Source organism: Nymphaea colorata, chromosome 5 (genome assembly GCF_008831285.2).
Source record: "Nymphaea colorata isolate Beijing-Zhang1983 chromosome 5, ASM883128v2, whole genome shotgun sequence".
Taxonomy (NCBI): Eukaryota; Viridiplantae; Streptophyta; class Magnoliopsida; order Nymphaeales; family Nymphaeaceae; genus Nymphaea; species Nymphaea colorata.
In genome coordinates, this window is record NC_045142.1 from 14,500,644 (window position 1) to 14,644,822 (window position 144,179).

General features: G+C 38.0%; 3 protein-coding genes across 6 annotated transcripts; 1 reads left to right on the plus strand and 2 right to left on the minus strand.

Annotated features, from left to right (window-relative positions):
- Positions 1-7,404: 7,404 nt before the first annotated feature.
- Positions 7,405-19,801, minus strand: LOC116254494 (uncharacterized). Its single transcript, XM_031629917.2, has 2 exons — positions 19,317-19,801; positions 7,405-8,619 (listed from the first exon to the last, which is right to left on the minus strand). Exons 1-2 carry the CDS (start codon positions 19,743-19,745, stop codon positions 7,690-7,692), a joined length of 1,359 nt encoding a protein of 452 aa, XP_031485777.1. The 5' UTR covers positions 19,746-19,801; the 3' UTR covers positions 7,405-7,689.
- A 31,856-nt stretch (positions 19,802-51,657) lies between these two features.
- On the plus strand, positions 51,658-84,496 carry LOC116254123 (ATP-dependent RNA helicase-like protein DB10). Of its 4 annotated transcripts, none has more exons than XM_031629242.2 (9): positions 51,659-51,904; positions 51,974-52,057; positions 54,289-55,427; positions 76,734-76,952; positions 79,604-79,672; positions 80,158-80,427; positions 80,740-81,090; positions 82,541-82,818; positions 83,164-84,496. In XM_031629242.2, exons 3-9 carry the CDS (start codon positions 54,291-54,293, stop codon positions 84,047-84,049), a joined length of 3,210 nt encoding a protein of 1,069 aa, XP_031485102.1. In that variant the 5' UTR covers positions 51,659-51,904; positions 51,974-52,057; positions 54,289-54,290; the 3' UTR covers positions 84,050-84,496. The 4 variants fall into 4 exon arrangements, with proteins under 4 accessions (XP_049933850.1, XP_031485102.1, XP_031485101.1 ...); XM_050077892.1 differs by having other exon boundaries at positions 51,661-51,782; XM_050077893.1 differs by lacking the exon at positions 51,974-52,057 and having other exon boundaries at positions 51,658-51,904; positions 76,770-76,952.
- A 4,805-nt stretch (positions 84,497-89,301) lies between these two features.
- LOC116254212 (protein transport protein SEC23-1) lies at positions 89,302-107,593 on the minus strand. Its single transcript, XM_031629423.2, has 7 exons — positions 107,481-107,593; positions 107,257-107,401; positions 105,943-106,718; positions 103,632-105,452; positions 101,260-101,376; positions 91,894-91,965; positions 89,302-89,703 (listed from the first exon to the last, which is right to left on the minus strand). The coding sequence occupies exons 3-7, from the start codon at positions 106,573-106,575 to the stop codon at positions 89,566-89,568; spliced, it is 2,781 nt and encodes a 926-aa protein (XP_031485283.1). The 5' UTR covers positions 106,576-106,718; positions 107,257-107,401; positions 107,481-107,593; the 3' UTR covers positions 89,302-89,565.
- Positions 107,594-144,179: the final 36,586 nt, after the last annotated feature.

A 144,179-nucleotide genomic window follows, 5' to 3' on the forward strand; every position in this document is an offset into this window, starting at 1 on the left:
CGAGCTTGAGGAGACAGTTTATATGCAACTACCACTCGGCTTCGAGGTTCAGGGGGAGTGTGGGAAGGTGTGCAAAATGGGAAGGTCATATATGGACTGAAACAAAGTCCCCGTGTATGGTTTCATAAACTATCTGATATCTCACAAAGTGGATTCCAGAGGTCCCCCCTTTATCATTCAGTGTTTGGTAAGAAGGGAGCGTTGGGTATAATTATTTTGGCAGTATATGTTGATGATATTATATTGACCAGCAACTATAAACAAGGTATATCTGAGACCAAAGAATTGCTTCAAACACACTTTGTCACAAAAGACCTTGGACACTTGAGATATTTTCTTGGGATGGAGGTGGCTCGTGGTAAGGAATAGTTCTCTCTCAAAGAAAGTACATTTTAGAGTTATTGCAACAAACAGGAATGTTGGGGGCAAAACCTACCACCATTCCCATGAATCTACAATTGCACCTACATGGTGAGTAGTCAGAACCTGTAGAATCTAATGCGTATAGATTTTTAATTAAAAAGCTTCTTTATGTGACAGTTACAAGACCAGATATTAGTTTTGTAGTGGGAAAGTTGAGTCTATTTATGGAGAAACCAAGGAAGATCCATTGGGAAGCTGCATTGATGATACTCAAGTACTTAAAATCTTCTCCTAGTAAAGGACTACTATTCAAGAAAGGAAAAATCTGCTGCTTACTACTCATGGAAACATCCGGCGGCCACTCACTCACCCACCCTGGGGGTGGGTCAAGTTGTCAGCTATCTTTCTTATATCCTCGTCTGATTTTTTTCTTTGCCCAACAGTGTTTGATGGTATAGGCTAAAAAGGGGGAGAGATGTTCCTTCATTTTTTTAGGTTCATGAATGGCTCAGACGCCTCTCTCAAAAAAAGACGCAACCTTATAGATCCATTCAGTTCTTACCATACCTATCATGCATGGGCAGTAGGGTCGGAATCCGTGTGACGAGAGTGGTTTCCAATCTTCTTGGCATCTTTTGGAGTGCAAGATTGTCCTGCAGGATGTTGTTAGTGGTCGAGTCTTTTTTGGTAATTGACACCCATTGCATTAGTGAATATGAATGTTCACTATTAAAGTGGAGTAGTTCTTCCTTCCAAGCTGACCTTCTTGTCTAAGATGGAAAGAAGGAATTCTTACTGATGGTGGGTTGGGTGGATCCTTTCATGGTCTGATTTTGCAGGTTGGGCAGAAACCCAAAATGACTATTGGTCTCCCCTTTTGAATCTCGCGCTTGTCATTGCCACCTAGTGGCATTTTTGCCTTTCATCGATAAGGCACAAGTGCTGCCTATATGGATTAACAACATGAATGAAATGTTAACTATTCTCATCAATGAATAAAGTCCTTTGTTTCTACCCACTCGATATTTCATTTGAATTTACAAGGCCACCTCCTGCTTGCTGGCATCATTCTTATTACGGAGAATGAGGATCTCTTTGCACATCGCTCAGTCTCGATCTCTGTTACTCGTTGTGGTTTACCATTCCTTCTTTTCATAGACTTTCTCATAATAGGAGGGCAGATCACCTCGTCAGCCTTTCTTGGTTCTCTTAATAGCTATTAAGTGCAAAATGTCAGACTCTAAAGGTGGAGTCAAGGTAGGGCTCCCAAGGGCCTTGGCCAACCTCAAAAAAAAAAAAATTACATGTAAATTTTAGAAAATTTCACTTGTTCTATATAAAATTTTTTAAAGATGATATTTTGGCCCTAATCAAAATTTAGAAACTTTAATTCAACCCTCTCATGAAAAATTTCTGGCATGAAAAATTTCTGGCTCTGTCCCTACCAGACTCTTTTATAAAAAGGTAGTACTTAATTATAAAAAGGTAGTACTTAATGCGGAGATTGTATTTTCCTACCGGCCAGATGCCATCTAAAGAAATTCATACATTTTGTCTCTTTCCAAGAGATGTGCCACGTTTTCAATCCCTTGTTTGTTCTTTCTCCTTTTTTCAGATCTTGGTCTTCTACTCCCACTATGGGTGCTCGGTTCTAGTTGTTTCATTTGAGTTGTTTGTTGCCTACCTCTTGAGGATTGACCCCGGAGCGGAAGGTGGTGTGTGTGAGTCACTTCTTTGTTTGTCAGCTTACGGGCTCTACCTCAGAGTAAGGATGGAAGATTGACCCTTGCTCAGAAGTAGGACCCAACTGGCTTGTTAAGTGCATTATTAATATGTGGCTTGCCTACCTATCGACTGCCTGCAGCACGATGCCCCTAGGCATTGACCCCACATTACAAATTCCATCGTTATGTTTGGCCATAGCACTAACAGCTCTTAGGCATTTTGTTCAAGTTGTTTAGGGTTCTACCGCCCCCCCATCGAACCTAAATCTGAGCATGGTCAGGAAGTGGGTTTGTGAACCATGTTCAGAGAGGGGGACAAGGCTTCCATGGAGAGCCTAACATCTTTAAGCATAGCGTTAATCAGGCTGCTCATCCTTATAGTGCAGTGCCACCCTCTTAGGAAAACTTTGACAAGCAGTCTATGGCACCTAAACAACCAACCGCTAATGCCCTCTATGGTTACAGTTATTTGACTTTTTTAGCAAAAAATCTTCAATCATCAGCTACTACTCAAAACATATCTGTCCTCAAGATGGCAGACCCTCAAGAACCTTTCACCCCTTTACTGGAAACGGCTTACACAACCCACCTCAGTGTCGGGACGCCCATCGACATACATGCTATGTCACATGAGTGTAGGATGTGGGTGCCGGTGCAGGTGCGGATGCGGATGTTGGTGCGGTGTATCCCAAAAAATTTGGGTGCGAGGATGCGGCGAGGGTGTATATGTATAATATATTTATTTTATATATATAAATGTATATATTCATAATATATATAATTTTTGCTTGTTTCTTAGCTTAATTTGTCTTTTCTTTTTATTTTTATTACTGTACATAAAGAAAGAAAAGGATAGGGAGAAGAAAAAAAAAGAACAGAAAATATTTTGAAACTTGCATAAGAAAGGATGCGGTTGGGGTGCGTGTTGGAGCCGCACCAGCATCAGCATTGTGTCGACACAGGTGCAGCCCCTTTTTTGAAGAGTCAGTGTGGCATAGCATACATGGTGGGGAAGCCTAGCAGAACGGCTATCCCACTCTTGGCTAGGTCGATTCCATTGAGGCTTGATGAACTTTGCATCAATACCCTTCCGTTGTGATATAGACAGCATCAATCAATACCACCATGTCAGTGGAAGAATTTCTCATTCACAGCCAAAGTCTCAACCAGTTTAGAAAAAGCCTGCTTTCTCGAAGCCATCGTACAATGTGGCCAACCAGTGGGAGGCCAAGAACTTCCTGCCAAGATCTCTATTATGGAACGAATTCCCTGACCAGGCAATTTCACAAGTCCATCAGGATGGCAAAGGCTAGCACAAAGCAAGAGTCCCTAATTCCATTTTACCAGAAGTATGTGGGCTCCAACCAATTACCTTCACTCATCGTTCTTTGCCTAAACATTCACTATCTCCCGACCCCTGTATGTAGAGACCCTTTTTTACCATTAGAAAATCAAGAGGGTCTTGATAGACACTGATGCAGGCTTCACTAGAACCATGATATTTGCACATTGAGTACAGCTAGGTTGTTTCCCCGATTTGCTCTTCACTACAGTTATTTGTGCATTTGATGGACCACTCGAACCATCAAAGGTATAGTTCGACTTCATCTCCAAGTGGGACCTCTTGTTCGGTTTTTCTTCTATGCAGCGGCCAGCAACATCTTTTTTGTGGCTAGTCTTGGATCCACGCTGAACCTTTGTGTTGATGGAGGTTCCATTTTGGCAATCTTCCTTCTCACCTCACTATAGTCCTCGAAGCCATGTCATTAGACTCTTTATCAAATCCTTATGACATTGCCAAGCCACTCTCATATCTGGTCACCTATTCAGACAAAAAAGAGGTCCTATAGGTCTACATCGAATGGTACCGCTTTCGATTATGGCTGCTTCTCTATGGTACCGGTTGTTGCTTCGTTTCATTTGCTTCATGGTAGGTAGCTTTCAATTCTACTTTGATCGTTATGGACTGGTGCCAAGATCAAGCTGACCTTATTTGAACAGCTAGTATAGTAACAATGACTCCTTTAGGGGCTGTTTGATGGATTGAAAACCTGGAATTGGAAAAGAATTTATGGAGTTGTACCGATTCTGAAATCAGGGAGTTGACTATGAAAGGATCGGTACCGATTCTGAGATCAGGGAGTCGTTTTTTCCCGTCGATGTCCATTTGCTAGGCTGCCTACCTAAACCAAAGGCCATTATAGATGCTATAACGAAACCTCGTAATCAGGTATCTCAAGCCATGAAGATAGAATGGGGTCCCAACAGGAAAATCAATGTTTTGATTACTAAAGTGGCATCTTGGATGATACTGGAAATTACAATCAAGGATGACTATCAATCAACATCATCTACTTCAGCTTACCAAATCTGATCCCAAAATTATAGGAATCTGTCCAGATTTATCCAATTGCAAATCCATCCGAAAATTGTAGCAGAGATGGTTATTTAAGCACGATAGATTATAATTTTTTATTCAAGCAGTAAACCTCTCTCTCGTGCTCTTCTCTGTGGACGTAGGCTCTCTGCAGCTGAACCACGTAATTCCTGGTTTATCTTCCTCTTTATTTTATTTTCTTTAGGATTTGTATGACAGTAAGGATTAACCTGAACCTGCCGTGTTTTAACTCTCTCATTTCTATTTTATTGCCTTGGGTGGTGGCCTTTAGCTGTCTGATTCAGGTTCTCCCATTTTTTAACGCATCTTCCTTTGCAGTGTTGGCCGCTTGGTTCAGATTGAGGTACCCACATATAGTTAGGGGCACTTTCTTCTTCAGCACACATGCTTCAGTTCTACGACTTGACGCCATTGACAAGCTTCTGCAATACAGTTTCTAAAGCTTACAAGGTCCGAAGTTAGACTCTCTCTCTCTCCCTCTGTCTCCCTTGTAGATGAGTTTCTTCATCTTGGTATTTAACTTGTATGAATGTGTAGTCAATGGCTGAATAGAAGTGAGAAAAAAATCAGATTGGAGACCATGAGAATGGAGAAAGACAAACCGAATAGGAAATGGTCTACGCTATTGTTGGGCATGTATTCATAGATCAGAATCCGCTCTTCTCCTTCAGCGCAGCATCCTACTAGCTGAACCAGATTTGTATGCTGAAGCTTTGCTATTAGCTTCAGCTCACTCCTCAAGGACTTGCTTGAGCCCTTGGATAGCCTCTTGATAGCTACTTCTGGTCCTCCTCTGAGATTACCCTTAAACACAATATATAAGCATATTATTTATCCTTCAGTTCACTATCGTTTCACTTCAAAGCTACACTGATCTTCAAAATGCCAGAGAACTGTCTGCGGAACAGCTAGACAGTTTGGGAGTGCGATGCTTGATTGCTTTTGATTTAACCTCCCTACTAACAGTTGCCTTCTTAACATTATAACGCTCTGGCTTATAACTGCTCGAAGATAAAGCGCACATGTTCTCTAATACTTAATCAGACTCTCTTCCTAAATTGTAAGGAAAATAAAAAATGTGAAAGCATTCAGAATTATTAACCTCTCAACACATCATTAATTGGCAGACAAATAGGACCTGCACTTCATATATTTGTCGAGGAAGGTATCTGCCATTAGCAGGGAGTCGCTCTGCATTACAAGAGAAGCCGATATCCATAAAAATTCTTGTTGGTAAGGAAGTGCTTGACAGAAATGTCATCGACGGAAGTGGTTGGATGACTAATGACTTGTCAATGACTACAATTTGTGGCTTCAATGCAATCATTCATGGTATGCGCTTGTACGGAAGTCACAGAAATTGGGACAATCTTCAGAGTGGCACAGGCGCCTTGGGATCCTTTTTATGATCACGAAACCAACTTGCCCATACAAATGTTTGTTAAGAAGGTTGGGTTATTCTACAGCTCAATGTAATCGGACCATAAACATATAGAAAAGAATATGATTCGAATCACATATAACATAACCATATATGGCTGATAGGGTATTGCTTCCAATTTGCGATCCGACAAGTTGCAAGTCCTATCAACATTTTTACATATAATTATATTGGACGTCCATCAAAATCAGATATCCATCTGGATTTGGTAGGAAATATCTTATTTTACATATAATCATTGGTCTTCATTTGGTATGATCGAACTGTTCCTTTTTTCTTTTTCTAGATTATGATTGGTTCAGCCATTTTTCTTTTTTCTTCACATTACTTTTCTTTTTTGATATTCTTTGTAGCGGGATTAGGTTAAAGATTTTGTCAATGTCAAGCTTATTTTTATATGTTTTTTCTAGTAGTGTATACTGTATTATCAATAGTATTTACATAAATTGTTGTTGAAATGCAAGGACCAAGGTGACGATGCAATGGACGAGCATTAGTTTATGGTTGCTGGTGGCTGCTTGATCACTATCGTCATTATCTTCAACTCATGAACTTCAATGAAGAACATGAAAGTTTTGTTTTTGGTCACATAACTATCATGATATACATTTAGTTGTTTCCAGAAACTTATATCTAGACATCTTTGTATGGTTTGCATGTAACAAATTGAAAGCTTACTCTCCAATTATGTTTTTGTGTTGTTCAAAATTGGATGATCTTTTCTTTTATAATATATGGGTTTTATGTCATTTATAATATTTGTAGGGAGAGAAAAAAAAGAATGAGAAATGACAAAGAGAGTATTTTGTTAGTTGGTATATTTTAAATTGTTTGTAGGCATAAAAAGAGCCAAAGAGAGTAATTTTGTTAGCTTAGATTTGTTTACATATTTTATTAATTTTTTCATTATATGTTGATTTTAAGCCTCTCATGTGTAGAGAGAGAAAAAAAAAAGAAAAAGTGAGTGAATATTTTTATTTGTTTGTATTTTTAATATCTGAAATATTTTCCCGTCTCATGTGTAGAGAGAGAAAAGGAAAGAGAGAGTGAGTGAATATTTTTATTTGTTTGTATTTTTAATATATTTTTTGAAATATTTTCCCGTCATATGTGAATTTTTTATTGAAAGAAAAAGAGTATTTTTATTAGGTCATACATTTTCATTTGCTTTATCATGTATATATATATATATATATATATATATATATATATATATATATATATATATAAAGATAGAACAATGCAAAACATGTGTCAAACTTGTCCGTCTAATTAAACAAACATTAAACAAAACAAGTTGAAAAATTTGTCCTTGCAAACAAATAATGAACATAATTACAGCTTGTTCATATAAACAAGGACTCTTCGTTTTCAAGACACTTGTTTTGACCTTGCAACCAAACGGATCAACTTAACCATTTGCTGCATAATTAATTCTTACCTTGGTTCTCAAGACGAAACTTGTTGTCCAAGCCAAATAATGCAGAAAATCATATGACACAGATATATATATATATATAATTCATTTGCAACTACGAGTGCATATACAGGCCTCCCAGAAAGGGTCGAGCTAACGTTTACATACAGTAGCAGAGGTAATCTGAAGTAAACGGAGAAATGAAGTCACATAATTTCCCGCCCATTGCAATCAAAGTCCGAAAACAATTCCTTCACTGAAAGACAACTTTCAGTCCCATGGGAAGGAACGTACATCATAAAAGTATAGAACCATACCAATGACCGTTTTACATGAAATACCAAGACTACGTAAATGCAGAAACATTTTCGCCTGATGTAATACTCTTCAATTCCTTTGAGTGATCATCATTACTTATCCCAAGTGCATCTCGAAGCTCAGTCAACCAGAGCTCATGCTTCCACTTGTGTTCACCTTGGATATAAAGAGCCTTGAGAACCAAATGGTATGCAACTCTGTTAAGGTCCCTCTTGGACCCATATCCAGCCACGATTCCTGATTCACTTTCCCCAACACTTTTTGAACCCCTCAGATAAGGAACTCTAATAAAGAGAATATCATCAGGAAAGCTGTCATCAGCCAACAAGGTAGGATTAGTAGGTTTATTTGGTACGTCTTCAAGTGTTAATTTTCTTTTTATTTTAGGCAAGAAAACTGCAGCTCTCCTCTCAATTGTATCCTCGTGAGATTTTGCTTTGCACGGCTTCCTCCCATTATCAGTCTGAACTTCTGCCTTGTGAAGATTGCTCTGAGAGTCCATATCTTGATAGGCTGTTTTATCCGTGATCACTTCAGAGTAGGTTACATGTCTGCGCTTTCTTCTGTATGAGTCAGGGTTTGCAGCAGGTACTCGAGTAATTTGGTCAAGGCTAACCTCATAAATTGGCCCATTGGTTTGTGTTGCCACTGCCTGCAGCTCAAGGAAAGGACACTCAGACAGTCCATACTTTTGATTTGGTAACTTCTGCTCCATTTGAGGTCGCAGTTCGGAGGATATCAAGGCCTCATTTTCCAAGCTTAGAACTGCAGGTGGCATTGCAGGTGGTGCCTCGTGCAAGAAGCTTTTTTTTCTGATAATAGGCAACTTTTGCTTTTTTGTGGACTGTGTCACTGAATTTATCGGAGTATCATGTTGCACAGACGAGCTTACAGCGTGGCAGAAGCCAGATACTGGATTAAATTGGACAGCCACTGGATGCATCATCATTGCAAAGACCTTGAAAAGACAAAATGCCAAAAACGAAATTATGAATATTGCATTATTAACTTATTTATTAAGGCAACTAGTCCCACATGAAAGTATATAAGCATGTTATAGAATCACTTACATGGGGAACAAGCAATTAATAAGCTCCGTAATATTAAGCACTGTATATAGTATATACACAATTCTCAACAAATGAATGTTTTTCACATGTGTCCAATTCTGGAAGTATAAAAGAAAGGCAGTAGGAGGACCCAAAATGAAATCATATTAAATTAAAGACTTGGTAATAAAGTAATATTTTGTGAAAGCAAGGAAACAATTGAGTTATTGGTTTTTATGAAGATTTATGGAATTTTTGAAGTAAATTAGACAAGCTTAGAAATGAAGGAAATAGCCTAAAATGGAAAACATCAATGGATGAGTAGATTTGGTCAAAGAGGTAAATGCAATTACATATATTATTTGAAATTTTGGATCAAGAAACAATAGGAAGAAATCCACATCCAGATCAAAAGAGAAGACAAAGGTCAAATTCGTCCCTAGTCATGGCATGGTAAATATCAATAAGAAAAAGCAAAATTTTTACAGGGAGTCCAGTGGAATACACCAATGCCTCAAACAGAAGAGGAAAATGCCTGCGGATCCGGATAGATAGTCATCTTACTGAAACGTATCTAGGACACCCCTGTAAACCTGTGGTTGTGAAACAAGTTAAAGAACCGATCTTAAAACTCTAATATGGGCCAACATACCATAGTATGGGTGTTTATGGAAATAGAAGGACGTGTACTTTCTCTTCTAATTCACAGAGAATGATCCTAAATGCATTATTACTCCAAAAATACAAACAAAGAACCAAAGGTATTTGACTTTCCATTTACAGGATTACAAAACCTAGAATCCTGTGACCTGGGTTGCCAAGGTGAACTGTGAGACCAAAAGCTCACATATAAGGTCAGAGTAATACCAATTTGGAAAGTTTGAGATGTTGAGGTCCGTCTCCAAAAAACGGGTTGAAGATCCAATCACTAAAGAGGAACTATGACCATTTTTCCACAGAAGGGTAAAATGAGAAAAGTAAAAACTTAAATTACATAAATTCCTACTTGGGGTCCATATCATAGTCACGAAAATGAAAAAACATTTTTTTAAAAAAAAGAATGTGAAAAATAAAGCCGAAAAAATGGCAAAAATGCCGTTTTTTGGAAAAAAAAATGCTGTTTTATTGGAAAAAATGCAGTTTTTCTTTAAAATACCAAAACAAAAAAAACATGAAAAATGAATTTTTTCACGTTTTTTCACATTTTTTGCCAAACATTTTCTGATGCCAAACTGCTTGTTTCCATTATATAATTTTTATTTGTTGTTTATCTACTAATTTTTTTGATGTTATGATTAGTTTTTCATTTATTTTATTTTTCCCTATTTTTTAAGATTTTTAAAATTTAAAAAAATAATGCATTTTTCCTTTTTTTTAAACTGGTTGTATTATACTTAAAAACCTCACTGTTTAGAATGCCAAAACATATTTATAACTATGGTCTAGATTCAGGAGCAACACAGTCGACCATCGGAAGCATATAGAGAGGATTTACATGAATTGTTCCAGAAGAATGTACCTAGAGTTTCCTTGCAAAAACAAACAGATCTAGAATCCAAGATAGGATCAGAATAATAGGGAATGTTGCAGAACATGTAAGGGTGGGCATCGGGCCGAGCGACCCGGCCCGATAGCTTGGGTCTTGGCCCGGGCCCGGCCCGGCTCGGCCCGTCGGGGCGCTCAGCCAGGCCCGGACCCGGCACGGCCCGGCCCGCCCTCCTCACCCCTTTCCCCCCCGCCGGCCGCCCTCTCCCGACCCCCTTTCCCCCTCCCAACCCCCTTTTCCCCCGCCCTCCGACTGCAGCAACGGCAACAGCGACGGAGCCGACCCCCTTTCCCCCCACCCTTCGGCTGCAGCAATGGCGACGGAGGAGGGGGAGCGAAGAGGGAGACGGGAGCAGAGAGGGAGACGGGAAGGGAGAGGGAGAGGGGGAGCGGAGAGGGAGAGGGGTAGCGGAGAGGGAGAGGGAAGCAGAGGGGTGGGGACGGAGGCAGAGGGGGAGCGGAGAGGGAGAGGGGGAGAGGGAGACGAGGAGAGGAGAGGGAGACGGGGAACAGAGAGGGGGAGCTCAGAGCTGGAGCAACAAGGGAGAGGGGGAGCAGAGAGGGAGAGGGGGAGCGGGAGCAGAGAGGAGGAGGGAGAGGGTGAGGCGGAGCGGGAGTCGGGCCTGGCCGGGCTGCCGCCGGGCCGGCCTATCGGGCCCGGACCCGGGTCCGATCGGCCCAGCCCGGCCCGACGCCCAGGCTTAAGAACATGTAAGAAGAGAGAGGAGGAATAGGGACAAGGAGAGAGAGATGGGAGAGGTAGAACTAGTCCACTTAAATTACTTTAACCCTAATCGCAACTTAAAGGGATAAGCTAATAAAATTACATAGGAATCCACCATAATAAAGAAAAGATAAAAAGGAACTTAAAAAGATTACCAAACTTGCAAAAAGCCCCCTCATGCCTATCAATATTTCTTTCCAATGTTCCCCCTCAAGCTCAAGCAGATATGTCTATCATGCTTAGCTTGTTACAACATCTCAAAAACCCTGAATTGGCAATAGATATGGTGAACATGTCTACAACTTGGTTTTTAAATGTCCAAAGACTTGTAGAGATCTGCCCTGTATATGCATCATGTATATGGTAATATGCTTGCTCCTCTCATGAAACACAAGACTATTTGCTATATTGGCTCATATCATCAATATGGAGAAGGGTACACTCACTTGCAAATTGGGCAGAATGGATTTGATCCACATCATTTCAGATGTTGTTTATGCAATACCCCTATGTTCTAATTCAGCACTTGACCTACCTGATATAGTCTGCTTTTTACTTCTCAATATGACTACGTTTCCCTGCAAAAAATACACAAAGTTCGATAGCAGACTTTTTGCCAGTAATAGATTCTACATAGGCTGCATCGGAATAAGCAACTACTTCAAGAGCACCTTGTTATTGAAACAGTGGTATCTGTATCATACGATATGTATATATCATATAGGTTGGAAAAACCTATATGATATGGGTACAACACACAAAATGCTTATGTATCGTGCCCGTATTGGCTGTATCTTATGAGACAGCCACCATATCATGATACGGCCAATGCAGGTTGTATCTTATGATACGAGTCTGTTTTTCAAAAGGGGTTTGATGCCCTTTTTGTCAAGATTTCTTTTAAAAGTTCATCTTCCACTTTAAGAGCTGTGAGAAGGAGAGCTTTTGCTATTTTAAAGAGAAATCACCAATAAATCATCAATTTAAGGATGAAATACCATTTTGAAGGAATGATAATGAAGATGAAAAAGATGATTATTATGTTGATTGATGATAATCATGATGTTGTTTAATCATAAGCATAATTTCGATCCTTATTTGACAGCAAACGATTATGAATAATATGTTTTGTTGTGATGTAAAAGACTTTTAAAGTTTAAGTAAACTTTACTTTATTAATGTGTCATCACTTATGAGTTATGAATGATGAATCATAAATGTTTATAATCTATGTGATGAGTTATTTATAGAGAATACATTTTCTTGATTATTCAAGATTTTTTCTAATTTTTTTTATTTCTTAATTTTTATTAATTAAAAAAATAATTGTACGATACACTTACGATACGTTACGATACGCGCATAAGTAGTCCTAACCGATACATGTCACTATATGTCTTTCACAACATTGATTTGAACAACAATTCTTTCTTTAAAAAAGGACCAAGTATTTAAGAATCATCGTTGCCATTTCCCAATGCACTTGAGTTGGTTTGCCCCATGAATTGAATCTTACTCGTCACCAAGGAAATATCAGGTCGAGTGACTATAAGACATAGCGATCACTGAAAAAGGAGAAAGAGTCATCCCCTCACCTCCAGAAAAAACGCAAATAAAAGCCAATAAAATGCTTTTCATGTATCTTTCATCTTGACGTTTTTTTTTTCAAAAATTTTCAAAAAAAAGTGTTTTTTCCCGCTTTTCATGGCTGACTTGTTTCAACGTTTGTCTCGTGTTTTTTTTGTTTTTGAATAAAATGTGTTTTCTGTGACAATGGGATTGCCGCACCCACATTGCATTGACGTTGTCACAGCACCCAAAATATCATGTCCATGTGACTTAAATTTTGAGATAAAAGTTCTATATCATAAGCTAGGAATTTCTTTCTCCCCATGACACAATCATTGCAGAAGAAATCTTTTCTGCAGAATTCTTTTGAAAATGGAATGCTTGTTAGTTTTGCAATATTTAAATGACCTAACCTTTGATGCTAAAGATGATAAGCCTATATTTCTTTTGACAATATTATATGATCATTTGCAGAGGTCCAAAAAATCCACATGATAGAGTCTTCCCTGCTAAAACCTTCTCCAATCATCTTTCCCAAATTGGTAATCTACAAGACATTTATTTGGTGGAAAAATAACATTGCGTCCATCAATTCTTTGAGAAATAGATAATATTTTAGATTTAATTTGGGAATGCATCTAAAGTTTGAAATTTTGAAAACCTTTGAATCTTCAAATACTTCTTTAATATTTTCAGTGTTTTTTATTTGATAAGAACACTGCTGCATTGCATTTGTTGTACATACGAAAGTACTTGAGTTAGCTTTGCATTTCAATAGAAGAGAGTCATTTAAGGACATACTAAAAGATGCACCCAAATCCAAAATCCAAAACTACATAATGGAGGCTGTGTTAGTCATTGAGGCAACAATGTGCCCAAAGTGGAGGTGCTGCATCTGAGAAGAGGTTGTGGTGCATTCATCAATTGAGGTTGTAGAGCTTCTTCCACCAATTGAAAGAAAGACATTAATTTTATAGCTTTTACATTTCTAGTTTTTGTAGCTGATGGAGGAGTCTTTTGGCATTGGTTGTTCTCAGCCGTGTTTCAAAACTCGCAGAGTCAATGATTCGGTTGACTCAGTTTGACTCAGCCCTCTACCAAGTTATTCAACCCAGTAAGGGAACTCGGTTTTTGTCACAACTCAGCATGACTCAGCCTGACTCGGCTGTAACTCGGTTTGACTTGGCCAAAACTCATTTGACTCGATGATAGTCCAGTGATAAATTTTGTATTTTGTAATTAAGAAGGTAATTTGTTTATTAACTACTTAATTCCTTAATATTTGACATGAATCTTCTAACTTATTGTTCATTTATTAAATTTATATATTACAAACGAAAAGGTAAAACTAATTAGGTTTAACTTCTTGTACAGTGTATTTATTTCAAGTTTTAGCCTTTTAGGACATTGGACCCTTTACTTTTGGATTTTCAGTTTTATATAATATTAACATATATGTTGAATTTGCTAATCATTAGATGGTTGTAAATGTTGAATGCGTTAATCTTAGTGTTTGATTTTTATTGACTTGTTCTTCGTTGATATACTTATTCTTGCCACACAGTTTTCTTTGAAAAATGCAATTATAAATCAATTTCTTGTTATCAAAAGAGATCATATAACTTAGTTATTACTTGATGATATAAATTATACATGTATTCAAGTCATTATTGCTTTTCTTTTAAAGCAATAGTTAACAAAACCCAGCCTGAGTCACCGAGTTGACCTGCTGAGTCACGAGTCAAGAACGAATAAGTCAAATCCCGAGTCACCAGGTTTTAAAACATTGGTCCTCAGCTTCAAGATTTTGCAGTTCAAATATTAAGTTGTACCAGTAGTGGATCCAACTCTGACTGCAATTGGAATACATTTGAAGCAGTAATTGCAAAACTTTTTGGATTTGCTATATTCTCATCTTACGTCTTATTTGATGTGTGTATATATATATATATTTATTTATTTATTTATTTATTTATTTATTTTTATGTGCAGCTCCACATCAAAAAAGAAGTGGACTTAGATTTGTTCAATATAATCAATGAGTAAGACAAAGACATGAAAAAAGAAAAGCCAAAAGGAACATGAGGGGCCCTATTGAATTCAGAGAAGTTGATACCTATGAATATAGCTGAATGATCGTGATGACGCAGTCTTCAAGATGAAGATGCTTCACTTACAGGGGCTAATGTTGATAAGGCTGCTGGAACATCAAAATTTATGGACGAGCGATATACAAGATCTACAAAACATAAAGGGAAGAAGATTCAAAATAAAAAGAAGCTGGAGAGATTTGCAGAAGTGGAAGAGGAAGCTAATCCAGAAGATGATGAAAATCTTAAGTTTGTCTGATCCTAATGATGATGATAGTGTAACCATCTTCTTCATCTCATCATTAGACTTAACAATTGTTTTTTTTTAGAACACAAACTTTTACATTTTTTATTGTTACGAGTTGAACAAACTTATGTTCCAATATGTGTGGAATTTTAGTATGCTTAATTGCTTATGTATGTCATATTTGTGAATTTGCCACTAACTTATAACTATTTCGTTTTGATTTTTGTACACCAAATACTCATCACCACAATGGATGAAATAATGGCATGGCAAGCTGATATTGTCCAAATCACCTTTAGTTTATACATCGTCTCTGACACTAAAAAGCAAGACATCAGAGGTTGTCCCTAATACTGAAGAGCAAGATGATAAATTACTAGAGATTGTACTTGAAACTGAAGAACAGGAGCATGCACTAGCACAAATAGTCCTTGATTATGAGGATGATGACAACGAGGCACCACTACATAAAAGGATGAAAATACTTTCAAAAGTTATTGTGTTCAAGAAGAAGAACCTAGCCAAGCCATCAAAGATTTGTTCTGCATTTATATTTCCTCGTATTTTGATTAGAAATCCTTTTTGTATTAACAGTTCTGTAATACAATGCACTTAATGTATTACTTAAAGCCATTTGTCACGTACGATGTTCAATGTCTGAATGTCATGTACTCTTATGTTTTTGACCCTTCAATATTAATTATTCAGCTTCAGTGTGCTTAATTTAAACTCAATATTGTCTAATAAATCATCATTTATATTTTTGTACCCCAAGTTTTTTTAGTGCCTAGGCCTTTTAGAAGGCCAACCATTAGGCCAGCCTAGCGCTTTTAGCATCTAAGTATCCAGCTGTGTCAACACATACGTGGCATCCTCCCAAACAAGTCTATGTGGTTTAGTGCCTACTATATGTTACATTATATATCTTATTTTGGACCCATTTCATACGATTTCCGATGTGCTTTTACCACATTGTTCTTCATTGCACTATGTAACCTTGTCCCAACTTCCAAAACAAGGTGGCTTGGATGAGATGTTTTCTGTAGAACCAAACAAGACATTAGAGGTTTGAGGCATGTTACAAATAAGTAGAACAGACACTCATGTCCAGTTTGCAGTGACTCCCTTTGACATGAAAAGAGAGGAGGTGGGCTCCACACAAAATGATGTCAGTAATGCATGTCTTTTTGCTGGTCTCCAAAAAATTTTGGAATGGCAGAAAAAAATGTTGCCTCCTCTTAGGAAATTTTGTTCCAGTAATTTCCAGCCAATAGGAAGCTGGGAAATGATCAAACTAGTACATTATATAACCTAGATGATAAACGGCAAAGAAGCTTCCCTACCAACAGTTATGGAAAAGTGAAGGAGCCCCTGCCCTGTGAGCCAAACAAACAAAAGCTAGGCTTCTCTCTAAAAACCAGGTTTGACTCCCAAAGCCAGTAATGCTTGCACTTTTAATCATTAAGCATACTATCACGATCATAGAGAATGAAATCTGAAGCTCATTGTGTCTTTTACCACTGGAGAAGGAGGGGGTAAAAGGTAGAAACCATATCATGCAGCTATCAAGCACCATTCCCTTATATTTAGATCGTCTACCATTCAGATTGATAGCAAAAAAATCGATTACATTAGAAAAATAAACAAGGTGGGTAGAAATATATCACAGAACTCATATAGAACAAAATGCACATACAAACAACACTACTGTGCTCTTAGTGGTGCACAAATAAGATGTGAAAGAAAAGATGGAGACAAAGATAATAACGGAGCTAACTAAACAGTTGGACCCTAGGATTTGATGCTGCTATTGCAAAGGCGTGCTATATGGGACGCTGCACTAGCAAAGTAGCATGTTGTGAGGTTCTATAGGGTTGAAGTTGAGTTTACGCCTCTGTGAGGATGGACCTAATTTCTACAGTTTGCAAGTAGTTTGCCTCCATAAACACCAAAAGAAAGGTTTCCTCACTAATGGATTAAGAACTTCAGTTTCCACAAATGTGATGGATACAATCATAGAGATGGGAAACCAATCATAACTTTCTCTTTGCAGATTAATTTAGCAATGAAGTTGAAAAGCATACTAGAAAAAATAGACAAAAGGCAATCAAGTGATAAAGACATAGCACCTCATATCATCAAAACCAGACTGTAGTTACAGACAAGCATGGCATCCCATGTCTACTATCCCAGAGACGCAACTTTCAGATTAGCTTGTTGTAGGTTCAAAGTTTGCCATAATTATAGAAATTGACATGTTAGCATGCTCTTTATTAATGTTCTCATTTAGAGGAAGGGGCTTCAGCACACACAAACACATTCATACAAATTCACGGAAATTTTCAGGCAAATAAGTAGCAGAAACATAGAGGACATCAAGCATCACAACTAAGTTCACCATGGATTAGCCAAACATTTATAAATATCGGCAGAAAAAGGTGAAAAGCAGATTAAATAATAACGAGTTAAAGACAACAACGGTGGGTATTGCATGGATAAGATGTGAATGAAACACTAAAGATAAAGACCATAAGGCCGTGTTTGATAGCCTTGGATCTTAGATTCGAGGCTGCATTAAAAGGTGTGTTTTGGGAGATCTTCAATTTAAACAAACTGAGGATCTCAGTAGCATGGATTTTAAGTACATGCTACATGTTAAAAACCATGGATTTAAGGTTGGATGGGGGGAGGTCTGACCTTAAATCCATGGATTTGAGATCCTAGGGATCTCAGATCGCAATGAATTAAACACAACCTAATGGAACTAGGTATACTGTAATTTTGTAGACAAAATTTTTCTTAATGGCTGGACCCTCTTGAAATTGCTGTTGCAAAGGCATGATAAATGAGAGATAGCTACAGTTGTAAAGTAGCATTAAACTTTTCGACAGTGTAAAAGTTGACCTTGTGCCTCTGTGAGGATGGACCTAGTTTCTACAGTTTGCAAGAAGTTTGCCTTCATAAACACCAAAAGATAAGTTTCCTCATCAACAGACTAAGAACTTCAGTTCCGACCAAGGTGATGGATATCATCACAGAGATGGTCAGCCAATCAAAACCTTCTCTTGCTTTGTACATTAATTAGCAATGACGTTGAGAAGAGAATTAGAGCTAATGACGTTGAGAAGAGAATTAGAAAAAGCAGATGAAATCATGAAAGACAAGTGATAAAGGCACAGCACCTTGTATCACCAAAACCAGCACTGCAGTTATGGACATGCGTGGCATCCCATGTCTACTGTTTCGGGGGAACATGACTTTTAGCCTAGCTTGTCATATATCCAAAGCAGTGTCACAGACATCATTCTCAGTTTTTAACAATGATATTTTTCACATGTATTTTTCAGTCACATGTATTTTTCAGTAAAGTTGTTTTTCTGGGAAAATGAAGAAAACCTAAAAATTAGGTAAAAGTAAAAAATAAATGAAAAACTAATAAGGAGACACTAAAAAAACTAGACAAAATTATAAAAAAAGTTTGAATGTTTAAGTTTAAATATGAATCCATGATGATATTAATGTAAAAAAGATAAAAACAAAAAAAAGGGGAAACAAAGAAAAAAATGTGATAAATTTATTTTGCCCCTTTTTCAAAAAAATGCGACTTTTTCACTTGTTTTCATTTTTGTTCTTTTTTTCATTAATGTCAAGATATTTTTAAAAATATCACAATATTTGTGACAATGGTACTTCAAAGATTACCATAATTGTAGAAATTGACACGAAAGCATGCTCTTTATGAATGCCCTCTTAACACATGAAGGGGATTCAGCACGCAAAGGACATGCACACAAACCATGAAACCTTCAGAACAAAATAAAGAGGAGATCAAGCATCACAACTAATGCCATTGCGTATTAGCCAAACATTTAGAAGTCCTATCGGTAGGGAAAGGAAAATACGAAAAGCAGATTGAACCATAAACAGGAATCATGGAACAAAGGCAAAATCCAAGACCATGTATAGAACCAAATAGAACGTGAACGCCACAAAACGAATGGAAGCAGACGAAACGGCAACTCCTCCAGAAGAAAAGCAAAGCAGGCGAAGATGAATGTCCTGGAAAAGAAAGGCCAAAATGCTTCTAAAAAATAAAAAAGAAAACGACAAAGAAAGACCAAAACCTTCACCATGTGAACCGTCACAAGTGCAACAGTTTCTAACAAAAAAATCGATTCCCCAACTATAACATCACCGAACCAAGAGGCAACTACTATAAACAAAACAAGAATCCCAGATTGAATGTCACACTGCCCTTTGAAAACTGCATCCAAGAACAGAGCAGACCATTAAAACATCGCAACTCTAAGATTTAATCGTACGGGCACAAACAAAAGCCATCCACCAAAAAAGAAAGTGAAGAGCAATATGAAAAGGAAACTGATCGAACAAACTACAAGGAGTCATGTTATTCAACAGCATGTTATTCACCTGGGTGGATGTAACCCATTTTCCATCAACCCATTCTTGGTGCACTCGCAGCTGAGATTGCTCGAACTCTATCTCTTCCTTGGAATCCCTGAAATAAACCCTGTATTTCCCTCCGATGACCACCTTAGAGACCACGCCGATCCACCACCCTTCATTATGGAAGGCATCAACCTCCTCGTAGACGTTGAATCCTCCGTCACTTGGCACCTCCGGCGGGCATGGCCTGACGTGCCAGAAATCAATCTTTTCTTTAAGTGGCTTCTTCTCATCCTCGTCAGACACCAATGTATCATATTCCACCCAGTAGCGCCTTCCTGCAAGCAGCTTCACTATCTTTGCGGTATAGAGTGCACCCCTGAACCCCTCGTCGTCACTGCTGACCTCCACCGTATCTCCCCTGCTAAAAGTCACCACTACCTCCCCTCCCATTAGATATGATGCTGATGCTGCTCCTCCTCCTCCTCCCCCTCCTCCGCCTCCCCCTCCCCCTCCCCCTCTTCCTCCTCTCTCTCTCTCTCTCTCCCCCCAACTCCAAGCAATCGGGATATTTTTCTCCTGCAAATGTGGCAAAATATAGGATGACTCGTAATGACGGGCAAAAACCTGCCAGAGTACTCTGCAGCTTCGCGGAAGGAGACCCTTCCTTTTTGTCTCTCTTAAGAGGGTTACTTTCCATTCGTCGGAAGAGGATCATTTTCTGAAAACCCTGGTTAAGTAGATCGGTGATTCTCTGCTTACTAAAGCGTAGTATAGGGTATTTGATGGTTTGTCCGTAGTGCCCAATCTCTCTCTGGTCACCTAGTTCGGTAGGAGGCGGCCCGTCTCGTTAACTCCCATGGATTCGTGGTATTTCAACCTATTATCTCTATTCCTCATCACCCTGTCCAGCCCTTCTCTTCGTACCTCTTTCCTCTCTTCCAGCTGCTGCGAGCCATCCAGCATTCTCTTAATACCTCCTTACTCTCTCCCATAAGTCGTTAACTCATCTTGATGGGAAAATGGCTATGTATTATTATGCACTAGTCATTGCAAACAATGAAATGAATTTGTTTGTATGGAATTTCATGTTAATCTTACTTAACGAACTACAAATATGAAAATAAATGGATTCTAAATCTCGTTTTTATTGTTATATACCTATGATTACAATAATTTAAATGAATCTTTATAGATATAATTACAAGTTAATATCATTAGTAGAACTACAATTGTACAATTAATGACTTAGATCTTATTCGTAACATTGCAAATTTGTGATTACGATCATTTAAATGAATTTAAATTGATGTAATTACAAGTTAATCTCATCAAAATTATACAAATTAAGGACATAAATCTCATTTATATCATTAAACTTTCTTGCTCATTTTGAAGGCATTGTCTATTAGATGAAAGCAAAACCAACTAAGTTTCAACACAGGACCTGAGAGGTGATGATAGTTTGAACCACCAAACTCATGATCTTCGCCAATAGATTGGGTAGTGCAGACCTTCAGGTGCTACAGTTTTTCAAGATGTGAGGCGATTTTAAGACCCAGTGCCTCTATCTTGCCATGGCCAATCTAGTCTTCCTATACAAACGACTCACACGATTCGTTATGTTGGATACCAATCTAGTAGTGGGTTGCACCTTCTTTAAAAATGGTTTGAGAGACACATTATCTAGCAAGGACCTGCATTTAGGCATACAAGGAACAATGTCTTACTTCTACATGCATACAGGCATATGATAGACGACATGCTTGAGGAACATGTGGTTTGGGATTTCTTCAACATGAATGACCATAAAGCACAATACACTTTTTCTCGAACGACAGACATCCTCCTTTTGGGCCCCTTCCTTGTTGTTAGCTATCACACTAACCAACATAACATGCAAATTTTTAGGAGATGAGTTATTACACTTCTCGTCAGCAAGAGCTTACTGGTAGAGTTTGAGCTTGACTCATAAGCTTGCATGATGTGTGGGTGGTCAACTATGAGGAATGAGATGTCCATAAATGGGTAATCGGTGGTAAGGAAAACATATGAGTGGGCGGCAATTGCCCATTTTCCCCTACTTTATTGTTGAGTCCAGTCTTGTTGTTTTGTAAAAATTCATTATTACTATTTAAAGAAATTGTCTTGTTTCTCAAATTTTTCCTATTTTTTCATTTGCAATGTTTTGAATGATGTATTTTAAAGCTATGCTCCTTATTTCGTTTTAAAAACCAACTTGTTGTATGCTAGGTTACCATGCATTGACAAGAACAATGGCCCACACAAGGCCTAGAAAGGAGGACCCTAATGTAGAAATAGAAGATACTGAGAACAAGCACCTGGACAACTTGAAATCAAAGGGGATAGAGTTAGAAAGGAGGATGACTTAGGGATAGATTAAGCGGCTTTCATCATGTTATAGAAAATGTTTAGGAAAATTGTGAAAAACTTTGGGGCTTCAAGAGGCAAGAATGGAGAGGGGATGTCCAAAGGTGCCTTCTCAAGTCTGTGGACACTATGCAGTCAAGGATAAAGGAGATGGAAAGGAGTCAAAAGACAGCTCTTCGAATAAAAAATGAAGGGAAGAAGGTCAATTCTTGGGAAGACTTTTGCGAAAGTCTAGACAACGAAGACTTGGAGCGACTGTTGAGAAATTCAGCAAGCTCAATGATACTTAAAACCTACATACATTCACACTTGATCATCTTGTTTGCAAAGTGTGGCAAGTTCAGAGACAATGACGCGACGCTCTTCATTTGTTTTCTACAAAGCTTAGACGGCAACAGAACACAATGGTCATGGAGCACATTGACCCAATGCAGATGGACTGGTTAATGCATTCATTGAGAAGTATGACTCCAACGGCTCAGCGGTCCCCATTATCGATATTTTCATGAACTTGCACCAAGAGCTGGGCGAAACCACTCAAGACTACATTTAAAGGTGGAGGTTCATTAACAACAAATTGAGAACACCTGTGCTAGAGGACCATGCCCTCACAATGATCCTCGACAAATTCTAAGAATACATCAGGCATCATCTCACATAACATGAGTCAAGGACCTTTTAGGAATTCACCAAGAAGGATGACTGGATTGAGACAACCAATGGTTGTCTCATAATAGAAGACAGCCCAAGTAGAGTAGAAAGGAAGACTATAGGAAAAATCCGGCCAAGTCACAAGTCCATGGACTCTTCAAGGCTAAGGCTAATGTCATATAGAGCAATACCCAAAACAAGCAGCAAGAAAACAAGAACAACATTAGAGGGAACATGTAGAACAATGCTCAGCTGTCCAAAGGAGACTAGAAAATATCTAGGTTGGATGTAGAACAAGAAATTTACCCCTCTTGAGCATATGAAAGAGGAAAAGTTTGATGTATTGTTCCAACACCTATGCAGGCTCCGCAAAAGAGATAGTAGAAAATATCCAGGTTGGATGTAGAACAAGTAATTTATCCTTCTAGAGTAGATGAGAGAGGAAATTCTGAAATATCTATTATCCTAGCACCTATGCAAGCCCTTCAAGGCAGTTGACCCTTTAGAAATGACAGGCAAGCATAATGACCAATTTTATAAAAATTTTCGGAGTTCTCAACCCATAGTACTAAAGATTGTATCCCTTTGAAGCACATAAAACAAGACTGCATCGACATGGAGGTTATGGTAGACGGAGAAATACTAAAGGTTTGTAAGAACTCGTTTTGAGAGCATGTGCTTGCATCCACAAAAACATTTTGGTTTTGGAGTGCTCCAGAAAAATGAGGTTTTATTTTAAATGAGAAAGAAAGTGACTCGCACGTCAGTACGAGGATTGACTGTTCTCGGTGCCTTTACTGGGGGTAACCAATCCAATGACTATATTTATTCTTGATGCATTTTGTTTTGGCTTAAACATCTTTTTATTCTACATGTAGTGTAGTATTTGAGAAAATGTTGAAGATTTGACGTTTCAAATTTTTGAGCAAGTTTTGAAGAATCAATTGAGAGTGTAAAACATTTTGATTTTGAGAAATTTTGAATTGAGAAATCTTTACAAATATCATTTGAAGACCTTTGAAGATCACTTTTTAAAGTTACTTTAATGTTCTCTTAAGACTTTAAGTACGTTTGAGATTTTTCTCTAATTCAGTTACTACCTAGTTGGAACTTCATCTCATCTTGCTTAAATACTTTTAGAGAAATGTTTGTGATTATTCGTGATGTTAAGTGAATGTGGATATAAGAATGCATTGATCTTACATAGTTAGAAGGAAATCATTTCATAACATTCATCTAAAAGCATTTCTACCATCGCATACATCTAAGTTTCTCATTCCTATAATTGACATAAGTATTTTTATGAAAAGAGAATTTTTTTTTAAATAGAATAGTGTTGTAGACCATTGATTCCAATATTGAGTCATTACTTGAGTTTTGGTCTTAGTGAAGTCAACAAATGAGAAATTAAAACCTTAGATCTTGAGAGAAAAATATCCAAAAGAATGAAAAAGAGAAAATACTTTAATACAAGAGAAATAAGAAAAAGAGACCGAGAAAGAGATTTTAAAATCACAAAATTAAAGATTTTTAAAAAGAAAATGATATATATATATATATATATATATATATATATATATATATATATATATATATATATATATATATATATATAATAAAAGAATATGTTGAATCATAGAGAGAGAATAGGGCTGAACAACGAGCCGAGTAACTCGGACTCAGCTCGTTAAAGGTCGGCTCAAACTCAAGTTCGAGCCAACTTTTCTACTCAACGAGCCAAGTTCGAGTTGATCTTTCAGCTCGTTTATTTTATCAAGCTGAGCTCGAGTAGTTTAACGAAGCTCGCTTAACCCAACTCGGCTCGTAGCTCGGATATATTGTTTTCCTCATTGATTCTTGTTCATTTTTCGTCTTTTTTTCTCTCTCTTCACTTTCTTTCCCTTTCATCCTCGACCTGGAGTGGAGCCTCTGCAAACTGCCGCTGCCCTTGGCACGCCCTCTCTCTATCTACTGTATTTTTCTACTTCTTCTTCATCCTCCTCTTCTCCCATCTCTTCTTCCTCCTCTTCTCCCACCCAAGATGGTCGCTGAGACACCTCCTTCCCATCCCAGACCCAAACCCTAGTCCCAGCCACCACCGCAAGCCCTCTGCCATCGTTATCTGCCTCCTTCGATTAGCATTGACATCCGACAATCAGTGGAATGCTTATGGCAACCAACAATGGTATTCATCTTTCTCTCTCTCTCTCTCTCTCTCTCTCTCTCTCTCTTTTTCTAAATTAGAGAAAACAAGAAGGGTTTTGGCTGGTGGTGGGCTTTTGGGAAAGTCTATCGGGTGTCTTCATTCAACCTTTTCTGAAACCCTCTCTCCCTCAAGCGAGAGAGGACCTCAAAAACCCAATGATCTCTGCTCGAGCAAGGGTTTTGCTTGAGCCAAGACCTTGAACGAGCGAAGCGAGCAAGGGTTTTTGAAACCCACAAACCCTTGCACGAGCGAATGCCTGTTTTCTCTCCGACCTATTTGTCATCAAGTTTTGGCAGCCAGAAAAGACCAGTTTCCGTCGGGGCGAACTCTGCTGTGTGTAAGATTTCTTGGTCTTCTGGTTTTGTGCTCCATTTCTTAGTGTTTCTTATGAAGATCATTCTTGTTCTTCTTTTAGATTTTGTTTGAACTTCTGATTTTTCATTTAACTTTGCAGAAGGTAGCTAGTGTCGTCTTCTTCCCCCTTCCACAGCAGAAGCATCTGGAACAAGCAGAGTTAAACGAGTCATTCGAGTCAATCTCGAGCTTGAACACAGTTGATCGAGTCAAGCTCGAGCTGCCATTGCAAAGCTCGACTCGAGTTCGAGCCGAGCTCAAGCTGACCAAAACAAGAGTCGAGCCGAGCTCGAGCTGGCCGAGCTCGGGCTGGACTCGGCTCGTGGTCAGCCCTAAGAGAGAATGACAAAGAGAGATAGTCATGCGCACATATACGCATACAATATGTATATATGTATATGTCTTCATGAGAATTAGAATAAAAAAATAAGTTAAAAATATCCAACTTCGATTTTTTATATAGGACGGAGAGAAACTTGGGCTCATGCAAGAGTCTAGACTAAGTCTCCAAAGTATCATTAAAGGGGGTTCTTGCTTTCAAAAATCTTTTGAAAAACAGGAATCCAAATACTTTTGTGCATAAGGATAAACCATAATTATTTCGTTTATTACAAGAGAAACTATTTATCCCACCATTAGGTATGGAAGAAAATTAAGCAATGTAATAAAGCACTCATTGTAGTTTCTAATCGGGTGATTAAGAAAAAAACTAAACATGAAAATGACATGAAGATGCATTTTAACAAGTAAATATTTGTAAATGGCTTTCCCAAGTTGGACAAATCCCAGCCTCAAAAATCAACATAACAATGAAAAATCTCAACTCAAACGCTGATTATCGCCGTGCATTTGCTCATTAATTAAGAAAAATTAATATATTATGCATAAACATCATTTCAAGCATAAACGATGAGTAAAGCAATATAACAAGCATATTTTTGAAAATAAATGAAGAAATTGATTTTATTTCGCCTTGTTCATACTCCCGGTGCACTCAAGAGTAGCCGGATAGAAAAACTTTAGAGTTTTCTTGCACAACTATGAGGAGGTTGCAAGAGGAAATTAAAACAAGAGAATGACTACAAACCTCGAATATAGATTATATTAGGAATGAAGCTTCAAGATGACGATCCTAAGGTCGCCTTGGGTGAAGCTCCTAGATGATGAAGGTGTTCCTCCAAGAGAATCTTCTTATGCTCTCTTGAAGAGCTTGAACTTAAAGAAGCTTGTTCCCAAGGTTGGAGAAGAAGAAGAAGAGAAAAAGAGAGAAATGGGAAGAGAAAGCTAAGGAAAACTCTAAATTTTCAAGTGAGAAAGCATTAAAGGTTCCTGAAAGGTTAGCTCATGCCCAAGAGAGAAGATTGTGGGGGTATTTATAGAGAGTTTGAGCCACAACTCAAAATTTGATTTTTTTTGAATTTAACAAAATTTTCATCCAAATTCCAAGTATTTTTGAATGATTTTTTTATTTTTTTAAATAGTTTTTGACCAAGTGGAATTTGGACATTAGCCCTTCAAATATCCCTTTGGGGGTGTGGGCAGGGCTATTGCCCACCCAATAGGGCCAAAATTGCCCTCTAAGGGACGGGCGTCTGCATTAAAGAAAACAAAACAAAATAAAATAAAATAAATAAAGGAGTGTTTATGAAAGCAGCATAAACTATTTTTTATTTAAAATGTGTATAAAAATAGTTTTTGTTACAAATGGGTGGCCGACTTCGTTTTGAGCGACCCCGGGCTCATTTTAAATCCAGATTGGGACTAATTGGTCGTTGACACATTCTAGTGAGTGATTTGAGCTCAAAAACACATCTTGGCACGAGAACAAAACATAAAACAAAAGGAAGATCTATAAACGCATGTGCGACACTCAATAGAATCAAATTTTGTGGTTTTGATCTCAATTTTGAATTTTGAGTTTGAAATTCTCAATTCGGATCTAAACTTGGCCTTGGAATGTAATTTGGATCCGAGAGTTAGATTTTGGATTTGAATCTCATGTTTAAAGATGAGTTTTGAATTTGAATTTTGTGCTTGGGTTTGGACATGGGTTTAGAGATTCACTTTGGATTGAATAATCGCGAACGTGTTTTGGGATTAGGGATGAGATTAGGGTCTAAAAATTTAAATCTAAATAACTGAGAATTTCTTTTGGGTGAAAACAAAGTACAGCCTTTAGGGAAAAAAGTGGGGTGATAACAGATGCCCCTCTTTGTTACTAAGCCGGTACTAGCCGTGCTTAGTAACAAAGATAAGTGCCCCAGATTTTTCTAACAAAACATGTTTGGAGCGACGTTTCAGGTTTAACCCATTACCTGAACGAGTTTGGGCAAGATTGAGTTCAGGTTTAACCTCTTACCTGAGTGGGTTGCTTTGCATTGTAGGTTTTAACCCCTTACCTGCACGGGTTACTTTGCATTGCAGGTTAAACCCCTTACCTGCATGAGTTGCTCTTAAGTCTTGGGTGATTATAATAATAAAAAATATCCCAGTATAATCGTTATGTTTTACGACCGAGAAGAATCCAAAATGAATAGTAGATTGAATATAGAGAATATAAATATTGATATTGATTGAAAAGTGAATACAAAAGGACTAGGTGTAAAATTTCTTGAAGTAAAGAGGGTTGACAGGATTGGCAAGTTCCACCCCATCAGCATCAATCAACCGGTATGAGTTACGGGGTAAGGCTTCCTCAATAACATATGGGCCTTCCCAATTGGGTGCCCACTTACCCTGTGGTCGTCCTCTGAGGTATACCACAGATCATAGGACCAAGTCATTCACTTTGAAATGTCTCTCGATAACTGACTTGGCAAATTGTCTAACTACCCTTTGGTGATAGGCTTCAATGTGCTCAACCGCTTTTAGCTTCTTTTTATCTAGCAAATCGAGCTACATTAATCTCTTGTGTTGATAATGATTTAGAAGAAGCTCTATGAGAGAAGCTAATTTCAAAACTGGCTTTAGTACGTGTAATGGTAGAAATACTTTCGTTCCGCAGACTAGCTCCACTTGAGTAGCATTTGTTAGAGTTCTCATAGTGGTGAGATATGCCCAGAGAGATTGTCCATTTTTTGTGTCAATCTCTTTCAATTTTCATGGTCCGCTCCAAGATGTGGATCAAGATCTTATTGGTGGCCTCTACTTGCCCATTACCTTGGAAGTAATGAGCTGAAAAATGATGTGTGATATGGTATTTACTGCACAACTACCTCATCTTTTTATTTTTGAAATGAGTCTCATTATCAGATACCATATCATGAGGGAATCCACATGTACAAAAAAGATTTTTGTAAATCAAAGACACTACGTGACACCCTTCTACTGTTCTGAGCGTGATGACTTCTACCCATTTGGTAAAATATTCTATTGCAGCAAGAAAATACTTATGGCCATTAGAAGTTGCAAGAGATATTGGTCCAACTACGTCAAATGCGCACATTGAAAATGGCCAAGTAAATGTTACAAAATGCAAGTGAGAGGCTAGTGCATGAATCATTAGAGCATGCAGTTGACATTTTTTATATCTTTTGACGAATTAGTAACAATCTTTTTGCAAAGCAGACCAATAATATCCTGCTCAAACAGTTTGTTTGGTGAGGGTTTGGTAACCAACATGGCCCCAATAGTCTTCTCAATGCGACTCTTTGATGACTTCCTTTACCTCATCTTCATCATGGCACCGAGAGTATTCAGTAATAAATCTATGCTTATATAATACTCTTGTAAGAATAAAGTACCTTGCGGACATACGCTGAATTGTTTTTTGTTTATTTTTGGGCATTCCATTTGGAAATTCTCCACGCTCAATGTACCTTTTGATGTTATGATACCAAGTCGCATTCCCCTCTTGGATATGATGGATATGCTTCACTGTTTCAAAAGCGAGATGTTCTAATTTTTCAATCTCAAAAGATCAGATTGCTTCGTTAGTTCGAAAAGAGATAGTGGATCCTAGACTTGCGAGACCATCCGCAATAGGGTTGTCTTCTTTTTTTATGTGAGTCAGTTGTACTTCTTCAAACTGACGGATCAAGGCGATGGCGATTTCTTGACATGACACCAACTTTTTGTCTTTGATTTGCCATTCTTCATTCACTTGATTGATGATAAGCTGAAAGTCACCAAAGGCATGTACCCTTTTACTTGGAAACTCAATAAAGAACAAAGTCCTTGTATGAGGGCTTCATATTCAGCCACGATATGAGTACATGGAAAGTTAAGTTTCAAAGAGTGTGGGATCATTTCATCTTCTGGAGTGATAAGTAAAATGTCTATACCTGCTTTCATCACATTTCTAAATTCATCAAAGAATATCTTCCATACCGGGACCGTTTCCAATCTTAGTACATGTTCATTGAAAACTCATCATCTGTTCTGATTTCCATGCACTGGGAAAAATTTGCTGACTGATAAGCAATTGCTTGTCCTTTGATTGACTTTTGGAATACATATTCAAGACCATATTACATCAGCAAAACTTGCCATTTAGCGATGCGACCATTAAGGAAAGGCTGCTCTAAGATATATTTAAGGGGATTTAGCTTGGAGAGTATCTTGACCTCACATGCTAATAAATAATGTATCAGCTTCTCACACATCCAAACCAATGTCAGACAACTTTTTTCTATTGGAGAGTATTTCTTTTCATACTGGACAAAAGTTTTTCTGATGTAATATATTGCATGCTCGATGCGACTTCCATCTTCATATTGTGCCAAAAAACTGCCACATGTTGACTCATTCATTGTGATGTAAAGCAGCAATGGTCTACCTAACACCAGAGGTTTTATGATTGGTGGACTTAGAAGGTATTTCTTGATCATTTCAAATGACTATTGGCACTCACAACCGTATGCAAATTTGACGTCTTTCCTCAACAACTGGTTGAATGGTTCACATCTCATGGCTAAATTGGAAATGAATCGCCTGATGGACTAGATTCGTCCTTGCAAACTTGGTAGTTTCTTGATATTGGTAGGTGGTGGCATCTCGATGATTGCTTTGGCTTTGGTAAGATCCAACTCGATCCCCCTCTTAATGACCATGAAATCCAAAAGTTTACCCAATTCAACCCCAAATTTATACTTTTGGGATTAACACGAAGCTTGTACTGTAGGAGTCTCTCAAACACTTGGGCGAAGGTTTCAATGTAGTCTTCTCTTGCCTTAGATTTAATTAATGTCATCAATATTTGCATTCATGATTTTGTGCATTTGGTTGTGGAAGATATCAACTATGGCTCTTTGATAAGTTGCTTTAACATTTTTTAACCTAAACGACATCATAGTGTAACAGAAAGTGCCCTAGGGTGAAGTAAAAACAGTCTTAGATTGATCCTTGACTGCTAATTTGATTTGGTTATATCCCAAATATCCATCTATAAAAGAGAACATAGCGTGGCCTATAGTACTGTCCACCAATAAATCAATGTGTCGAAATGGGTAATTGTTTTTCGGCGAGACTTTATTCAGGTCTCCAAAGGCAAAGCATAGCCTGACTTTCCCGTTCTTTTTAAGGACCACCATGATATTAGCCAACCACTCGGGGTAATCAATGGCACAAGTAAATTTTGCCTTTAGAAGCTCTTCTAATCCTTCTTTTACGGGCCCTTTTAGTCGATGATCAAGCTTACACAAATTTTTTTTTAATTGACTTGCGACTGAGACTTAAGGAAAAACGATGTTCAACCAACTGAGGGTCTAAGCTCACATATCTTCATAGGTCCATGCAAAAACTTCTTGGTGGCTTATAAGAAGTCTGTCAATTTTTTTTTCTCGTCTACTAATAAAGTGATGTCAATTTGAAGGATCTTAAGATTCTCACTAGTTCCAATGTTAATTTCCTCAATTCGAACATTAACTAAGGACTAGGGATATTCTCATTTCTGAATCTGAGCGAATTCTGATAATTCTAACTCGAGCATTGTTATAGATTCTATTTCACCGACTACATGTTTGATAAATGCTTTTTGGGGAGACTTTCGAGGAAAAAGAAGAAACTGAGAAATGTTGAGTTCCAACATCCCATAAAGAGGAGGATAAAGAAAAACTAAACAAAATTAAAATTGATAATCGTTATAAAAGATTACTAGCATCGCATATAGAAAGTTCTTTTAGTTCATAGAGGGTACCCTCTCATGAGATTAGACAAGTAAAAATTCATGAGATGTTTTGAAAGCAAAGGCAAATTCAATCACCCAATAAGATCTTTTTCAAATTTCTTCAAAGAATCCCAATCCTCTGGTGCTCATATGAAAGGAGATACTAATCGGCTGCAAAATGCTATCTTCATTCTTCTCGAGACTAGTGAATGGACGGTAGCCACCTTTCAAAAGTAGCTGAAATCCCTTAGGGTTTCTCATGAAAAGAGTATACAAGGGATGTTTTTTTTTATAACTTAGACAACTGCTTGAAACAGTATATGCACTCCGAGATGATTTGCCTATCTCCATGTTCTGCATCCACTCTTTCAAAGGCCTTTTCTTCGTTGTTCTTATGTTGGACACATTCACCGAGTCAATTGGCCTAGGGAGCATTGGTTGTACCAACCTCTCGACCAGGACCTTGGTGCGTAGGTGATGAGTGATGATCCAAAATTCTATTTGAGGCATTGATGAAGAGTGGACAGGATTCCTCGTACTTGGTGGATCCAAGGCCATGCAAGTTATATGATAGTGGTACATCTACCACATGGAATGTAATGCAATGACTGGTGCATTCGATGCTCACGTTTATGTTGAGGGTACCTTTGCTATTCATGCTTCGATTGTCGTATCCGTAGATCTTAGTGTCATCAGGGTGATATTTGTCTTCATGAAATCTCAAAACTTTGGCCGTGAGATCAGGACAAATATTTAAACCACTTTCTCTATTGATCAATACATGTAGCACAATCATCTTATTAACTTGGATGATGACGTAAAGAACATCTTCATGATAATATCCTCATTTTGAGAGATCATTTTTTGTGAAAGTGGTAGACTGATCCTTAGAGGCCCGAATCTAGTCTTCATCAATCATACGTTCTTTTAAAGAGATTACATTATCCAAGTAGCATGGATCCTCATTTGAGGAGTCATCTGATGACTCATCATCACCGCCTCATAAGAGAAAAGTCTTCAAAATTATGGCAGATTTTTTGAATGAACCTTCTGCCTTGTTGTTCATCATACCAATAAAATCTAGAGGTTTCTTACCTCGATTAGTCACCATAATTTGGTATGAATTGTTTCCATCATAAGGTCGGATGTGCTCTTGCAGATGATATGGGAGTGGTGTGCCTGTGGCGATCGTGGCTACTACCGCCTTCCCGTGATCAGAAAATAGATTCTTTAATGCCTCAGGGATGCTATCATCATCAACCTTGAGATCCTTGTTGATGAAATATTGAATAATGTTTTTGAGGACAAAACAATCCTCGGGATCATGACCAGGGGCACGATGAAAATTACATAGTTTTTCTTTATTACCTCTCATCATTTTCGGAGGTTCTGAACTTTTTGGTAAGACGACAGTTCCCTTGGCTAGGAGGTACTCTAGAATCTTCTCGCAAGACTCGCTGAGAGGAATAAACTTCTGGTCATAACTCTAGCCTGGATGTTTGTTCCTCCTTCTTCATTTCTTTCGGACAATTATGTGTTTTTCTTGTGGTTTGCCTCTTTGTCATGCTTATAACTGCTGTAGTTGTCCTTTCGAATGCTCTCATTTGTTATGAAATGGGCAGGTAATTGTGTCATTCCTCCTTTCTTACCCTCTTCTTTATATTTGGGTGTAATGATTCCATCAAAGTCTCCTTCCTCAATTCCTTCCTCGTTTGAATTTGTTTATTCAATCAACTCGGCAAAGGTCTTTATCAGAGCATTGCATATGAGACTTTTCAAAGGTTGGGCGAGATTTTTCCTGATGAGTGACAGAGTTTGTGATTCAGAAACGGGTGTCTTCATCTTATTGCATTGGATATTCCATTTTTTGATGAATTCTCGAGCTTTTTCTCATATTTTCTGACGGAGACCACAAAGGGTACTGAGGATTGGATCGGTGAGAACGTGTTGCTCAAATCTCTCCATGAACATGTTAACCAATCTTTCAAATTCCTTCAGTTCAACTGGATTAACATTTTCTTTGTATCATTGCCCTGCAATGCCTTTAAGACTTTTTAGAAAGTAACGAAACAAATCTCTGTTATTTGCCCAGATCTTGTAGCAATCATTGATGAATGTCGAAACTCGAAAGATAAACGTGTGGGCAAATGGTTCCGTTATATTTGATGAACTCTTTGGGCAAGCCCTTCATGTCTTTGTCTCCCTCAATGCCCATGTTGTAATCCTCGCATGAGTATGAGCGTTTTCCTTTTTCCCTAAGTTCAAGGTTGCTCATTCTTTTTTTTCATTTCATGAAAATTGCGCTTAGTTAGACTTTCATTATCACTTGATTTGACTAATTCTAGTTTTGTCTTTTTCTTCTTGCCTTTGACCTCTTTTACTTTCTCTTTAGAACTCCTGCTGTCCAACCTACTGCTTGGGATGTACTATTAAATAAACCCATTCAAACGTTGCAACACCAAATTCAAGAGCAATCAGCTCTAATGATATTAAAGGAAATTATCCAGACCTTGCAACGTCAAATTCAAAAGGAAACAGCTATGATGATATTGAAAGCAATCATTCAAATGTTGCAATGTCCAATTCAAGAAGAACCAACTATGAAGTCGATGAAAGGTCAATGTCTCACAGCTATGGCAATATTAAAGAAAATCATTCAACCCACAGCTATGGCGATATTAAAGGAAAACATTCAAACATTGCAACGTCTCACTTAAATGCAAACGTCGACAGCTGTAAGGAAAGAGCAACGTCTCACTTAAATGCAAACAGCAAAAGGGAAAATGCAACGTCCCACTCAGCTTCCTCCAGTGCAACGTCATTCACTTATGACATCAACAACAGCAAATGGAAAGTGTAAATCCAACGATCAAATAAATCTTGGTCTCGCTCACGTTTCTCAAACTGAAGCGTTAGGAGGAGAAGAAAGAAAGATCATAATAATTTTGATCTGGAACGTTAGAGAGAAAAGATTCTGATAGAATCAGTTTCACGATGACTCCTGTTGCCTTATATATTGTATTGATAGACAAGAAACATAATAAGAGAAAAACTGCAAGAAAGCCTTTCCTGGTGTGCACGTAGGTTCCTTTGAACCGAACCACGTAAAACCTTGTCTTCTTTCTTCTTGCCTCTCTCTCTTGTTTGATTTTCTCTTTATGGCATTATAGCCATTGGTGACCATGGCACCTTCCTCTTCAACAACTTCATCAACCAGTTTGTTCTACCCTTATCCAATGAATTTGAACGTGTTCAATTTTGTCTCCCTGAAGCTAACGCACACCAATTTTTTTGTTGTGGAAGGCGCAAATTTTAGCTATCATAGAAAGCCAAGACATGGAGGGCTTTATGACTGGTTCGACCCCTGCCCCACTGAGCAATATTATTGATCATGTTGATCCGCAACAGTTGATCTCCAATCCTAAGTTTGAATCATGGCGTCGATCCGATCGTCTTATAAAAAGGATGGATTATCGGTATGTTATCTGAAAGCGTCCTTGGATTAGTTGTTGGACTTAGCTCTTCTCAAGAGATTTGGTCCACTCTTGTTGATGCTTTTGCCTAAGAATCCCAAGAACAGGGATTTCATCTTACTTACATGCTTACAACATGTAAAAAGGGTGATGATGCCCTTGAAGTCTATGTTGCCAAGTTCAAAGCCATATGTGACGACTTGGCTACTTTAGGAAAATCTGTTGGAGAAAAAGAAAAATCCTTCTGACTTATCCAAGGATTAGGAAAAGGCTACGAGCCCTTCGTTATGGCTATCCTCAAGCCACCGGTACCCTCTTACAAAGAACTAGTCTCCCTATTGCAAAGTCTAGAAGTGAGAAACAATTTCCTCAATCCTGATACCTCGCCTCAAGTTGCCTTCTACGCTCAACGTGAAGGTGGCCAAAACAGATATTGGGGCACTTATCATAACTTGTGAGGAAGAGGATGGCACAATAGAGGAGGACGTGGAGGGGGATTCAACAATTTTAATCCCTCTCATGGAGGAGGCTACGATTCAAATCATACAAATCCTCCTCAAACACCAAAAATCGATGGTGCACCCAACTCTTCTAAAGGTATCATATGTCAAATCTGCAACAAAAGGAATCATTCGGCGATGAAGTGTTAGAATCGATTTAATCATTCCTTCATAGCAAAAGATGCCACTCAAGCCCTCCCAGCTCTCACTACCAATGACTCGCATGATTCCGGCTGGCTGGTTGATACTGGAGCTACAATGCATATGATAGGAGATGCAGGTAAACTTAAGAATATCTCTCTTATTTTGGCTCCGATATAGTTATTGTTGGGAACGAGTAGCGTATCCCAATCTCTCACATTGGACAAGCTGATATATCTCCAAATCTTTCTCTTAAGGATGTTCTTTATGTTTCATGTCTCACTAAAGATCTCATTTCTGTTAGCAAATTGACTAACGATTTTTCATATGATTTTGAATTCACCTTCAACCAATGCATTCTAAAAGACAGGAGGATGGGCAGAATAATGGCAACAGGGACTGAACATGGTGGACTTTATGCAGTAAATAATGGCAGCGATCATAAGGCCTTCTTTTCTTCTAGATTCCATTGGGTGACGGAGGAATCTTGGCACGCACGTTTAGGACATCCTCAGTCTAATGTTCTCTCTTTTCTAAAAAATCAGAAATATATTGATGTTTTACCTAATGGTTCTCTTTCAGTTTGTGCTAGTTGTCAAATGGGAAAATCTTGCAAACTATCTTTTATTGAGAAAGATGATATTATTTATTTACCACTGGAAAAAATTCACAGTGATCTATGGGGACCGGCTCCTATTTTATCTAGAGAGGATATCGGTTTTATGCTATATTTGTTGATGAAACTAGCCATTTTACATGGTTTTACCCACTAAGACATAACTTTGAATTCTTTGATGCATTTGTTCATTTTCAGAAAATGGCTGAGTGCCAATTTGACAGATAGATAAAATTTGTTCAAAGTGATGGAGGAGGCGAATACACTAGTTCTCACTTCATAGCATATCTTGACAACCTTGGAATTAAACGACAATACTCCTGCCCCAAAATGCCTAAGCAAGATGGCAAAGCAGAGCGCAAACATCGTTCTATCACTGAATCGGGTCTCACATTACTTTTCCATTCAAATGCTCCAAAGAGTTTTTGGGCTGACGCTTTTTCTGCTGCTGTTTTCCTCATGAATAGGCTTCCCACTACAATGTTATCTATGCAGTTGCCTTTCTCTATGATATTTAAAAGGATTCCTGACTATTCCAACATGAGCATTTTTGGCAGCTGGTGTTTTCCTTATTTGAGAGGATATGCTCGCAACAAGTTTGACCCTAAATCTGTTCCATGTGTCTTCATTGGATATAGCACATTACACAAGGGTTATAAATGCTTCGAACCGAATTCCATATGTGTATACATATCAAGGCATGTCGCATTTGATGAAAATTTGTTTCCTTTCAAACATCTGTCTTCTCTGTACAAGGACGATGTCATGGATAGTGATTTTACATCCTTTATTGATATCGACACTACAAGTGATGGAATCATGCCGAATTCCGTGCACCTTGAATCTTGTCCCAACCCTACACCAGATCCTCGTCTAAACATCTATGATGATCTCCAGCAAGACGTGTCACTTGTTAGACATCTTGATACTAATAGTACTACAGCTGATCCACCTGACTCACATGATCCAACGCCCACCTCTCTATCAAATATACATTGTTAAGAAACTATTGGTATCACAAATCCTCCATCGACCTCTATGGAAACCCAAGTGGTGGTAACTCGAACCATGACAACTAGAGCTATGGCTAGAATTCATAAACCTAATCCTAAGTATGCCAATGTTCATATAGTTTATTCCAATATTCTCAAAGAGCCCAAAAGAGTGCAACAAGCCCTAAGGCATGATGGATGGAGAGCGGCCATGGAAGAAGAAATGAGTGCGTTAAGATCAAATAATACTTGAGATTTAGTTCCAAGAGACCCATCCATGAACGTCGTTGGATCAAAATGGTTTTTCAAATCCAAACTCAAAGCTGATGAAAGTCTTGATCGATTAAAGGCTCATTTGGTTGCCCGAGGCTTCACTCAAGTAGAAAGAATCGATTATCAAGAGACTTTCTCTCCTGTCATCCGACCAACTACTATACGGCTTGTACTTTCTATTGCTACTGTCTTCAATTGGAGCATCAAACAATTAGATGTTAATGCCTTCCTCCATGGATCTCTTCATGAAATAGTTTATATGTCTCAACCTTCGGGTTTTGAAGATTCTCTTCTACCGCATCATGTTTGCCGTCTTTGAAAGGCATTATATGGACTCAAGCAGGCATCTAGAGCTTGGTTTCAATGACTAAGTGATTTTCTTTTCACTTATGGTTTTCAGAGTTGCTATTCCGATCCATCTATGTTTGTATTTCATGACAACAACCATTGTCTTATTCTCTTAGTTTACGTTGATGATATGGTTCTTACAGGCAGCTCCTCCAACTTGATTCAAAACTTCATCTCCAAGCTTGAAGTCGAATTTCCAATGAAAAATATGGTGCAGCTAAGTTACTTCCTTGGGATCGAAGTCTTGCACACTCGCGATGGGCTTTTTCTCAATCAAACAAAGTATGCTCATGATATTTTGGAGCGAGCACAAATGCTTGATTGTAAACCTATGGCCACTACTATGGCAGGAAACTAGATCAGCTGGATACTACTCCTTTTTCAGATCCAACCCTTTATCGGGCATAGTTGGAGCATTACAATATTTAACGATCACTAGACCAGAGATATCTTTTTTAGTGAATTTTATCAGTCAATTTACGCAACGCACAACTCAAGCCCATTTCAAAATTGCCAAGCGTATTCTCTAATATATCAAAGGAACCTCTAATTATGGCATTCACATTCTTTCCCAAAGCACCATGGATCTTTATGCTTTCTCCGATGCGGATTGGGCTGGATCTCATCTCATTAGAAGATCCACGACAGGGTATTGTACTTTTCTAGGAGCCAATTGTCTCTCCTAGAGTGCAAAGAAGCAATCTACCGTTGTTTGATCCAGCGCCGAAGCAAAATATTGCTCTATGGCATCGACAACTGTAGAATTGACTTGGCTCCTTCAAGCTCTTCAAGATATTGGCATTAGAATTGACAAAGCGCCTATCCTTCATTGTGACAATATCAGCGCACTTTATCTAGCCAAAAATCTTGTTCCCCACAATCGGTCAAAACACGTTCAATTGATTATCATTATGTGTGAGAAATGACCACTTCAGGATGCCTGATCACTAGATACGTCAATTTTTCTTGCCAAATTGCTGACATATTGACTAAAGCCTTAGGGAAACATCGATTTTTTGGCTTTCGAGACAAACTCAATGTCATCTGCCTTTTTTGTTTTAGGGGGAGTATTAAAGAAACTCATTCAAACGTTGCAACGCCAAATTTAAGAGAAATAAGCTCAAGCGATATTAAAGGAAATTATCTAGACCTTGCAACGTCAAATTCAAAAGGAAACAACTAGGATGATATTGAAAGCAATCATTCAAATGTTGCAACGTCCAATTCAAGAAGAACCAATTGTGATGTCGATGAAAGGGCAATGTCTCACAACTATGGCAATATTAAAGAAAATCATTCAACCCACAGCTATGGCGATATTGAAGGAAAACATTCAAACATTGCAACGCCAAATTCAAGAGGAACCAGCTATGTCGTCGACAGCTGTAAGGAAAGAGCAACGTCTCACTTAAATGCAAACATCAAAAAGGAAAATGCAACGTCCCACTCAGCTTCCTCCAGCGCAACGTCATTCAATTATGACATCAACAATAGCAAATGAAAATTGTAAATCCAACGATCAAATAAATCCTGGTCTAGCTTACGTTTCTCAAACTAAAGCGTTAGGAGGAGAAGAAAGAAAGAAAGATCATAATGAATCTGATCTGGAATGGTAGAGAGAAAAGATTCTGATAAAATCAGTTTCACGATGACTCCTGCTGCCTTATATATTGTATTAATAGACAAGAAACATAATAAGAGAAAAACAACTAGAAAGCCTTTCCTGGTGTGGACGTAGGTTCCTTTGAAGTGAACCACGTAAAACCTTGTCTTCTTTCTTCTTGCCTCTTTCTCTTGTTTATTTTTCTCTTTATGTATTTCTTTGTCTTTTGCCTTCCTTGGTAGGCTTTTTCTTTCTTTTTAGCTTCTCTTCCAAACTTTCATTGGTGATAGAGCTAGGTGAACTGCTTTCTTCTACAATTTTTTTTCCTTTCTTGCTTTTCTTGGTTGTCTTTTTCTTCTTGAGCGGAAGCAATTCACACTTTTTCTCCTTACTGGTTGAGCCCAAATCTAGATGGTCTTCATCTTGATTCGTAGGTGAAGATTTGTTGTTTTTCTTGTTTCTTTTTTGTTTGTTCAGCTTTTCTGGTTTTGGAGTAACCATCAGGGCCTTTTGTTCTTCTTGCTCCTTTATAAATCACTCCATAAACAACCAGAACATATGATAGCCTTCCAGCTCAATTGTTGAGAAGCAAAGTGTTTTTCGCATAGGATTAGAAGATGAAGCCTCGTTCTATAGAGTCTACTTAGCTGGTGCTCTGATTTCAACCATTTTGTTGGCTTTCAAGTATTCACCTTATGAAACAGGAGAATGAAGAGTCACTGGAGAGAAATAATGACAAAATAAATGTTCATATTGCATTAAGAGTTTTAAAAATTACATCCAAAGAAAACATTTAACAAAGATGACAATAATTGAAGAGGAAATAATGAGTACAAAGTTTACAACAAAAACTTTTAAAAAAGGACCGATGGTAGTTGGTTGACATCCTACCACTCGACATATTCCTTCTTTACCACTAGGCTTATGAACCAAGTGTATGATATCTGTGTCTTCCACTCTTGTCGAGCTACTGCGAACAATGTCGTTCATCGAACTGATGTCGAATTTAGGAATAGCTCCAATTAGTGTACTCACAGAAACCATCTTCTGTCTTTGAGAGAATTATCTTATGCATCTATTAGCACAATAATCAACTATGAAATAAGGGCCTAAGAATGTGGTACGACCATGGTAATGGTGAGTGTATCTAGGTGGATTCTGACGATGATCATAATAATCTCAAATGATCTCTTTACCATCTAACTGCTCGATCAAATGCCGATATTGTTCCAAGACCATCAATATTCCATCAGTGTTTCTAAATAGACTGGCTTGGGGTCCTGCGGGCTTCAGGAACCACAATTGTAAAGCATATGTGCATCCTTCTATGAAGTTGGCATCCCAATGGTGAAGCCGGTGAGTTCTTGTTAAAGGAAAGCCAAGATTTTAATTGCCACTGATAAGTGTCGGGTCCCGCTACCTATATCCAGAAAACTTGGGTGATATGAACATCTAGGAGGTCAGTTCTATTGGTGAAAAGAGTCATTCCCACTATGCAAAGCATCATATAATGTTTAATTTTTCCTATGACTTTTCGAGATAAGGTGGAAGGTTCAACACAAGCTCCAAATTCTTTATACAGATTTTTTAGGTTGATGCTTTGACTTTCGTGGTTTTCTACTAGGGGCCAAATTCTTCATCCCGTAAAGTTAGCTATAAGGTCATTTGCATTAACCTTAGTTGGGTTTGTGAGGAACTAGTTCTCCAATGAGTCATTTGGGTCACAAGTTGGAGTAGGGAGGTCCAATATCTCAGCAAATTCATCTACTAATATTGTCATTTCTCTCCATTGAAACCAAAAAGATGAGGTCATTGGTTTTCATTGCTCAGCATGCATGCACCAAATTCCCATCCACGGATTACATTCTTCCAGCTGTGACTGTCTCTAAACCACATTCTTCAAAGTAATATGGAAACATATGAGAGAAGGTAGAATGCCAAGACTGATACCATTCAGGAGCCAAAGTTTTGTACTCAAGAGAAATATAAGTAGACTATTCGGGTCCATCCTCGAAGAAGATGTGATCATAAAGGAAGGTAACACCACGATGGAAAGAATACATCTTGAATGATGACTCTAAAAGATAGAGATTAAATTAGTGGGAAAGATTGATAAAGCTGACAAGGATGATATGAGGTAGAGGTATATAATAAGGTTGTAAATCATCACATAAGGTTTTATGCACATCCAACACTCTATATACTTCTATCATGTGAAACAATTTGAAGAAAAAGGGGTATAGAGACATAATTGTGATGACTTTGCATCACGATAATCCAATGCCAAGTTATGTTTATATACTTTAGCTAAATGACTTGGTACTAGCATAGATTCTTTTTTAGACAACTAAGGGTAAGTCACTTTAGTATTCTCTTAAGAGTTTAAGTAGGTTTGAGATTTTTCTCTAATTCGGTTACTACCTATTTAGAGCTCCATCTCATCTTACTTAAGTTTTTTTAGAGAGGTGTTTGTGATCATTCATGATGTTAAGTAAATGTTGATATATGAATGCATTGAACTTACATGGTTAGAAGGAAATCATTCATTCCTACCATATCATTTATCTAAAAGCTTTCCTACTATCATACACATCTAAGTTTCTCATTCTTATAATTGTCATAAGTATTTTTATGAAAGGAGAAAAAATTTTGAAAATGTTATGGGGTTGTGGACCATCAAGCATAATTCCAATATTGGGCCATTACTTGAATTATGGTCTTAGTGAAGTTGACAAATAAGAAATTAAAACTTTCAATCTTGGGAGAAAGATATCCAAAAGAATGGAAAAGAGAAAGTACTTTAATCTGGGATGAATAGGGGAAAAGAGAGAGAGAAAGATATTTTAAAATTACAAAATAAAATATTTTTAAAAAGAAAAGAAGAGAGGTATATATATATATATATATACACACACACACATATATGAAAGCTTGTGAAAAGGAAGTATTAAATCGAATTTAGAGTGAGAAGAAGATTTTAGAAAGAGAGAGAAGAACAAGTTTTTAGTGATGGTATATATATATATATATATATATATATATATATATATATATATATATATATATTCATAAAAGAATATGTTCAATCATAAAGAGAGAAGGACAAAGAGAGATAGTTATGTACACATATACATATATGTCTTCATGAGAATTGAAATGAAGATATAACTTGAAAATATCCAACTTTGATTTTTCATGTAGGCCGGAAGAACTTGGGCTCATGCAGAGCTTAGGTTAAGTCTCCAAAGTCTCATTAAAGAAGTTCTTGCTTTGGAAAATTTTTAGAAAAACATGATTCCAAATATTTTTCTAGATAAACATAAACCATAATTATTTCGTTTATTACAAGAGAATTTATTTCTCCCACAATTAGGTATGGAAGAAAATCAGGAAACGTAATAAAGCACTTATCAGGGTTCCTAATCGGATGATTAAGAGAGAAACTAAATGTGAGAATAACATGAAGATGCATTCTAACAAGTATATATTCGTGAAGAGCTTTCCTGGATTGGGCAAATCCCAGCCTCGAAAAATCAACATAATAATGAAAAGATCCCAACCCAAACACTCGTTCTCGTTGTAAATTTGATCATTAATTAAAAAAAATTAATACACCATGCATAAGCATCTTCTCAAGTTTAAACAATGAGTAAAGCAATATAACAAGCATATTTTTGAAAATAAATGAAAAACTGGAATTTATTTTGCCTTGCTCATACTCCTGGTATACTCAAGAGTAGCTCTTGATTTCAGATAGGAAATCTTTAAAGCTTTATTGCTCAGCTATGGGAAGGTGGCAAGAGGAAATGAAAACAAGAGAGGGTCTACATACCTCAAATATAGATGATATGAGGAATGAAGCTCCAAGATGATGATCCTAAGGTCGCCTTGGGTGAAGTTCCAAGATTATAAAGGTGTTCCTCAAAAAGTTCTTCTTATGCTCCCTTGAAGAGCTTGAATTTGAAGAAGCTTGCACCCAAGGTTGGAGATGAAGAAGAGAAGAATAGAGAAATGGAAAGAAAGAGCTAAAGAAAACTCTAGATTTTCAAGTGAAAAAGTATTAGAGGTTCTCCAAGGGTTAGCTAATGCCCAAGAGAGAAGATTGTGGGGGTATTTATAAAAAGTTTTAGAGCCCAAACTCAAAATTTGAATTTTTTTAATTTAACAAGATTTTCTTCGAATTTCTCGTATTCTTTTTAAAATTGGTTTTGACCAAGTGGGATTGGCCATTAGCCTTGCAAATACCCCTTTGGGGTGTGGGCAGGGCTAATGCCCACCCAATAGAGCCAAAATCACCCCAAGGAGCAGTTTTAGCATGAAAATGGGGCATGCACCGCACGCAAGCTCATCATGCGACGCGTGCCTGCATTAAAAAAACAAAACATAATAAATAAAATAAAATGAATAAATAAATAAACAAAGGGATGTTTATATAAGAAGCATAAAACCATTTTTTATTTAAAATGTGTATAAAAATGGTTTTTTTTACAAATGGGTGGCCGACTCCATTTTGAGTGACTGTGGCCTCATTTTAAATCCAGATTGGGTTCAATTGGTCGCTGACACGTTCTAGTGAGTGGTTTAAGCTCAAAAACACATCTTGGCATGAAAATGAAACATAAAACAAAGGGAAGGTCTGTGCACGTGCAGGCGGCGCCCAATAGCATCAAATTTTGTTGTTTTGATCTCAGTTTTGGATTTTGAATTTGAAATTCTCGACTTGGATCTAAATTTGGGCTTTAGATCTAATTCAGATCTGAGAGTTGGATTTTAGATTTGAATTTCACGTTTAAAGTTAGGTTTTGAAGTTGAGTTTTGTATTTGGGTTTGGACATGGGTTTAGAGATTCACTTTGGATCGAATAGTCACGAACTTCTTTTGGGTCTAGAAATGGGAGTAAGGTCTAAAAATTTAAATCTAAATGACTGAGAATTTCATTTGGGTGAATCTTTTTGAAAAAAATTAGGGTCATAACAACTGGGGTAGGCTAGCATAGTAGCATCTCAATCATAGAAATCCACTCGTTCTACATCTTTGATGAACTATATCTATCTTTAGACTTTTTTGAATGTCATAATTGCCACCCACACAAACCTAAAAAATAAAAAAGAAAATTGCTAAGCTCCTGATTAGCTATCATTGACAAGACATCAATGCCACCCAAGCAATTTCTATTTCTATTGCAAAACCATCATCATGTGGAATTACCTCGACCAAAAATACAATTACTTTCATTCTTTCATTGCCACACCCATGGGGCTATACTTGTTGCTTCTATTACATGTTGGTATTCCATGCATGGATTTTCTACGGGCCTTCATATTTGTAATTTCTACAATCGTTTAAAATCATGGGGTTTTTAAGATATGGAAGGTATTAGTTTGTGAGTTCAACTTCTTGGCCGTGCATTCAATGTCATCCAACAGACTTTGCAATGATTGTTTTTAGAACCCAGTGAATGCATCTTCCTCCGTAACTTTTTTTAGATGATGTTCAACTACCTTACCAATAAAGAACTGAGTGCCCAAATGTTTGCATCTTAAAATTTATTTTAGTTTTTGAAGTGCTTCAAAAAAACAAGATTTTGTTTTGAAAAAAGAGAGAAAGAGACTTATCCATCAATACAAGGACTGGTCATTCTCGGAGTCTTTACTAGAGTAACTAATCCAATGGCTATGCTTATTCTTGATGTATTTCGTTTTTACTTAAATATAGACCTAGGCATCAAGTTGGGCCGATGTCTGAAACTTGAGCCCGACCCAGTTTGATTACAATAAAAAATTATTTTGAAATACAAAATAATTTTTTAAATATAAAAAATAGTTTTAAGAATAAAACATATATTATTAATAATAAAAATATTATTTAAAAGTTATCGGGCCGGGCTGGGTACCGGGTACTCGTCGGTGGCCCAACTCGGTGCCCAGGTCTGCTTAAATATCTTCTTTATCCTAAATGTGGTATGGTGTTTGAAAATAATGTTGAAGATTTGTATTTCAAACACTTTCAGATGAGAAAATTTTGAAGTATTATTTGACAAAATAAACTTTTTGATTTAAGAGACTTGTGAATCAAGAAATCTTTGCAAATATTATTTAAAAATATTTGAAAACCAGTGTCGATATTTTGAAGATTTCTTTGGAATCAATTCAGTGTTTCCTTAAGATTTTAAGTTGATTTAGGATTTGCTTTAATTCGGTTACTACTTGGCTAGAGCTTCATCTTATCTTACTTAAGTTCTTTTAGAAAAGTGATTTTGATTATTCATAAATTTCACAAGTGATTGTGAATGCATGAATGCATTGATTCTATATAACTGAAAATAAATTGTTTATTTCTATCATATCATTCATCTAAAAGCATTCATACTATCATATACATCTAAATTTTTTACATTTGTTTGTATATTTGTTATAAATATTCTTGTAAAAAAAGAAAAGATTTTAGAAGTGGGATGAAGTTGTAGACTATTAAGCATGATTTTAATATTGGGTCATTACTTGAGTTTTGGTCTTAATAAAATTGATAAATAAAAATTAAAATTTTAAGTCTTAGAAAAGTGATATTTGAATGAATGAAATAAAGAGAAAAGAAGAAATGAATTTAGAGAAAATTATATATGTATGTGTATGTACATACATATATGCACTTACATATGTGATCATTTATAAAAATGATTTTAAGTCAAAAGAAATAGAGAGAAAAAGAAAGAGATTTTGTAAAGAAAGAAAGATTTTAAAAAGAGAGAGAGAGAGAAGAAGCAGATTCTAGAGAGAGAGTGGAATATAATATTATATATATATATATATATATATATATATATTTATGAAGATGTTAATTCAAAGAGAAAAATATAAAGAAAGATATTCATGTACATATATATGTATATATATGTGTATATGCGCTATATATGAAAATTAAAATCAAGAGATAACCTGAAGCAATTTCAACTTTTATTTTTCTATGTAGACTGAAGTGAAACTTGGGCTTATGCAAGAGCCTAGGCTAAGTTTCCAAGACCTCATTAAAGAATATTCTTACTTTTTAAATTCTTTTAAAAACATAATCAAATATTTTCATATAATCATGTAAAATACTAATTATTTTATCTATTACAAGAAAATTTATTTCTCCCACAATTGGATATGAGAGAAAATCAAACATACATGAAATGGAAAATTAATAACGCATAAAAGATTTCATTTGGATCTCTAGTCGGATGATTAAGGGAAATACTAAATGTAAGAATGTCATGATGATGTATTTTAACATGTACACATTCGTAAATGTTTTCTTTGAGTTGGACAAATTTCAACCTCAAAAATTAACAAAAACTCAACTCAAGCACTTGTATTACCGTTCATATTAAATGGAAAATCATTTGACTATGCATTAATATTATCTCAAACATGAATAATGCACACATTCATTGAGCAAATAGAAGAAAGAAATATATTTCGAGCTTAGAAAGAAAAATAAAATTTTATTTCACCTTGCTCATACTCCCTTGTACTCAAGAAGATTTATGAGCTATCTTGTATGACCATATGAAGATGAAAGGGGGAGAGAGAAAAAAAATGATTGGGATATTGACTACATACCTCTAATTAGAATGCTTGAAAAGACTATCTTCTTCTCCGGATGATCCCAAAGCCTTCCAAATGAGCCTATGAGGTGTTGAGGTTAAGGAAGAAGCTTACACCCAAGGTTGCAGATGAAGAAGAAGAGAAAGAGAAAGAGAAGAAGAGAATTGAAGAGTGCTAAGAGAAGAACTCTCAAAATCTCAAACGGAAAAGTTTTAGAAATTCTCTTAGGGTTAGCTCATACTCAAGAGAGAAGATTTGAGGGGTATTTATAGAGAGTTTTGAAGCCAAAACTCAAAATTTGAGTTTTTTAAAATTTAATGAGATTTTTATGTGAATTTTAGTTATTTTTAATTGTCTTTCTTAAGTAAGCCTTGAGCCAAGGGGATTGGCCCTTACCCCTGCAAACACTCTTTAGGGGGTGTTGGAAGGGACTGTTTGCAGGTGTTGGCAGGGTAAATGCCCCCTAACCAAGTCAAAACCACCCTTGTGCAAGGTGCAAGCCCCGTTTCGGCCATGCCAGGGCACCCGCGTGTCTAGCGGCAGCAACTGGTGTTATCACGCTCAGCCAGGGCACCGGGTACCCAGTACCCTGCCCGACTCGGGCCGGGCCCGGGCCCGGGCCAGGGCCCTGAAAAATTTCTTAACGGGCTGATTTTATTGGGCTCAGCCCGGCCCGATACTTAACGGGTCGGGCCCAGGCTTTGATCCAGTGATTGTCAACGGCCCAACAATCTCGGTAACTTTTATATATATATATATATATATATATATATATAATGAATGGTTCTGGTTTCATAACTTCCTTTGAATCATCCCCTATGGCCTTGACCTCGCCGACTGTCGTTCGGCTCTGCGAGAGTGAATGCTTCATTGTCCCCGTCGGCGAACGCCTCCTCCGGTCCTCACTCCCCCCGTCGCCCATCATCTCTGCCAAAAAAACCCATCACCCATCGTCTCTGCCATAAAAAGGGAGAGCGCGGCAAGAGGAGTTAGGGTTTGTGAGCGATCTAGATAATAGAGAAAGGGAAAAAGCCCTTTGAAGAATGGCATTTGCCGTCCTAGAGAGTGGTACAGTGTCTTTAAGGAGAGCAAAGTCGTGGATTTATTGCATGGCCGCACCCATGGCCAAGAAATCAGGCTTTGCATCTGAAGCACTCCGCAGTGCCACATGATCAAAATCAGCACTTGCTGCTGGAAGAACGGCTTCCTGTGGTGCTTGTTCAGATGTTTTGGAAGCTACGATGTATGGTTTCTCATTTGACACATCCTTTGGGGGTAACTACACAAAGGAAAAAAAAAGCAACACATTAAGCCCTTGACAAAATACAGGAAAAAGCCGGCCTGGCGATAATCGGGTCGGGCCGGGCCTCCTCGGGCATACAATAAAGCCCAAGGCCCGATAATACAAAAGCCCGGCCCGGTTAGAAACGGGTCAGGTCTCGGGCTGGCCCGACAGCCTTTTCGGGCTTGCATTTGGGCACTTTTTTCAGTGGGGCAAAATGCCCCCTTATTGGCTCAAAAATGACCCAATAAGGGTGGCTTTTGCCTCCCCGACCTCCCAAGATGGGTCTCAACTAAAAAAATTAATTTTTTTAAGAGTAAAATTTTGAAGGGTAAAATAGCCTTTTGTTAAAATAGGTCCGGTTTCATTTTGGGTTGTTCCGGGCTTGTTTTAGGTGGTTTTGGGCTTGTTTGGTCGTAAAAGCATTCTCCTTGATGCCCAAGGCTCGACTCAAGGGTTAGATGAGTGTTTTAGGCTCAACACATATTTTTAAAAGGTTCGGCGTAAGGTTGGGATGAAAAACAAAATGGAGGTTTGTGCACACGTGGCGCTAAATAGTGTCGGGCATTGTTATTTTGGCCTTGATCTTGGGTTTTGGGTTGAAATTCTTGATTTTGATCCAAACTTTGGTTTTGGATCTAATTTGAATCCAGGCGTGGCTTTATGGATCTATTTTCCTAATTTGGACTCGATTTCGCTTGTCGAGCTCAATTATGGACATTTTGGATCTAGGACTTGGATTTTGGTCCAAATCATGATCTAAAGTTTGATTTTGGATCTAAATCTTGCATTTGGACCTAGATATGGATCTAAAGGTTTGTTTTAGATTTTGGGTTGTGATTTGAATTCAGACATGGATCTAAAGGTCTATTTTAGATTTAGGATTGAGAATTGGATTTGGATATGGATCTAGAAATCTGTCTTGGGTCTAGGGTCGAGATTTGAATATGGATATGGATCTAGAAGTTTGTTTCAGGGTGAGCTTGGGCCCAAGGTCCAAAATTAGATCCAAATCACTGTAAAAATGGTTGAAATAACTAAAGTCTTTTTTGAATACATGAAATACAGTATTTTGGAAAAATTTAGGGTGATAACACCAAAACATTTTACTTGTGAAATAACACAATAATTTCTATTTACACCTCTTTGAAATTTTCATACTAAATCATTACATTTACCTATTCAATAAAAAAATCCCCGTCTATTTATATCTATTAGATCTATTGGATAGATCACTTTTTGGTCCTATATTTGTTGGGAATTGTTGTGCTAAAATTTTTATGTTGTGAAACCCTTGTTTTTCCTATAGCATGTAATAATACTTCTTTCATTCTCCACTCCAATTCACCATATAGTACCTACATAGATAATTGAGTAATTTAGTAAAGCAATGCTTCTCTTATTTGTCAATTGTCATCAAATTGTTGTGTGTATATATAAGAATGAAAGTAAAATTGTTTTAGACACACATATAAAAAATAACTTACCATGGATCTTGTTTATATTTGATCCATCCTCTCATCCGTATGTCTTCTTGTATCCCCTCCCCCCTCCTCCTCTCCTTTCTTCATGCCCATTTTATCTCTCTCTCTCTCTACAACCACCTCTTCTTCTTCTTCTTCTCTCCTATCAACACCTTAATATTTTCTCACTGAATCTCTCTCTTCTCTCTCAAGTTCCATCATCACTCTTCCACTCTCAACTCCTCTTGAGTCCTATCCTTCTTCTTTTCCTTCTCTTTGTTTGCATTCTCCTTACTTGTCGCCTCTCAGCTTCCTCTTACTTCCTCTCAGTTTACAACACCTGCACTTATCAGCTTTTCTTCTTTCCTATTGCTTCTATACACTCTATTTTCCTCCTCTTAACTTCCTATTATTTCTTCCCCACTTTTGTCAGGTTCCCTACTTGCTCCTTTTCTTCATCTCTACTGTCAACCGTGTTTTTTTCCATCATCTCTTTATCAATCCTCACTTCTTCAATCTTCACATCTCAATCAAAACTATTTTAACCCTCTTCTTCAATGCTTGCCTTTTCAATTCCTGTAGTGTCAATCTCAACTCTGTAAAGTTTCTCATTAATATCTTCTGTTTTCGTGTCATCATACCATACAAGTGGCCTTGAAGCTATTTGACTGGATTCAAGGGTATAGCAGTTTGGTATTATTTTTATTGGAGTCATGTGAATCTGCACAATATGAACATTTAATTGCAAATATACATGCCAATTGTGACATTAGGTGATAGTGATGTTCTCTCGAAGCAATTGATGTAAAAATGGATTTAATGTATATGGTGATTTACGTATTGTCTAGCAATTTGCTGCTAATCATACCAAATTAGGTTAAACATGAAGTTCCTTGAGCGATTTAGTCAAAGTCATTATAGCAAAATTAAATGCTTCTAATTACTTCAGATACAACATTGGACATGGATGCACTCAAGTGGTTTTCTACATAGTCTAACCATTTATTTGATTTGTTGCAATAACCAACTGAATTCAAGGAACATCAAATTTTTGAGTTAGCATAAAAAAAACAAAGGTACTATACCAAAATTAGACGAATATTATAGGACAACCAAAATAAAGTTCACTGTAACAAAGAGAATAAATGAGTGATGAGAAGGCTTTTTTAAAACGGATGAGACATGCCCCAATAATGGAGGCAGCCAAGAGCGACAAGTGATAGTGAACGCCATAATAGTGTAAACCTACATGATTGTTTGAGATACTCCTGCGTGGATGATTTTTTGAATTCAGTGAGAACTTGAGGGCCTTATTGATGAGCTTTCTATGAGGGAGGGTCTAGAGATGAAGGTTTCACAAATGGGGACCCCTAGCATGAAGTTGCATGTCAGGGGGGGACAACCTTCTATGTTAAAAAATATCGTGCTCTTGCTTGAAGAAATATGAAATAATTATGAACGTCATTTCAAGGTTCAATAATTTAATTCCATACACAATTGTATTATGTTTCTTAAAACAAAAACATGGTTTTTTGGAGCATGTGTTACAATAATGCAATATATTTTCTTATAGAACACTGTGTATGCAATTTAAACTAAAATTAACGATGTTAATTCTATTGTAGGTACATGTTAGGGGTAAACCTATTAGTGCAACTAAATAGACGAAAACCCAAATAAAATTCAGGATATTTGCACTGATCGACAAATCAATCAAGCAAACAAGAATGCCTCATTAGAAAAAGAATGCGATTTGGTGTGTCATGTAGACATCTCACTGGTTGTTTGCTATGGCGCTTCATCGCATGCCCACATGGGACACCAATCTCATTTTTTTTTTAATGAGACATTCTTAATCAAATGGCCCTCAGTTGTAGGAGTGCAATGTACCATTATGGGTGGGAGTGTTTGAGCCCGACAACATAGGGTTTCATCAAATATGTTGATTTCAGGTGAGTAAGAAGACTTACAGCCTAGTTGAGAGCCGAAACCCTCACTTTTCCTTTTATTTTATTTTCTACACGTATTAGGCCTGCTTTTGGAGCTTCATTATGCTTAGTTGAGAGCCGAAACCCTCACTTTTCCTTTTATTCTCTACACATATTAGGCCTTTTGGCGCTTCATGATGCTTCTCCCTATGCTTCAATTTTCATATTAATGCATTTTCTTTTATAGAACAAGAAATTGACGGCTACACATGAGCTAGTCTATTGATTCAAAACAATATTTTCAAATTAAATAAAATTCATTAGAAACAAATCCTTGTTCGGTCGGTCACAAAGATCTCGATCTATGATATTTCCGAATACAATGCGAAAAGAAGTAAAGTCAAAATTGGTTTATACATTTGTTAAAACAAGGCGCTAGGAGTTTTTTAGGAAGGAAATCATCCCCACGATTCATCCACCGTTTCCGGCCAAGGGAACCCCTCGAGGGTTGAACTGCGAACACATACTACATTTCCTCGTAGAGTGTCGTCGCGTGCCACCTTCACTCGTAACCACGGTACGAGATTCAAGAGCCAGAGGATCCGTCCCGCGCGGAACCTCTTTTCCTTCTCTGTGTTTTTTTCTTTCCTTCTCTGAGCGGAGGACTCTGCGTCGGTCTTAACACTTTGGGGGCAACAGGTGCTCTCTCTCTCTCTCTCTCTCTCTTCTGTCCTGTTTGTTTGGCTTAGGGTTCTTTTTATGCCACAGGAACCATTAAGGAGTTGGATGAAACCGCGCCATTAAACCAAAGTGAAACAAACGCCCCCCTCCCCCTACCTTTTGTATTCCCTGGTTGGTCCAGCCTTGATCTCTCTCCCTCTCTTATATATGTATAGAGACGAAATCGCGCCATTTTGTTTGTAATTTTCCGTCTTCTTCTTCATCTTTTTGCAACGGAGTCTTTCTCCATGCAATAAATGAAGAAGGGTTTCACAGGTTCCGCCATAACGATCATCTTTGCTCTTTCACCGATCCTTGAGTACAGATTTGGATGTGATTGACATCGTTCTTCTGGGTTCCTGTAGCCGCCGAGTGCAGTTTTGTGTGTTCTCCATTTATATTTATCTTTTATGCATGCAATTTACCGAAAACGGTACTCCTTATCGTCCATTTCATTCTCATTCATGGGTTTTTATTGTTTCTCCTTTTGAGCTTGGTTATGGACTTTGTATCGGAAATGTGCCTGAAATTTGTGCTTCTCGTTTTGTCCTTATGTTGGAGTTACTTGATTCTTAAGTTGTTAGTTTGTGGATTAATCAAAAGCTTATACAATTTTGAGAATCTTAGGCAATTTTTTTTAAGTTCGTATTTTAGAGAACGTTTGAATTTCCGTTGAACGTAGAGGACGTGTCCAATGTCGGTCCTGTGCGGTACTTTTGACCCTTGGAACATTGGGTGAACCTTATAGCTACTTTGACCTTAGTTTAGGTAGAAATTTAAAGTCCTATTCTCGAAGATGTTTTGCAGACCCAAATTGATAGTTGATTGTGCGAAATTTTTTGAGCCGTTAGATTTGTACCTTCAGATTTGGTGGTGGTTACCCTTTGTAGCTCATTATGGTAGTGATGCGTACTTGTGTTTCTGTTTGGATTGAACTTGGAGTTGGATCTTTTTACTTCAGACATGGGCTCAGAGATGCCACTGTTGCACAATCATTTTGTAGTCGGTATAGTTTTTAAGACTCTGGTAATCTTGGCTGCTTTAACACACTGCATTTTGTGTAGAATTTTGTGACTACGCAGGAGAAGGATCAGTAAAATGGGACTTTTTTTTGTCATGTGACGGTACATGCCCATATTGGAATTTGGGAATTAGGTTTTGGTTTAGCCACTAGTTTTTGCCTTTGGAGTTTGAGCCTACATATTTGTTTGAGATCGTCCCAACAAATGGCGAAGTTCTTTTTCTGATTCTCTTGTGCAATTTATGTCCTACCTTCTAGGTACCATGGTTGGAACATGGGCTAGCTAAAGTTTTAGTTTGTCCGAATTATAGTCACAAATATCGTTATTAGGTTATTAACTTATTATCAACAGGGTTCGGGTTCTTCTCAAGTATTAATTGGAAATGCTATTTTTCTCAGTAGAATATCAGAAACTCAAAAATTTGAAAATATATAATTTTGGTTTTTTCATGTGTGTGCTGTGGTGTGCATTTGTAGCTAACCAAGAGCTGTGGTGTGTTTGAATTAGTTGAGGAGCATGTCTGACATGTTATCTTTCCCTTTTCCTGTTGCACTCCCCGGATTGTCACAGAACTTTTAGGGGAACTCTCCATTGTTGAGGGTGTATTTGATTGCCCACAAATCCTTTTTAGGTTCATTAATCATGAAAAAGAAATTCAGGCTTTCAATTAGAATCCCCCTCCCCATGGGTCTGACTGAAACCTAGGGAAGCTGGACAATGTGTGTCGAACCTGTAGAGTAAATCATGGACATAAAGTTTTGTGTTTTTATGACATGGAGAGGAGGGGCATCCTAGTCAATTTCTTTTGGGGATCAAATATGCTCTATAGGAATTTGAGACACCCTCCACCATGTTTGGGTGGGGATTGTATTGTGACGACAGAATGATTGTCTTGGACCTTTGTTTTCCTCCATTCAAAGACACCATAACTTTTGAAGCCGCTTTAAAATGTGTTCCAAAATAGAGGTTCCCAAGTTTTTGAACTCCTAATTTTCCAAGTTCCTGAAAAGAGCTCACATAAATTTTGTGGCAGTTTTTGCATTCCATTTGCAGCTATAACTGGTGGTTGCTTTTGTTTTCAGATATATGCACTCTACTGACAGCTTTTGTCAATTTCATTGTCATCTTCATTTAACATTCTGAGTAGATGTATCCTGTTTTGCTTGACTGTTAATTCAAATACAAACATCAGTTTAAGGTGATTTTGGAGTTGAGGACTGTGTTTTGGTGTTTGCCACCCCATCTCATCTATGGAAAAATGATGAGTGGATTGCTATATGCAACTATGGCTTCTTGCTCTGTGTAACTTAATAGTATTAATTAATTGTGTGGAAACTGCAGGCATGGATTCTTCAGGTCCACGATATGCGCCTGATGATCCTGCACTTCCCAAGCCTTGGAGAGGTCTTATTGATGGGAGTACTGGTTATCTTTATTACTGGAATCCTGAGACTAATGTTACACAGTACACAAGGCCTATGCCACTCTTGACGGTCCTTCCTGTGGGTCCTCCTCCGAGGTCGTGTCCGAGTTTGGCTCCTATTCCATCTGCCCAGAAACATGATTTTTCTTCCTCAGTGGATTCTCAAACAGGGGTTTCTTCATCCTATATCCAGCAAGTGGCCCCCACATTATCTCAGTTTCATCAAGCAATGGCAACTTCAAATCAGGCACAACAATTGGGTATTTCTTTGCATCAGGTTCCACATACAGTGCAACGTCCTCAAGTTCCACAAACAGGTCAACTAGTAGATCAGGTGGAACAAACAGATCCTGGATTTTCACAGGTCCAGCAAGTGGTGACTGGTTTATCCCAGCTTCCACAATCAGAATCAGTTTTGAGTCAGGTTAATGAGGAAGGACATATTTCATTTCAGGCTCCACCATCCAGGATTCACTTAATTCCCCAACAAAAAGGGGGAACATTATCAGATATCGAGCAAACTGCTGATTCTTTATCTCAGGTCCAAAAAAGAGAGGCACCATCTCAATCACAACGAGTAGCACCAAACTGCTCTCAGGCTCATCTAGGAGCCCCTCCTTTTGCACCGGTGCACCAGCCTGACATGTTTGCGTATCAAATCCAACAGTCAGGGGCATTATTTCATGATGGTCATCAAACAAGAAACAATTCCATCCAAGTACAACAAATGGGAGCTAATAATGTTCAGGAACGCCAAAGCAGTCTTCCTTCTCCTCAAGCACCATCAGGTGGAAATTCCTCTATTCAGATACACCAGTTTGGGCCAGCCCCTATGCCATTGCAAACTGGAATTGCGTCTCATCCCATGTATGATGGAATTGATCCCTCTAGCTGTAGAACTCTATCTTTAGGATCAGCTCCGGTTGTCAATAGCCACCAGTGTGTTGGATCGTCAGTAGCAGCTTGTAAGAATCATGAAGATGATCAAAATGGAAGGCCTTGTGGAAAATCACTTTTGCATTATAACAATGAAGATAACACAAAGATCACACCACAGGTAAAACTTGAGTCACTTCCAATTATGCATGGTCTGTATGTATGTTTCTACATTTTGCTTTATTTGGGATTCGTGATTGGCAAAATTGACATTTCTTTGTTGACTGAAAGCACTCAATTCAGTCAAACAACCTTGTGAAATATTTTATGATTTCTGATGTTGCAATTCTTTTCTCTTGTGTAGAAATAAAAATCCAGTTTTGTAATTAAGTTTGGAGAAACTATGTAGTCAAACACTTGCCTAGGTTTCCATCTAGGCTTCCTAGGCTCTCTATGGTAGCTTAGTTACCTAGTCTTGGTGGTTATGGGGGGCCAGAAGAACTCTTGAATCTAGTTCGTCACCTGATGTGTCGAGGTGTGCCTGTCTAGTTTGCGGACGTAAAACTTGGTTTAAATGCCTTTTTATTCTCTCCTCTAACTTGTTGGCCCTACTAGCTTATTTTTCTTTTCCTTTTTGAACCTCTATTGTCTTTCCTTGTTTGTTAAGAAACCACTTTTTTTTCTGTATATTCTTTCTTCAATACTATAGAAGGCTTACTAATCTCAGTTTAAAAACTTTTGTTTAGAAGCCTTTATGAGTCGAGTGATGTCAAACTCTGAGCAACTTAGTGTGTTTCCTGACTCCAATGACCTAGAGGGTGATAGAAATCTAGCACCAATATCTGTAACCAGAAAACAGTACTCACGCAGGAAGATAGAGATAGATAGAGAGAGAGAGAGAGAGAGAGAGAGAGAGAGAGAATGAAAACAAGAAGAAACTGAGGAGAAGAAGCCGTAGCCAAAATGGTTTGCACGGCCTCTATTTATAATCCCATTTCCAGAATTCTAAGAGTCTCCAATCTAGAATCCTAGGAGATTTCACAAGCTCCAAGGACATTAATTACATCACAGAAACCTAAGAGACTTCACATATTACAAGGATATTAACTACAACATAGAATCCTAGGGGACTTCACATATAACAAGGATATTAACTACAACATAGAATCCTAGGAGACTCTTCACATGTTACAAGGACATTAAATATCTTAACACATTCTACAAGGAGGTGGAATCCTAAGAGACTCCTCTTCAACGTGCTAGTGAAGGATTTATATTTTAACACCCTCCCTCAAGTCGTGCATGGTTTTGCACCATGTACAACTTGCCTTTTAGAAACCAGAATCGTTCCTTTGTTAATCCTTTTGTAAATAAGTCTGCAACTTGTTCATCTGTACGAACATAAATAGGCTGAATCTCATTGTCTTCCACTTTTTGTCTAACAAAGTGTTGATCAATCTCAATGTGCTTTGTTCGACCATGTTGTATGAGATTAAAGGCAATGTTAATAGCGCTTTGATTATCGCACATTAACATTGACGTTTTAATCTTTTCTCCAATGTCTTCTAGCAAATGTCTAACCCATGTAACTTCAGCAGTACCTGCAGCCATGCATCTGTATTCAGCTTCAGTGCTGGATCTTGCTACTGCCTTTTGCTTTCGACAACTCCAAGACACAAGATTACGTCCAATGAAAATACAAAAACCAGAAATTGACTTTCTTTGATCGGGATCTTCAGCCCAATCTGCATCTGTGAATGTCATAAGTTGATGTCCAGTAGTTATATTTTCACTCTTACCATAAACTAAGCCACCTCCTGCTGTCCCTTTAAGATATCTTAATATTCTTTTGACAGCATCCATGTGAGTATCTCTAGGTGCATGCATAAATTGAGATACTTGATTCACAACATATATAATATCTAGTCTAGTAAATGTAAGATATTGAAGTGCCCCAACAATACTTCGATATTGCGTAGGATCTTCATATAACTCCCCATCCTGAGCACTTAGTCTTTGATTTAGAACACTAGGAGTTCCAACAGGCTTACAATCAGACATACCTGACTTTTTCAGCAGATCCAACTTGTATTTCTGTTGTGTCAATGTGAGGCGATTATTGTTTCTATCAATCTCCACTCCAAGAAAGAATCTTAAATCACCAAGCTCTTTCATTTTGAAGTTTTGCATCACCAAAACTTTAGCTTCTTCTATGTGTTTTTTTGAATTGTCTGTGATAACAATATCATCAACATATATAAGAAGTAAAGTAAATATGTTTTCCTTTCGATAAATGAAAAGAGAGTGATCTAGAGGACATCTCTGAAAACCACATTCTTGAATCTTGCAGGAGAAACTGTCAAGCCACGAACGTGAGACCTGTTTAAGTCCATAAATAGATTTTCTTAGTTTGCAAACCCATGCATGAGAGTCTCCTTTCGTGTATCCTGCAGGTTGTTCCATATATACTTCCTCCCTTAAATCACCATGAAGAAAAACATTCTTCACGTCCATTTGATGTAGTCTCAATCCATATTCAACTGCCAATGATATAATCACGCGAATTATTCCCATTTTGATCACAGGGCTGAATGTCTCAACATAATCTTCTCCATATTGTTGTGTAAACCCTTTTGCTACTAACCTTGCTTTGTGTCTTTCTATGCTTCCGTCAGGTTTGTATTTAATTTTGTATACCCATTTGGAGCCCACTACGTTTTTTTCGTGTGGCCTCGGAATGATCTCCCATGTTCCACATTCATGCAAGGCATCCATTTCTTCTTTCATTGCCTTTCTCCAATGATGTGATTTTGATGCTTGATCAAATGAAGTAGGTTCTTCCTCCTTGCCAACTTTTGCCATGAATAACTGAAAATCAAGTGATAAAGAATCATAGCTAACCCACCTGTGAATGGGATGACGAATGCGTTGGGATTTTCTAAGGTGGGGCATGTTGTCTTCTTCACTGTGAGCATCTCTGTCCCTTAGTCATCGACTGTAGATAAGACCCGAATACCGATGTGCATCGTTGCTCTGTTCTTCATTATTGCTTTCGTGATGACTCGATGACTGTGTTGGATCTTCTTGATTTTCACTTTGAGCCATATCCGACGGTTGTATTGCTCTCTCTGGATCTTCATTTTGAGGCACATCATTTTCTATAACAGGATCTGCATTGAATAACTGTGTACTGGTCCACAGATCATAAGATTCAATGGTCATAGGCATTTCATTTGTATTATCAAAACTATGTTTATAAAAAATGACATTTCTTGAAGTTTTGATACGTTTAGTTGTTGGATCATAGCATCGAAAACCTTTATATTCATCAGCATATCCAACGAATCTACATTGAATAGCTTTGTCTTGAAACTTGTTCCTCAAGTTAGCATCAACGTGAACATAGCATACACAACAAAAAACCTTCAAGTTCTTGTAATCAGGTTGTTTGCCTAAGAGTGTAAAATATGGCGATTTAGACATCAAGAGTGTCATAGGCAAACATTTTATTATGTATACAGCAGTATGGAAGGCTTCAGTCCACAAGGAAATGAGCATATTAGTATCATGCATCATGCTCATGGCGCTTTCAACTATATGTCGATGTTTCCGCCCAACTACACCATTTTGTTGTGGTGTGTAAGGGCAGGAAATTTGTCTAGTTATCCATTTTTCACGTAGAAATTCAATAAAATCAAGCGAGGAATATTCTCCCCCTCCATAACATTGAAAATGCACCACATTGGATGAAAATTTAGTTTGAATCATGGCATAGAAATTTTGAAATATGTGGGGTACTTCTGATTTGTGTTTCATGAAGTAAATCCAGGTGAAACGTGAGTAAGAGTCAATGAATAAGACATAATATCTTGACCCAGACATGAAATCAATAGGAGCTGACCCCCATACATCAGAAAAAATAATTTCAAAAGGTTTGGAAGCCCTTTGATTTATATTATGGAAAGGTAAAACATGACTCTTACAAAGTCCACAACTTGAACATTTTTTGACACTTGAAGTAAGAGGTAAGCTTGATCTTGGAATGAGACTATCTGTGACAAGTTTTTCAATGAAATGTTGACCACAGTGTCCTAGCCGACTATGCCATAAATCAGACTCCAAAAATTGGTTAGGGCCCCTTACTTTTGATTGAAAATGGCAAGAACTTGGCACTGATGACGCATTATGAGAAAGAGAAAATGTCTTCAATCCTATATCAAAAGTGGATGAATCCTTGGGTAGACATTCCTTGAGGATGTACATATTCCCTTGACGCTCCCCTCTAGCAAACATTTTCTTCGTTTGGAGGTCCTTGACATAGACAAAAGAAGGTGTGAATTCAACAGAAGAGCTTGTATCATCAATGAGTTTAGAAATGGATATGATGTTCTTTTTGATATTGGGAGCAAGAACAACATTAGACAGTGATAGAGACGAGGATGACAATGGAATATGTGCATTTCCAATATGTGTAATGGGATGAGATTTTCCATCACCTGTTATAATGCAACTTCTACCGTAATGAGGGGATAAGTTCGTCAATTTACCTGCATTTCCTGTCACATGAGTAGCTGCACCTGAATCCAAGAACCATTCTCCCTGCTCATTTTGCTTTATAGTCAACTTTGAGAATGCGGTCATCAATAGCTGTTGCATATCTTCAGCGGTGGATTTAAAACTTTGTCTCCCTTGTTTATAATCATGTCTTACCCCTTTGTTTTTATTTTGAGGATTAAACCAACATTGTGCCTTCATGTGCCCTTTCTTGTTGCACTGAAAACAAATTGGTATTTTTCTTGAAGTATCCAAAGGAGACATACCTTGGTTATGTGGTGTTGGTAGAATGCCACGACCACCATGGTTGGAGTTCCCATGGCTCTTTTCATATTCATTTCGTGTTGGAGAAGTTTACCTTGTAGTTCGTTGAAGGAAGGTAGAACAGGAAGGACCTCAAGAGCTGTAATAAAAACATGATAATCATGCCCAAGTCCATTCAAGGTTTGCTGCACCTTTTCCTTATCAGAAATGTTATTCCCTGAGGCAGCAAGTTGGTCTGCGACGGCCTTAATACGCCCCAAATAATCCATGATAGACGTTGAACCTTTGCTCAAATTCTGAAATTCTTTCTTTAAGTACATAATTCGTGCTTCTGATATTTGGGAAAAGGTATCAGCAAGGGTTTCCCATAATTCTTCTGTAGTACAATCATCAGAAACTGAAAGTAACACTTGTTGAGATAAAGTGGACAAAATATATGCAACCAGACTTTGGTCACGTCTCATCCACATAGCATGTTCAGGATTGCTGTCTTCATGAACAACAATAACTTCTCCTGCCTCATTTTTTATTTCCTATAAAACGGATATTGGTGGAGCCTTTGTTGAACCATCGAGATGTCCAAAGAGGCCTTGACTTCTTATGAAAGACATGATTTGCCTTTTCCAGATCAGATAATTCTCATGGTTGAGTTTTTCGCTAATAAGGTGAGGAAGAAAACTTGAGGACATGCCAGAATGCGAAAGGTTTTCCATGACAACAGAAAGGAATGGTATATAGGTAAAAGATGAGAGGGAAAGAAGACACGATATAACAAGATGTGTCCTTAGGTAAGCAAGAAGAAAAAGGAACAACAATTGCGCAAGAGAAAGGTAAATTCAGGATAGAGACAAGATGAGAAAAGAGTTCTAACCAGATCAGACCTGTTTGGGCATTTCGTTTGGTAGAGATAACGTAACATGGCGCTCTGATACCATGATAGAAATCTAGCACCAATATCTGTAACCAGAAAACAATACTCACGCTGGAAGAGAGAGAGAGAGAGAGAGAGAGAGAGAGAGAGAGAGAGAGAGAGAGAGAGAGAGAACAAAAAGAAACTGAGGAGAAGAAGCCTTTGTCAAAATGGTTTGCACGGCCTCTATTTATAACAAGGATATTAACTACAACATAGAATCCTAGGAGACTCTTCATATGTTACAAGGACATTAAATATCTTAACACATTCTACAAGGAGGTGGAATCCTAAGAGACTCCTCTTCAACGTGCTGGTAAAGGATTTATATTTTAACAGAGGGTAGCTTGCTATATCAGTCATCTAACGCCCTTTGTTTAGTTGCTGCATATACAAGATTTCTGGTGATGATTGTGGATATCATTACAACAAGATAGCATGTTATGAACGTTTAATGTGTTAATATTGTTGTTCATTTTGAATGTTTTACTGTTGAAAGTTGATATGCAAAATTTTTGCTATGGAAAAATGTTTATGTTTTTGTTGTTGAGTCTATGTTTAATGGTCCATTTATTGGTTTTGTTGTCTTTTCTTTTGGGTTGGGGGGCAGGTGTTATGATGTGCCTTAATGTGCATGTCCCATCTAGCCTTTTGTTCAATTCACCACTTTAGCTGTCGAGCGCTTTTGGCAATATAGTGAAGAATTGAGGTACATGCCTACATGGTAACTTTATCTGGTAGAGTATAGGTGTTTAGGCTCAATAAAATCTTAAATCATGTTGGACGTGGGGAGCTGCATGTTTAGGGTGCGGCATTGATATGTGTACATTCACGTGAAACCTCAAAACTGTATTTTCTAAAATAAAAAAGAGAAAAGGAAAAGAAAGTAGTGGAAAGGAGAAATAAAAGAACGAACACACGAAAAGAGAAACAAAGAAATACCTGCAGATAAAATGAGAAACGAGAAGGTCAAACCCTTCTTCGTTCCATATTCCTAACACAAAATTAAGGGGGCCCATCTCCGTTACATGTTAAGGAGATAAAAGAAAAGTAACACTCCCTTCCATTCCATCCTTGTATTTATAAGGGATAGTAAGGGGAGGGCCCATGACATGTAGACTTAGGAATATCAAAGGAAATGTAAAATTAGTAACATTTGCCCTTCCATCTTGTGTTTGCCTATGTGTCAAAGGGATAGGATAGAGAAGGGCCCTTTTGCCAACATGTTGGGGATTTTTCCTCTTTTTCCTCTTTGTTGACCATTTTGAAAAGAGAGAAAAGCGGTGAGGTGTTTTCTCTCTCTCACAGTCTCACTCAAGGAAGCCACACCTAAGGGGCAATTGAACCAATGGTACCAAGAACTCTGCGATTTGCAAGAATCTGATTAAACCTCAATACTAGAATTCCAGCTTTTTGCTTTTGAAGTTTAAGATCAATCCATAACAAGCATTCAAGATTCTGACTGCAGTTTATACAAATAAGAAAGAACCACTAGTAGTTGCTAACAAGTAACAATCAAGAGCTTCATCCATGATAGGTTTCTCAGTCACCAAATATAGGTTAAGCACCCTTAGTTCTGAAGAGCAACTATGTAAGTTTGGGCTTCACTTGAGTTGAGGGTTGAAAGTTATGGCCTTAGAAAATTGGTGGCCAAGAAGTCGACCTAAGGCCAAAAAGTGGCTAAAAATGCCTCAAGAAAATAATCAGATTGCTCAAATCGCTCTCTTATCTTCATCTTCATGCACATATGGGACCCTCATTAGGATGCAAGGTCTCATATCTTGGCTGAGGGGATCAACCAATGGGAAGTCAGCTAGGTGAAACCACCAAAAGAGAGGAAAGGAGACAAAGAGTGAGAAATGCGTAAGGTTATCAACCTAGCTTAGAAGGATGCTGATATAAAGACATAGCTAAGGCCTTTGAAGGCCAATTTCGGGCAGGTAGATTGTGTAGGTTGGATGATAGGAACATGCTTCCTGACTGTAGGATTGTCTGGATGGCCAACTAGGATTGACAAGGATGCCTTAGCTGGGTTGGCATTGGTGGAAGAATTTTGTCTTAGCCAAAGACTCAGATGAGGTTGCTTGCAAATGTTGTCAGTTGTAATTAAGGAAATTGTGGAGCTGAGATGGATGAAGCCGTCGGTTGTGAGGGATAATGGAAGTTCCAAAAGGTGGCGTAGGCAGTCATTGATGCCATAAGTTGTTATGCTAGGGGTTGTTGGACTGCTCAAAGGTGCAAGTGATCAGGAATCTACCATGGTTGGCGCTACCGAATAAATGCAACATGGAGGTGGAATGGGTGGTTAGGCTGATAGCAAGAAGTGGTTGTGCTGGTGGTTTCAAGAATGTGATCGGTGGCCAAGGCGAGCTTCAATGGTTCAAAGCCAAGGTTGATGCACCTTACTCAGTTATTTAAAAAGGTTGCTGCTGATGTGCATTGCAAGCAAGGTGATGACCAAGATTTTGACGGTGGCAAAGGTGATTGTCAGAGGGGTCTTGGCAGCACGTGGTAAAGGTGGAGAGTGGTTGGCAGGGTTATGAACTTGTCCATATCATGTGATTTCTTGCTGTTTAGGAACAGTGCCGAGGATGACAGGAGGTCTATCTACCAAAGGTTGAGGTGAGGCAGGCTATGGAAGCATTCTTGTGTCTCTTCCAAAAGCTCGAAGCACAAAACTGTCAAAACATAAGGAAAAGAGATGTTTATTGCTTCGGGTGGCTTCAGACATAAGATGGGAAGATACCATTTCTTAGAGACTAAAATCTAGATGTCACATTTCTATGTGAATTACATGTTTATAGAGGGGCTATCAGTTGCACTAGTTAGCCTCACTTAGAATTGCAGGTTTTCATAGAAGGAAAAGGCTTTTAGAGCTGCCATATTATTAGCTTAACCTGTTAGTGTTCCTCCGATGTGGCTTCTAGACATCTGATAAATACAATGAAACATCAATTTATCACAAACATGCACCATCATCATTTGCCAAATAGGCATTAGTAACGCAAGAAAATTAGATATTTTGTCACCAATTATCATCAACAATCAATCTTCTGATGGCTTGCGCGTTATCATAATCATTAGTATGATAAAAACTCTAATTATCATCAGTCACCATTTGTTAATGCACTTTTAAGTTTTAACTTTTAACCCTTTTTATTCTTTGGATCATGATGATGATAGAAGCAAACATGTATCTACAATGCGTAACAGCCTTAGATCAGAATGCTTATTATAAATGATAAAGTGCGTGTTGATGATTAATATGAAATTTTTAATGCTTATGTCATCCCTTTGTAAGTCTCCATTCCATGAACACAATTAATAAACATGAGGATCTTGCTCTTTACTTGGCCTATTACATATACATGTTAAAGGTAAATATAGAGTATAGACTATGATGAGATTAGAAAGAATAATCTTTGATTAACAACGAAATCTGCCCTAACTCCTCTTTATATAGACTAGAGGAGAGAGAGAAGTTACAAGAGAAACATCTAAAGGAAAAGTTATTACAAAAGTACCCTCTTAAACGTAAAACTGAATATAAACACATCTTAACACTCCCCCTCAAGTTGGAGCGTATATGTCAAATAGGCTCAACTTGGAACAGCAGCTTTGGAATGGTCCCCTTGCAAGAGCCTTAGTAAAGATATCAGCCGTTTGCCCTGTAGTTGAAATGTGTGAGGTACTTACAAACCCCTTTTGAATCATGTCTCTAGTATAGTGACAATCTACTTCAACATGCTTGGTTCTTTCATGAAAAGCCGGATTATTAGCAATAAACAGTGCAGCTTTGTTATCACATAACAGTTGCATAGGAAGAGGCACTTCGACAGTAAGATCCAACATCAGGGATCTAACCCACATAACTTCAGCAGTACCCTGAGCCATAGCTCTATACTCAGATTCTGCACTTGATCTGGCAACCACAGTTTGCTTCTTACTCTTCCATGTAACCAAGTTGGATCCAATAAACACACAAAATCCAGTAGTGGATTTTCTGTCTGAGGGGCATCCTGCATAGTCGGCATCAACATACACAGATATAGTGAGTGAGGTACCATTCTGAAAGAAGAGTCCCGTTCCTGGTGAATTCTTTAGATACCTAAGAATCATCATAGCAGCATCCCAATGAACTTTCTTGGGCTTATCCATAAATTGACTCACTCTGCTAACAGCATAGGCAATGTCAGGTCAAGTAACAGTGATGTATAGGAGCTTCCCAACAATCCCTCTATACTGTCTCGCATCAACATCTTCAGTATCATCATCATACAAGCGGGTATTGATATCCATAGGCGTGGATGCAGGCCGACACCCCAGCATCCCTGTCTCTTGCAAAACATCAGTAACGTATTTCCTCTGGCACATGATAAGGCCCTTTTGATTTCTGGCAAACTCAATACCAAGGAAATAACGTAGTTCACCAAGGTCCTTGGTGACAAAGTGTTGTCCAAGGACATCCTTGATGTTGGAAATCCCCTGATCATCATCCCCTGTAACAATGATATCATCAACATAAACAAGAACTATCACCGTACCTGTAGAAGTCTTCTTGACAAAGAGGGAATGGTCGGCCGAAGAACGTCTGAAGCCCTCATTCTCAATATTCTCTGACAATTTCTGAAACCAAGCTCGAGGACTCTGTTTCAGACCATAAATCGCCTTTCGCAATCTGCACACTTTCTGACACTCCCCCTCAGCAACAAACCCTGGTGGTTGCTGCATATACACTTCTTCATGTAAGTCACCATAGAGAAAGGCATTTTTGACATCAAGCTGTGAGAGGGACCAATTCTTGCTGACAGCCACAGCAAGGAGAATCCGTAAGGAAGCATGTCGTGCCACAGGAGAGAAGGTATCATAATAATCAACCCCATAAGTTTGGGTATAGCCTTTTGCAACCAGACGAGCCTTATATCTGTCAATACTGCCATCTGCTCGGTATTTGATAGTAAAGACCCATCTGCAACCAACAATGGCTGCATCAGCTGAAGGAGTAACAAGTGTCCAGGTGCCTCTAGACTGAAGAGCATCCATCTCTTCTTGCATAGCTGCTGCCCATTTGGGATCAGAGAGAGCATCCATGGGATTCTGTGGAAGAGCAATAGCCGACAGCCCCTTGACAAACTGTCGGTACATAGGGGTGAGTCTATCCATGGATAAATGACCAGAGATAGGATGCAAAGTGCAACTGCGTTTGCCTTTCCTTTGAGCAATGGGCACATCAAGTTCATTAGGAGCAGGAACGTGCTCGTGACATACTCCTATGTCATCATTACATAAAACATTGTCAGTTGAGTTTGTGTCAGGAATTACCTTGGGCGTGCTGGGTGAAGGCACAGGTGCACATTGAACAGGCGCAGCAGGCTTAGTACGACGTTGGTAGACAGCCCCAAAACGTGGATCAACTGGGTTTGGACAACTCATGAGAGGTAGAGAAAATTGGACTTCATCATTTAATTCAGGCGCCCTTAATTGAGTTCCATTTGGGGAGAAGAAAGAGGTTGATTCAAAAAATGTAACATCAACACTCACATAATACCGACGAGTAGAAGGATCATAACAGCGATATCCCTTTTGAGTGCGGGAATAACCAACAAAGATCGTTTTGATGGCCCGAGGAGACAACTTATCTCGCCCAGGACCAAGCAACTGAACAAAGGCAACACATCCAAAAACACGAGGTGGAACAGAAAACAAGTCTCTGTCAGGAAAGAGGACAGAGATAGGAATAAGGTCTCCCAACACAGATGACGGCATACGATTAATAAGATAGCATGCTGTGAGAACAGCATCGCCCCAGTAAGAATGGGGAACATGGCTATGTATGATAATGGTTCTGGCAACATCAAGAATATGACGGTGTTTCCGTTCAGCAACCCCATTTTGTTGGGAGGTATAGGCACAAGAAGTTTGGTGGATGATACCCTTATCCCTGAAAAATTGTTCCAAAGAGGAAGCACAGAACTCAAGAGCATTGTCAGAGCGCACAATTTTGACACAAGTATCAAACTGAGTCAGAATTTCATTGATAAAATTTTTGATTACATGACCTACTTCAGATTTATGCTTCATAAGAAAAACCCAACTAACACGACTATAGTCATCGACAGCAACAAGATAATATCGATGACCTTGAAGAGCAGGTGTACGACTCGGACCCCAAACATCAAAATGAAGTAACTCAAACACAGAATGGCTACTTCGACTGGGCCGCGGAGGAAAGGATGACCGATGGTGTTTGCCCAACTGACAAGACTCGCATTGAAAAGAGGACTTAGGAGACAGCTGAGGAAGAACATGCAGCAGTTTCTGAAACGGTAGATGTCCAAAACGTAAATGCCAAGTATAAGCCGAGGATGAGGACGACCCTGCAGAGGTAGACCCAGCAAAGGGAAAGGGATGCACTAGCCTGTAAAGACCTCCCTGTTCACGGCCACTGCCAATCACCCTGCCCGTCAGTATATCCTGAAACACAAGAGAAGAGGAGTCAAATATCGCACGACAGTTTAAATCTCTGGTAATCTGACTGATAGATAGTAGGCTATGTGGGAATTCTGGTGCATGAAGAACATGTTGCAATGGTAATGATGAAGTAAGTTGGACCTCTCCAAGTCCAACAACGGGAGAATATTTGCCATCTGCTAGAATAACCGAGCGACCAGGTGGAGTAGGGACATAAGAAGTAAACTGTGCCTTGTCTCCACAGAGATGTGTCGATGCACCCGAATCAATGAGCCAATCTGTAGTGTCAGAATACATACCAGATGAAGATGCACTGGCAGCAGTAGTGATAGTAGAGGTGGTCGGATCAGGAGCTTGTTGAGGTCTATCTCCAATCAAGTGTCTCAACTGAGAGATAATATCATCTGCACGTAACTCACTGGAGGAAACAAGATGCTGAGTCTTAGGCTGCTCTGGAGAATCAGTAAAAACAGTCTGATTGGCAACAGCTGGACGACCATGTTTCTGCCAACACTTATCCACAGTGTGACCAATGCGATGACAAAACTGACATACTGGGCGCGAAGGGGTATTGCCACGGCCACGGTATCCTCGTCCTCTGGCAAAGAGGGACCCACCTCTGCCACGAGTAGCAAGCATAGCAGAAGTGGTATCAAGAACAGTCGATGAAGGGATTGGAATTCTGCTTAGCCTACTATAAGCTTCATCAATAGGAGGAATCGAGGGACTAGTGAGCATCTGATTCTTTGCTGATTCATAAACAGAGTCTAATCCAGACAGAAATACTCCGACCATAAGCATATCTCTGTATGCCTTCTGTTGTTCACACTTACAGGCAGGAAAGTAGCTGTTTAGTCTCTCAAACATGGACTTGAGACTAGAATAATAAGTATGTAGAGGGCGACCATCTTGGCGCATCTGATGAATATCATGATGAAGCTGCATAATTCTGGTTTCATTCCTTGCTTGTGAATAGGTGGCTGCAAGGGAATCCCACATATCCTTTGCACTTTCCTTATGCAGGACTTCATTGGCAATGTCTTGAGTAAGAGTACCAACAATCCATACCATAACCAACGAATTATCTTTAAACCAAGTAGTATATTTTCCTACCTTCTGTACGGGCTCGGGCTCCAATATAAGATGTTCCTTCTCATGAGCGATCAAGGTTCTTTTTACTTGCATGGCCCACATCTCGTAATTACCCCCATCCATTTTGGTGATAAAGCTGGAAAATGGGGAACTCTTCATCTCTCCCGACGACACAAAAGAAGAGTTATTAGCGCCGCTGCTAATTTCAGACATCGCTCAACACAATGGAGGAAACCGAGCCACGGAATAGGAAGTGCAGGCAAAATGAAGACAATCACATATCGAAAGACAACATGCTGATCATGAAGCAGTTAACACGGGCAGCAATCCATAAGTCTGATCGGCTGGAAGAGGCAACAACAGAACTGAACGAAGACTGATTACCAGAGGCGACAGCGAAGACGCTGAGAGGAAAATCAGCGTGCAGAGCAGCGGCGGAGTAGAGGAGGCGATGCAGCGAAGACGCTGAGAAGAAAATCAGCGTGCAGGGCAGCGGCGGAGCAGAGGAGAGTGGTGGAGACAGCAGAGGCGATGCAGCGTGCAGCGGCGATTCAGCGGCAGCGGAGAAGCAACAGTGACAGACGGCGGCGGCGGGCGGAGGTGACAGCCACGGCGGGCAGCGGCGAAGATGACTGCAACAGCGGACGGAGGCGTCGGGCGGAGAAGACAGCAACGGGCGGAGGCGTCGGGCGGAGAAGACAGCAACGGGCGGAGGCGTCGGGTGGAGAGGTCAGCGACGGGCGGAGGCGTCGGGTGGAGAGGTCAGGACAGCGACTGGCAGAGGCGTCGGGTGGAGAGGTCAGCGACGGGCGGAGATGGGTGGACACGAGCGGGTGGAGGAAGCGCAGCGATGGGCGCGGTCAGGCGGCGGGCGGCGCCGCTCAATCGGCGCGCCAAGGAGGAGGAGACGGCTGCTGCTCTGATACCATGATGAGATTAGAAAGAATAATCTTTGATTAACAACGAAATCTGCCCTAACTCCTCTTTATATAGACTAGAGGAGAGAGAGAAGTTACAAGAGAAACATCTAAAGGAAAAGTTATTACAAAAGTACCCTCTTAAACCTAAAACTGAATATAAACACATCTTAACAGACTATGGACTGCACAAGGATTCCAAAATGTATGGGCAATCGTGTTACACAACAACTGCAGCTCTGCATACGTGCATTATCTATAGTTATCTCTCCAGCTCTGCATACTTGCTCTTTATGTTTTCCTGTTAGTTTCTCTTTTATTTCATTTATAATTTTATACCTATTTTTTATATTTTAAAATTTTCTGAGCTTTTTCTGAGATTTTCTAGAAAAATACAACTTTTCCGTTTAAAAACCAGAGAAAAATATCGCCGTTAAAAACCCGAGAACGATATTTATGACAATGATCCGAAGTGGGCTGACCACCGGCTACGTCCACATGACTTAGGTATATAGCCTTTGTGCTTATATGGTGAGATCCTTTATCAGAGTGTAAGTCTTGTCTTGGGGTTTACACATTACTCTTTGGTGTAGGCACTTTACAAGTTATACTGTAAGGTCTTAGTCATGGTCAAACAATACTTGTACTCGACATTTATTTGTGAACCACACTTGTAATTTTCAATGTATGTTTATAGTTTATTTAAATTGAACTGCCATTGAGATTATCTAGAGAAAAGAAAGGTTGAAATCTCTTGAGATAGCAAACATGCTGTTTATGATTATGCTTCAAATTAATCAAGTATAGTTTTAATATATAGTTATATTATATCCATCCATTACAGGTGCTTTGTCAGTTGAACTGAATCTATGTCTATTCTCGTTCCAGACGGTGAAATCTTTTTATGTCTACATTATAGTGAAACATAGGTTCTTGGTGTTTCTACAGCTGCAAAGGCTATTTTGTTATGCCTTGTGGGTTGATTAACTGCAAATCTTAGGAGTTAGGCCTTATTAAATGATAATGGGGCTTAACCATTCAATTTGAAGAGATCTACACTTAAAGAAGAAGAGTTAGTTGAAGAACTCCTCGTACACTTCAAAGTTTCTTTACCTGAATTTTGAATTCATTATAAAAAGATATTTTAACAATAACCTTTGTATGTGTTAAAAAAAAAGGTATGAAGTGACTTGACTTAGAAACTTATTCATTTAGGAGACTGTTGTGCTCTATGTCACATAGGTACGGGTACGAGTACTGTCACACCCCAACTTTTTGACCCTCAAACAAATTTTTTTTTTCTAAACATAAAGCATTGATGTGCGACTAGACAACAATTCAAAAAGAAGGGAGCTATGTCATTCGAAACAATGGGGCAAACTTTCATTTATATAACAATTTCAATTCATGCAAAATCACATCTATGTGTATGATAAAAATGCTCCAAACCACAACTTTGATGCTTAACAAAAATGAGACATCAAAGAGACCAAACCATGACGCGCTGACACTACCAAAGACCCAAAACCTCCCCAGTAGGATGTGAGTGAAGCCGTCTAATCAACCTGCTGCCCCGAGTCTGCCAAAACTTGAAAAAAAGAAACAACTCAAGGCTTAGCCTTTGCAGTAGGGCAACAAACCAGGAAAATCCCAAACCCTCTTAGGTAAGGCTCAAATATGAGATAATACAATCATAAAACAAATCATCATGTCGTGTCAGAGCATAGTCACATCATTTGCCAAGAAGGCCCCTCACATAGACTACGACATGTAAAGGCCACTCAATGGCCAAGATAACACAATTTCGATTCACAGGCACATCAATCACATACACTTCATTCACATATTTTCATTTTCATTAACTTTAGTGAATTGACAGTTCTTGTGAGTGCAAACACAGGCACGTGCATATCATGGGCCGCCCATAGCCGAGAGACAACCCCTGTGGTGGCTCATAACAGTATGGATCCATTCATCTGCTGCAGCGGTAGAACACTCATCCATGGGTGTGTGAATTCCAAGGAGAGATACTCAGCCTTCCCTAGGACACCCAGGTTTGGAAGGCGGGAGCCCAACACTCCGAGCACATCACACAACAGTACTCTGGGGCCTTGCACCGCCTGCGCTCCGAATAGGCGAGACCAGTGGCGAAAGCGAGATGTCTCCCAAACACATAGCCACATCCCACTGACCTCTCATCTCATATTCTTTTATTCATTATAATAGCACATTCACAAAATGATTGGCTAGCTCATGAGGTTGGTACACTTCACGAGTGCACCCATACCTCCAATTGCCTCCACACGAGGGCCACACATATCATTACATCTTTAGCTAGCCGTCATACAGTACGGGTACAACTACCCTCCAATTCATTCCTTTGCATCATTGCCCGCAGCAATGCATATGCAACAATTCACAACATTCACATCTTATCAAACACTTCAGTCACATCTTTCAAAACTTAGCCGAACCACGAAGAGTAGTCTCGATCCGTGATTGGTTCGTAGTTGTCCTAGGCAATTATCATTCTATGATGCTCTCTAATGCACAATCGGGGTCGAGGAGACACTCGACTCGATACCCCACCTCATCTGACCTAAACAGTTATCAATTCTAGCATGCACATGCAAATGCGTAATATTTTCAAAACGAGCTTCTAATAGCTTTCCAAAACAAAATTTATCACATCACAAATCATTCACAAAATGACTGGCTAGCTCATGAGGTTGGTTCACTTCACAAGTGCACCCATACCTCCAATTGTCTCCACACGAGGGCTACACATAACATTAACAGTCTTAGCTAGTCGTCATAACAATACAGGTACAACTACCCTTCAATTCATTCAATTGCATCATTTCCCATGACAATGCATATGCAACAAATCACAACATTCACAATCATACACACCAGTCACATCTTTTAAAACTTAGCCGAACCACGAAGAGTAGTCTCCATCCGTGATTGGCTCGTAGCTATCCTAGGCAATTATCATTTCATGATGCTTTCTAATGCACGATTGGGGTCGAGGAGACACTCAACTCGATACCCCACCTCATCTGTCCTAAGCAGTTATCAATTCTAAACTGCACATGCAATGCGTAACATTTTCAAAACAAATCCTATCATATATCAAATCATTTACATGCATACATACATTCACTCACAAAACAATCATTCAATCACATCACAATCATAGGATCCCACGATCTTAAGAACACACATATGTGAGGCTCCAGGCAGGGATTTGCCTGGAATGCCGCCATACCTGTCGCGCGTCCACTAAACACCTCGAACTACAACCCACGTTGCTCAAGGCCTACTTGATGTACCCGATGTACCTGCAAACATAATCAAATGGTAAGTTCTCTACTCGTTTCGCTATACAATGTATACAAGTAGAAAATATAACCAGTGAGGCATGTCATCGCCTCAAGAGGGTATCGACGGGTAGTGTCGACCTACAAGCCCTCCCATAGGCCTCTTCTCAACTTCTTGATGTTGCCACCAAACGTCAAAACACAATGCTTTGATCAATCCACCACTAACACATTTCTCATTAGCTTTCTTTAGTTGAGGCGTCTTTCCCGCAATTAAAATTCCCCACAAACCAACGCATATGCACATCAATAGAAGCCTATTTCCCAAGCTTGTTAAAACAGTTTTAAACCTTTACAACAACATCAGAATCTCTACCATGCTTCCCTATTGCTTCGAAAATCAATCCATCATGCTTATAAGATCATTGTAGACATGTCATCGTCCCTCCACATGAGTCCTAAACCTTCCCCAAAAAGCAAAGTCGCTAACATGCATCCCAAATCATAAATTCTAAATTCTAGCATGCTCAAACAATAATTATACATGCTCCAACAATAAATATTCGACAATTTAAGTTCCATTAAGCCTCGCTCACCCCAAATTTAGTGTCCAAACTGCCGCAATGTTCTTGGCAGCCACCCCAAGCGTTCGATCAAGTGCCAATGCCCAAAATTGATCGCTGCCTCCACCACTAACACCTTCACTTCACTGATATAAGGGAAAGATGTGTCCCCAAACTGCGATAACCAACCAAACAGCCACCACTAAGAGAGAAAAATGAAAATGAGCTCAAGAGGAGGAGCTTGGCTGAGAGGGATTGGTTCGGTTGGGGGAGGCAGGGAACAACGAGGGAGAGGGAAGATGGAAATGAGAGAGAGCGCGAGAGGTAAGAGTGGGAGGAGGTTGGCAGTAAGGAGAGGGAGTGCAGTGAGAGAAAAGAGAGCAGGAGAGAATGCAAAGAAAGAGGGTGTGCATAGAGAGAGGGCGAGCAAAGAGGGTTCGGACGGAGGGGAGAGGGCTCGAGCAAAGAGCATGGACAGAGAGAAATGTGCGGGCAGAGGGTGCTGACAAAGAGGGGAGAGGCTGCGTAGGAGGGAGGAGGAGAAGAAGGACGAGGAAGGAGGAAGAGGCGGAGAGAGATCAGAGGCTTACCAGTGCCACCGCCGCCGTCCTCGTCACCGCTCTGCACCATCTCCGTCTTCTTCTTCTCGACGTTGTGGTCGTAGCAAAGGGAGAGACGAAGAGGGGAAACGAGGGAGACGAGAGAAAGGAGGGCGACGTCGGACTCCCACGCTGGTGGATTGGGTCCTGGTCTGGACCCGATCCGGCCCACCTGCAAAAACAACGAGTGTTACAAGTACGGGTGTCGGTGCTGGTACAGGTACAGACCATTTTTAAAAAACTTGGGTACGAGGGTACGGCCGTATGCACACATGCACATATTCATATATATGTCAAAAAATTTCAAACAAAATAACATTTTTGCACATATATATATATAAAATTACAAACAAAATAACATATTTATAAATCATAATCCAAAATTTATCAGTCTTGATTCTCATTCTCCTCAGTCTCATAATTAACTTTCAAAATACATCAACTTTGTTGATTTTCATTCTCCTCACTCGATGATCGGACGAAGAACGTGTCAGAGTACCTTTAAAGTGAATCTGATACGCATAAAAACGGCTTATATATTATGTATATTATATATATAATCCTTAGGCGAGGCCAAATTGATCTCGTCTCCTTTCACGAAGCCAAATGTCTGCTGCATGAGAGCAAAACGGAACCTCTGTCTCATTCTCGTTCTCTCTTGGAGTCTTCTGATCGTGTTCCTGTTATTATCCATTTTCCCGATGAGTCCCTGTTTTCCCGGCAATTCACTGCCCATATTTTGGCGATCATTCGATCGATCACATCGTCGGCCAAGCAGTGGTCGGGCTCTGTGAAGGGACAATGGCGAATGCGCTTGTCCCGTGGCTCTTTAGAGTTTGGAGTTCCATATGCGAATCCTTTGATTGAGGTTTTCGTGCTGATCGCCGGCGTAATCCATCGCGAGGCGCGGGCGTGACACCGAAGACGGCACAGGAAGACACAGAGACAGAGAAGGTCGATCGAAAGGTGAGAGAGGCGACTTCCGTGTGAGGGTTTCAAGCAGTAGGAGAGGGAGACGGCGAGTGTGCAGGAAAGTGAGGCCGTCGTCGCCGACGGAAAAGGCAGGGGTGGAGCCGATGCAAATAAAAAGAAAAATGAAAAAAGGAAAAAAAATACCGTGACAGTCGCCGGTCGCCGCTGCCATCGCTGGTCGCAGTCGCCGCTGCCGTTGCCAGTCGCCGTTGCCGTCGCCGCTGCCCTCGCTCGGTGAGAGGTAAGAATAGACGAACGAAAACTTTAAGTTTTAAGGGTTTCGTTTCTTTTTGTTTAACATCAAAATGGTTTTAAAAGTTAAAATCAAATAATCGTTAAAAATAAAAACGGACGGATTTGGACTCGGTCAAATTTGACGTGTCCAAAAATGGACGGATACGGCTTTCGGTGCGTTGACCGTACCCGGTACGGTCAACGCCGCACCATCGACGTACCCAAGCCCGTACACGTACCGGTGCCAGTGTCGTACCGGTACCGGACGTGTACTTCACCTTAGCAGGCGTACCCGTGTATCATAGGTGTGCTATGATTTAATACTCCTTTGTGGAAACTAAGCTTTGTAATAACATTTAATTATGGAAGGATAAACCGATGAAATATGTATTTTGTAATTGTTTATTTTGTGCTAAATATATTTAATGGTAAAGGATACTGTTGGATCTTTCCTCGATTATTCGAGTTTGCATGAGTATCTAGCACAGACTCTTCGTAACTAAATAATAATATTGACTACAATTGGGAAACAACTAAAAGTTTTATTTAAGTTCATGCACCTTCAACACCTACATTTTGCATAGTATTGCAATGTAGTAATAGTAACCAGTTTTGGTGATGTTCGTTGGATTTGTCACTCGTAATTGTTTATATGTTAGACATGACTGCTATATTTTAGAGATCATAGTCATAAATGTTGGCGATATTTTTCAAAATGTCATGATGGTATTGCCAAATAGAAGTGTGGCAAAGAAAAAGCAATTTATCTCAATGATTTGAAAATATCACCAATTTAAATTTCTGCAAAAGTATCATAATATTGGCCCAATGTTTTATCAAGTTTTTGAAAGTTATATTGGTTAAAGTTATATATTCCCTAGATCATAATCTACTTAATTGGTTAGCTAGGTAAAGTTTGAAGGTTGTCATTTCACAATGTGGGTCCAGATTATTTGGAACATTAATGATACATATTGCTGCACATCACAGATAACTGGTGTAACAAGTGACAAACATTTCATGATATCATTTGAAGGTTTTTTGAAATTGGGCATTTGAGTTAACTTTTGAGTCTTGAGATGCTAGATGCAGTTTCTTCACCATTTCATGTTACTCCAATGCCTATTTTAGCATAACTTTTATTTTAAAAGCACTGTAATTTGTTTTCTTCACATTTCTTATTGTGTTAGGAATAGTTTGATGTCATTCCGATGGTGGACAATAGCTGAGGTTTCACAATATATTGATTACATGAAGCATGTCACTGTGTGATTTGAACTTAGGGGTCTTACAGTAGCTTGAAATGTGCATTGTGAGACAATAGTAACTTAGCAAGTGTCGATCTCATGGTTGTAATACGATTGTTTCTCAAACTGTGCACTAGGTGGGTGGCTTCCTTTGCTTTATAACTATGCTTCACGTTAGCTGGTGTTTTGAGTATTCCTTGTTTACATTCAATTTGTTAACAGTCATTTATTCAGTTTGGAGGTTGTTAGTCTGTTTAAAATTGAATTTGCAAATGCTATGAAGTTATGAACCATCATTCTGTTGCAGCTTTTATCGGTAAACAACTACTTTTCTGTTTCAGCACCATGAACTGAGAACAGATGGTATGCTTCCGCAGAATACATCTGCAGCTAACATAGTAGCTGGATCTCCAATTGTTGACATGTATAATTACTGTTCTTCTGGACAATCATATTCTAGTGGGCCCATCAGCAAACCTTTGGGGATTCATGGCCCTGCTGATCTGAATAAATTCATGTCTGTTGAAGCATATAGACGACATCATGAAGTCACTGCCGTGGTTGGCCTCCTTTCTGCTTCTTTTTGGATTAGTCTATTTTATGATACTGTTATCATTTACTGCTTGATAACCTGCAGGTTGGAAATGACTTCTCTTTTGTTTTCTCCTTCAATTGTCTGTCATCTGTTGTTAAGACCCCATACAAATAATATTATCAACTATCAGGTTATTTGATGATTCTTACTAGGAATGTTTTCATAAAGTTTATTTGAGTATATTTATTCAGTGACACATGGTCGAAAGTTGTTATTTCTGTGGAATGGCAACGTGAGGTTCTCATTGTGGGCTAAGATGAGAATACTTAACATTTCAGTAATGTTGTGCACGTAAATTAATCTGGAAGTGTGGTCTGGAAGGATTAAGTGATTCTCTTTTGTAGATATTATGTTCCCTGAATATGAGAAGTAACATATCCCATCCTGTTCCTTCTCCAGCAGTCAATAATTGGCCTTCAGACTGCTAATATGAAATCCTATATAATCTAAGATCCTGTCTTAGTAAGTTGCAGTGTATTTTTTTAACATTGCATCATGTTTCTAACTTCGGATCTGATGGATACGAGTTACATTACAACTTCACAGCAATTGTAACTGATCAGAGAATGGGGGATTCTGTGATCATTACAAATGTCACAAATATCTTATAAAGCTTTGGCATTTGGCAAATAAAAATGCACAGGAAAAGCAACAGGTTACTTTTTGCTTGCTTCAATTAACTCATATATCCATATTCTAGAAAAGTAAAATTTCTTGATTGCAACCGCATATCCTGCATTAAACAAAGAATAGTGGCAACTTAATATTTTGGCACAAGCTTTTTCCCAAGCATCTTTAGCATGTGTTATTATTGGAATAGCATTGTAGTTTCTTAAAAATTCCACGTTCAGACACTTCTCTAGCAAGTTTTTATATGCATATTTACAAATTGGGTCTAATATGCACTACAACTTGTAAGTAGATGTAATCTTTTTATTGATACTATTATGAACAGGTCACAGATAGATCATAAATTTTCCAAATCAACAGGATGGAAGGATCAACTATAAACTAGAAAACAAAATGATTGTGAATGAGAACTAGCTTTGGGGATGCTTAAAAATCTGAAACCCCAAAAAGAGAAGGTGGGGGGGGGGGGGGGGGGGGGAGAGAGAGACAGATTAGGGCTGCCATCTAGGCAACACTAATAAGGTTACAGAGCATCATCATGTTTCATAGAGAATAGACTGATTGAACAGACTCATTTCGCAACTAGTACAGAAAAAGACATGCATGTTGCTCACAAAGTTTTGATCAATTTTTATCGGTGGCAGTCCACAGAGAGTGAGTGAGAGAGAGAGAGAGAGAGAGAGAGAGAGAGAGAGAGAGTAGCTTACCTGTTTGGCAGCAGCAACAACCTCCCTGTAGCATGTAGTTTTGGCAATAACATGTTTCTAGGGTCGGTGAGAGAGAGAGAGAGGGGGGGAAAGTTTGGGGAGGGGCGGGGCGGGGGTTGGGGGGGTAAGAATTGGGTTTTAGTTTAGGCACTTAGTGACTGAAAAGAGTTCATGGATAAAAAGAAGGCTGGTTGTATGCCAGGTGCACATCTCAGTTGTGCCCGTGAAAAGTGTGTGCTTCACTGAGATGAAGTGGTTCAGGCACATAGGTTCTTCACTCATATGCCTTGAGGCATTTTGGGTGAAAAACGCCTTGATGTGTATGCTTCATACCTCGAGCATACCTCTCTAGCAACAATGCTTGTTCTAGTATTAACTTAGCTTTGTAATAGCACAAAAGGTTTGAATTTTGATGTGTGTATGTGTATGTGATAACCATCAAACTCGTCTACGTTTTACTTAACGAACAAACAAGGCACAATTTTAGGCTTGGGAGGGATTTATCAGGGTACCTATTCCACTGGCAATCCATTTCTTGGAACTGAAAGAAATGGGGACAAGATTGGGTAGATGAAAACTGAAAGCATGCTAGCTTTTTGCTGAACAATTTTTGAAGGTAATAGACATGTAATGCATTGTTTTTTATGAGAAGAATGCTTTAACAGTGGACGAAATGATTGTGCGGTCTTAAACTTTTTAGTCCTACAAAAGGTGTGTTTCATGCATCCAACTACAATCCGGTTATGTGAAAAAACTTGCCTTTCCATATATAAAGATGGTGATGACACATTTTTTGTGTTTGAATGATCTTGTCTGCAGAATTTTATTGATTTTGTGTAAAAAAGGTTTAGAGTATATGTTGTACAGAGCATTATCACAAATATTAATGATATTTTTAAAGCATTGCAACAGAAACATTTTGGAAAAATATTACAACATTTTTCATAGTATTGTCAACAAATAAATATGTTGTTTCTTTCCCTTTAATTGATATGTATTAAGTGTATGTTTTCCATTTTTTTGTTTTTTGAAAATTTTGACAACTATTTTGAAACTTTAACAACACTTTTGAAAGAAAATTGAATAGAAAACTCATAATTTCATAATAATTTTCTATCTTTTCTGTTTTTATTTTTTGAGATTCCCCTGTCACACACACACACACTCACACTCACACTCACACTCACACTCACACATATATATGTGTGTGTGCGTGTTATATGATGAGATGATGATGGTGACATACTTTGTTCATTTAACTTTTGCACTCCTTTCTTAGGGAGAGAATGTTCCGGCTCCATTCATAACCTTTGAAGCAACTGGTTTTCCTTCTGAGATACTTAGAGAGGTATGGTCTCCTTTTTTGTACTTTTTTGCTTTCCTCAACCTTTATCTGCTGGAACCTTTTATGCTTTTTTTTTTTCCTTTTTATGTTAAATTGAAGTTGAAATTTTATTGTCACTTGTCGCAGGTGCGATATCTGCTCCAGGTGAGCATATGTCGTACACTGTGTTGCTAGATACCCCTACCACAGCAACTGCAATGTTCTTTGGGAACTGGCAAATTTTTGTTGGAGCCTTTCCTGTGGACAAGTTCTCAGAGGGCAGGGATCCTGTCTGTTGGTTCTGCCATTATGTCAAAATGCCCCTTTGCTGCTTCGAGTTGCTTCAGTAAGCAACAGTATATATATGGGGTTTATTTCTTTTGTTTGTCTTCATCAAATGAAATTGCACTCAGCAGTTTTTCATTCAATGTTTCTTGGTGGCTTCTTCCATTTTCATGCTTGGATCTCTTTGAGTTCTGAAACCATTTTCTACTTTTGTCTTCTTCCAGATGCACTCTGCTGGCTTTGCTTCCCCGACACCTATACAGGCACAAACTTGGCCTGTTGCTCTGCAGGGTAGAGATATTGTTGCTATAGCTAGAACAGGTTCCGGGAAGACCTTGGGCTATCTCATTCCTGCATTTATTCATCTGAGGCAGTGTAGAAATAATCCTCAGATTGGCCCAACTGTGCTGGTTTTGGCCCCAACACGGGAACTTGCTACACAAATACAAGACGAGGCCATAAAGTTTGGGCAGTCATCAAGGATTTCTTGCACGGTATGTCACATTCCTTACTGCATTTATAGCCAGGATCACATGTTTGGTCTTGTATATTTAAGCTACAAAAGATTTTGCTAATGGTTCCTGATTGGAAAGTATTGAGCCTATTAAAGATTTTTTATTTGCTACAAAAATACTATTTTGCTCCTCATCCTATTATATAAAGTTTTTGAGTCCTTGAAATGGCAATACAAGCAGGATCTGTCTGAAGCTGAACTATGTGTTACATAAAAGCAATGGCTGCTTCATATTTAGTTATTCAATTTTGGTGCTTCTTATGCCACGTGAATTTTTCTGCGACTTTTTCAGTGTTTATATGGGGGAGCTCCAAAGGGTCCTCAGCTGAGAGAACTTGAACGGGGAGCTGATATAGTAGTAGCAACTCCTGGACGACTCAATGACATTTTTGACATGAAGAAGATTAACTTCTCTCAAGTATCCTTTCTTGTTCTTGATGAAGCAGATCGAATGCTTGACATGGGATTTGAACCCCAAATTCGTAAAATTGTCGATGAGATCCCATGCCGCAGGCAAACACTTATGTATACAGCAACCTGGCCAAAGGATGTGAGGAAGATTGCTGGTGACTTGCTTCTGAACCCAATTCAGGTGAACATTGGTAATGTGGATGAACTTGAGGCCAACAAAGCAATTACACAGGTGTGCCTGGGCACCTCTTTCTCCTCCTTATGTAGTTGTTTCAAATTGATGGTTTCTTATGCAAAAGAATGGGGGCCTATGTCATATGGGTAGCACACAGAACATTATTTATAAAAACTTGGGCGCAAGAACATGGCCGTATATGTGTGTGTGTTTTAAGTTTTTAAGTACGCAAACTAACAAGCAGTGCATTCATGTCATAAATTCATAATCATAAACAGATAAATAAAGTAATAGACATAATTTAAGGAACATAAATAAATTCAATTTAAACTTGAAAAAAGACAGAAATGGAGTCAGTCAAATCTGATTGACTTCATTGTCTGATGACTTTAGCTTGAGTGCATCAACCACAAATGACAGCATTGGCTACGTCCATGGCAAGTGCAGAGCTGCATCCCTGTTCAGCCATGTTGACATGGGTGTGTGGAGCCTTCCTAGCCAAGTCGGTGTTACATAGATGGGGAAAACTTCCACCCTGTTAAAGGCATAGATATCATACAAGTTAGGAATAAGCAGTGAGTATGAATAGTTAATGCACTGTAAACTGATCAATGCTTACATGTTTGATCTGCATTGCTTGCTTATTTATTTATTTTTTTTGCATTTTTAAAGGGAAATCCATTCGCTCAGCAAGTTGATACATCTTAATGCATTGTTTCCATTAATGATTGCCTTATTTTGGTGGGCGTACTTGCACATGTCAATGTGTTTGGTTGCTCTTCAACCCCAAACTGTGAATGAAGCAAGAAAAAGATGTCTAATTGCAATAGTTTCCAGTCACAACGTTCTTTTTCTTTATTTGCTTTGAGATGGTAACTCTGTTATGAACATATTCCACACATGAAATGTTGGTAATAACTAATAACTTGTCTTTGTAGCATAAATGAGTTAGAAGTGGTATGTTGCTTGAAAATTTTGTAGAGTAACTTCTATTTTTTGCATATCTTGCTTGTGTCATGATTGGTAGAGATTTATTCTGTGACAAGGATGAAGGTTTAGAGGTATCTTGACTCTCAAATTTGAGGTTCTCCAAAGTATGTGTACAACTGATACATTCTTGTGATGCTTGTGTTGAGATGCATGGGTGGGGCTTTCCCAGATCGTAATCCATTTGGGATTTTGAGTCGTGAAAATTTTGTGAAAGAACAATTTTCGTCTTGTGGAAACATCAAATGCATACAGAAAAGATACTGTTCTAGGATGTTGGGAGTGTGGTTTGAAATTGACCCAACACATCAATAATTGGGCATAAGTAATCTTACGTAAAAACCAATGCTTGTGAAGTTGACTAGAATATGATGGGGTTTGCTATCGTTCAGTTAATGTGGATGCCCCAAAAACCTGCATGAGTCTGCATCTTGGTATAAGCTTACTATTTCGTTATTGCTTCTTTTCTTCCTTTTCGTCACTTTAATGTTGTTCTTTCTTATGTTCCCACCATTTGTAGTTAGTTGAGGTAGTTTCCCAACCAGACAAGCAGCAACGTCTGGAGCAGATTCTTCGATCTCAAGAACAGGGATCCAAGGTTATCGTCTTCTGTTCAACGAAGAGGTTATGCGATCAGCTTGTTCGTAGCATTAGACGAAACTTCCGTGCAGCTGCCATTCATGGAGACAAGTCTCAAGGTGAGAGAGACTGGGTGCTGAATGAGTTCCGCACTGGCAGATCTCCAATACTAATTGCCACTAATGTCGCTGCTAGAGGACTTGATATCAAGGATATAAGGTTAGATATACTTTTCATGGTTATGAACAGCCAATATTATTTCCACTAAATTCTGTTGTTCTAGCTCCCAACGGTTGAAGGTTTCTTTCTTTGTAAATAAATACTAACAATAAATTGGATCATGGCCAAGCCTGACTGTGAGGATATGGTTGACTGAGATCGGGTTGTAGAGTTCGCATTTTGTTATTCAGATGACTGAGTTGCAGTAGGACGGTGTGTCAGGTGAAGACACTGACAGCATGAGTTTTGCTGTCACCTCCGTGGACAGATTTTCTTTTTCCATGATAAGCTATTTTCTGTTGGTGTATAGTTTCACAGCTGTTCATGAAACATAATTTTTTTCAGGGTGGTGATTAATTATGATTTTCCTACCGGTATCGAGGATTATGTCCATCGAATTGGCCGAACTGGAAGGGCTGGTGCTACTGGTATATCAATTACCTTCTTTTCTAACCAAGATTGGAAGTACGCTGCAGATTTGATCAAAGTCCTTGAAGGAGCTAACCAAAGGGTGCCTCCAGAAGTAAGGGAGATAGCTACACGTTATGAAAATTCTGTAAAAGGTGGACGTGGTGGAGGCTTCACAAGATGGGATTCTGGAAGCCGAGGAATCCATGATGGTGCAGACATTCATATTCGTGGCCCGGGCCATCGTGGTGGCAAAACTGCTCCTGGTGGTGGTCGTGGTGACCTTTTCAATGGCCATGGTGGAGGGTACAACAATAAGTTTTCTGGTGATTATAGTGGTGGCCATGGTGGTGCCTTTGGTGGTTGTCGAAATCGAGGGCGAGGAATTGGTGGGGTTCCTGGTGGTCGGTATACTGGGGCCCCTCACAGCCGTCTTACTGCTATTGGCGGGCAAGGAAAATTTGATGGTCAAAGGGCTGGTGGCGGACGAACTAAATTCAACAGTCACAAGTCAAGTCCAGACAAGGTGCGGACTTGGGGTTACAGTAGGAGTCGATGGCGTAGTAGGAGTTTGAGTAGTTGCAGCAGAAGCAGGAGCCGCAGCCCCAGTAGAAGCAGGAGCCGCAGCCCCAGCAGAAGCAGGAGCCGGAGCTATGACCGTTTCTCAAGAGGGGATGGCTCACCAGCAAGAGTGAGGTCTCCACTGCTGGAACCATTGCCTTGCTTGACCCATACTCCAAGGGGTGACTTGGTCCCTCCTATATTAGTGCAAGCAGAACCGGGGCAGATGCCTGCTGGAAGTTCTCATGAAGTTCTAACCTAACTCTGGGCTTTCGAAGTGTAACCTTGCCAGTGTGATTCGGTTGATGCTTGCTTTCTTTTGATCTTTTTCTTTCTTACAAAAGGACCTATACCTGATCCCTTTTCAGAATAGAAGGGATGTTACGAGTGTAAATGTGCTTGACAATATAGGAAGAGACCAGAAGGGAATTGAAAAAAAGTGAATTGATTTGTGGTGTTCCGAGTGTATGATTCTGGTTTTTTTTGTCGTCTACATGGTAAGCCATGTCTTTCCTCTGCGACCGTGTCCTTTTTTGAATGTTGTATGACCCAAATTGGTTCCAGCATTAGGCTTCTCTATTTTCTCGGGGTTGTAATATTGTCTCCTATTGTGTTGGAAATATCATGGACGGGAACTAATGATGCTTTTGGCATCCAATTTTTGTGTTAGTGAAATATGTGTTGCCTCAGGGCGATTTCATGTTGCTCACTCAGGTGTTTTACTACATGTCTATATATTTTTGTTCGACATGCTGCATAGTCCCACCCCATTTCGGTTGGATCTAAACGGTACCTGGGGGTTCATGTGAGCTCGAATTTCTGAGTCAGACTGTGTGTCTGTGTGTTAGCGGATTTCTATTGCATGTGTATACATGTCCTTTTGTGAGCATGCTAAATTTCATCCTTAGGTTATTATTCTTTTAGAAAGTGGGGCAGCAAGCTGGTCTGGCTGACTTGTTATTCGTTCATAAAATTCTACCATAATACGTGTGGTCAGCCTGTGTTGTGGTCCTTGTGGAATGTTTGTGAACAAGCTTACCTTGTGCACAAGTCTGCTTAAGGCCTGTTTGGTTTAATTAGCTCTATCACTGATGAACACAAAGCTATTTTCTGCTCTACTCTTCATTTTTGAAATGCCATGATATCAGTTAATCTTATTTGGGACGGTACAAACTGCTTAGCCGGCAATTGTTTCTATTGTCACATTTTTAAGATCTGAGCTTGAAGGACATTTCAGTGAGCCATGACACAGGGTGGCGATACCTGGCTCTTTTATCACTTGTTCATGTCATTTTTACCCTTGGTTAGTGGAGGGAACCATATTTCCTCCAGCCACTCAGCCATACTGTTTTAGCTCACCACATTAAACATCACAGTCCTCTGACGGAGGTTTGATCCATGCAGGTAAAGTGAGAAAGGAGAAGGTCAACCCTCTTTCGTTCCGTATTCCTAACACAAAATTAAGGGCCCCATCTCCCTTACACGTTAAGGAGATGAACGAAAAGTAACAGTCCCTTCCATTCCATCCTTGTATTTATAAGGGATGGTAATGAGAGGGGCCCATGTCATGTAGAGTTAGGAAGATCAAAGGAAAAGCAAAATTAGTTTCCATCTTGTGTTTGCCTATGTGTCAAAGGGATAGGATAGAGGAGGGCTCATTTGCCAACTTGTCGGGGGATTCTCTCTTTTTTCTCCTTGTTGCCCATTTTGAGAAAAGAGCTGTGGTGTTTTCTCTCTCAGTCAAGGAAGCCACACCTAAGGAGCAACTGAACCAATGGTACGAAGAATCCTTCCAATATTTGCAAGAATCTGATTAAACCTCAATACTACAATTCCAGCATTTTGCCTTTGGAAGATCATGATCAATCCATAACAAGCATTCAATATTCTGTCTGCAGTTTATACAAATAATGAAGAACCACTAGTAGTTGCTAACAAGTAACAACCAAGAGCTTGATCCACGATAGGTTTCTCGGTCACCAAATAGAGGTTAAGCACCCTTAGTTCTGAAAAGCAACCATGTAAGTTTGGGCTCCATTCGAGTTGTGGGTTGAAAGTTATGGCCTTGGGAAGTTGGTGGCCAAGAAGTCGATCTAAGGCCAAGAAGTGGCTAAAAATGCCTGAAGGAAATAATTGGACTGCTCAAACGGCTGTCTCTTCATCTTCATCTTTATCTTCATGCACCTTTGGGACCCTCATTAGGATGCATCTCGTTTTTTGGCTTAGGGGATCAACCAATGGAAAGTCAGCTAGGGGAAACCACCAGAAGAGAGGAAGGGAGACAGGGAGTGAGAAATGCATAAGGTTATCAACCGAGTTAGAAGGATGCTGACATGAAGACATAGCTAAGGCCTTTGAAGGCCAATTTCGGGCAGGTAAATTGTGTAGGTTGGCTGATACGAACATGCTTCCTGAGTGTAGGATTGTCTGGATGGCCAACTAAGACTGACAAGGATGTCTTAGCTGGCTTGGCATCGGTAGAAGAATTTTGTCTTAGCCAGTAGTATACTTGGGGTTGGCATTCATCCTAAGGGTTGTCATTCTTTTGGAAAGTCGGCTAGCAAGCTGGTCTGGCTGACTTGATATTGGTTCATAAAATTTTACCATAATACTGCAATGAGAGTGTGGTCAGCTTGTGTTGTGGAATGTTTGTGAACAAGCTTACCTTGTACACAAGTCTACTTGTAGCCTATTTGGCTCAATTAGCTCTATCACTGATGAACATGAAGCTATTTTCTTCTACTTTTCATTTTTGAAATGCCTTGATATCGGTTTAATCTTGGTTGGGACGGTACAAAATGCTCAGCCGGCAATTGTTTCTGTTCTCACATTTTTTGGGATTTGACCTTGAGGGAGGTTCCATCAACTTCTCATGGAGGAGGGGACAATGAACAAGGTCCAACTATCTCTGGTTCCTAGACGTTTCAGAAGAGGGAGGGGAAATCATTTACTGTAAAATCTTGTGCAGAACGTCTGATTCACAAACCTATGGAGAAAGATGAAGTAGGTGAGCCTTTAGAGGTGGAGGATAATGACGTAAGACCGAAGATCTTCATTTCAGAAGAAGACAGAGAGATGATGAAGAGACCGTTCCAGTGGTGTGCCATTTGCTGCTTCATTGGTGGCAACTCCAAAACATCGGTTTGCGCTATAATAAATTATAAGCAAGCAGCCTTTTTGTCACAAATAGTTTATCGACGCATAGCCTTTTCGTTACTTTTTCTTTCAGTGACGGGACCTACAGTGACAATCTTAGTGGCACAGCGCTTTTGTCATCGAAAATTTTTAGTATCACAATTCCTGCTTCACTAAATCTGATAACTGTTATAGTGACAATTAGGAAAAAGCTAAGCTTGATAGTCCTGCTCATATGAAAAAAATAAAGTAACAAGAGAATGGAAGAAAAGATAGCCAAAAAAAAAAAGAAGAAAATGAAGCAAAAAGGAAAGAAGAAAGAGACAGAACATGCTTGTTTTCATCATTTTTCAGTTGGAAATCGGGTCGCTACATCTTTTCCATCTTTGTCTATAATTTTCTCCAACAGAAACACCATCCGTCTCTTGATTTCTCATGTCTGCTTTCAAGGTCTTCCGCGTTGGGTTTTTCATCCAAAGTTGTAGAGGCACGCAGTGTTTCAGCGAGTCGGCGGTGGTTGGAGAGGCTGGGGTCAGCCTCTACACATTGAAAGCTCTCATACAGAAGAGAGTTTGAGACAGCAGAGAGAAGAAATAGGAGAGAATGAAAAGGCGCGATTGGGCTGGAACCTCGTTTTTCTGAACTTTTCATAAACAATGTTATAATTGTTAATCCCTATAACCAACAAGATTTGTCTTCTCAAAATTTTATCAAAGTGGATTGCATAAAGAAAATTCACCTTCTGGAAAATTTCATAACTATTGTTCAAGTTTATTATTTTCCTTATATTCGGGAAAGTCACAAACTAAGTCAATCAAGTTCAGGTAACTTGAACTTGACTTGCTTATAAGTTTGTCGATTTGAGCAAGTTTGAGTCAAGCCCGAGTTCGCTCCACTCATTAGACAACCTTATCTATAAGACTGCATGTCATGCAACTAGAAGACCCTTCATTTATGACTCCAATGACCCAGAAAAGAAACATTTCTTTAGGGCTTCCTATATATTGTTTATAATTAAAAAAAAGCTACCCTTTATACACATTTCTTGTAATTTTTTTTCATAAAAATTGCTAAGCAAAAGCATAAGATACATGTCCATCGGCCCTAAAAAGAATTTAGTGATAGAAGGTAACAATAAAAAATTTGTAACAAAGAATTTTCGTTCTACAAGTTAATAGAAGTTCGCTTCAGGCCCTTAGGGGCCATTTGGCCACGGTAATAGACTGTGTGTCAGAATTTAATGAATTTGTCTCAATCTATAAAAACTGAAATCATTATTAAAAAACAAAAAGAGATTTGCATTTAAAAGTGTAAGCCTAAGCATGGAAGTTTCTATAAAAAGTATAAACATTTTCGGTGGACTGGAACAGCAGACTTCGTTGATGTACTTTTTGTCTAGCATTCAATTTTTTATACGAAATCTGTTCATGCCAAAAGATGACCGTTGCAGCTTTAAAGAAAAACCTTTTATTAGATTTTAAAGGATGGCTCGTGCTTTATCAAGAATAAAAAAATTAATCATGAAATGATAAAAGAGTATCCAGACAAAGTTTTTATTCCGAGTCATGGCATGTTTGGAGTCCACCTTAAATTTCAATGATGCAAAATCCACTTAAATTCTCCAGACAATAAAAGAATACTTGTTTTTTGAGCTGGTAGAGATACCAAACCATTTCTCACCAGGCATCAGGAAAGTGAAATATCACAACAAATCCCCCTTCTCTAAGGGCCGATCATTCAAGTATTTCTCCTCATTCTCGTGTAAGAAGACCTTTATTTTGACCAGCAGAGGCAAACCAATTTGCACCAAGTGCCGGAGTAGTAAAATCCCCACATTTCACTATCAGAGAGCCAAGATGTGTCGTTCGTGTAAAAAATTATGAGCAATCAAACAAAGAAAGAGAAGGCTTGAAAATAAAAAATCATGAAAATATGTCATTCCTTCTCCTTAAGTCAAAAGACGTATAGAAATGAAAGGAATCCAATTCAATATGAATTGCCACTGATTTTAACATCGATTGTGATTTTAACACCAGTTGCGATCTTCAATCATCGCTGGAGGATCACCACCAACACTGCTGCCAACAAAATTAGTTGTGACCTCTTCGATTTTACTAGGCTAAGAAAAATAACTTCGGAGAGGAACAAAGAAAAAAGATGAACGAAAGAGAGGACAAAACGTGAAAAAAAAAAAAAAAAAATTGAATCCATGATACACACACACATGTGTGTGTGTATATATATATATATGTCAGCAAGTCATACAATTCCAATACATTTTCATGATTATCCAAGATGATACAGCTACCGAACTTTGGACCGTCCAATAATAGAAATTTTAAAAATGTGACACAAATAACGGAAAGACGAAGAACCAAATGGATGTAACATGGATTTATTGCTTATTGTTTCCCACCACCGTAATAATGAAAGAAAAATAAAAATAGTAAATAAGAGAATTCGTTTACAGAAACAGAAAGAAATAACACATTTAATTCTTATCAGCAAAACATTTGCAATTTAATCAGCTTCAAAAGCAAAAAACAATTCATGTTGGCGACTCTCAAAAGTCAAAAGCACTGTGCCCTGCCATGAACTTGAGCTGGAAGCTTCTAAGTCCCTAAAAGAGAATGGGAGATGCAGTTAACTGGGTTCCGGAGGGACCAATTTCAGGCTGCGCATCCACTCACAGAAGCTAAGATCATCGACGTGGAAAAAGCTACTCTTGAGCTTGGTTCTCTGTTCATTCGTTAATCTGGAGAGCTGAGGAAACCTGGCCACCTGTCAAATTGAAACCACTCGTCACTTCAAATTGCATGTGGAACTTATGTCTCAGAAAAACCCCTACAGTAAATACTAACTAGATTTTGAAGGAACTGCAAAATACAGAGATCATCTGGAGCTAAAAGGAAGAAGGTTCATTTTGCATAACCAATACATAAGATTCTACTCTCATAGCTGCAATAACAAATTAAATTTCTAGGATTAATTAAAATAAGAAACATCAATGGTCCTCAAGAGTGGAACTAAGTCTGCACGAAATGCTCTCGGGAGACAATAAAATTCCTTCAAGAGATCATTTGTTTCACCCTGTTTCACAATGACTTCTCTTTGGGAACCAGTCTACCCAAAACAGGCTTGCCTGTGAGCACCCTACATGCTGGAAAAAAGGGGTCTCTTTGTCTTAGGAAAGGAATGAAAATTGAAAGACACAACTCATGTATTTAACGTGGTAACCATCAACTCCAAAGCGTAAAAGACAACGCAAAATATGAAGGCATGCCGGTGGCTTCAACAAATATTGTAGCACACACGATTATAAATAGTTCCAAACTAACTTCTTGCTTTTCAGATGTATATAGTGTTCTCAAATAGGCATGAATCCACCAATTCCAACTGAAATAGCTCTCTTGCAATATGATTGAAATGCCAAGCAGCGGCTCATAAAAAATCAGTCGTTTTTCACACAAATCACTGAAATTGGGTGAGAATCGGGCAATTCAACTCGAATAGACCGATTTTACACCTGTTTTTCCACCACTAGTTTTTCCATTGTATGCAACTTTTGTCAGCAGAAACAAGGCACGGTGTCATCAGGTTATTAAGTTTTCTACATTTTAACAATTTTTGTTTTTCTCAAGTATTTATGCTTTTATATTATTTTTAACTTTTTTTTCTTTTGTGATTTGTTGATATTTTTAATTCAATTTAACTTTTAAAATTTAAAACACATTTTTCATTAATGCAATTCATAAATGATTCCATCTCCGATTCATCAATTAGCCCAATCTCTGGCTTTCCGGTTCGATTCAGAAACCGGTTATAATAACATTGGATGTATAAGTCTGGTCACTTATTTGTTGAGCAGGAACAAATTGAGTTATTCATGCTGAACAAGACGTTGCCTTGAGACCGAACACATATCATGATGATTCACTAGACAGTAGTTGTAGAAGTGAAGGCAGCAAAATCATGTCAACCATCAGGCAGGAATTTTGTTATATGCAGTCAAGCTAGAGGTAGGTTTCCACTTTCCAGTGGATAATATGGACAGTGAAGATGATTCACCAACCAACAATTATACATTTTAGTTGTCAAAATCCTGACTAGTCTAACTACTCGGTTGAGTTGGTCATCGATTGACCTGTGCCTTAAACCAAGAAGCAGTTGGTCAGATTAGTCGATTAGCTGGCCCAATCATTGGTCAACCGATTAATCGTTGACATATACATACATACATGTGTTCTTTGTATAGATTTTTCTCCATTTATTTCCAATTAAATGTATCTATCTATAGTTGATCGACTTCAGCTGAATCAAATCAACTACTCATTTAAGGGACTTGAACAATCTGTTTTCAACTTTTGATTTTGACAACTTAGATATATACACATGATAATAGATATATACATATGATAACATATATATACTTGGTATGTACATGTATCTGATATAAATATATATGGAAGAACATACATGCATTTACATAAATTCCATGGAAGTGGAAAGGAGCTGGTTTGATAGAAGGACCTTGCTCTAGGAGAAAAGAAAACAGAAAGGGACCAGCTGCTTTCCTATTCTCTGAACAGGCTGATCTAAAATTTCCAGAATATAAACAGAAGAAATCAAACATGAACTATGCTTACTAAACAGAAATATAATACCTTCTTCAGAAGAATCAAAGATAATCTTAGGTTCCTTTTCTTAGGTAAATCAATCACAATTATGCATTTCATATAAATGAATTCAAAGCATTTGCATCTACTTCCAGAAGCTGCTGACCAACTGCCATTGTAATTAATAAATGTACACTGTAAATTGGGAAAAAAGGACCCCATGCCTATAAAATGGCACTGCTGCATCACAAGCCTAATCCAGTGACAGGCGAGAAACAGTAGTTACAGATTAAACCCAAAACCAGAAACAAAGAACAGAAGGTAAAATGCATGAAAAGTTTATGAAGAGCAATACCTGCTCATAAGCAGGATCTTTATGAGCTGGTATCAGCCGAGAAACAAAATAACGTGCTTGAGAACTTCCTTCCTGTGATCATGGAAAGTGGAAAATCAAAGATATCACTAGCGTCAATAATGGAGTAGGCTGTAGGCATATAATGCAAATAACTAAATAAAACATCCACACAACATCTGAGAACGACTTTTGACAATTTAATTGAACTTTTTATAAATTTGTATCTCATTTATCTAAGAGGACTCTCATAAACATTCTTACTAATATATGCATAAGAAAAAACCAACGAACCAAGTTACTTCACTATCAATATTTATATGTTGGTCGGTAACTGCTTTTACGGTCTTTCACCAAATGGTAGGTCATAGCCTATTCATGTTTAAATTTCTCAAAAATTGTACTGAAATCAAATGTAAGTACATTATTTGTTCATATTATCATCTAGGGTTAAACATTCCCTTACTAGAACTTAAACCCCAATTTTAAAAACCTATAATATATATGAGAAAATGAACTCCTCCAGCCATCCAGATGCTCTGGTCTCTCACACATGCAAGATGGCTAGACATCCACATCTTTATATGTCACTCATGTACCAAATAGCTAAAAATTAAAAATCCATCACTATAAGCACCATGAATTCATTGTTAAAAATACCATGAACTGTTGCTGCATCATCAACCGTCACTAACACTCATCTGATGACTCTTTTCTAGTGAGATTTTTTATTTTTAAACCATCCAGAGTAGCATAGACCACCATAAACCACGGCTAATGTCAATCTAGTGACTGTTTTTCAGCAAAAAAAATTCTGAATTCTAGCTATCCGGCACACAGCAACATTGAACTGTCCTCTATATAAAAATATGGTGAGAGAGAATCAAAGTGTTTTGGTGTAGCCAGGCTAAACGACAATCATTCACTTCACTAATGGTATAGATGAATTAGCTAAATTTTTTGGTTCCTAGAACTAGAATAACGATTTTTTAACCCGACACAATCCTATGTATTATGAGCTAATGATTCTTATAATGTGCTTTAAAGTTTCCTACTTATAGATAAACTTGATCACATCTATGAAATCGTCTTCACCATCTCATCATTGGACCAAGATGGTTTTGGGTTGGAGAATATGAGGCACATAAAACTTAGGGACACCATTTTAAGTACTACACATCAAAATCTCTCTGCTGATCAAAAAGTAAAGTGGCATCAAATCTCAGAAGAACATATTTTGCCATAACCACAATTATAATTTTCAGGTTTTGAGCAGCAAAGTTTTAGCGGGTAACTTTAGGCAAACTTGTTTTTTTGGAAAAATCTCAGAAATCTTTTTAAAAAATTTTAAAAATCATAAAATAGGGTGAAAGTAAAAATCAATGACAATAAAAAGAAAATTTTAAAAATGACAAAAGTAATGTTTCAAAGAATGATGATAAAAATGATGGTAAGTTGGTAAATAATTAAGTTTAAATCGTTGCTACAAATATCGTTCTTGTGTTTCTAACAGTGATATTTTCTCGGGTATTTTTCAACAATGTTGTTTTTCACGGAAAAAACTCGAAAAACTTTAAAAAATGAAACAATTCAAAGAAATGGGTGAAAGAAACTGATAAGAAAAACATAAATAAAACTAGATAAAAGTGATTAAAAAATGTTTTAATGATGACAGAAATGATGAAAAATAAAAAAATAATTTAGTTTAAAAGAAACTGATAAGAAAAACATAAATAAAACTAGATTAAAGTGATTAAAAAATGTTTTAATGATGACAGAAATGATGAAAAATAATTTAGTTTAAATTCAAACTCGAATCCATGAAAATATCAACATTAAAAAAGAGAAAAATGAAAAAGTTGAAAAAATTGCAAAAATAAATGTGAAAATAAACGATAAATATATTTTCCTATTGTTTTCAAAATATTACGATTTTTTCATGTTTTTTCGTTTTCTTGTTTTCCTTGTTAACAGTGCAATATTTTTGAAAATATCACGATATCTGTGACATCCTTTAAATAATGACAACTTTTTAACCCACTTTGACTCTTTTAAAAAAGTTCAAAACTTTAGAGAAACATAAGCTGTTTTGTATGATTTGTAAAATTTTAAGAGTTTGGGTTTTTATGTAATATAAGGGAAACATGACAACAGCTAACGAAATTTATACAGACTTGTAAAAAAGGTTTAAAGATTGTAAATCGACCCATTTTTATGCTTTTAATATGCTCTCATCCTCAAATCTCTCTCTCTCAAAAGTCTAGCTGTGCAGCAGCCTGCCTGTGAGTGGCCGGCACTCTCTCTCTCTCTCTCACACACACACACACACACACACACACACACACAGAAAGTCTAGCCGTAAAGCAGCTGGCAGCAGCCTTTCCATGAGTGGGCAGCACTCTCCCTATATATCTCTCCCTCTTCTATTATTGTTGAGTGTGTCGACGAACTCGTCGATTGTGAGCATCGCTTTTTAAAAAAACTGTTCAGTTTTAAGGAAACTTACCACATTAGAAGACCGGAAAAAGGTGAAAACATGACAATACATAATAAAAATGCAATAAATTCATTCCACATTTTTTCAGTTATTTTTTGTTTGTTTGTCATTTTTTGTTAATATCACGATATTTTCAAAAATATTGTACCATAGAGGCACATGGGGCACAACATTCTCTCTCTCTCTCTCTCACACACACACACGCACACACACACACACAAAAAACCCACACCCCACCCACAAACCAAGATGACATGCCCCACCCTGAAACTGCGATCATATGGACAAAGCAATTTGATGCAAAATCATAATTTATAACTTTGTAAGTAGTAACATACTAGTCATGTACATTGTATTATATGACAGAGAAATAGAGAATATGTACGTATAGTAGATTAATACTATATAAATAGTAAATATATATTATATAATACATAATGCAATAGACCAACAGTTTATTACAGGATACAAAGAAAAAGAGTAACAGAATATAGCGAAACTGAATTACAATATAAAACAGAATTAACTTAATAAAAAGGTTATCTAAACAGTAAACAATCTATAAATATAAATATAAACTTAATAAACATAATTAACATAATAAAAAGAATCATGTAAACAGAGTTACAGAATATAAATATAAACAATAACAGTCAAATGTTGAAAGCTGAAACAGAATATAAAGTAAAAAACAAAATATCAGTATACTGTATATTGTTGCAAGGGATTACAGAATATAAATATAAAGAGAGAATACATGAGAGCATTGAAATTTAAGGTTTATCATTTATGAAGGTCGACTGGAACAGACTACACTGACAAGAAAGCGAGGCAGTGAGGAATCAAAGAAAGATTTGAATCCAGTCCTGATTTAGAAAATATGCACCACAACAGTCTCGAGCACCCATTCGATCCTTATTAAATAGTCCCTAAGAGCCCTGCTGAGAGACTCTTGGATGTCTATGGACTAGGCGCAGGCTGGAATAGTTAAGTCTATTCCAAAGTGATAGAAATGTAGCACCAATATTTGTAACCCGAAAACAGCACTCACGCAGGAAGATAGAGAGAGAGAGAGAGAGAGAGAGAGAGAGAGAGAGAATGAAAACAAGAAGAAACTGAGGAGAAGAAGCCGTAGCCAAAATGGTTTGCACGGCCTCTATTTATAATCTCATTTTCAGAATTCTAAGAGTCTCCAATCGTAGAATCCTAGGAGATTTCACAAGCTCCAAGGAAATTAATTACATCATAGAAACCTAAGAGACTTCACATATTACAAGGATATTAACTACAACATAGAATCCTAGGAGACTTCCCATATAACAAGGATATTAACTATAACATGGAATCCTAGGAGACTCTTCACATGTTACAAGGACATTAAATATTTTAACACATTCTACAAGGAGGTGGAATCCTAAGAGACTCCTCTTCAACGTGCTGGTGAATGATTTATATTTTAACACCCTCCCTCAAGTTGTGCATGGTTTTGCACCATGTACAACTTGCCTTTTAGAAACCAGAATCGTTCCTTTGTTAATCCTTTTGTAAATAAGTCTGCAACTTGTTCATCTGTACGAACATAAATAGGCTGAATTTCCTTGTCTTCCACCTTTTGTCTAACAAAGTGTTGATCAATCTCAATGTGCTTTGTTCGACCATGTTGTACGGGATTAAAGGCAATGTTAATAGCGCTTTGATTATCGCACATTAACATTGATGTTTTAATCTTTTCTCCAATGTTTTCTAGCAAATGTCTAACCCATGTAACTTCAGCAGTACCTGCAGCCATGCATCTGTATTCAGCTTCAGTGCTGGATCTTGCTACTGCCTTTTGCTTTCGACAACTCCAAGACACAAGATTACGTCCAATGAAAATACAAAAACCAGAAATGGACTTTCTTTGATCGGGATCTCCAGCCCAATCTGCATCTGTGAATGTCATAAGTTGATGTCCAGTAGTTATATTTTCACTCTTACCATAAACTAAGCCATCTCCTGCTGTCCCTTTAAGATATCTTAATATTCTTTTGACAGCATCCATGTGAGTATCTCTAGGTGCATGCATAAATTGGGATACTTGATTCACAGCATATATAATATCTGGTCTAATAAATGTAAGATATTGAAGTGCTCCAACAATACTTCGATATTGCGTAGGATCTTCATGTAACTCCCCATCTTGAGCACTTAGTCTTTGATTTAGAACACTAGGAGTTCCAACAGGCTTACAATCAGACATACCTGACTTTTTCAACAAATCCAACGTGTATTTCTGTTGTGTCAATGTGAGGCGATTATTGTGCCTATCAATCTCCACTCCAAGAAAGAATTGTAAATCACCAAGCTCTTTCATTTTGAAGTTTTGCATCATCAAAACTTTAGCTTCTTCTATGTGTTTTTCTGAATTGCCTGTGATAACAATATCATCAACATATATAAGAAGTAAAGTAAATATGTTTTCCTTTCGATAAATGAAAAGAGAGTGATCTAGAGGACATCTCCGAAAACCACATTCTTGAATCTTGCAAGAGAAACTGTCAAACCACGAACGTGAGGCCTGTTTAAGTCCATAAATAGATTTTCTTAGTTTGCAAACCCATGCATGAGAGTCTCCTTTCGTGTATCCTGCAGGTTGTTCCATATATACTTCCTCCCTTAAATCACCATGAAGAAAAGCATTCTTCACGTCCATTTGATGTAGTCTCCATCCATATTCCACTGCCAATGATATAATCACGCGAATTGTTCCCATTTTGATCACAGGGCTGAATGTCTCATCATAATCTTCTCCATATTGTTGTGTAAACCCTTTTGCTACTAACCTTGCTTTGCGTCTTTCTATGCTGCCGTCAGGTTTGTATTTAATTTTGTATACCCATTTGGAGCCCACTACGTTCTTTTCGTGTGGCCTCGGAACGATCTCCCATGTTCCACATTCATGCAAGGCATCCATTTCTTCTTTCATAGCCTTTCTCCAATGATGTGATTTTGATGCTTGATCAAATGAAGTAGGTTCTTCCTCCTTGCCAACTTTTGCCATGAATAACTGAAAATCAAGTGATAAAGAATCATAGCTAACCCACCTGTGAATGGGATGACGAATGCGTTGGGATCTTCTAAGGTGGGGCATGTTGTCTTCTTCACTGTGAGCATCTCTGTCCCTTAGTCGTCGACTGTAGATAAGACCCGAATACCGATGTGCATCGTTGCTCTGTTCATTATTGTTTTCGTGATGACTTGATGACTGTGTTGGATCTTCTTGATTTTCACTTTGAGCCATATCCGACGGTTGTATTGCTCTCTCTGAATCTTCACTTTGAGGCACATCATTTTCTATAACAGGATCTGCATTGAATAACTGTGTACTGGTCCAGGGATCATAAGATTCAATGGTCATAGGCATTTCATTTGTATTATCAAAACTATGTTCATCAAAAATGACATTTCTTGAAGTTTTGATACGTTTAGTTGTTGGATCATAGCATCGAAAACCTTTATATTCATCAGCATATCCAACGAATCTACATTGAATAGCTTTGTCTTGAAACTTGTTCCTCAAGGCAGCATCAACGTGAACATAGCATACACAACCAAAAACCTTCAAGTTCTTGTAATCAGGTTGTTTGCCTAAGAGTGTAAAATATGGCGATTTAGACATCAAGAGTGTCATAGGCAAACAATTTATTATGTATACAGCAGTATGGAAGGCTTCAGTCCACAAGGAAATGGGCACATTAGTATCATGCATCATGCTCATGGCGCTTTCAACTATATGTCGATGTTTCCGCTCAACTACACCATTTTGTTGTGGTGTGTAAGGGCAGGAAATTTGTCTAGTTATCCCTTTTTCACGGAGAAATTCAATAAAATCAAGCGAGGAATATTCTCCCCCTCCATCACATTGAAAATGCACCACATTGGATGAAAATTTAGTTTGAATCATGGCATAGAAGTTTCGAAATATGTGAGGTACTTCTGATTTGTGTTTCATGAAGTAAATCCAGGTGAAACGTGAGTAAGAGTCAATGAATAAGACATAATATCTTGACCCAGACATGGAATCAATAGGGGCTGGCCCCCATACATCAGAAAAAATAGTTTCAAAAGGTTTGGAAGCCCTTTGATTTATATTATGGAAAGGTAAAACATGACTCTTACAAAGTCCACAACTTGAACATTTTTTGACACTTGAAGTAAGAGGTAAACTTGATCTTGGAATGAGACTATCTGTGACAAGTTTTTCAATGAAATGTCGACCACAGTGTCCTAGCCGACTATGCCACAAATCAGACTCCAAAAATTGGTTAGGGCCCCTTACTTTTGATTGAAAATGACAAGAACTTGGCACTGATGACGCATTATGAGAAAGAGAAAATGTCTTCAATCCTATATCAAAAGTGGATGAATCCTTGGGTAGACATTCCTTGAGGACGTACATATTCCCTTGACGCTCCCCTCTAGCGAACATTTTCTTCGTTTGGAGGTCCTTGACATAGACAGAAGAAGGTGTGAATTCAACAGAAGAGCTTGTATCATCAATGAGTTTAGAAATGGATATGATGTTCTTTTTGATATTGGGAGCAAGAACAACATTAGACAGTGATAGAGACGAGGATGACAATGGAATATGTGCATTTCCAATATGTGTAATAGGATGAGATTTTCCATCACCTGTTATAATGCAACTTCTACCGTAATGAGGGGATAAGTTAGTCAATTTACCTGCATTTCCTGTCACATGGGTAGCTGCACCTGAATCCAAGAACCATTCTCCCTGCTCATTTTGCTTTATAGTCATCTTTGAGAATGCGGCCATCAATAGCTGTTGCATATCTTCAGCGGTGGATTTAGAACTTTGTCCTCCTTGTTTATAATCATGTCTTACCCCTTTGTTTTTATTTTGAGGATTAAACCAACATTGTGCCTTCATGTGTCCTTTCTTGTTGCACTGAAAACAAATTGGTATTTTTCTTGAAGTATCCAAAGGAGACATACCTTGGTTATGTGGTGTTGGTAGAATGCCACGACCACCATGGTTGGAGTTCCCATGGCTCTTACCAAACTTTACATTCATAGCCAACACATTTTGGGAGTTCTCTTGATCAGTCCTTTCAATGACTCTTTTCATATTCATTTCATGTTGGAGAAGTTTACCTTGTAGTTCGTTGAAGGAAGGCAGAACAGGAAGGACCTCAAGAGCTGTAATAAAAGCATGATAATCATGCCCAAGTCCATTCAAGGTTTGCTGCACCTTTTCCTTATCAGAAATGTTATTCCCTGAGGCAGCAAGTTGGTCTGCGACGGCCTTAATACGCCCCAAATAATCCATGATAGACGTTGAACCTTTGCTCAAATTCTGAAATTCTTTCTTTAAGTACATAATTCGAGCTTCTGATATTTGGGAAAAGGTATCAGCAAGGGTTTCCCATAATTCTTCTGCAGTACAATCATCAGAAACTGAAAGTAACACTTGTTGAGATAAAGTGGACAAAATATACACAACCAGACTTTGATCACGTCTCATCCACATAGCATGTTCAGGATTGTTGTCTTCATGAACAGCAATAACTTCTCCTGCCTCATTTTTTATTTCCTGTAAGATGGATATTGGTGGAGCCTTTGTTGAACCATCGAGATGTCCAAAGAGGCCTTGACTTCTTATGAAAGGCATGATTTGCCTTTTTCAGATCAGATAATTCTCATGGTTGAGTTTTTCGGTAATAAGGTGAGGAAGAAAACTTGAGGACATGCCAGAATGCGAAAGGTTTTCCATGACAGCAGAAAGGAATGGTATATAGGTAGAAGATGAGAGGGAAAGAAGACACGATATAACAAGTTGTGTCCTTGGTAAGCAAGAAGAAAAAGGAACAAGAATTGCGCAAGAGAAAAGTAAATTCAGGATAGAGACAAGATGAGAAAAGAGTTCTAACCAGATCAGACCTGTTTGGGCATTTCGTTTGGTAGAGATAACGTAACCTGGCGCTCTGATACCATGATAGAAATGTAGCACCAATATCAGTAACCCGAAAACAGCACTCACGCAGGAAGATAGAGAGAGAGAGAGAGAGAGAGAGAGAGAGAGAGAGAGAGAGAGAGAGAGAATGAAAACAAGAAGAAACTGAGGAGAAGAAGCCGTAGCCAAAATGGTTTGCACGGCCTCTATTTATAATCTCATTTTCAGAATTCTAAGAGTCTCCAATCGTAGAATCCTAGGAGATTTCACAAGCTCCAAGGACATTAATTACATCATAGAAACCTAAGAGACTTCACATATTACAAGGATATTAACTACAACATAGAATCCTAGGAGACTTCCTATATAACAAGGATATTAACTATAACATGGAATCCTAGGAGACTCTTCACATGTTACAAGGACATTAAATATTTTAACACATTCTACAAGGAGGTGGAATCCTAAGAGACTCCTCTTCAACGTGCTGGTGAAGGATTTATATTTTAACACAAAGTAGGCATGCGCCTAGGTGCAATGTCACCTGCGTCGCTTATGTGCCTGCACTTAGGGGAAGCAGATGGAGTAGCAACTAGGTGTGGCCTAGGTGCAAGCATTTAGGTGGTGCAGGTGGGGTAGCAACTAGGTGTCGCCTAGGCAACACCTCAACAACACATCCAAAGTTAACAAGAAATACTAGTGCACAGCATCAACATATTACAAAACCCATTCTAAATTCCACCTCACACCAGGTTACAAATGTTTATTCTTAGTCGGCCCTAGACAACTCTTACTAAAACTAGGAAATGCTACACATTTCGTGATGGCGACCAGTTGTAACAATAAGATAGTGGTCAGAAATGGTAAGTAATTTTCAAGCCTTAAGCAGCAATGAAATGAGTAAAGAGACAATACAAACTTTGAAAGCAAGGATGCGTGGAGCAGGAAACCGTTGTTCTGTGAGCTCCTCTGCAAGTGTCTTACAGGCTGCTAAAGCTGCTGCATTCTTGGCTTCTTGAGCTGCAAGATCAGCACCCTGAAATCCAAATCAGCACCCAAGAGCCAAGCCCATGTATAAATTAGAGATTCAAGAGGTTGAAGTTAGATAAGGAAACATCAGCTTTTATTTGAGCTACAACTTGCATAGACATGCTGCATAGAATATGCTAACAAAACCTTTAACAAATCCATCCAGTGAAAAGTAATGCCTTACAATCGAACTAGTAGTCAGGATATCATCAAAGGCTCCTAGAAATCCACACCACTTGCAAGCATGTTTTCAAGAAAATTGACCCATCTTCCTCCAATGAGGACTGCTGTCCTCTAAGAACTCATACGAAACAATTCAAGCTCATATTCTATGGCACATGAGCAATATTACAAGTGTGTGTGTGTGTGTATGTTCCATATCAAGTGTGGGTTTATGTCAAAGTCTCAAAATATATAGAGTAAATATCTCTGCATATTCTTCAAAATTCAAAAACCTCTAATGTTTCAGATCAGTGTGAAACGAACCTAAGGTAGGAAACTTTGAAATACTAGTGGGCTAATACCTTATCTCAATCCATCAGCTCCATAACCAACTGCCAAGTGAATCCCGCAAAAGGAGCTTCTGAAAAGAAACCGTAATGACCAGACCAAAGCACGCCAAGCATACAACAATTGGTCTTCAACATAACCTCATTAGAGCAAAGCGCGCCTACTTCCAGGATATGTAACATGGGTACGTTAATTTTGGTGGAGTACCCATACCAGTCGGGTGCAAAACCGGTACGGGTCAACTCGTACCGGGTACGGTCAATGTACCCGGGTCTGTATCCATCCAAAAACAGACTCGGTCAATATTGACTGAGTCCATTTTCATTCAAAAATTAAGGTTTTTTTTTTTTTTTTGTTTTCATATTTCCTTTCAAAAACAAAGAGCCTCGACATAACTCCAGCAAGGGCTCTGCTTTGCTCTTCTCCACTGTTGTTTGCTAAGGAAGAACTCCAGCGACCTCCAGCAAACTCCGACAACCTGCGGCGACCTCCAAAGACCTCCGGCTGAAATGATTTGGGCCAAAGTTGGCTGATTTGGGCGATATTTCGTCCGTCGACCTCCAACAACCTCTGGCGATATTTAGCACCTTCTATCGAATAGATTCTTTTTAATGAATAGATCCGATCCCGGCAACCTCCAATGACCTTCCTGCATCAACTAATTTTCTTTTTATTGTTGTTCTTAGTAGTAATTTTGTTTTTCTTCTTTTACTAGTTTGTCATTTTTAATCTTCTTTTTCTCATTCGAAAATCATATTGTCTGCCCTTTCTCTTTTGCATTTATATTCAACCATGCTCCACAATGTTGAGCCGTTCCAATATTTTTCGTATTTGGTGCCTAAGTCCTGCATTTTCTATAACTTAGCCATTTCAGTTCAACATTTAGTTCTTCAATTCTAGTTCCACAATGTTGAGCTGTGTTTTGGAAGTGAAAATTCGACTGAAGTTCATATTTGACTGTCTAGGCCCCAGGGAACTGCTCAGTTGTCCATATGTTTAAAATTTTTCATAGGTTTCTTAAACACACTGCTGTAAGAGCCGCTGATATATATTTTCTATGTTGTTATTTGTTTATGTTGATATATATTTTTTATTTTGATATATAATTTCAAGTATTTCTTCTTGTATATATATATATATATATATATATATATATATATATATATATATATATATATATATATAATTATGTATGTATGGTTGCACTTGTACCACTGCACCTAAGTTTTTTGAAAATGGTCCGTACCCGACACGTAGCCGCACTGGTACTTGTACCTATGTGACATAGCTTCCAGGCAATTATTGCCGATTTTTATAGCTCCTACAGGCACATATGGACTTTAACCAAGATCCACTACTTAAACTAGATGTTATCTAAAGAAGCCAACAACATTGGTATGTAGGTGAGAATATGAAGCTGAACTCATTAAATACACTTGTCACCTTTGCAATGAAATCACTAAAATCTCTTGGATGAATTGAACATACATAAAAACAATAATGGAGACATACATATAATCTCCCTATTCAAAATATTTTTTGTTGAAAATTCACTAGTTGCTGAATCTCATTTAAAACTTGAAATGATACAATTAAACGCAGGGTTCCAATCAAGAACATCATCAGCATGTCAAATACACAATCCATGAAAAACCCCTAAGCAGACGGTGGATTAATAAATAAATCATGTAAGGACCAAGTTTTTCAAATGCAGCAGTTCCTTTGAAACACAAAAAAAGGTCTCATATTTACCAGCCAGATGAAGACATCTGTTCCATGGTCAAGTACAACTGCAGCATCAGATTGCATTGCAAGATCATATGCAGGCAACTCTTCAAAAGTTCCTCCTTCACAATGCATTAAACAACGTGGTGCCAACATACGAACAGACAAATCAAATGATGCATTTAAGAAGATGTTTCTTAAAACAGATCTTTCATCTTCATGGCCAATGATACCTCCCAAAAGTGGCCCTCTTCTTAAATGGAATAAGTTCTCGGGCAGCATGGAAAGTTCCTTGGGGAACCTATGAAACTTTGAGTTAGATATTTGTGTTCCAAATCTCAAAGAAATATCCTTTACTCTTTCATCTATTGTGAACCGCATATCACTTGCCTCTGCAGAATTTTTTGCATGTAATAAGGCCCTCTTACCAATAAGAGTTGCTGCAACTTCATCTTGAACACTTTCCAAATATGATGACAGACCATCAACAGCTGCCAACCGAAGAGTAATTATTCTAGAAATATCAGCCTGATAGGAATTTGAGTATCGAATAGCAAATTGGAAGTAAATGTGGTTCTCCTTTATGTCATTTTTAGCTTCCATGGACACACAAAAGCTTTGAGTCTCTTCAACACTTATCATTTGAACATAGGTAGCACTGTCATTTTCAAAATTCTCATGAGTGTCTGAAGTAGCCTCCTCACCGGGGCCTATAATTTGTGTAACAAGTATAGAATCAGAACACCGTATTTCAAACATGCCATGAGAACCTGCAGATCTGGTAGCAGCTCGGCGTAAATTAGCACCAAATGCCTCACCAAAATCGTCATGCAGAACAAGCACACCTCCAGATGCCTTTGCAAGTGGCTGTAAGACTGGTATTCTTACTGGGCAGGTACCAGCACATAGAATATCGACCACTATATCATGCAAGTGAGCCTTATGACCCAACTGCTCCATCCATTTCATTGCTGTCTTTTCCATATATGCATAGTTAGGATGGGTAAAGGAGTGTGGAACTGAACCAGGCCCGTAAGTGTAAGGTCCACCAGCACAAACCAATATCCTGCAACTGCCTCCCGCTCTTTTCACTGCCCCATGGTAGGCATCGGCTGATGGCCCTTGAATAATTGCTAAGGCAACTTCCACTGCTACACCAAGACAACGGTCCCTAGATGCTTCAGGCAAACTCAGTTTATATGGCATCATAGAAGAAAAAATGTTATGACAAACAGAACGAGATACATGAACAGGTGACAGATAGATTCCTGTTCCATATATCAATGCCTTTAGCGACTCCTGATTTGGACTTCTGCTGCCCGGAAGGACATCTGCAGAAGCAACTGTGTCATCTGAGAAATCATAAACAGAGACTGTTCGACCATAAGTTATAATTCCTATTCTTATAGTTGGAGGAAGGGATTCAACAAATGCATGCAATGAACTCTGCAAGTGTTGGAGGTGGGCTTCATCTAAGCATTCATCTATAACAAGAAAGACAGGTGCAGACATCCGAGAATCGGAAACAGGAACAAATCCAGGCCGTCGAATTCCAGTTTCAACATAATCAACTAGGTTAAGAGAGAGCTCAGGCCAGTTACAAAGCTCATCTTTAGTTACTGCTCTGTATTCACCATCACTACCATTTAGTTTCTTGCAGATAATACAAGTCCATTGTCCTGAGCTGAGAATGACATCACAGTAAAGATTAACATAAGCCCCACAATTTCCACAACGGTGAGGAGAATGTTGCACTGTTTGAGGACTAGGTGTGACCTCTTTACCGGGAGATATAAATGCACCAAATCCCAGACTTGGAACATTCCAGAGCTTCTTATGCTTCAGGACCTACAAGAAAAACTATCAAATTAAGATGTGAACAACTATAAAGTACAACCATAAAATGTAGTGTATCTAATCCAGTGGATTTCACACATAGACATGTCACATGGTTTTGTAGGTATAAGAAAACAAATTTATCACTTCAAATATGTATCCAACTCAAGGGTCAAGGGTCAATTCTTAAAGGACAGAAAGTTCACTAGTAGCATGTCTACAAGAATGCCAAGGTCCCACATAGCAATGCCTACCCATCATAAGCCCCAACAGCTGACATATTTCAGTAACCGTTACACATGAGAGAATATTCTATTAGCATACAGGAAGCTTCTTTATATGTTAAATCAGCTCAACTTAGAAAAGACATATTGCTTATCTACTCGCTTAGTCCAATTCTCAACCATGCCCTACGTTAAAATAAATGTGCAAATAGGCGTAACTGTTATGCAGTTGGAAACAAAACAACGGAATATAGTAGCCCAAGCTTTTGCATGATTACCTTGTGGGCAGAGAACACGACCTGCGGTGATATCTTGCTCAATGCAAGCTCATCGGTTATAGTTGAAGCATTTCCCTTTTGCAAGTCCACTGAAGCACTTGAATTGGAAAAAAAAGAAGAGATTGGCAGTGCTTGGACATGATCGCTTGATACAGGAGAAATCACAGCAGGAATAGCAGGCTGATGGGAAACTGGTGGACTGAAAGTACTAGCTGGTGGCCGAAAAGGCGACGTAAATTGCGGTGGTGAAGGAGGATTGCTGAGACGAGGAACCGGTCCATCAGCCCTAGCATCCATGTAAGGACGCATGGTGGGCACATTAGAACCACCGGGACTTTGACGATTGGCGTCGTTTGAGATAAAATACGGACCCCCGGATTTCACCAAATTCTCCGCGGGGGATGGAGTCGTTGTTTCCTGAGGGGAGAGAAGCGGTGACGGTGAATGTGAGGAGGAAGATAGGAGGTGCGCCGGTTGAGGAGGGTCGTTAGATCTTTGAGGCGAAAACCTACTAACAACAGGTAAAGAAGATGCCGGCGGAGCCCATCTTTTCTCGGGCCGTGGAGTTGGACTGCTTGACGGTGAGCCAATGGTGGAATAAGTAGGTGGGGGAGGGGGGCTATCGGAGGCCATAGTTAATACGACCCCCGATAAGGAATTATCTCCCTATGCAAGTAATACAAAATACAAGAAGGATGGCGGCCGTTACTGCAAAATTCTTGGCCCACGAAACCCTGGTCCTCGACAGAGGAATTCCTTCAGGGGAAAGAGCAATTCTGCACAGATCAATCACATCGTTTTCTTCAAAACATATAACAATTCAGAGATCAAGATCAAATAGATTTCTGTCGTAAACACGCAAGATCGTAGCTAAATCCTCAACGAAACAAAATTTTAAGCGTTACTGACAAGAGCAATCAAGATTTTGCAGGCTCTCGCTAACTCGACCAATAGAGAAAGACAATTTGGGTTCACCGACTAGAAGACCCGTCATTTACAGGTCATCTGAAGGTATTCCAGCTTACAATATCAACATTTTACAATAGGGGCACTCAATCGGCACAAATTCGGACTCCGAAGGTATGGGCTTCTGAATCACGTCTAGGACGCCAAAGGAAAAGAAAGTGACAGAAGGTGGCGCCATAAGAGAAAAAGGAAAGACTCGAGAAGAGGCGACCACACAAAGAAAGAGACCTGCTGGTGCCGGACAGAAAATTACAGAGAAAGAGAGCCAACAGAAACTTCTTTTAAAAGTAACTCGGAAAGAAGGAAGAATATCGCCAAAACCACATCAATGAGTCCCGATTCTCTCACCGACGCCGTCGACCTTCCAACTGACAGGCATACAATTGAGCTCCTACATCAGTCGTACAATCCGGTCCTCCAAAGTCCTCCTTCGCCTTCTCTCTTTCCCTTGCTATTTCCTCTCCTGTGAAACGACATTGACGAAACCACCACCCTGCGAGAATTTATTTGGTCACGATCTCAGACGCGCTAAAACGGGCCGCGGCGGAACGAGGTTTCCTTTTCTACATTACCAAGACTTGCTCGGACGCCGGCGCCGGGCAGAACGGGTCGGATGCCGCGGGGAGGATAACTGAACCGATGCCCTCACACAAATTTCTGTGATCTGAGCTTGTCCGAGCGCTGACGCTACCATGATGTTGACTCAAGCTCGCCCAAGCTTGTAAATAAGACCCAGCCGGACGCCGAAGAGTCTCTGATCCCCCCAAAGCCAGGTCGCAATCAGGCTGGACCCGCAGGAAACCCACAAATATTTGCTCGGCAGCCCCACTCCGGCCCACATGCTTATTGGGCCAGGCCAGTCCGAATGCAGTTCAAGACAGAGGCCAGGCCAGCAGTGGTTAAAAAAAAACACAAACCCCTAGCAACTACCAGTGAGAAACTCCCAATAGTCGATGGGGGTTCCTATTAAACAACTACAGGGATTTCTACCAACCAAAGGTTTTTTATCAAACAAAACCCCAAGAGAGAGAGAGAGAGAGAGAGAGAGAGAGAGAGAGAGAGAGTCCACCTATGGAGGTTAGGGATTTTTTATGTGCATGTATTTGGCCGAGTTGACTGCCAGTACCTGGCCTAGGTCAAGCCCAATCAAGCCGAAAACTTTATCGGCCTGGTTTGTGGGTTGCTCTTGCTGCTAAACTTACCCCATTATGGGCCGAGTACCTGACTACCTATTGTAACCTATCCATAGTCACAATAGTTCATCATCAACCTGGTAGTTCCATATGATAAACACTTTATGCATGCATTTGAAAACTTTTCTTGTCGTACTTTCTTTTGCCACTGATTTTTCAGTCCCATTTGGCAACAGTCAAGTTAAATGGGAGCCAAGTGAATACTTTGAGCCCAGTGGGGCATTAGACAAAGAGATACCATGTCCGTCCATTTCTTCCTCATCATAGTGAAGGCACTGACAAGGCATCTTCAATTCAAGATTTGCAATGGCCTTATCAAAACTACTAGCATTACAACATTAGAGAAATGCCCCTGATCATGAAGAAGGTTCAAGATTCGACTGTTTGTGTTGGAAGGTTCTCTAGCCTGTTGACTAATTAAAGGAAAACATGCTTCATCTATTTCAACTTAAAGCTTGAACATGTTCTCTTGATTAACAACACCTAGGGCTGGCCTTGTTTGATGTTGCCTTTTTCCTAGCTCAGACTTCCACTATTTATAGTGTACTTTCTAGATCATTGTGTGAGCCACTGGTTGGGAAAATAGAAGTTAAATTGGCAGCTTCAATGGCTAGATGTTTATCTTTCACCTGCCATTTATGTTTTCTTAAGCATGTCACCTAACAAATCATTAAATTTTAGAGCAGAGTCGTCATTCTCCCAAGTGCTACAACAGACAAATTGAACTCTTTGATAGCTCGATTTCTATGGGATGACTTCTGAGAAGCTAAGAAGGCCTCACTATATTAGTTGAGGGCAACCCTGTCAGCCCTAATGTGTGTGTGTGTGTGTTTGGGGGGGGGGGGGGGGGTGGGGTTGCAGGGGTTTAAAAGATACATGTGTGCAAAAGTTATCTTCTACAAGTATGTTAAGTGGAGAAGTTCATGGACAACACTTTTCATTGTGCATTCATTTTGGTTCCTCTATGGTATCATGAATTGCTGAAGATGTATTAAGAGAAAATTAAATAGGTTGTGGGGGAGGTAAGATTAGCTTCTTGCATGACAAGTGGTCCAATGTTTGCTTTTCCAACAGATGGGGATAGAGGAAACCTTAGCCTTAGCAGAAAATTTTAGAATGTCGATGGGAGATATAGAATCTGATTTTATCCTTGAACTAACAGTCAAAACCCTTCTTAACTGATTGAGTATTTGGCCTACTGTGAATGGTTACCCTGATTCCATGATGGTCTTAGCAAAATCAAGTCGTAGGACCTCTAGAGTCATATTTGTCCGAAGAGAAATTGTGAGAAGTGTGGGGAATAGGTCTAGCACCCTACAACAAACCCAAGAGGCCAATGACTTGCTTATATTTCTTGTGAAGGTAACTCTCAACTTTAGACAAGAAACAACATAGAGGAATATCTCATGCTATTTGGTGCTTCATTTTGATATAACTGAATATTCTCAAATAAACTATTCACGTTGAATCATCAAATCATTATAGAAGTAAAGTGGAAGCATACTTGAATTCATCTCGAAGAAAGCAATGGCAGAATCTGGCTGCAAGATATTCTAAGGCCTCTACATAGTACACGATCTCTCTCATATGGAAAAGAGGCAGAATCTTACAGCAAGATCTTCTGGTGCCTCTACGTAGTATGTGATCTCTCTACGATGGGAAAGAGAAAACCTTCAAAATTCTTTTCTACATATGACATAGGGGCTACTACCCTTTTATATTAAGATTAATTTCAAACTCAAAACTCATCAGAGAATCTAAAATTATACACATGACTTCATATCATATTAAATGACTAAATATCCAACTTAACTGTTCACTTTATAGATATTTGCTTTCATATAGCACATATTGTGCAAAATTACTAATGACATATGCAGACCCACATAATGATTCTCTCCCACTGGGACCAAAAATGTCTTTACAAAGGCATGAAATCTTTTGTTTTTTGTAAGTAGTACATTACACTTTTTGGCTGCTTTCTAATGATCCATGCTATGATTATTAAGAAATCTACCAAACATCTCAACAATATATGCAATGTTCGGATGAATAAAAACTTGAGCATACATCAGATTCCATATAGTAGGTGTATAAGGATTTTTTTTTTAAATTTTTTTTTTAGATTTGATGCCATTCTTGGGGCATTGATTGAGACTGAAATTGTCTCATTTATCAATAATGATAGTTCTTGGTTTATAATCTTTCATGCCTTATTTTTGAAGTATCTTAACAATGTAGACATTTTGTAATAATCCAAGAATACTTCAAAAACGATCTCAAAATATGTGGATCCATAACACAAAAGAGGCATCACCAAGATCAACTTTGTTGACATAAATCTCTTGATTTCATTTAGTAGACCTTCATCATTATTGGCAAGTAATATGTCATCCGACATATAAAACTAGAAACATAAATTTACCCTCACTAAACTTATGGTATAAGCATTCATCAGCCACATTAGCTTCAAAACTAAATGAAACTACAACATGATGAAACTTATAATATCATTGGTAAGAAGCTTGTTTAGGCAATAAATGGAATTCTTAAGTTTGTAGACTATTTTCTTTGCATTTTCCTAAAGCAAAGTTTTTTTGGTTGCATCATATATATAATTTCATAAATGTCACCATTGAAAAAAGTTGTTTTAACGTCCATTTGATGTAGTTCTAAAAATCCTGAAAGAGTTTTTCGATGTATCCAAAGAGAAATGTCTTTAAAATCAATGTCTTATTTTCTAGTAAAGCCATTGTTTATAAGACATGGTTTATACTTTTCGATGTTGCCTAATGAACCCTTCTTGGTTTTAAATATCTATTTGATGAGTTTCACACATTTAGGTAATGAAACAATTTTCTACACATCTTTATTCAATATAGACTTTATTTCTTCATTCATGACACTTATACATTTATGAGATTTGGAACATTGTATTGCTTGTTGGAAGTTAATAGAATCATCTTCCATCAAGCTTGTATCAACCTCATGTCTCTAGGGGTAGACAACATAATCATTTGAAATTATGCTTCTCTATTCTCTAGTGAATCTTCTTAGTGGCACATTTACTTGACTTTCTTGAGGTTGATGTGCATGTTTTTCAGTCGTTTGAACATATCCTCATCATTACCTTCATCTGAATTTGTTAATGAGACAATATTTGAAATAAAGACCTAACTACTGCCTATAACATCTATATGAGGACATTCAAGGTCCTCTTCAAAAGCAATATTTTTGACCTTTTCACTTCCCTAAACTCAACATCCTCAAAGAAATAAGTATTTTCCATCTTAAAGAATTACACTTTTTAGTGGGTCATAAAATTTACAATCCATGAACTTTTTAGAGTACCTAATAAAATAGTAACTAACCATCCTAGAATCGAGTTTCTTTTAATTTGGCCTATATGGCCCTGAATCATCAAATATTTTCAAATATAAAAATGGCTCATATTAGGCATTTTGCCCATTTACATTTCCTATGAGGTTTTGGATGTTACTTTAGTTGGCACTCTATTAAGGATATAAGTTGCACACTTTAATACTTCTTTTCATAAAGACTTAGGTAAGGTAGAATGATTAATCATACTCATCACCATAATTACAAAATTCATGTTTCGTCTCTCAGCTACACCATTCATTCTAGAAATACTAGACAGGGTATCTTGAGAGACTACACCACATTCATTTAGGAATTTAGCAAATGGCCCTGGATGTTGCTCACTTGATCAATCAAATCTACCACATCAGCATAGCTAGATCTGATAGTCTTAATCCTTTTTCTTAGTTGGTTTTCAACTTCACCCTTAAATGATTTGAACACATCTAAGGATTGAGAATTCTTATGAATGTGGTACAAGTATCCATAACAAGAGTAATGATCTATAGACGTGATAAAATATTATTGGTCATTCCAATAAGCTATAAATAATGGACCACATACATTAGCATGAATTAGCTCTAAGACATCCGAAGTTTGATAGACACTTTTGTTCTTCATGTGTGTTTGTTTTTCTTTTATATACTCAATGCAAACATGAAAACTTATGAAGTCAAGGGAATCAATAATTCCATTTGACAAAAGCCTTTTAATTCTCTTTCCAGAGTTATGACTTAAGTCTATGCCAAAAGATAGCAGAATTCTCATTGGCTAATTTTTGTTTAGTACCACAAGACTTCATATAAGGTTTCATGATACAAAGCAACTGTATCAAGCAAGCAAAAATTGTTGCAACCAAAGAACCAACACCAATTAAAATTGAATCCATCAACAATTTAAATTTATTATCTCCAAATAAACAAAGATATCCAAGTTTATTTAATAAAAGAAATAAAACCAATTTTTTTCTAAAAGATGGTACTACATAAGTTTTCGATAATTCATATAACACCTAGTTCTTAACAACAACCAAAAAACTATTATAGCTTCAACTTCTGTTCTTTTGCCATTGCTGCATAGATGAATCTTTCAGCATCACTTGATGGTTGACAATTTATACAACACTGAATTCACACACTTATGTGAGTAGCAACACTCAAATCTAGCGACCAAGTATGTGAGGGAATTAAAGTCAAATTAACTTCAGAACAAACTAAAGTGAGAAGCGTACCTTTCTTTTCAAACCCAAGTGTGGAACTTGGTAAAGCCATTCTTCATATTACCCTCACCTTTACAAAAGAAGTAGTTTGATTTGGCTTCTTTAGGATTCTTTTGTTTCTTAATGGCCAAAGAGTCAACTGTAGCTTTTTTAACTACTTTTCTTTTCTTGTTTTTGGGTGTAGTAGCCAAGTAAGCACATTCTGTCCTATTCTGCTTCAACCTTTCCTCATCTACACAATGTGAAATGAGCTCATTAAGGGTTCACTTTTCCTTTGACAGTTACAACTTATTTTAAACTGCTCGTACTATGGTGGAAGTAAGAGAAGAGTCATATGCACTATAAAGTCTTCAGGTAAATTCAGACCCAGTACCTATTACTTTAAAGCAAGATAAAACATCTCCATGATGTGTTTCCTTACATTCCTCTTGCCTTTATACTTTAATGAAACAAGTTTTACTTGGATGAGTACTTGTTTTAGCTTTTTTGTTTTTTACAAAACGCTTTTCAATTCATTGAGGAACAACTTGGCACTATAGCCTCTTCAAAAATAATGTTCCTGAACCAGGATAGACTTTTTTTATGAACATAAAACTTAGGCGGTTAAAACGCTCCCATTGCTCAAAGTTTTGTTTGTCCTCATAGAAACTTTCATCCGTTACAGTAGATGGACATAGATCCATGCAACCTAGAACAATCGTAACGTTTTTTTTTTCAAATCTTGAAGTTTTAACCATTTAGCTCATGAATAAAACTCAAATTTGCTATATCATTGAAGTAGAAAAACTCATTGTACAAATAACGACATATTAAAACATGATCTTAATTAATACACATGTACAAATGAAATAATACATAAATTTAAAATAGTGGTCAAGATCCCATTATAAGATACTGGTGCACCATTGATATCTTATCTTTGAATTGAAATAACAACTGCAAGTAGTATGTTGGTCGACAATGAATATATACAGTTAATCCTATCAAACAATGAGCCTATCTTTGGACTAACTCATCATTCACATAAAAAACTAATAATTATCTCATATTTGTCTTCTATGCTTAAACCTTGCAAAGAGGCAACCTTTTTTTGGGTCACTTACTACTCACATAGATTAAATATACCATCATTTAATAGTCCATACACATAAATTTACACAACAAAGGTCACTTTGGCGACATAAAACATAAATTTACTTATTCATAAACAGTAGACATAAGCAAAAATTAAATTCATGTTCTAAATATTCACTTAAGCACATCCATAACCTTAAATAATAATAAAACATAATAAAAGCATGCATTAATGACCATAAAATGCCTTGTATCGGTTTCAAATCCAAATGAACAAATAAAAAAGATATGTATATTTGTCAAACTCTATGAACCGATTCCAAAATCATACTTGAATCAGTCAAGTACCACTAAAACAAATTTAAAATAGCCTGTATCAGACCAAGACCAGGCCCAAAACACCTTTATCACCCAAAATTGGGTTGAACTAGTTCAAAAACTAAACGATCTGGTTGAAAACAATCCTGAATTGGTTCATAACAACATGATTGAGTTCCAAATTCTCTAAACAGGCCAATAACAGGATGTATCGGTTCAAAAAAAGAACCTTAATGATTTGAAAAAAAAACAAACTGGTTCCTCCTATTTTTTAAATAACCTTATGGGTCAGCTCAAGAAGGACCCAACCCAGACCAATCCCCACCATAGCCCTCGATTGAGGGCTCCGGTAGGGGAACCACCCTCCCTTTGACTCTTGCCATGCCTTAATGGCTACTGGAAGAAGGGGGTGGTGGTGCCTTTTTTGATGCCATGGGCGGTGGCCAGACACACATGAGACACCATCAGCCATCCCACAACCGGTCTGACACCCATTGGCGTGACCCAAAGGGCATCGACCTACTTTTCTTCTCTCAGCTGAAACCCTACTGGGGGATCTCCCCTAAATTTTCTTGACAAAATTGAATTTGTACAAAATATACAACAAGAAAGAGGAAGCTCACAGTTATCAAACCCTATTTTGTCTTAGGTTCCTTAAAACGAGGATCCATGAAGAGCTTGACAACCTCTGGAGGCGGATTACAATTAGAGATGTACAAAAGCTTCCTAAGAAGAAAAAAATATGTTGAAACAACCAAGAAGTGATTCGGTTAACATTTGCACAAGATCAACTCTTTCCTCCAGGAGATTGGTCCCAGAATTAATCCAACATCCTTGCATGCACTGGGGACATTAACGTGTGGTCCAAAATCTCGTCACTTCCTGCACTGCCAGTTCTACTAGAAAATATGCATCCATAGCAGACCTCGTCCCCATTTGTGGTCTTGATGACAAAAACCCCATGAGATTTGTTTGTGTTGCTCCTAATGGCAAGAGCAACGTCAAAAAATTCCTTTGAAGGAGGTGGCCATAGATCTGGGAGAATTCTAGTAAATACCACAATCTCGTTGCCGCCATCGATGAATTAGAAGCATTCTTGGAAAGCAAAAGCATCTTCACATCAGACCAAAGCAAGCGACAAGCCACCGTGGAGGGAATCCTATGCCTACTTTGGATAATCAAATTTCGGTACTTCCAAATAGCAGTCACTATCAAGGTCGGCCCCATTATCCACAAACAAAAAAAAAAAACTGAAAAAATGTGGAATGAATTTATTGCATTTTTATTATGTATTGTCATGTTTTCACCTTTTTCCGGTCTTCTAATGTGGTAAGTTTCCTTAAAACTGAACAGTTTTTTTAAAAAAGCGATGCTCACAATCGATGAGTTCGTCGACACACTCAACAATAATAGAAGAGGGAGAGATATATAGGGAGAGTGCTGCCCACTCATGGAAAGGCTGCTGCCAGCTGCTTTACGGCTAGACTTTCTGTGTGTGTGTGTGTGTGTGTGAGAGAGAGAGAGAGAGAGAGAGAGAGAGAGAGAGTGTGCCGGCCATTAACCATATTTCTGCTTGCCAAACAACCTCACTTAGGCCCATTGTCCTTTCACTTACAAACCAAGTCCTTAATGTTATCAGCGTTGATCAACTTCTCGTGGAACTTATTGATCAACTTCTTGAGGAACTTACTACACCAAAATTTCCATAACTTATTTGCTCTCTCACACATTAAGAAAAGGTGCATTGATGACTCACTAGCCAACCAACAAACATGACACCTACTAGCCAAGGCAATCCCCAACTGTTGTAGTCTCCTTTATGACAATAATCTATTTTCGACTAACAAGAAAAGGAACCAGGCAGCCGATAGAGGGGCCTGCTTTGCCCAAATAGATGGCCTCCAACTTTCAAGCATGTGCCACTATCTAATTAGATCATAAATATCACTGGAGCTGAGGTCTTGGGCTATATGTTCACTCCACATCAACCTACCAGATCCCCCTATGATATTGAAATTTTGACACTGAAATTTTGAATCACCCATTTTAGCCAATGAGAGGATACCGGCCTACAAGGATTATTCTTTTGAGTAATGGACTCTTCAATCAAAAGGTGGAGGGAAAACTGGATATTCCCATAATCTTCACCAGGCATGAGAAAGAGGAGGATCCCAAAGTTCCATGGTTCACACCAAAAGTGCCCAAGCTTGCCATTACCAATGTGCCATCTGACTAGATGCCCAATCTCCTCCCAACCCCATAGAAGAGATTTCCAAGACCAGGAGTCTCTTGGCTTCGGCTTCGACATACAGAGGTTACTCTTGAGCACATACTTGTTCCTAACCATGTTAGCCCATAAGCCATTATTAAGACGTGCTCTAAAAGCCCTCTCAATGTGTTTTGCTTTATTATAGGTGATAAAATCCTTTAGCCCTACTCCTCCTTCATCTTGAGAGTGGTACATATGCTTCCAACTAACCAAATGAAACTTATCAACCTGATCCCAAAGGAAGTTGGCCATTGCTTGATTAAGTTTTCTTATGACCCTGACAGGTAGCCTAAAAGCTTTCAACCGATACATGATGACTCGCAAAATCACATGTGTGATCAAACATACTCACCCTTCCAGCCAGCTAGCCATGAAGTCACTTTGAAAATTAAAGGGCTGCATAGACTGTCAGACTGTTCATAGAAAAGAGAGGGAGCCCCAATTAGTTAATGAGGAGAGTTTTTATTTGCCATCCCAAACACGCTGCAATAGCGTCTGTCATACGTGCAGACTTAAAGGTATTCACCAACAAACCTGCTTTGTTACCCAAGTCATCAAGCAGCTGCTTGATGGCTGAAATAGACTTTAAGTTAGCTGAACGAAATAGAATAAGGTCATCGGGCAAAAGTCAACACCGGGGGAAGAAGGATAAGACCTCGAGGCTTAGGGACCATGATATGTTTCAAGTTCCTTTCAAATTTGAGCTTCCTATTGAAGATTTCCATCACCAAGACAAACAAATAAGGGGAGATAGGTCACCTCAGGCCTCTATAATTATAAAAAAACCTTGCTTCCCTTCCATTAATCCACATCACAAAAAAAATAGATAAAACACACGTCATAATTCCGTTCATCCATGTAGCATCAAAACCCAACATTGTAAGAGCATTATGCAAGATGCTCCAATTCATCCTATCATATGCCTGTTAACACCCCAAAATTTTTCACATCAGAATTTAAGCAATATCAAAATTTTACAAAAAGAATTGTGTAAAATGCAATTGCAAAGCCAATTTCGAATCTAAAGAATAATTTAGATTCAAATCATGAATTTAACCCACAACATAAATCCTAATGCAGGATTACGAGTCCAAACTATGTCCAAATTAGGATTTGACATCCAAATCCAATTACAAATGTCATTTGAAATCCAAATCCAATTACAAATGTCATTTGACATCCAAATCCAATTGCAAAATTCAAATTTCAACTTAAATAAGAGAATTGGATCTAATTCAGCCTAAAATGAAACGTGGGACCACATGTGAGCCCCACTTAGCCCGTGTGGTCAAGAAGCCCCCAAGAGGTCACGTACTCCACTTTTTCAAAAATATTTTCTCTCAATTAAACAAAAAAAAAATCATTTTAGGGAGAAATGAATGATATCATAACTAGAAACCTAGGGAAAGAGAGACATTTATGTCTCTCTCTCTTCCTTAACTAGGTCCTCTTTAAAGAGGGGTCAATCTCCAAAAAGCAATAACTACGCTGGTCAAACCCACTTAATTGAAGTAGGTTGAAACCTAATTGGCTAAAAGGTAGGTCTGTCTCACGATCCAATTAATGGACAAAAATAGACTTTGTCCGAATTGAACCCACTTTGACTAAGCTCAATCAAAGTACAATTTAGCTCAACTAAGAGCTTTTTTTATCTCAAATTTATCAAATTATCTCAAACAAAGTCAAACTACTCATAAATGAGCTTTGACTTTGGTCAATTGGTCAATTTGACCAATCTGGACAATTGTGTCCTTCTGTGAGCAAATTGAGATTACAAAACTTAAATTGAAATTTTATGAAAGGCAAATATACATTTAGATTTGTCAAATGTATAAATAAAATATCAAATTGAAATTCAATATTTCAAACCAAAGTTTGATTCAATGAAATCCATCTTCAATCAAGTTTTGAACGAAAATACTCTTTTCGAAAGAAATTTGATAGAATTTTCAAATTTTAATTGAATTGTCACAATTCAACAACATTTAGAGCTTAGTAACTAGGTTTTAACCTAACAAGCTCAATTTCAAATAAAAAAAATAAATAGAACAAAATAAGGCAAAACCCTGTGCAAGGGCATTTTTATCCAAAATTTTGGTCAAAGTTGGTCAGCTAGGTCTGAACCAAGGTTGACCACACCTAGCTCAGCCCACCTAGCTCGTGTAAATGGGATAAGAATGATTAATTAGAGCCATTAAAAACTCATTTAATCCATTTTTCAATTCCCTAAGCCTAGATTAATCTTCCAAAGCAAATTAAAGAAGGTGGTTGAACTCTTCTTCTCCTCTATATAAACCTCCCTTGGCAACCAAGGGGAGAGGGGGATGAATTTTTGAGTATTGTATCAAGTTTCTGTAGCTAAGGAGCTAAGAAGGAGAAACCAAGGAGGAAAAGAAAAATTCGCCCAAGCCCCCTTCCCCTTTCTCCCATTTTCTTCTTCATTTCCCACTATTCTCTCCATTGATTTTGTTAAGTTAGAGTGCTTAAGTGAACCAATACTTAGGATTTTCGTGGTGAGAAGCTCTCTTTCCCACTGCAAATTCCAGCAAGCAAGCTATTCTTCTTCTAACTTTGCTAAGCTCGAATCCAAACTTGGATTCTTACTTAGAATTGCTTGATTTAGAAAACAAGTGAAGAAGAAGATCATACATCAAGGCCAACTGCAAAGTTGGTGATTTTAACCCATTTCTCCTCTATTTTAGCTTCTGGTTAGTTCATTTTAATTTCAGTAATTTGTGGGAGGGGTTAATTTCATTTGTTTCATGGCTGAGAATGATGTTCAGCTAGGGAAAGTCTATGCTTAAATGTACATGTTAATACATAATGCATGCACGAGTCTATTTTTCTAAAAGATGAAACCATGTGAAAAGGGCCTCAAGGCCACGTTCCTTTCAAAACAACCAGCTTAAAAACCATTTTGAACTCTCTATCATGAGAGAATTCCACGGTGAGAGAGTGATTTTGTGGCAATATATATGACAAAAAAGTCTATTAAGGATGGATGCATTCTTATGAATGTAATCTACCTTTGCATGGCAAAACTAAGGTCGGACTAGCTTGAGCATTCGTTCATCCCTTTCTATTTAAAGTTATTTTGTTTCATGTTTTTTCAATTGATCAAGGGTAGTAGGAGAGATTAGAAACAAGTTTTCAATCTTCCTACGTAAAAGAACCCAACCTTGAATCATCATGATTCATGAGTTATGTGGTCCTTTGATAAAATTTCATTTTGAAGAGTAAGATACGTATATGTATATATTGTTATATATATACACGTGTAACCTCTTGTTAAAAATTGTTTTCCTCTTTTAAAATTAGGTTAGAACACGTTTCCAAACTGGTTTTTAAGAAAATGGATCATTTTATTGATTTTCGTAGTACAAAACTATGAAATCACTTTCATTTCATCTTAAAATTTGTTTAATTTCAGCAATCCATACATAAAGTGCATGTAACTTACTGAAATCAGACCATGTTTTATAGGAATTAGTTTAAGAATGTCAAATTTTATATATTTGAGATGTTAATTTTCAGCCACAAAGTGGCTATGTTTTGAAGAAAAATAAAAAAGCTCTTGCCCTACCTAATCGGCTCTCTAAAAGCCTTTTAGAAATTTCTGATTTCATTCACCAATTTTCAAACTTAGTGATTGATTGTGTCTCAAGAACGATGTAAGATCATACTTCAAAAACCCTAATCTTTGTATCCCTTAAAAAACAAGATTAAAAGTGTTTTAATAGTCCAAGAAATGAATAGATCTTCTAGGACAAGAATATGAAATTTTGTTTGATTTTGGGGTGAAAGAATGGCTCTTAAAACTCCATGACATGAATGAGAACATATGACACATGATTTTTGCCAACTTGAATGTTTAGTTCATATGGAGTAAAACTGAATTTCGTCATTTTCCTGGAGTCAAACACTCTTAAATTCAATATTTTAATTTTAATCAATTTAAATCAGAATAAAGTCAGATTTTTATGACAATTTTGAGGAAAAAAGATGATATCCACATTTCCTCTATATATTTAAAGTTTGATTTCATCCTCATTTACCTAATTTTTAATGGTTTTGAGTTTCTCATCCATGACTAAAACTTATGGACTGAATCTCCAATCTCTGTGCTTAATAATATGATGAACATATTTAGAGAAAGTCATACATTTTAATTAAAATCAATCTTGATGTGTAAATTGTATGACATGTAATTGCAATGAACATACTTTGAGAGATTATGAGAGAGTGAATAATGAATGTTTCATATGAATGGACTTTAAGAGATTATGAGAGAGAGAAGAATGAATGTCTCATGTAGTTTTCCTTCTTATTTCATGTATTCACTTTCACCCAAAGTCAATAGCATCACATGCACATTCTCAAGAAATTAAGTGATTCAAATTTGAGTTGCAAAAAGTGACCAAGTCATATTGCAGCAAGAATTTGTAAACTTCACTTAACTTCCAAAGAAAACACAAGCAATGCTTTCATTATCTTGGCCAAAATGTGTTTAGAAAACAACACATTTTTCTAACAATTTGGAACCTATGCTTCATCAAAAGAATGAACTCTACCTAACCAAATCATACGATTTGGCAAAAAAAGAATTCAAAATCAATTTTGTTTGCTAAGGAAATTTAGCTATTTTTCCAAAAATTGATCATAAGACAATCACAACTCATGAATCATCTTGAGTTCACAAAAAAAAAAAAAAACTCAATTTCAATATTCAAAATTCCTAAGGATTGTGGATTTCAAATCGAATGGCATAAAAACAAAGGTTTTTAAATCAACTTGAAAACTCTCCAATCTTCAAATAACTTATGAAAGGAATTCATTTTCAAAACAAGGTCAAATCACTTATTCGACATGAGCTTTGGTTCTTGAATCCAAAATCTCAATGTACAAGCATATAGGATTTGCATCAATAACTTGTACATGATCCAAATGATCCTTAGTCATTGATTCAATTACCCCTATTAAAGGCGACGAAAACAGTTGGACCTTGTACCGACGGGTGGATCTATTTCTCTTAGAAATTTTTCCTCAAAACACCAATTTAAAAAGAATTTTTGCTTATTCGCATTCGACACCCCCGAGGAAAGGGTGGGGTGCGAACATATGGCATGCTCAGTGGGACCTGTCATTAGCTGTCTAAGGACCTATTTAGATCTTACACAAGTTATTTTCACAATGCCGGATATCAATTGCAGAAAATTTTTCATAAACATGCATACTAGCATCTTGTAGTAAACATTGAGGAGATTCCATGAACCCCTTTTATTTTAATTTATCCTACCCCCTCAATTTAGGGATTGTATGAAATCCATGTATGCTCTCAAATTTTCAAATCAATATCTTAGGAATGTATGCAATAGAGCCATTTATTTTGCATCTTCTCATAAATTTTGAAAAACAAATTCTTACCTATATCATATCCAGGTCATCATGCTTCTGGGCTACTTCTAGGGCATTAGTCCAAGATATAGCCTTACAACTGGACCACCCAATTGGACTGTGAAATCCTCCCATTAGTACCGAAACGGACAATAGTCCCGGTATATCGATGGGTGAACAAGGAGAATTGAAGAGCTCAAATCTAAAAAACCCTTGGAGGAGTTCATGCCAGTACCATAGATTTGGTATATAGGCATACATTAAATTTTGGATAATTCAAGAACAATTTACCCGTTTATTTTCCATAGGTTACAAGACCAATTTTTCAAAACAATGCATATAGGCAAGAGTCTTAGGAAATACATTATCAAATTTTCATTAATTGCTTGTTTGATGCATGAGATGTGATGTTTTACCTTGTCTCCAAGTCCATGTCCAAACCCAATGTCAAAACTCTTCTCAAGTCTCTATTGGGTCAATCCATGTCAATGTCTAATAGTTTCTCTTTTGCCAGATGGACTTAGAAAGCATTTTGACATATGACCACATCCTATTCGGGTCGTGTCAAGGTCGATCCGAACTTCGCATCATCCCAAGTGGAGTCTACCTATCTCAGTGCTATCTTTCATGGTATCCAACTTTTCGGTGTATGTTTTCAGACCACTTGAAGGATTGCGGTCTCGAAGAAGCAGTCAGTCTTGCCATGCAACCTATCAACGGTAATTTAATCCATGCAATTGCTGAGAGATGGAACCCAATGACCAATACATTCTTGTTCCCATAGGATGAATGACAATCAAAAGAGTTTTCAAGCATTATGGGTTTGCTAGAGCCAAAAGGTGACCCAAGAGGATCAATTGAAGACCAGTTCCTTGTGAATCAAGGTCAAGTCAAAACTCTAGAAGTGATTCGTAAACTCACAAGAAAACGAAGTTGGCCATTTCTAGAGAAAGATGGACATCAATATCTTCAACTACAAGAACTTGGTGAAACATATTTTCAATATGTCAACCCTGCTTCACTATCTACAAATGTTGCAAACAAATACAAAAATTCCATGGTGACTTGTACTATGGGTCTTATCTTCTTCAACAATGAAGAACACGTAATGGATTTTCGCACAGCTCGCCTCTTCAGAAAATGGGGGCATGTCAAAGTCCGCCACATGTCCATAGCAATGACAGCCTCGGCATTCCTTTACTGAGGGCTGACCAAATTCTCAATTGGGGACGCAGATTCGATAGAAGGAAGTGTCTTCGCATTACAAGCATGGTTCTACAAACACGTGGAACTACAATTATGTCATTTTCAAAACACCGATGGCCAATTATCTAGTATGGAGCATTACCGTAGGAAAATGGAGGAAATGAATGACTCCACCATCATTTGGGACTTCTTTAATCGAGAAGTCATCAAGTCAAGATACACCTACAACCCAGTTAGAGGAAGTCTTCTATTGGGACCACTCTTCATAGTTGAATACCATCTGGAACATTGCCTCAGACAATTCTCAGTGCGTCAAGGAAAAAATATCCAATTGAGTTAGAAGGAGCCATCGTAGAGTGTGAACTAGATACCGAAAAGTGGTCCAGAATATACACCTATGCCCTACAATCTTGAGAATCATTTGCTCACTTGTATCTTGTCCTTGGTCCATGAATGAGCCCTGAATATGTAAAAATTATGGGATGAAGTCCGCCCATCTATCCTTTTGTCCTAGATCATCATGTCTAGTTCATTATGGTTAATCAAACCAAGTTTTGTCAAGTTGTGTTGAACTTTGTCAAGTCTTGTCAATTTCATCTTTTCTTCAATATGCAATCAAAATTTGTCATTTTGTCCTTTGTACCAATTATCCCTCATCAATTCAAATCCTCACATTTTCAATTTTTCTTCTTACAAGGTGAACATCCACTTTATTGTGAAGACCAGAAGCCAACAAAGGAAGATGATTGAGATGGAACTAGAACAAGCCTTTTTGGAGACAAGGGAGAAGAATCTTCCTCTGAAACACCTCTAAAGACGGAAGCCAATGATCCAGAATATGAAGAATAGAGAAAATTTTAGAGATACATGATTATGTTCAATGAAGAACAAGCCCAGGCAGATGGCCAAAAAGAAAGGGAAGAAAACAAAGAAATATTCACTGAGCAGTTCCGACTCTTCTAAAGACACTACCACAAAATCCAGTAGTGAGGAAGAACCAAAGACTTCCAAGAAAAAAAAAAAGGAGAATCTTGGAAAACAAAAGTTCAGGAAGTTAAAAAGAAGTTGAACACAGTTCAACTCAAAGGCAAAAATAAAAGGAATTTCACCTGCAAAGATTTCTATGAAAGTTTTGAGAAGGACAAACACATAAAAAAACTTGCCTAAGAAATTTATTAAATTTGATGGCTATGAAGACCCAAAGGCACATTTGGCCATGTTCTTTTATTGAATGCTATAAATTTCACCACAATCATAGAGCTCTCTTTCGATGCTTCCCAAGGAGCTTGGAAGGAATTGCAGCATAGTGGTATCGGGAGCACATCAATCCAGTTGAATTGAAAAATTTTGACAAACTAATTAACCTTTTCATTGAAAGGTTCATCCAAAATGTCGAAACCGCACCAACGATCACCACACTATGTTATCTAAAGCAGAGGTCAGGTGAGAAGGCAGGGTCTTTATTCAAAGATGGAGGTCTTCTTGCTACAAGATGAGAGACCCAATCTTTCAATCTCATGGATTGAGGTTGATCATCAACAATTTGACACAACCACTGAGGAGCCTCATTTCCATTGATCCAATCAAATCTTTCATTGATCTTACTGAAAGAGTAGAATGCATCGAAACAGGAATTGAAAATGGAACCTTTGATGCTGTCATTCCGGTAAACGTTAGGGAAGATACAAAGAAGAACAACATGAATCAAAATACTCTGACCAACATCATAGCCAATGCCGCCACCTTCAACAAAGAAAGGTCAGAATATCCCAAAAATAAAGGAGTAATGGACAAAGTTAGCAACAACACTAAAAAAAACAGCTTGGATGGAGATACGACAGAAAATTCACCCCATTACAATAGAGTTATGAAGAAGTCATGCACATGTTGATTGAAAGAGGCACTTTGTTTCTCCCGAAAGTTTTCAAACCCCCACCAATGATGGGCAAAAACAAAGAACAATTCAACAAATTTCATCATGCTCTAGGATACGATATAGAAGATTGTCTTGTACTCAAAAATATTGTGCGAGATGTGGTCGACAAAAAAATAATCAAGGGGGTTAGTGAACAACCGGACATCTTCAAAAATCTTTTTCCTAAACATGGGAAAGGAACAATTGCAGTGGTCAGGTTTATAACAAATCATCAAGTCGTGATGGCAAACAAAAGGAATAAAGCATCACTGGATTTTTTTGGGTTACTTTCCAAACATGATAAATGATTCATCAATGCACAGGCCAGACAGTCTGACAAAGATCGATCAAAAGTCACAAATATGGGATCCCGAACCTCTAGAATCCATTTTCAAGGAATCAACCCCTTTACTTCAAGTCAAGAAGGAAAGATTTAGCACTAATCTGGACAATGAATGGGCTTTTGGACTATACGAAAATGGTCCGATCACATTCTTTGATAAAGATCTACAAAGTGGGGGTACATCGCGTAATGATATCTTACACATAGTGGTAGAAACAAGAGGCACCAGAGTCTCCCATGTTTTGATCAATGGAGGAGCAAGCCAGAACATTTGTCCACAACAAACATCTTGTACATTAGGCATAAGGCAGACCAACTATACCCCGTCATCAATTTTCATCCATGGATATGATGGAATGAGACAACCTTGCCTAGGATGTATATGTCTAGATCTAAATATCTCTGAGACGTATCATCGGGTTTTATTTCATGTGGTGGATATAGAACCCTCATTCAACCTATTGGTTGGCAGACCATGGATCCATGCTACCAATGCGGTTCCTTCCACTCTACATCAGTGCGTCAAGTGGACTCACAACAGGAATACTGTAACCATCTATGCAGAAGACAGGCAAAATCATCTTGTGCATCCAATGATTCCAGTACCAACGTATACGATCAAAGTACCTAGTATTCGAGTTTGCAAAGAAGAAATATCTCAAGGTATCAGCAAATTGGTTATTCAAAAGCCAAATAAACAAATATGGGTGGAAAAAGATACCAAGCCTAAAACAGGTTACAAGAGTCATCCATTATTCAAAAATTTCTGCCAGAATGAGAAAGGATTGGATTTACTCATACACATGGCTACCAACCATTCACTGGCCTTAGCAAACATGAAAATGAAATCTTGGAGCCAATTATCTTGTTAGGACAGCAAGGTACCCAAGCCTTGGAATGCCGAAGTTATGAAAAAGTAGATGCCAAGGAAGAATTCAAGCCGGTATTTTTTGTCAAGAACAACACCATAGGCAGATGTTCACCATTGATTTGAATCAATAAATCTGTTATCATTTTGTCATCTAGTCATCATTTTGTTATTTTGTCGTCATTATACTCCAATAGACCAAGTGTCTTTATTTTGTAATACCTTCAAATATGTTACTTCCATATAAAATGCCTCAAATTCCATCTAACCTCTTTATAATCTTTAGGATGGCACCTGAGGATCAAACATCAAAAGCCTTTAATGAGGTAAATCCATAACTCACTGAGGCAGAATGTCTAGAGTTCATCCAAATAAGAAAGCAAGATCAACTGTCACCTTTGATTAATGATCTGATTGAGGAATTAAACATTGGTAAAGAAGAGAATCCAATGATTTTGCAAAGCGGAACAAGTCTTTTAGTTGAAGAAAGAAAAGAGTTGGTAGACTTCCTCAAACAACATCAAGAAGCTTTTGCATGGACTTACGAAGACATGCCAAGACTTGATACAAAATTAGTCGAGCATCAACTACTATTAAAACCAGAATGTAAGCCAATCAAACAAAATTTGAAGAAACTTGACCCTCGTCATAAGGGACAAGTTAAGGAAGGCCTAAAAGACCTATTAAAGGCAGAGTTCATCCAAACAATTGACTATTCTGAATGGGTAGCAAACATTGTGGTAGTTCCAAAGAAAAATAGCAAAATTCAACTCTGCATCGATTTTAGAGATTTGAATGAAGCCACACCAAAGGCGACTATCCACTTCCAAACATCGATTTGTTGGTATACAGTATCACCATGCTATGTTCTTCTTTATAGATGGATATTATAGCTATAACCAAATTAAGCTGGCTGCTCAAGATCAAGCTAAAACATCATTTACAACTTCATGGGGCACCTTATGCTATACCGTAATGCTGTTTGGTCTAAAGAACACTGAGGTAATATATCAAAGGGCTATGGCAGCAATCTTTCATAATCAAATGCATCAAATCATGGATGCGTATGTGGATGATCTACTAAGTAAGTAAAAATCAAGGGAGAATCATATCAGCGTTCTCTCTCAAGTTTTTGATGGACTCTTTCAATATAAGCTTAGGTTGAATATACAAAAATGTATATTTGGTGTAGAATCTGGTAAGCTTTTGGGATTTATGGTCAGCGAAAAGGAAATCGAGATGGATCCCTCCAAAGCAAAGGTGATCATTGAAATGTCACCACCAACAAATCTTAAGGAGCTACACAGCTTACAAGACAGAATTCAGTCAATCAGAAGGTTTATATCTAATCTTGCCATGAGATGTGAACTCTTCAACCATTTACTACGAAAGGAGTCAAGTTTGAATGAGGACATGAATGTCAAACTTCATTCGAAAAGATCAAGAAGTATCTTCTTTGCCCGCCAATTTTAAAACCCTCAATTCTGGGAAAACCTCTACTTCTTTACATCACAGTTAACAATTCAGCCTGTGATGAATTTTTGGCTCAAGATGAAGAAGGATGTCGAATAGAACATGTCATTTATTATATCAACAAGACATTTGTGAAATATGAAAAGAATTACTCCCATATGAAAAAAACTTGCTTGGCCTTGGTATAGATGTGTCAAAAATTGAGGTACTATCTATTGTCATGCAAGGTTAAAATTTTATCCAAATTCAATCCATTAAATATATCATTGAGCAGCCATTTCCAAATGGAAGGATAGCAAAGTGACAGATTTTGTTGATGCAATATGATTTGGAAATGTGTCACAAAAATCAATCAAAGGTCAAGCCATTGCAGATCAATTGACAGATTTTCCTCTATCTGAAGAAATTTGAACAAACGATGATTTTTCAAATGAGCAAATCCTAATGTCTGAATCAAAGCCAATTTGGGAGATGCATTTGATGGATCTAAAAGCACAGCTTGGGCAGAGATTGGGATACTTTTCATTACACCAGAAAAAGAAATGATTTTTTACTCCCTTAAATTGAATTTCTCATGCACGCATAATATGGCAGAATACGAGGCCTTAATCCAAGGAATCAAAATACTTCTCAAATTTAAAGTGCGAAGTATTCGTATTTTTAGAGATTCTATTTTAGTTGTCACTCAAGTCAATAGGGATTGGCAAGTCAAAGATTAGAAATTGATCCCATATCAAGAGTTAGCAACTTTCCTTTTAAAATAATTCAAGGAGTATTAGCTATTGCATGTCAAAAGATAATTTAACCTGATTGCAAACGGTTTAGCCAGTTTAGGCTCTACCATCACCTTCAAACTTGGAGAATCTATCAGATCTTTTGAAGTTGGAAGACTCGAACAACCATCTTTTGTCATACCAGAACAGGTGTTGCAAGCAGAAAACAAAGAAACTTCATGGTATCAGAACATCAAAGATTTTCTCCAGACGTGAACACTTACACCTCAAATGTCTCAAAAAGAGTAAAGAGCTCTGAGACACATCTCTTCAAGATATTTCATTTTAGCCGACATCCTATATAGAAGAGGATTTAGCCCAGAATATGCTCGATGTTAGCCCAGAATATGTTAAATGTCTCGATACAAATGAGGCACTAGAAGTCATTCAAGAAGCCCATGAAGGAATTTGCTGGGGACATGTAGAGTATCAGACCCTCATCAAACAGATAGTCAAAGCAGGGTACTATTGGCCCACAATGCAGAGAGACTGTCACCAATTTGTCAAAAAGTGCATCAAATGTCAGTTGCATGCACCATCAATTCATGCTCCGGCAGCATACCTTCATTCGGTCAACTCACCCTAACTATTCTCAATGTGGGCCATCAACGTGGTTGGTCCGATCAATCCACCTGCCTCAAATGGACACATGTATTTTCTTGCAGCCACAGATTATTTCACCAAATAGGTGGAAGCAATTACTTTAAAAACAGTCGAAGGACGACATGTAGTGTCCTTCATTCACAAATACCTTTTGTGTAGATTTGGCATCCCGCACGATATCGTTTCTAACAATGACACTCATTTTAAAAATGAGAAAGTGCGCAATCTCTGCCACAAATACAAAATACAACATCTCTTTTCTACCCCATATTACCCGCAAGGTAATGGTCAGGCAGAAGCAATCAATAAGATTTTGATTCGTGTCTTAAAAAGGACTGTTGAAATAGAACGAGATTGGCACGAGAAAATACACAATGCACTTTAGGTGTACCGAACCACAATTCAAACTCCCACCAATGCTACACCAACAGAATTAGTATATGGAATGAAAATTGTCCTTCCGTTATATGTCCAAAAACCAACAATGAAATTTGCTACGCTCATTGAACTCCCAATTAGCAAGTATAAAAAAGAAACTTGCTCAATTAGACCTCTTAGATGAGAAAAGGCTACAAGCGGCAGAGCATGCTGAAGTCTATCGCAAGAGAGTCACTCGACATTATGTCAGTAATTGAAAGAAAATTCCAGGTAAATGATCTTGTACTAAGATCTGTAGTTCCAATCAGGAGTAGACCCAAAGGAAAATGGGCACTGAACTGGGAAGGACCATATGTTGTCAAAGAGGTTCTACACAATTCTTATCGACTGATTGAAGCTGATGGGGTCGAAATCCCTGATCCAATTAATGCTTTGCATCTCAAGAAATTATATACTTGAATTTGCAATTCAAAATTTTCAAAACAATTGTGCTTTGATAAGCACATTCTTACCAATTTTCAAACCAAGGGGCATAATATCGCTTAGAGAAAGTTTAAAAGATGCATTAAAATTTTCAAAATTTTCAAACTCAGCCCATGTCTTGAGGACAACTGGAAGGGCATTGGCTTGAACTATGTAAGAAATTCTAATGAAATTGAGAGTTTAATGTATAGAAATTCATGGTGGTCCCGACAATTGAGCACTTGTAAAGGTCTGGCATGAGATGGTATAAGAAAAAACCCTTGTGACCCAAAAGACCTTGGCAAGATGCTAGAAAAAGCTATCAAGCAAAATGAGTTGAACGATGAGCTTGGGGTGACTGTAGTTGTTCTTCTGGTTCGAAGCTCTGCAAGCGCGGGTGAGCATACGACCTGTGCTTACACTAAAAAGCAATCCATGAACATTTTGCTTATATTAAGTCTCTTAAAGCCTTCTGAATTCGAGTAAGTAAGTCTGAAGAGTGTTTTACACTTGGTACCCTAAAGCCAACTGGTCTGAGAGTTACCGGCCCAAAGCTCGCTACAAGGGTTCAGAAGAAAGTCCGATAGACTTGATATTACATAAAGCAAACTACACAAAACCACCAAAGTGGAGGAACTATATAGTAGCTTTTGGGGTGGTGAGGAATTTCCCACAAGAGTGAAGGGTGGCTCAAAAAGAAAATCAAAATTCAAAAGTTAAAGCCAATAGGTAAAAATCTAAGTAAAAAGAGAGAAAAAGCGCTTGCCAATGATCTAGAATGTGTCAAGGGCTAAGTTCTCCAAGCATTAAATGCAAAAACTTTCACAGTTATAAAATTTTCTAACTAACATTAATTCCTCTATAGAGTCTCCTGTGAGATAAAGGAAAATCTTCTTATTTCAGGTCCATACCTAGCATTTCCCCTTGAGTGAGACTGGTTCAACATAATTTGAAAAAGGGATTTTTCAAACAATTTACTAAAATTTGGTACGTAAATCTTTGCTATTAAGCAAATTCTTCAACTTGCTTAACAACAAAGAGGGACATCTGTTAACACCCAAAATTTTTTCACATCAGAATTGAAGCAATGTTAAAATTTTACAAAAAGATTTGTGTAAAATGCAGTTGCAAAGCCAATTTCGAATCTAAAGAATAATTTAGATTCAAATCATGAATTTAACGCATGACATGAATCCCAATGCAGGATTACGAATCCAAACTATGTCCAAATTAGGATTTGACATCCAAATCCAATTACGAATGACATCCAAACCCACTTAATTCAAGTAGGTTCGACCCTAATGCACCCAAATATGGTGCCAATCTTAGCTAAGCTCAGTCAACACGAGCTCAGCTTGGCCAAAAGGTAGACCTGTCTAACGATCCAATTAGTGGACAAGAATAGACTTAGACCGAATCGAACTCACTTTGACTAAGTTCAGTCAAAGTACAATTTAGCTCAATTAAGAGCTTTTTTAGCTCAAATTTATCAACTTACCTCAAACAAAGTCAAACTACTCGTAAATGAGCTTTGACTTTGGTCAATTGGTCAATTTGACCAATTTGAATAATTTTGTCCTTCTGTGAGCAATTTGAGATTATAAAACTTAAATTAAAGTTTTATGAAAGGCAAATATACATTCGAATTTGTCAAATGTATAAATCAAATATCAAATTAAAATTCAATATTTCAAACCAAAGTTTGATTCAATTGAAATCTATCTTCAATCAAGTTTTGGACAAAAATACTCTTTTCGAACCAAATTTGATAGAATTTTCAAATTTTATTCAAATTTTAATTGAATTGTCATAATTCAACAACATTTAGAGCTTAGTAACTAGATTTTAACATAATAAGCTCAATTTCAAAAAAAAAAAGAAAAAAGTAAGGCAAAACCTTGTGCAAGGGCATTTTTATCTAAAATTTTGGTCAAAGTTGGTCAGCTAGGTCTGAACCAAGGTTGACCACACCTAGCTCAGCCTACCTAGCTCGTGTAAATGAGATAAGAATGATTAATTAGAGCCATTAAAAACTCTTTTCTCTTTCTCATTTCCCCTTTCTCCTTTTTTTTTTCATTTTTCTCTAATCTCTCCTTTAATTTTGCAAAGTTAGGGTGCTTAAGTGAACCCTTACTTAAATTTTCGTGGTGAGAAGCTCTCTTTTCTATTGCAAATTTCATCAAGCAAGCTATTCTTCTTCTAGCTTTGCTAAGCTCGAATCCAAGCTTGAATTCTTGCTTAGGATTGCTTGATTTAGAAAACAAGTGTAGAAGAAAATCAAACATCAAGACCGATGACAAGGTAGGTGATTTTAACCCATTTATCATCTATTTTAGCTTCTTGATAGTTCATTTTAATTTCAGAAATTCGTGGGTGGGGTTAATTTCATTTGTTTCATGGCTGAAAATGATGTTCAGCTAGGAAAAACCTACGATTAAATGTATATGTTAATGCATAATGCATGCATGAGTCGGTTTTTCTAAAAGATGAACCCATGTGAAAAGGGCCCCAAGGCCACTTTTCTTTCAAAACAACCAGCTTAAAACCATTTTGAACTTTTCATCTTGAAAGAATCATACGGCGAGAGAGTGATTTTGCTGCAATATATATGACGAAAGTGTCTATTAAGGATGGATGCATTCTCATGAATGTAATCCACCTTTGCATGGCAAAACTAAGGATGGACTAGCTTGAGCATTCGTTCATCCCTTTCTATTTAAAGTTATTTTGTTTCATGCTTTTTCAATTGATCAAGGGTAGTAAGACAGATTAGAAACAAGTTTTTAATCTTCCTACGTAAAATAACCCAACCATGAATCATCATGATTCATGAGTTATGTGGTCCCTTGTTAAATTTGCATTTTGAAGAGTAAGGTACATATATGTATATATTGTTATATATACACACGTGCAATCTATCGTGAAAAATAGTTTTCCTTTCTTAAAATTAGGTTGGAACACGTTTTCAAATTGGTTTTTAAGAAAATTGATCATTATATTGTTTTTCGTAGTACAAAGCTATGAAATCACTTTCATTTTATCTTAAAATTTGTTTAATTTCAGCAATCCATACATAAAGTGTATGCAAGCTGTTGAAATCAGACCATGTTTTATAGGATTTAGTTTAAGAATGTCAAATTTTAAATACTTGAGATGCCAATTTTCAGGTACAAAGTGGCTATGTTTTGAAGAACAATAAAAAGGTTCTAGCCCTACCTAATCAGCTCTAACAAAGCCTTAGAAATTTCTGATTCAATTCACCAATTTTTAGACTTACATATGATTGATTGTGTCTCAAGAACGATGTAAGATCATACTTCAAAAACCCTAATCTTTGTATCCCTTAAATAACAAGATTAAAAGTGTTTTAATAGTCTAAGAAATAAATGGATCTTCCAGGACAAGAATATAAAATTTTGTTTGATTTTGGGGAGAAAGAATGGTTCTTAGAACTAAGAATGGTTCTTAGAACTCCATGACATGAATGAGAACATATGGCACATGATTTTTGCCCACTTGGATGTTTAGTTCATATGGAGTAAAACTGAATTTCATCATTTTTCTAGAGTCAAACACTCTTAGAATCAATATTTTAATTTTAATCCATTTAAATCAGAATAAAATCTGATTTTTATGATAATTTTGAGGAAAAAGGATGATATCCATGTTTGCTCTATATATTTAAAGTTTGATTTCATCCTCATTTGCCTAATTTTTAATTGTTTTGAGTTTTTCATTCATGACTCAAGCTTATGGAGTGAGTCTCTAATGTACATGCTTAATAATATGATGAACATATTTAGAGAAAATCGTTCATTTTAATTAAAATCAATCTTTATATGTAGATTGTATGATAACAAGAATTTGTAAACTTCACTTAACTTACAAAGAAAACACAAACAATGCATTCATTATCTTGACCGAAATATGTTTAGAAAACAACACGTTTTTCTAACAATTTGGAACCTATGCTTCATGAAAAGAATGAACTCTACCTAACCAAATCATACGATTTGGCAAAAGATGGATTCAAAGTCAATTTTGTTTGCTAAGGAAACTTAGCTATTTTTCCAAAAAATGATAATAAGACGATCACAACTCATGAATAATCTTGAGTTCACAAAAAAAAAAAACTCAATTTCAATCTTCAAAATCCCCAAGAGTTGTGGATTTCAAATCGAATGACGCAAAAACAAAGATTTTTAAATCAACTTGAAAACTCTTCAATCTTCAAATAACTTATCAGAGGAATAATTGATTTTCAAAACAAGGTCAAATCACTTATTTGACATGAACTTTGGTTCTTGAATCCAAAATCTCAATGCATAAGCATATATTATTTGCATCAACAACTCGTAAATGATCCAAATGATTCTTAGTCCTTGGTCCAATTATGCCTATTAAAGGCGGCAAGAACGGTTGGGCCTCATACCGACAAGCGGATCCCTTTTTCTTAAGAATTTTTGCTGATTCGCATTCGACACCCCTGAGGAAAGGGTGGGGTGCGAATAATGCCTTAGCCAGATCTGCTTTGAGGAGAATGGATGCCCCGTTGTGCTTGCCTAGGCTATTTGCTAGCTCATGAGCTAGTAAAACTTAAGCATAGATTAACTTGTTTGGGAGAAAAGCACTTTATTCCTCACCAATGATTCTGCCTAAGATGGCTCTCATTCTTGTCACCATGATTTTTGAAATAACCTTGAAGATGCTGTTACAGATAGCAATGGGCCTAGAATCTTTAATTTCAACAGCTCCCTTGAACTTAAGAATGAGGACCACATGTGCTCGATTGATTTTCTGAACAAGACTGGCCATCACAAAAAAATCCTTCATTGGCTCGCACACATCTTGCCCAACAATATCCCAAAAGGCTTTGAAGAAACTCACCGGAAAGCCATCCGGGCCTGAAGCTTTATCACTGCCAATGGAGAACACTGCCCTCTTGATTTCAGCATGCATGATGGGCACCAAAACGGAGGCGTTTTCATCTCTAGTGACCTAAGGACCCTCAGCTAGATGGTAAAAAAGGGTCCTATCTGACCCATCTTCATTGTAGAATCCCCCAATCTGCTGTACAGAGTATCCACCTTAATCTCATCAATAGCATTGCGGCACTTCCTTCTGCTAACCTGAGTTTGGGAAAAATTTGTGTCCATCTAAAAGCCATTTGGTTCTGGACTTCCTTCTCCAAAAGAAACTTCTTCTAAAGAGCACTCTAGCTCATGCCTTAGAACCTATTCCAAGTTGATGTCTCCACACTAGATTGTGTTTTGAATCGAATCCAGCTCCATTCTCAACTGGTGAACCAGAGAATGGATATTGCCATAGCTGCTTTGTTCCATTAGGACAGAGCCTTATGGGAAGCTTCCAACTTCTATGAAAGACAGATCATCTTACATCCTTTGCCCCTATGGCAACAAGCTCTTTGCACCATCTCGTTGCAACCTTTGCGAAGCGCCCAACAATTGAAGTATCTAAAAATACCTCTACAAGCTATTTCACAATGCCTTTTCTTGAGTTCTAAAACAAGTGTGTTGTATTAGGAAGTAGTTCTGGGATGGACACTGAGGCCGAACCGTACCATCTGATCGGTGCTCCATTGCTCCCTAATCGCTGCCCCAGCTTGCAAAAATCTCCTGGCCATTCTGCCAATTATTACTCCACATGAACCTCTTGTCTCCATCTTCTACAATACTAAGGCTGGCCCCATTGAGAAACCTGTTGAAAACTTTGCAAGAGGAGCTGTTCGGCAGATTGTTAGACTTGTCACAAGGGGAGCGCAGCATTGAAGTCCCACACTACAATTATTGGCAGCTCACACCGACAAAGATGGTCTTGTACATGACTGAAACCTCCAATATAGATGAGTTCCACCCGACTAAGATTATGGCCGATTGGTGAATACCGTCCTCATTAAACACAAAAGCATAATTCCTATAGTTCTGCATCCACAATTTGAGAGAATGCCCCAACTCTAGAACTTCGAAACCAAAGTTTTGTATAAGAGAAATTGTGCCACACTATGGACCAGACCACGAACGTTCTACGATAGGACATGCATCAGAAAGAAGATGATCAAGTAGTAACTTAGGAGGATGAGGATGGAGCCTCCATACCTGATCCAAGATCATCCGGTGCAAGGAAATTGTCTACCTCCCGAAACTCTTCTTCCATTTTTGATGTGGAAGCCAAAGCATGATCAGATGCTATGTTCGCCGAAACAGCCACTCCTTCTTTTGGGTCCAGCGGGATGTTGAGATATTCCACCTCTGTCATATTCTACACATATAAAGCATCAGACACAGCCTCTTCCATAAGCTTCTGACCTCTATTAGAACCTATAAACTCCCTGAGGTCCCTCCTGACATTGTGCAGTTTCTTGCTGCTCTGAGATGGGTCCAGTGCATTCTTCGCTCTCCCATGCTTCACTCTATACCCTCCAATCTTAAAATTTTGGATAGGGCTATGAGAATGACCCTCCCCCCACCTTCGGGATGTTAAGCCTTGCATGTAGTTTATCGACTGAATCTATCACCATGCTTGATTTAGAGAAGGCTGGCAAAACCAAGGAAGATGAAAGCATGGGTTCATGTTCCTTCGCCTCATTCGCATTCTTAAGATCCACTACTTCAAGCTAATGGTGCGTATTGTCTAAACATGATGAAGGGTTAATTCAAGGAGGAGGGCACTTAGGTATTAGATATTCATCCTGTAGTAGGCCATGATTGTCCCCCTTTCTCCTTACTTTGCTTGGCCTCTGTTAACACCCCAAATTTTTCCACATCAAAATTGAAGCAATGTGAAAATTTCACAAAAGAATTGTGAAAATTTGCAATTTCAAAGCCAATTTCGAATCTAAAGAACAATTAGATTCAAATCGTGAATTTAACCCGATACACGAATCCCAATGCAGGATTACGAGTCCAAATTCAATTGCAAATGTCATTTGAAATCCAAATCCAATTGCAAAATGCAAATTTTGACTTAGATCCAAGAATTGGATCTAATTCAGTCTAAAATGCTACGTGGGACCCACGTGTGGGCCCCACCTAGCCCGTGTGGTCAAGAGCCCCCCCAGGGGCCATGCCCCCTCCATGTCAAAAAAAAAAAAAAATAAATATTTTCTCTCAAATTAATTGAAGAAAAGGCATTTTCAAGAAGAAGTAAAGGAGAAACCTAGGAAAAGAGAGACATTTATGTCTCTCTCTCTTCTTTAACCAGGTCCTCCTTAAAGAAAAAAATCATTTTCAAGGAAGCAATTACTAGACTGGTCAAACTCACCTAACCTACTTAATCCAAGTAGGTTTGACCCGGGTGCACTCAAATGTGGTGCCAATTCCAGCTAGGTTCGGTCACCATGGGCTCAACACAGTCAAAACGTAAGTCTGTCTCATGATCCAATTAATGGACGAAAATAGACTTTGACCGAACCAAACCCACTTTGACTAAACTCAGTCAAAGTACAATTTAGCTCAATTAAGAGCTTTCTTGACCCAAATTTATCAAATTACCTCAAATAAAGTCAAACTACTTGCAAATGAGCTTTGACTTTGGTCAATTGGTCGAAATTGATCAATTTGGATAATTTTGCCCTTCTACGGTCAACTTAAGATTAAAAAGCCTAAAATGGTTTATGAAAGGCAAATAAACATTTGAATTTGTCAAATGCATGAATCAAATACCAAATTTAAATTGAATTTCTCAAGTGAAAGTTTGATTCAGTTGAAATCCATTTTCAATCAAGTCCTGGAGCGCGATGAAATTTGCAGAATTGCTCTTTGTTTTTCCCCATCATTGGTGGGGGGTTGGAGACTTTTGGGAGAAACAGAGTACCTCTTTCGATTAGCATATGCATGACCTCTTCATAACTTTGTTGTAATGGGGTAAATTTTCTATCGTACCCCCATCCAGGATGTTTGTTTTTGGTGCCACTACTACTGCCACTAGCTTTGTCCATTACCCCTTTATTCTTGGGATATTCAGACTTTTCTTTCTTGAAGGCTGCAGCGTTGGCCACGATGTTGGCTGGAGCATTCTGACTTCTGCTATTCTTTTTTGTATCTTCCCTTACTTTTACCGGGATGACAGCATCAAAAGCTCCATTCTCAATTCCTGCTTCAATGCATTCTGCCCTCTCAGTGAGATCGATGAAAGACTTGATTGGAGCATTGGAAATGAGGCTCCTTAATGGTTGTGTCAAATTGTTTACGATCAATCCCAGTGCATGGGATTGAGAGATTGGGTCTCTCATCTTGTTGCAAGAAGACCTCCACCTCTGAATAAAATCTCTCACCTTTTCACCTGGCCTCTGTTTTAGATAGCATAATGTGGTGATCGTTGGTGCAATTTCAACGTTTTGAATGAACCTTTCGCTGAAAAGGTTGATTAACATGTCAAAATTTTTCAATTCCACTGGGTTGATGTGTTCCCGATACCATTGTGCTGCAATTCCTTCTAGGCTTCTAGGGAAACATCGAAAGAGGGCCCTATGATTGTGGTGGAATTTGTAGCATTCAGCAAAGAACATGGCCAAATGTGCCTTTGGGTCTTCATGGCCATCAAATTTGATAAATTTCTTGGGCAAGTTTTTTATGTGTTTGTCATTTTCGAAGCTTTCGTAGAAATCTTCGCAAGTGAAATTCCTCTTGTTCTTGCCTTTAAGTTGTACTGCATTTAACTTCTTTTCAACTTCCTGGATTTTTGTTTTCCAGGATTCTCCCTTCTTCTTTTTCTTGGGAGTTTTCGGTTCTTCCTCACTACTAGATTCTGTTGTAGCGTCTTCAGAAGAGTCTGAACTGCTTGATGAGTACTTTCTTGTTTTCTTCCCTTTCTTTTTGGCTTTTTCTGCCTGCGCTTGTTCTTCATTGAACATGATCATGTATTTCCGGAATCTTCTGTATTCCTCAAATTCTGGGTCATTTATTTCCAGCTTGGGAGGTGTTTCTGAGGATGATTCTTCTCCCCTGTCTCCTATAAAAGGTTGATCAAGCTCCATTTCACTCCTTCTCCTGCTTTGGCTTCTGGTTTCAACCATAAAGCGGATGTTCACCTTGCAAGAAGAAAAATTGAAAATGTTAGGATGTGAATTGATGAGAGGTGACAAATTTTGATTACATATTAAGAGAAAGATGAGAATGACAAAACTTGACAAAGTTTAACATAACTTGACAAAACTTGACAAATTTTGACTTAATGACAATGAACTAGACATGACAATCTAGGACAGAAGGATAGATAGGCGGACTTCATCCCACCATTTTACATATTCGGGACCCATTCCTGGACCAAGGACAAGATACAAGTGAGCAAATGATTCCCAACGTTGCTGGGCATAGGTGTATATCCCGGACCACTCTTCAGTGTCTAGTACACACTCCACAATGGCTCCTTCCGACTCAATTGGATATGCCTTCCTCTGGCGCAGTGAGAATTGCCTGAGGCAACGCTCCGGATGATATTCAATTATGAAAAACGGTCCCAATAGAAGACTTCCTCTGACTGGGTTGTAAGTGTATCTTGACTTGATGACCTCTCGATCAAAGAAGTCCCAAATGATGGTGGAGTCATCAACTTCCTCCATCTTTCTGCGGTAGTGCTCCATACTAGATAACTGACCGTCTGTGTTTTGAAAATGACATGATTGTGGCCCCACATGTTTGTAGAACCATGCTTGCAGTGCAAAGACACATCCTTCTATCGAGTCTGCATCTCCAATTGAAAATTTGGCCAACCCTCTGTAAAGGAATGCCAAGGCTGCCATTGCTATGGAAATGTGACGGACTTGGACATGCCCCCATTTTCTGAAGAGGCGAGCTATGCGGAAATCCATTATGTGTTCTTCATTATTGAAGAAGATAAGACCCACGGTACAAGTCACTATGGAGTTTTTGTACTTGTCTGCAACAGTTCTAGATAGTGACGCAGGGTTGACAAATTGGGAGTATGTTTCACCAAGCTCTTGTAGTTGAAGATATTGATGTCCATCTTTCTCTAGAAAATGCCAACTCCTTTTCCCTGTGAGTTTACGAATCACTTCTAGAGTTTTGACTTGACCTTGGTTTACAAGGAACTGGTCTTCAATTGGACCTCTTGGGTCACCTTTTGGTTCTGGCAAACCCATAATGTTGGAGAACTCATCAAGAGTGATTGTCATTTCACCCCATGGAAACCAGAATGTGTTGGTCCTTGGGTTCCATCTTTCAGCAATTGCATGGATTAGATTGCCATTGATAGGCTGTATGGCAAGACTGACTGCTTCTTCAAGACCGCAATCCTCTAAGTGATCCGGGAACATACACCGAAAAGTTGGGTACCATGAAAGATACCACTGAGGTAGGTAGACTCCACTTGGGATGATGCGAAGTCTGGATCGGCCTTGACATGACCCGAATAGGATGTGGTCATATGGGAAGATACTTTCTGAGTCCATCTAGACAAGAGAAGGTATTAGACTTTGACATGAATTGACCCAATAGAGACTCGAGAAGAGTTTTGACATTGGGTTTGGACATGGACTTAGGGGCAAAGTAAAACATCACATGCGTCCAAACAAGCAGTTAATGAAAAATTGATAATGCAATTCCTAGGACTCTTGCCTATATGCATTATTTTGAAAATTGGTCTTGGAACCTATGGAAAATAAATGGGTAAATGGTTCTTTATTTATCCAAAATTTATGGTATACCTATATACCAAATTTATGGTACTAGCATTGACTCCTCCAAGGGTTTTCTAGATTTGGGCTCTCCATTTCTCCTTGTTCACCCATCGATATACCGGGACTATTGTCTGTTTCGGTACTAATGGGGGGACTTCTCAGTCCAATTGGGTGGTCCCGTTGTAAGGCTATATCTTAGACTAATGTCCTAGAAATAGCCCGGCAACATGATGACCGGGATATGATATAGGTAAGGATTTGTTTTTCAAAATTCATGAGAAGATGCAAAATAGATGGCTCTATTGCATACATTCCTAAGAGATGAATTTGAAATTTTGAGAGCATACATGGGCTGCATACAATCCTTAAATTGAGGAGGGGTAGGATAAATTGAAATGAATGAGGTTCATGAAATCTCCTCAATGTACACTACATGATGTCGGTATGCATTTTTATGAATTTAATTTTTTTTTTTTTTTTTTTGTGCAATTGATGTCCGACATTGGTGAAAATAACTCATATATGATCCAAATAAGTCTTTAGCCAAACAATGACGGGTCCCACCGGGTGTGCCATCTGTTCGCACCCCACTCCTTTTTCAAGAAGGTCGAAATGCGAGTCAGCAAAATTCTTTTAAAATTGGAGTTTTGAGAAAATTTTCAAGAGAAAGGGATCCGCTCGTCGGTACGAGGTCCAACCGTTCCTGCCGCCTTTAACAGGGGTAATTAGACCAAGGACTAAGGATCATTTGGATCATATACGAGTTATTGATGTAAGTCCTATATGCTTATGCATTGAGGTTTTGGATTCAAGAACCGAAATTCATTTTTTTTTAATAAATGAATTTGAATATTGGGGGTTTTCAAGTTGGTTTAAAAACCTTTGTTTTGGTGTTATTTGAAACACATAATTCTTGAGGATTTTTGAAGATTTGGAATTGAGTTTTTTGTTGTGAACTCTAGATGATGATGATCATCTTATGATAAAAATTGATTTTGAACTCTTCTTTTGTCAAATCATGTGATTTGTAGAATTCATTCTTTTGAAAGAACATAGGTTCCAAATTGTTAGAAAACATGTTGTTTTTCAAATGCACTTTGGCCAAAAGATTATGAATGCATTGCTTGTGTTTTCTTTTGAAGTTAAGTGAAGTTTACAAATTCTCATTGCAATATGACTTGGTCACTTTTTGCAACTTAAATTTGAATCACTTAATTTCTTGAGAATGTGCATGTGGTGCCATTGATTTTGAGTGAAAGTGAATGCATGAAACGAGAATGGAAACTATATGGAACATTCATTCTTCTCTCTCTCATAATCCATCAAGATTCATTCATATGAAACATACATTCTTCACTCCCTCATAATCTCTCAAAGTCCGTATTGCACGTCATACAATCTATACATGAAGATTGATTAAAATTTAGGACTTTCTCTATATGTGCTCATTATATGATTAAGCACATGAATTAGATATGTAGTCCATAAGCTTGAGGCTTGACATAAAATTATCAAAATGATGAAAATATATAAATGATGTCAAGTTCAATCTTTGAAATGGATGAGAGACATGGATGACGTCCACTTTTGTCTCAAAATAGCTAAAAATCAGACCTTGTGTTGATTTAAATAGCTGAAAATTGTGGACATTGATTCCAATAAGGACTTGTTTCTTAGATATAAACAATGAGTTTTTCAAATCTATTCAAATTCCAGATTTCGTAGTAATGAAATCATCAACTCCTTTGGATGATTCTAGGATGGTTGGTATTTCAAATATGTAAATTTTGATATTCTTAAACCAATTCCTATGAAACATGGTCTGATTTCAACAACATACATACATCTTACGTATGGGTTTGCTGAAATTAAGTAAAAATGAAATGAAAATAATTTATAATCTTGCACTAGAAAAATCAATAAAAATGGCCCATTTCCTTAAAGACCGGTTTGGAAACATGTTCCAACCTGATTTTAAGGGAGGAATGTAATTTTTGACAAGAAATCGGATGCATATATGTACATATATAACAATGTATACATATACGTACCTTACTTTTCAAAATGAAATTTTATCAAGGGAACGCATGACTCATGAATTATGATGATTCATGGCTGGGTTCTTTTATGTAGGAAGATTGAGAACTTGTTTCAAATCTTCCCTACTACCCTTGATTAATTAAATTGAAAGACATGAATCAAAATGACTGTGAATAAGAAAGAAAATAAAACAATACTCAAGCTTATTCGTCCATCATTTCGCCATGCAAGGGTGGATCACATTCATAAAAACGTATCCATCCCTTATAGGCATTTTCATCATACGTGATGTAGCAAAATCACTCTCTCACCGTGGGATTCTCTCATGGTAGGGAGTTCAAAATGGTATTAAGTTGGTTCCTTTGAAAGGGACGTGGCCTTGGGGCCCATTTCAAAATTTGATACTTGGGTTCATATTTAAGAAAAACCGACATATGCATGCATTATGCATTAACATGTACATTGAAGCGTAGGTTTCCCTTAGCTGGACATCATTCCCAGCCGTAAGCAAATGAAAATAAACCCTCCCACGAATTGTTGGAATTAAAATAAATCAACAATAAGCTAAAGTAGAAGAGAAGTGAACATTCATGCAAGGGTGGAATGTAATCAACATAGGTTCCAAATTGTTAGAAAACATATTGTTTTTCAAATGCACTTTTTCTACTTTAGCTTATTGTTGATTTATTTTAATTCCAACAATTCGTGGGAGGGTTTATTTTCATTTGCTTACGGCTGGGAATGATGTCCAGCTAAGGGAAACCTACGCTTCAATGTACATGTTAATGCATAATGCATGCATATGTCGGTTTTTCTTAAATATGAACCCAAGTATCAAATTTTGAAATGGGCCCCAAGGCCACGTCCCTTTCAAAGGAACCAACTTAATACCATTTTGAACTCCCTACCATGAGAGAATCCCACGGTGAGAGAGTGATTTTGCTACATCACGTATGATGAAAATGCCTATAAGGGATGGATACGTTTTTATGAATGTGATCCACCCTTGCATGGCGAAATGATGGACGAATAAGCTTGAGTATTGTTTTATTTTCTTTCTTATTCACAGTCATTTTGATTCATGTCTTTCAATTTAATTAATCAAGGGTAGTAGGGAAGATTTGAAACAAGTTCTCAATCTTCCTACATAAAAGAACCCAGCCATGAATCATCATAATTCATGAGTCATGCGGTCCCTTGATAAAATTTCATTTTGAAAAGTAAGGTACGTATATGTATACATTGTTATATATGTACATATATGCATCCGATTTCTTGTCAAAAATTACATTCCTCCCTTAAAATCAGGTTGGAACATGTTTCCAAACCGGTCTTTAAGGAAATGGGCCATTTTTATTGATTTTTCTAGTGCAAGATTATAAATTATTTTCATTTCATTTTTACTTAATTTCAGTAAACCCATACGTAAGATGTATGTATGTTGTTGAAATCAGACAATGTTTCATAGGAATTGGTTTAAGAATATCAAAATTTACATATTTGAAATACCAACCATCCTAGAATCATCCAAAGGAGTTGATGATTTCATTACTACGAAATCTGGAATTTGAATAGATTTGAAAAACTCATTGTTTCTATCTAAGAAACAAGTCCTTATTGGAATCAATGTCCACAATTTTCAGCTATTTAAATCAACACAAGGTCTGATTTTTAGCTATTTTGAGACAAAAGTGGACGTCATCCATGT

Excerpts from the sequence above, each read along its gene's own strand:
- LOC116254494 (XM_031629917.2), bottom strand. The coding sequence starts at position 19,745 with ATGGGAGGGGAGGTAGTGGTGACTTTTAGCAGGGGAGATACGGTGGAG. Across the intron at positions 8,620-19,316 it reads AATGGGTTACATCCACCCAG|GTCTTTGCAATGATGATGCA; the intron begins GTGAATAACATG and ends TGTCTTTTCAAG.
- LOC116254123 (XM_031629242.2), top strand. The coding sequence starts at position 54,291 with ATGGATTCTTCAGGTCCACGATATGCGCCTGATGATCCTGCACTTCCC. Across the intron at positions 55,428-76,733 it reads ACACAAAGATCACACCACAG|CACCATGAACTGAGAACAGA; the intron begins GTAAAACTTGAG and ends TTTCTGTTTCAG. Across the intron at positions 81,091-82,540 it reads CCAACAAAGCAATTACACAG|TTAGTTGAGGTAGTTTCCCA; the intron begins GTGTGCCTGGGC and ends CACCATTTGTAG.
- LOC116254212 (XM_031629423.2), bottom strand. The coding sequence starts at position 106,575 with ATGGCCTCCGATAGCCCCCCTCCCCCACCTACTTATTCCACCATTGGC. Across the intron at positions 105,453-105,942 it reads TCGTGTTCTCTGCCCACAAG|GTCCTGAAGCATAAGAAGCT; the intron begins GTAATCATGCAA and ends TTTTTCTTGTAG. Across the intron at positions 91,966-101,259 it reads CACGCATCCTTGCTTTCAAA|GAAGGAAGTTCTCAAGCACG; the intron begins GTTTGTATTGTC and ends CCATGATCACAG.